Source organism: Blennius ocellaris (assembly GCF_963422515.1).
Source record: "Blennius ocellaris genome assembly, chromosome: 2".
Classification (NCBI taxonomy): Eukaryota; Metazoa; Chordata; class Actinopteri; order Blenniiformes; family Blenniidae; genus Blennius; species Blennius ocellaris.
The window spans coordinates 21,419,604-21,540,528 of NC_137651.1; the positions used below are offsets into that span (position 1 = coordinate 21,419,604).

The following is a 120,925-nucleotide window of genomic DNA, read 5'->3' on the forward strand; positions in this document are numbered from 1 at the left end:
AACGTACGTGCTTGCCCGAGACGACGACAGCAACACTTATACTACTCCTCCTCCTACTACTACTACTACTACTACTAATAATAATAATCAGAATATAATGACATTATTATTATACCTTCAGCAACAACAATAACAAAACCAACAACAACATCAACACTACAAACAACAACAATGATGGCATCAGCATCCATTCATCCATCCATTTCAAGCTAAAGCTTTTTTCCCCTAAATGACATGGTCAAATTAATCAGTGTATATGTTAATATTTGAGGAATTCATAACAGAAGTGTCATGCTTTGTCAACATTTACCACTTTTAGTCTATGCAAAGCTAATTTTCCAAGTCTCCTGCAATTGTCACTTACTCATCGTTGTTAGTTTTGAACAAAAAAATGAACATAATCAGGGAGTGTATTGTGTAGACATACTAAGGGAATCATTACCAATAACGCTTTCAACTCTCAATTTAAAAGGTTATATCAGTGTTTTCAAAGATTATTAAATACTCATCATTTCTATAATCATTGTCATCTATTTTGATGATCAGGAGATGAGTGATATTGAAGCAGCAATTTCTCTAATCAGATCAAGTATAATGTAAATGTTTCCTGAAATATGAAGGCAAATGACATCATTTTGATCCTTGTCTATAGTATAATACTGAAAATGTACTTGCACATAATCAAAAATAATATTTTGATGTCTGCACAGTCGGTCATGTGATCTGCCATTCCTGGTCCTGACACAACATGAGTTGTTGGGGTTAAATTAAGAGCCTTGCTCAAGGACACCCAGTGGTGAGCCATTGGGAGTGGAAGACAAACCAGATAACTTCCAGTCACAAGCTGGCTTCACTGCAACTATTTAGGTCTGATGATGTTTCTCAAGACACAATCCAAAAGGCCATCCATTATACTTATATCTCCCCTCCCAAACAAACATTTTTCGAATATGCTGTAAAATATCTCTTCATTCTTGAGGCCTGACTTCAAATGAACAACCCGATGATGTTGTTCAATGAGGTGATACATTTCGGTGCGCGCACACACACACGCACACACGCACGCACGCACGCACGCACGCACGCACGCACGCACGCACACACACACACACACACACACACACACAAACACACACACACACACACACACACACACACACACACACACACACTCACACACACAGCTGAAATAAGGCTCTATTACCTCTCTGTTGCGGCCAAACAGAGGATTACAAGAGGTTTTGAATTACAGGGGATTAAATGAGTGTATGACAATTACGACTAAAGCCATCGTAAATGTTTACCTTGAGAAACAGCAGAGCGGGGTCTGTCTCACTAATACATGTTTCTGGTGTTTTGGACGTAGGGATGCAGAGATGAGTCTCCTGTGAAAATAAACAGGGTGAACTCGTCTGTGTTTGGAGAGCTTCAAGGACTTCATCAGTGAACACACAGCTGTGCGCCACACAGTCCGAGGCCGTCTCCAATCTGCTATTCTTCAAACCAAAAAAAGCAAGACGACGTCTGTTCCAAGCTCGATTTAGTTTCAAGGTCAGAGACAAAATTGCCACAGTTCTGGTAAGGAGCCAAGAAAACATTGAAGCTTCACTATTATCATCAAAACAAGACTAAACTTGTACACAGCCGGATGTGTGCACGGTTGTGCAACATGTGTGGAAATTCACTTATTCCCCGTTGTTACTGCAGACCTTTTAAATAGAATTTCACTGATTTACCGACACGGAACAGTAAAGTCAGCTGATTCATTTTGATTTTAAAAGCCACTGAAACCTCAGAGTCTCGTGTGAAGCATCAAGTTTCTCATTATGAAATGTGATTGCAAGATTTGTCAATAGCCAGATAATATAAAAGTATTCACACATAAATGTCACACAGGAAAAACTTCCACAGGTATCATCTTGAACTTATTAATCCACATGTACTTTAGTTTTAATGTTCTTTCTTCTGATATCCAGAGGACCATTTTAGTGTTCTTCAAACCACCATATAAATATTTTTTTTTTAACAAATAAAGTAACTATACTGACTTTAAAATAAAAATAAACTGATATCAACACATGTAATATTCCTTTTTTGTGAATCCAGTATGTCTCAATTTTCATTCTCCAGTTGAGTTTACTGTTGAATCGTCACTTTATACACTGTTGGTTTTTGTCATACTTTCATTTCTAGTAGAAAACATTCAAGGTTCAAGCATTCACAGTTTTTATAAAGACATCTGGACAAGAATATAGAGTGATTATTTACGTGGTACTGGGTTGATGTATTGTAATGTTGTCGATAAACACAAGGCCCAGGTGGCCCAGAGAGTTCCTGCAGCCTGCAGGAGTGGGGCTCTGGATAAAGGAAGTTTCTAAACAGTTTCTACTCCTGATATCTGTCGAACAGCTGTGAACACACATATTTCTGACCTTGTTGCATTCTGACTCTATATGACTTGTTTTGTTATTCTCATAACACAGTCACTAATACTAATAATGTTAACCTTTGAAAACTGGTTACATGAACTTATTTTAGCTATTCATTTGGGGGAAACTTGTTTAACTAACCTAAAAGAACACAGTTTGTTTGAATATTCGAAACAATTTGATTGCATTTGTATTTTGGTGTAATATATTTTGTATCATGATATTATATTACATCTATGTATGTTCACCTCGGTATGTGTGAGCCTACAGGTATTGATTTTCTGTGATTATGTGAAATACATCAATCCTCTTTCTTGGCATCACTGTCGCAACACTGGAATTTCCTCACTGCAGAATGAATAAAGTTTATCTCATTTTGTATAGCAGGAGTGTCAAAGATATTTTAGTTCAGGGGCCACATACACTTCAATTTCATCTCGCGTGCGCTGGACTGGTAAAATAATGCCATAATAATCTTAAAATAAAGTGTTAAATGTTTTCTTTGCTGTGACGCAGAGAAGACATGATGAAAATCATCAATTACGATGGAAAATGACTGCAATCTCAATCTAAAGCCAATTGTAATAACACCTTCTGGTACAAAATTCAGTGAAATGTCCAAAAAAAAGCATCCCCCTATTGCTGGTGCATTATGTTTATCTTTCCAAAGCACCCCAACAGGATGGCCATGAGGTTTGTTTACCACCAAAAAGGTATTTATCTTTTTATGGCAGCATCGCAGATACCTCAGCTTTAGTTTCAATGTTGTCATATCCGCTACTCTTCAAAATATTTGTTAAGGAAAACACTTTTTTCCCAAAATTTAAAAAACTTACTTGGTGGTTTGGCGGGCTGGATTGAAGCCTCTTGTGGGCTGGTTTTGGCCAGCGGGCCTTATGTTTGACCCCCCACACTATTAATAGTGAAACAACTGCAATACAAATAATATATTAGATCGTAGAACCTTAAGATATAAAAACTCACACTGGTGGGTGAGCAGGTAGTCAGCATTCTCAGTGGATGCAATTCACATATCCATATGTATTATGTAGATGACATTGCAGCCAATAGAACTGTATTTTCCATGGTTCAAGGTTTTTATGGTCATTTTCATGTTTCTCACAATGACCAAAGGCATAAGATTAAATAATAAAATAGTGCAGCAATGCAGACAAAAAAGATAAAAGTGTGCAAGGTAGGTATTTTTTTAAGAGGTATGAATAATAGTGCAGATAGGAAAAAAGACCCTGCAGTATCAGTATCATACATCATGGGGGAATGCTAAATAGTCTGTTTTCTGGGTGGGTGGAGTCATTCGTGGTGAGTCATTCATTGTGAATGTGTGGTTTTACTGCACCGTGTCCTTTCTTCTCTCATTACTGGTGGTTATCACCATGGCAACTACTCCCAGAAGGTAATTTGTAAATTGGAAAGCTTGTTGTTTTCATCCTTTCCACACACCGTTGTTGAGGATTGCCATGCTGCGAGGTGTCAGAAAGAGCCCTGGAGGAGGGTCGATGGGTCGACTCCTCAAACCTCCGTTGCCCGTTTCTACCTTCGGGGTGAACAAAGGTGAGAACGTGTTGAATGTGCTTGGGTGAATTAATGCAGTGGGGGTTCAGACAAATAAAGAGCTACAAGTCAGAAACGAGTAGCTGTTAAAATAAAAATCGGTCACTGCTTGGTGCCGTGCTGATAAAACTCTACAGCGCTGATGCAGAACCTCTTCGAATATTCAGTATCCTATAAATCCTCAGTGACTTTTATGGTGTTATGAGGACACTAAACAGCATGTATAGAACACAGAGCAATTCAAAATCACACATAAAATGCACAAAAGTATTGAAAAATAGTTCATCTTTATTAACCATCTTCATATCATCTCTTCCATTCAAACAACCTGAGCTTTGTACCTTCTGACTCTAGTGCAAAGACGCCGAGTGACATTTCACCAGCTCATCAAACTGGTCAGGACTCTCACATAAAACATGGCACTGTCGTCCCTCCAAAAAATCATTGCGAGTTACCTTAAATTGATTGTAATGGCAAATGAAAATCTCTGGTGTCTTGCATACAATGGAATGCCTGGCCGGGTTATTTAGTTAGACGTCACTGCTTCAGCCACTGCTGCAGGAGGAGGAAGACATGGTCCCGGGCCAGAGACAGCTGAGGGAGATCCTCACTCCGGGCTGGGTACATGTTGGCACAGTGAGCTGTTCCTGCACCAGAGAGAGACAAATAAAAACAGAAGAGAGCAAAATCCAAAAGTAATTAGAAGACAACAGATGAGGCATGAAATGTGAATTAAAAAAACAAACAAACTGTAATTTCAACAATATTACGTCTCAGTTCACTATCTGCTCTGCAACTCACAGATCAGTGGATTTCTATTAAACTATTTACATTCGAAAGGCGCAAGATATTTGGCCACATATGGCTGGAACTAGTAGGTGTGTTCATACTATTTTCAGACTAACTACCTGTGTTGTAACCCTATTCTGGCTTGCAGCATAATATGAACCAAAGTGCGCTCCTGGTGATCAAATAAATATATTGCAGTTAATGTCATAATGTCTCACAGCTGGAACATTTCATCTTGCATGTTGGATCCGGCCTGCAGGCCATACCTTTGACACCCCTGATCTGAACGAAAGCTTGGATTCTGCAATGGAGGCAACCACAAACTCTTTACACCTCTCCCTTTTGTCTTTCAATAAGTTCCACTGATTCCCACTAAAAATCGATAAATAAAAGTCCAGACATCGTGAACATGTGTCTTTTTTTGTCTTTCCGTCTTTAAGAGTCACCCATTCATCACCATGACGCAGGTTTGCCCTCACCTTTGATGAAAACCGCGGGCAGGTCGGGGCCGATGTCCTGGGTGACTCCCAGGGCGTGCCATGGGTCGATGGAGCCGTTGGGGAAAACGATCCTGCTGGAGCGGATGTCGTAGCCGCCGTAGTACTCGTTGGTCTGGGCGACGGCCTCGGCCACCTGCTCGGCGGTGATGTTGTAGAAGTCTGCGCACTGATTCACCTGATAACTGGAAGGATCAACAACGTCTACTAAAACACCTGATGGAAAATGGCCACTCTGCTGCAATGGGTTACTGGATGGGCAGAGGCTCCAGTGTTCTGTACTCACTCGAGGGGAAAGCCAGTGAAAGGCTGGTTGGGGGAATCAGTGCTCTGGTAGAATCCAAATTCAGAGCAGGTCTGGTAGACCCACTGCCTTCCTGACAACACACACACACAGTTTACCCGTGACTTGTTTGTTTCTTACAGAACGAGTGTCGGAACTGCAGACAGCGAGCTTAAAGTGACCTTCACTTTCTGTTATTCAGCACAAACAAACAGAAGAAAGTGCACAAGAGAAACCACAAGATGAGGCAGCGGGAGTGGAGGATTCTGCAGCCACAACCGAGCAGCAGCTTCTTCTTTTTTCTTTTAAGAGACCACATCCTGTACCAGTAATTTATTCACACCAGTCCTTCCACTCATGGCGCCGGAGCTGAGACACAAACTAATGATACACATGCAGAGCAGTGGGGCTCAACCTGAGGCCTGAGAACTGGAATAGATCAAATAATTGGCACCTTGCTTTTATTTATTCAGAAACAAAAACCTTGCACGACTTTTGCGGTAGTGCAGGATCCACATGCCGGCAAAGGCATAAAAACAAATCTGTATTTGTGACGGTTCAACAGTGCTAACCACTGCAAGCAAGGCTGACTGATTAACACCGTATATTGTGGACTATAAGGCCTCGTTTCCAAAACAATGTTTTTCAAGTGAAAACAGAAAACCTTTGCCTTATGGTTGTTCGTTTACATGACCACGGTGCTCATAGCTACTGCAATTGCAACTTCTTGAAAATGGCTTCCAATGTGGATCTTTCTGAAAATGCTTTGATTCCGTCTCCATGGAAACGGAGGAAAATGCAACTTTGTTGAAATGATGCTGATGCGCACCACAGCAGTAATAAACAGATGTTCTGCACATACATTTTCCTCCAGAGTGACACGACTTCCAGTCCATATTCACCTGGGACTTGGTGCTTTCATAGTTGAGATTTTAATCATTTTCCATAGCAATGGTTTGGTTTTGTGAATTTTTTTTACATTTCCATCACATATACCCTACATGACAATGAAGAAAAACTTTCAATTTGACAAGTCCAGCCCATTCAAGATGAAGCTGCTGTATGTGGCCCGGAACTGAAATGTGTTTGCCATTCCATGGTTAGAAGAAAACATATACTGGAGTTGCTGCGGGATCTATTTTGTACTATAGTAATGTTATTTTGACACTTTTTGACCAGAACACGCCAAGTCTTTCTATTTTTGCAAGTCATGACTGATGCTTCCTGCCAGCGCCATGAACAAAGGTCATTTGTCTTTTTTACTGCAAATAAAGCCACAAACGACCAAGCATTTGACGCGTGGGTGAGTCGCCGCTGCATCTGAATGCTCCCGATTGGTTTGGGGTGCAAAATTTCAGTTACACATTACAAAACATGGTAATTTACAATCAAACCCCAAAACACACCGCAAATGGCTGTTTCTCTACCAATTTCGAAGTCGAGTGATGACATCTTTAGATGGATCTGACTAAAATAGTCTTATTTACACAAAGGCAAATAGCCTTGCTCGTACACACCCACCTCCACCTGCAGCCGTCCCGTCCCAGGACGTGTTCGACATGTCTCTGAAGTAGTTGCTGAAGCTTGCGTCCAAGCATTTCATGGAGAAAGTGTCCATCATGAGGCGAGCCACGGCAGCGTATCGGGCGTACGGATCTCCCAGCGAGCTGTCACTCATCACATCACACAGCACTCTGATCGTGATGTTGGTGCCCACTACACCCTTTTAAACAAAAACAGCAGAGAAAATAGAAGGGAAAAAATAGGATAATCGATAAGTAGGACTTTTTTTGGGAACTTTTCCCCAAACAACACATTTTTGGGATGTAATGTTTTCCTCCACTGTACCCAAAAACCAACACGTTTTTCATGAGAAACATCTGTTTTTTGTTTTCTTTTTACAATTTGATAGTTGCTGATATGAAACACGTGGTTTGCAGTATGACATTTCACTTCAATGGTATGTTCACTTCTTATCAATGTGTTAGTAAGCCGAAGCTCCATCTCCTCATCATTCCAGTTGACTTCAGATTATCCTTCAAACGGTTGGAGTTTCGTTTTAGAGGTCACGATGACTGAACACATCTTGAAGGTAACTTGGAAACTTCTGGATAATCGCGTTGATCTGCTCCCTGCAGAATGTCTCCAACACTGGTTATACCCCTTTCAGGTATAAACTTGCCCAAAGCAAAATGTTTTATTTATTGGAATGAAGGTTGAAGGGGTAAACAGTTGGTAGAAATCACAGCAGTGTGACGTGCAAAACGAAAGCCTTGTACAATATAAATGACCCATGCATGCTATCGCCTCTGCATCTCTTGAGCAAAAAGAGAAACGGTTGTTCCACAGGCTGTAGCGTTGCATAACGGCCTTCCGTATTTTATAAAGCAGCCCATTGAGAACCTCTCTGCTGTGAAGCCACCGCTCTGACTCCTCTGATTGAGTTACAGCGCACTCCTGGTTCTTACCCACATTCCTCAGCGGTACCTAAAACCTGGTAGTTTGCTCTGTGCTCAGCCTTTTGTGTCAGACAGGCAGCTGCTGGCTGTGCATGTCCGCTAGTGCTGTGGACTCTGTGGCCCAGCGCTCCGCTCAGTTCTTTTATAAGCGTCTCTTTAGCTTGGGGCGACAGGAAACCAGAGAGACCAAAGAGTCTTTTGTTAGTTTTCCACATCAGCTTATTGGTAACCGGACTCACGTCTCCTCGAGGCACCAGGGGGACAGAGAGGGGATGGGATGGGAAGAAAAGGGGAGTGGAGAGGAGGGATAACTGGTAAGGGAAGATACAAGTACCAAGAGGGAGAGAAGAGTCCGTACAGAATAAAAATGAGAAATATCCTCATAATAAGAACTTTCTTTACGATGTTTGAGGCCATGTAAGGGCAGCAACAAAGTTACACCAATCAAAAAAAAAAGTATTAGACTGATCAGACTTGGCAAGAATCAAAACTCTAAAGCATCACTATTGGGGTCTTGCATGGTGTTCCCAATTTGCAATAAAGAGTGGTTGAGGGAAGGGAAACCGGTGACCTGGCAATAGGGTCATGGGTGCTTGCGTGTGAATGATGCACACGGTAAGCAATGGCTGGTATCAAAAATCTTATGAGGGTGGGTAGCCCAGTTGGGATAACGTGTCCTCTTCGAGGTTTGATCCCTCATCTTGCCCAGTCCATGTGTCAAAGTAAAATCGGGAAAGGCACTGAACTCTGAATTACGCTCAGTGGCACTGGTGTGAAAATCTGCGTGCTACTCAAGAGATATAACATACCTCTAAAAGCGTGTTTACTATTTAAACTCAGAAACATGCTTGATCTGATAGAAAGATGTCGGACAGACAGTTTGTGCTTGTTGGGAAAACGTGGGTCCTTCCATTCATGTCAACGATACAGACTCATACCAACTATTGAAATATTGTTGGAGGCCAAATGTCGCTTCATTGGCAGAAATAATTCCCGAAATTCTTTTGGCTTCTAGCCACTTAAAGATAGACTCAAATAGTTTGTCACCCCCCAACAGCAAGTTGACTCGACCCCCACATTCCCAGCGTCTCGGACTGATTGAATATCTGATGTGTTGGGAGAATGTGACAGACTCGTGGCTCCACTTAAAAGTTCATTGCGTTGTTGTCTGATAACACCAGACTTCTGGAGTTTTCAAAGTGGGTTCTTCTGTTTTTGAGCCTCACACGAAGAGGCCTAACACAACACTGATCTTGTGGTTCCCCTGTTGTGGCTGACTGGGAAACAACCAAAGACTGATATTTTCACTAAAATATAGATTAGCCGTTTGCAGTCCTTCAAAAACTACAACTCACTCCTGAATATCATCAACTCTGCTGGCTACCTTTAGCTACAATGCGAGTTGGTTACAGAGGCTTAGGAAGTTATACAGGTTCCAATGTTCATATAGAGAAAAATAAATCACAGGCAAACACCCACACCCACCCACCTCCCCACACACCCACCTCCCCACCCACAGGTCTCTTCCAAAGCAATATATTTGAGCCTCTCACTGTCAGACAATGCAGGGTTTATTAAGTTTCTCCATACGCCTTCACTTCATAGCTGCCATCCATTCAACCAAACCCAGACATAAGGTCATCCCCTGACCTGCAGACCCCCCCTGCAAGCTTTCTTCAGTTGGGTGCGAACTTGCAGACACCGTGTCATCCGTGAGTTATGGCGACAATCTCGCCTACGTTTGTTCATCACACATGTAGTCTTTGGATTTAATGCAAACTAATGGTTTTCAAAAGGAAAATCAACATTTGTTTTTCCATCAAAACTAGAGCTGGAACAATTAAAAGCTTTGCATAGAGCTAAGCATCTTGTTGGCACAGCAAGTATTTGTTTTATTGCCTACAAATCCCCCACAAAAGCCCACAAAAATATCTCTCAATGTGGGAGAAACATGAAGTCTGGCTTTCAACCCAAACATTACTACCGACTGTGCGAGAGAGTTGGGAAGTACAAATCATTGGTACCCAACTTGGTGCACATATTCCAGAATCATCTCAACTTTTTCCATCAAATAAATAATGGTTGTTAATCTGTACTTGAAGCCAAACTTGTTCTTCACATATAAACAAATATACAACCTTCCTTGTTTCCTTCATATAAGAGACTAGATTTTAAGAGACTACATACCACAAATGCATTTCTGAAACGTATACAGCTATTCCTTGTCATGGTTTATGATTTGCATACTGAACTCAACCATCTGATGGCCACTTGAATAGTATGGTTCTTTATAGAAAATGAAGGACGACAACAGTTACCCTAGAGAAAACCTAAATCAGTGGAGCCATTAAGAATCGGTATGCAATTGAAGAGAACCATTCTGCGTTTGACTCATGTCTGCTCTCACCTCAAACCCCCGGTTGTCTTCATTGTACTGGACCACGTCCATGAAGTTGCCAGCCAGAGTTTCGAGGAAGTAGGCAGAGTCCATCTTATTGTGGATCTGGAGTTTGGAACATAAGCTGGGAAGAGAGAGGAGAGGAGACGAGGAAAGCGAGAAGGAAGGGAAAAGGGAAGGTCAGAAAGGTGGAGGAGGAGGAAAATATAATAGTGTTACTTTTTTTCCCAGCTGTTTGTGGAAGGAATACACAAGTAGCCACCACCGTGTGGTTAGAAGCTATTATTCCAGATTATCCACCAGTTTGAAGCTTAAATAGTTTGTTTTGCTTAAATTAAATGGTGACTCAGTCAATCCCTGTGTGCTGATGAGAGTGATCCGTCAAGCTGACAGTGATGACATGCACTGGTTTGTTGACTTCCCTTCAGGCTGTGCAAGTGCATACAAGCAGTCACGCGCAAAACACAGAGGTGAATGATGGCTTTCTTTGAGGTACTTGGACCATCAAATATTTGATCATCCTCAGAGCAGTGCCAACAAAGAAACACGTATTCCACATCCAGATTTGTCTCGGCCAGAGTTGCCAAACATAAGGCCCATGGGCCAAAACTGGCAAGAAAGAGGCACCAGTCCAGATGCAAATCCAAATTTCAAAGAAAACAATGACTTAAAAAAAAATTAAATTGTTACGAGTAGTGGACAGAACATGACATTGAGAACTGAACTGAGATATCAGTAATGCTGCTATGAAAGCTAGCAAATATCATTGGCCTCAAAGCCATGTATCATAAATACTCTTTACCACAACAAAAATAACTTTAAAGTTTAAATTTAAAGATCATTATGGCACTATTTGGCCCAATCAAGATGAAATTGGGCTGCATGTGGCCCCTGACCGAAAATGTGTTTTAACATCCGTGGTGTTGCCAATCAAGGCTAAGAGCATCTCTTTGAATGTAAGAAATCTCTCAAAAGGAAATACAAGAGGTCTTTTACCTTCTAGAATAGCTAAATGTACGATCATGTGCCGACAAACCGAAAGAAGTTTGACACAGATTGATCTTTGGCATCCAGACAAAATGCAGTACGTCTGTGCTTCCTAATACGAGGCCTGAAATAAGCCCAAGGCTTTGCCTGATCTGACATCTACAACTGTATTTATATACTATAGAGTACCTGCAAAAAAAGGAGTATTTATGCTGTTTTGGACGTTTCTGATTTTGTATGTTTATGCGTGTCGGTGCGTCCATCTAATTTTGACTCTTTTATAAATATAATCTCAAAATACAACAGAAGAACAATTTTACGTGGTTTGTTTGACAGTGTCATCTAAAGTCAGAAGCACAGTTATCGACAAAGACTATGTCATGCCTCAAATACTCCCAAACCACAAAAATTCCAACTTCTTTGGTCCCCTGTGAGACCTTCACACCAGTAAATATAGATCGAATCTAACTCATCTACATGTGTGTGGTTCCTCCGTGATGGAACCGAAGCGGTCTGGAAGTGGGACAAGCCTCCAAACCGCCACTGTGACCAGCATGAGAACACGTCTGAATGTCCACTGAGGTCAGGACGACTTGAGAGCTCTCGCTCTGTGCGACCGACCACGTCATTACAGAACCCGACTCGGTTCACCGATCGTACCCAGCTGACCTTCGAATTACCCTGACGAGCTAAAACAACATCTGCAGGCGGGATAAAAGTGACCTCATGCCTGTAGCTGACAAACAGTGGAAGAAAATAAAGAGAAAAATATGTCACAGGGCGTGGATAACACTTTCACGGTCTGTCTGGGACTGCAGACACAGCAGTCCTTGATAGCCAGTAAACATCCCAACAGCCTTCAAACGAGAGCAGTATGTTAAAGAGTCACAACAGAATTCTATCCGACGACATGCAAATGATTTAGATAGGAAAAGCGAGAAAGGATGGATTAATGATGTATTTGTAGCTGGAATCCTGCCAATGCAACATTCAGTGCTTTCAGAGAGTGTACTATACTTGAAGTCTTTGGTGATGTTGTCGTAGGTTTTGGGGTCTTTCAGCCTCTCGGCCACGGCGTCAGAAGCCTTCCTCACCAACGCGGGGCACTCCGTATTCTCTGAGGCCAGCGAACGCCACACCACCTCCAGGTATTCTGTCAAAACACACACATACATCCTCAAAACACTGTGGGAATTAAGTGATGAGGAGAAAGTGAACTTCAAGTTACATTTTGCATCAGTGGCTGAACATGATTATGTATGTTCAGGTTAGTCCTAAACAAGACCTCATTAACTACAGATTTAGACTACCCAGAAGTAATCTGGAGGCACCTGTAATCTCACAGGCCAACATCCTTATCAGGACACCTGGATTCACTTTAGCATTGTACAGTAACCATGGCAACAGACTATGATGTTCTGGTTCCTCAATAGCACAATCAAATACTGAATACACTAAATCAAAGTCACTTTAATGCAGTGATTCCCCACAATGAAGCATCCCATGTGAGATTGTGTGACACAGTCTCATACCAGGGAAGTTGACGGTAGCATGAACGGGTGCACTGGTTGCCACAGAGGTGTGGACCAGATGAGGGTACTTCAGCCTGAACCAGGCGGCGAGCGAGCCCGGGTAAGAGCCGCCAAATGCAACCCACTTCCTGTTAGTCAGGCCCCGGGACTCGGCCATCACCGTGCGGAAGTGCGCCAGGTCGGCCAGCGCCTGACGACTGCTGAGGAAGCGCAGACTGTCCGTGCTCAGATCGCTGAGGGAAGAACGGATACATCAAATAAAAAAAATATTTACTATCATATGTCATCTTACATCGATTATTTAGGAATTGTAAACTACAATAAATTGTGTTGAATGAAAAAAGTGCAGATGAGGTGACATTTCCGATGTAATAACAAAGGCTAAAGAAGAATCTGACGATCCCAGAAGACGAATTACAACTGACCTAATCATGATAGGACTCTGTGATGCAGTGGTTTGCACTGTTGCCTCACAGCGAGGGGACACTGTTCAAGTCCAGGCTTGGAAGTGTTTCTGTGTGGAGTTTGCATGTTTTTCCTTTATCGTTTTCTCTACTTTCCTTCAATATTAGGTTGTAATTAGACTGTAAAAGTCTCTTCTGCATCTTTTTATATGCTGGTGAGAGTCTTTGGCTTCACTGTAATGTTTTTGATAAATCTCAGGTTTTTCAAACAAGAAAGTTTGGGATCTACAGATAAAGAGAGCTCCAGATTACAGAGAAAAAAAAAACACCAAAAAGGTTGCTTTTTTTTTTAAAGAGTATTTTTCAAGCAATACTTATATATGTTTTTACTTCAATAGAGTATTGTTATTCCACTGTATTTGGGTTTTGCCTTTCTGGACACTTCCATCTCTGTATATGTATATATATATATATATATATATATACCCAGAAGCCTGGTCCTGGAGAACCTCTGTCTGCATGTTTCAAGTTGTTGCTGCAACAACATAGCAGTGATTGCAATTTATTGGCCTGTAGTAAGAGTGTGGCGATGACATGATCACTAAGTAAAACTGAATTGAAGCAGGGAGAGCTGGAAAAATGGGAACCTCCAGAATCCACACTGTTCAAAGACAAGACTGCCATCTAGAGGTAGAGCAGCAACACAAAAAGAATAAGTCAGTTAAAAAGTCTGTTTTTTTGGGCACTTGCAGTTATGCAAAGCTCACTGAACACACCATGAACCCAACAGGAAGGCATCAGGTTTTTTTCAAAACCTTGATGCACTTGATGCAACCCGCCATGCTCAAAACTTGAGAGGAAATAATAAGGTCAGTTTTCAAAACAGTGTGGACGAAGTGGAAGTGGCACACGTACGCAGTTGGGTGACTCTTTCCATAGAAGCGGTGCTCCAGCATGAGACAGAGGGCTCCGAGCTTCTGGGCGTAGACGAGCCAGGTGCCCTGCTGCATCCACGCCGGGTTGGCCGGACCCTCCCCGCCGATCATGAGGAACACCGGACCGCCGGGCCGGTAGAAGGTTTCATTTACAAAGTACCTCTGAGAGGGGAAGCAGAGAAAAAGGGTAGAGATGGAAACATGTCACAAACTGGAATTATTGAAAATGATGGTAACTCAAAACCTGAAACAAACCTTTCAATCCTTAATTACTATATAACTAAGCTCAAAAAGTGATAATATTCCTGAGGGGTATAAAATTATTTCTGATTTGTCATTATGCTGTTGGAAAGCTGAAGAATTACACTGAAATTACACCATAAAGTGATGTAACCTTATTCAACATTGTGACATTTATCCACATGAGAAATGCAGAGACATTTCTCATTAAACACTCACTAATTTAAAAAAGGTCAAATTAAAACAATAGTGTGTGTTATGCCAGTTTGATTTAGAGCTTCTGGGCATTTGTCATGTGGAGATTGCATGTTCTCCCTGTGCATACGTTGGCTTTTTGCAATATTAAGTTATTATTAAGTGTGAATGTGAGCATGTGCAAATGTAATGCTGTACAGAATACAGTATGTATGCAAATATTCTAAGCATATTTCCACGCCAGCTTTATAAATAACTTAGATGATGCTGCTGGACATTTGAAGGGAATTAAGATTTTAAGAGATTGTACAAATCAGTCCGACTGCACTACCAATACCTGCTTACATAGTTTTAACACGTTCTCTTAAGTAAAATGTTTTCACTAGCAGGAGTTTCCTGATTCTATTAGTGGACTTCCAGTAAAATATGACGGATTGGAACCCTAACCCTTAGTTAATTAGTACCAATTAATTGCTTGTTGTGAGATAAATCCATGCAATGTAGGGATGCGACATGCTTTAAATATATTTATTTTGATTGATTTGATAACTGTGATGGGTAATTGCAGTTTAGTCATTTATTCGTAGACTTGGTGATGTGATCATTTGACTGCAATCAGCTGGTGACAAGCTATCACATCCACAATTTTACGAACACAGAAAAACTGTTCAAAATTCAACAGTTCGTAGAAGATTTCCTTCAATAGACAAGGTTTTAGTTGATAGTGGTTTTCTTTTAAGTCAAAACAGAAACACATTCTTGATTACCAGATTAGGAAACTGTCCTGATCTGGTTTGCAACAAGCTAAGAAAGTCACCATTCTCAGTTTGAAGACTTAGAGCAGACAAATACAGTTGTAAAACTCGATTCAGACTCACCTGTTTCCACTGCCGGTCGTCGGCCCCGTTGAAGTGGTCCAGCTTCTGGGGGAACCACAGCTCCTCCGGCGCCTCCCGGAGCTGCTGCTCACCCGGGGCATGGAGCCTACTGAAGCCCTTGAAATGGGCCCGAGACGGGGCACAAACAGCCAGCAGGAGGACCACGAACAGCCCCAAGAGAGAAAGATTGACGGGGAGAGGAGAAGCCATGTTGGGACAAACAGACAAGCAGCTGCACGTGATCCAACACTGTAGTCACATGACCAGGCGTGGGTATTTCACGTGACCTGCAGGAAATGAGAAATTTGAAGTTTTTTCTTCTCCTCCGGACGGACCTGATTTTACTATTAGCAAAATATCATATACACTGCTCTAAATTTTTCAACTCAATTTTTTTGTGTGTGTTGATACTATATATACATGTACAGTACCCTGTGTTTATTATATATTTTGCACACTTGTAATGAAATAAATAAAAACAACGCATTTACTTTAATCTACATCCTGATGTTTTCAATATTTTCCACATAAGGAATGCAAGCAAAATATTATACTTTTGAAACTGTGAAAATATTGTCTTGTTTAGGAAAACATATGTAACTTTCTTACAACCCCCAAACGTAAATCAAACACACCATTAATTCATTACAATAACATTCACTCCAATGTTTCGTTTCCACACAGTGCGTTTCGGGGATTTTGTTTGATTTCTACACACAAAATGTGGACGAGTGTTGTATTGAACTGAAGTAACCATCACAAGCTGCAGTGACAGCTTGCCGCCAACAGGAAGCGCTGCATTTAAAATGTCCACCTATTTTGTCCAGGAAGTGGACGGTTCTACCGGCTCAGTTCCGTTCGCTAGCGTCAGTTCATAGAGCCGCAACCATGGAGGAGGCAAAAAACAAAGAGACAAAACAGACCGAAAAGACCGATGAGAAGGACAAGGACAAGGAAAAGGGACCGCAGCCAGCGGGCAAGGATAAGGACAAGAAAGAAGAACAAGAATTGGTACATTTCCGCGTCTTTTTTCTAATGAAATGTGTGCTAACTCGCGCTGAGAGCCGGACGTGTTATTTCACCTGAGTCACTGCCGTTTAGACATCATGGATGAACAGGCCCAGAGGCTTCACAGCCAATATGGAGTGATTTAGAAACATTAATCTGTTAGACTGTAATCAGACTGCTTGAGAAATATCACCCTATTGGCTTGTTAAGTTGTTATCGTCCCGGTAAGAGGTGCAGATAAACTCCGTCCTGAAGCTAACGTTAGCCTCGCCTGTTAGCCGCTTTCTCCACTGTCATCAGTGTTAGCTTTGTTAGCATACGGAGCTAACTTAGCTTTGAGGACATACAGGGGTCTCCAACCCTGGTCCTCGAGATTCCCCTCTCAAGTTGCAACACACCTGATTGCAATGAGGGGCTCATTGTTGGGCCTTTTCACAATCTTGATGAAGACATCGTCATTAGATTCACGTATACTGAACCAGGGAGAGAGCTATAACATGCAGGACAGGGACTCTTGAGGACCGGAGTTGGAGAACCCTGTGACACAGCAGCTCATGTTGACAGGTCACAACACTTTATAATGGCAGCAACATTTGAAGTGTTTGTCTTTATTTTGCATTTGCCATTATAAGATTATTGTACTCGAAACAGTTTAATGATAAAATAAATGAGATCCACCCCTATCCTTGTAATTCATAATGAAAACTATTAAATGTTCAGCAATTAGTCTCCACTTATCCAAAATCATCATCTGGTCTTAAAAACATCAAAGTAGAAACTGATATGCATTTTGCTTAAGTGGCACATGTGTTAATGAACACTTGACAATATGTCTAAAATATAAATCAAAAGAAGCTGCAGTCATTTGCGAAGTGCATTAATGTTAAGTTTTACTTTCAGTAGAAGTGTATGTTAGTAGTTATAATGTTATATTATATGTTAGTAGTATTTTACTCACAGATGGGTATATTTCCCATTGTGGCACATCTCATCTTAAAAGTAGTTTTTCTCTTTCCACTCCTCAGACATTTAGGTTTTTAAGACATACCTACTTGGCTGATGAGAAGAAAGATAAACTACTTATGATGAATCTAAAGGCATAATCACATTAATTGAACGCCATCTCTTATTGTGACAGCAACTTGTAAGTCTTGAAAGTGAGCTGACATTTTTGGAAGTTAATATAATCATATTCTAACCATTTGTTTTCTTTAATATCACAAATTAAGAATATGAGACAGAGTTGTAAGAAATTAAATCAAACTGCAAATTTTGTCAAATTTTACACAAATGTAATAAAATGAAAAAAAGTAAGGATGAAGGAACAACAAACGAGTTAATAAAAAAAAAAAAAAGTCACAGCACATTCAGAATGAATGGGATCCTATTTGGACAAAAGATAATTAAATAATTAAGCCCTAAAAATGACTGGCCAAAGAGGGTTTGATTGATAAGTCCAAAGAATTTTAGTTTATGCTCAGTTGATGCTGAAAGGTAAAACAAAGTTTGAACTTTTTAAACAGACGTGGAGTTGACTCTTGCTCTTTGGAGTATGAGGTCAGTCGTGAAAAAACATTTTTTGTATGTGAATAATTGATGAAGTGGAGAAGGATGTAAGGCAGCCCAGACATCTCTGCACTAAGTGAGGTATGGATGTATTAAACTATGGCACAGTGACATTCGACATGACTTAGTTACTGAATTTAAATCGTGCTCTGATGGTTTCAGAGGACTTTATCACTTTGTGGCAGACCTACTTGATATGGTTTTGTTATGGCAGTTATCTTTCCATTCTTGCCTTTTTGTTTTTTATGTACCAGAACTATTTCATCACAGATGTAAACCTACATGGACACATTTCAGTTTATGATTGGGAATTATGTATTGAGCAACTGATCATGTTCTTGTCACTCTTTCATCAGTCTGAGGAGGACAAGCAGTTACAAGAGGACCTGGAGATGATGGTGGAGAGACTGAGTGTGAGTAGTCACTGTTTTTCAATAACTTTGTAGCTTTGTTTTTTTAAAGAACAAAATGCTCACACTGTCATTTTTGTATTGCTGTTCATAGGAGAAGGACACAGCGCTGCACCACCAGGCATTAGAGGAGCTGCGCAGGCTGATCCGATCCTCCACCACGTCCATGACTTCGGTGCCCAAACCGCTCAAGTTCCTTCGCCCGCACTACGGCAAGCTGAAGGAGATCTACGACGGCATGGCCCCGGGGGAGAACAAGGTAATGGTCTTCTGCGTTACAATGTAATCTTGAGTTGGCGAGACTATTTTAGAATATTGCCAGAACAACTTTTAAGTTTGTTTTTTTTACGTTGTGTTGCAGATTATGCCTGGCTAAAATAGCTATATTTTTACTCACAACACCCTTCTGTTTTAACAGCCTCATGTTTGACACCTCTGCTCTAAAATGAAGCTGTCACTAAAGCACTGTGTGCTGGACTTATTGCATTGTAGCTTTGTGATGTCTTGTCATGAATACACACCACATTTTTGATATTGGTTTAAAATATGTTATGATGACTATTAATGTGTCGTTAAAGTGTAATCTTTGTGAATGTTTTGAAGTTAAGCCACGGTTTCTGTGCGTCTGCAGCGTTTTTGTGCTGACGTGGTGTCGGTGCTGGCCATGACCATGAGCGGTGAGAGGGAGTGTTTGAAGTACCGCCTGCTGGGCTCGCAGGAGGAGCTGGCCTCATGGGGACACGAATATGTCAGGTAGGTTTAACAGGAGCAGAGACGCAGCGCCCTTTGCGTGACCTTTTCTGTCTTTCTGTGGTTTTGAATTGGTGTCAACAGCTGAAGGATTTTCGTGTCACATTAGCAGATAATTTTACTGATGGGTTGTTTTAGGTTTACTTCATTTTTTGAAGAAATTATATCAAGGGAGTAAACCGCTAGTGGTCAGCCTTTTAGGTTTGAGCCATTTTTAGTCTGTCAGGTGTAAAGACAGTGAATAGGAACATTTACAAAATGCTTGAAGATGATGCAAACAATTTCAGTCATTATTTTTGATCAGTTTTCTTTTATGTTGAAATTCCAACCCGACACCGGTAACAGTAACAAGTGTTGAATCTCACATTAAAATGACTCTGTGGAGTCCCGATTCGTTAGTTTCAGGTTCTGATTTTCTTGAAATTAATGTTGGATAAAGCTTCCTGGACTCATCGGGCTGGTTTCAAATTGTTTCGTTTCTTGTGATCATCTCGTTGGAGAAACTGGAAGTTGCGCTTACTGAGTCTCGTCTTCCAGGCACCTCGCTGGTGAGGTGGCTAAAGAGTGGCAGGAGGTGGAGGAGAACGACAAGACCCAGCAGGAGACTCTGCTGAAGCTTGTGAAGGAGATTGTGCCCTACAACATGGCCCACAACGCCGAGCACGAGGCCTGCGACCTGCTGATGGAGATCGAGAGGCTGGACATGCTGGAGGACTACATCGACGAGAACGCCTACGGGAAAGTCTGCCTCTACCTCACCAGGTGGCTCATCCTGTTGCACACACAATCCAGGAAACACACTGATTGTCGGTGTGATTTGATTTAACGTGACTGTGTATGGTCTGTTTTCCCCTCATAGCTGCGTGAGTTACGTTCCTGAGCCTGAAAACTCAGCGTTGCTCAGATGTGCCTTGAACATCTTCAGGAAGTTCAACCGTTATCCAGAAGCCCTGCGCCTGGCTCTGATGCTCAACGACGTGGAGCTTGTTGAAAACATCTTCACATCCTGCAAAGACATGTGAGTTCCAAGACTGAATGGCCCAAAACATGGAAATCAGTAGAAAGTCAGATTAAGTTTTTTTTTTTTTTTTTTTTTTTTTAAAATAGCTTTTCTTGAAATATTTTCCCAAAATAACAGAGGAAAATGTAACACGGGAACATAAAACCAGACACTTAAGCCCCGTTTACGCACCATTTCAAGGCAAAACACTTTGCTTTGGATGTTTTCCCATTAATTTTAGATTCAGTGTTTTCAACAGAGCCTTTGTCTCTCCCAGAGTCATTCAGAAGCAGATGGCCTTCATGTTGGGGCGACACGGCATGTTCCTGGAGCTCAACGAGGATGTGGAGGACTACGAAGATCTGACGGAGATCATGTCAAATGTGCAGCTCAACAGCAACTTCTTGGCTTTGGCCAGAGAGGTATGAGAGGACAAGACTCAGAAATATAGCAGGCCAGTTCATATTATGATAGAATAACTTGTCAAATTTTAGAAATGATCTTTAATGTCGATGCATTTTTACATCTGTGTAGTAATCTTGGATCACCTGAACTGACTCACCTGACATACATTTCACCTGGTGGTCAAATAATTATATTGCAGTTAAGGGTATAATTTCTTACAGCTGGAATACGTTACCTCTTGGGCTGGATTAGACTCTGTCCGTACGTTTGACACCCTTACAGTAGAAACAGGAGAAAATTATACATTTACTGATTTTGTAGTGCTTCATCTACATTTCATAATAACTCCTCAAATCCATTATCTGTGAAATACATCAAAATGACTGTCCAACAGAATGACTTTGTTCACTGACACTTGAAGAAGAATAATGCAGGATGATTCACAGTGAAGATGGAGAATGGCGTCATAACCTCAGCGACTCTTGTGAAGATGATTCATGGCCCTGTTATTTATAATGTGGCTGTTCTGTCCTCCTCAGTTGGACATCATGGAACCCAAAGTCCCAGATGACATCTACAAAACCCACCTGGAGAACAACAGTGAGTCAGCGTGTTGAGATCAAGCATGCTCATGTACATTTGTCAGAGATCGAATCAACTGTGAGGATGAGGTGGATGCAGTGGGATTTTCTGGGTTTATCAAAGGAGACACACCTGCAGAGTGATGACGGACTGCGGTTCTGTTTGTGGCAGGATTTGGCGGCAGCGGCTCCCAGGTGGACTCCGCTCGGATGAACCTGGCCTCCTCCTTCGTCAACGGCTTTGTGAACGCCGCCTTTGGACAGGATAAGCTGCTCACAGACGACGGCAACAAGTGGCTTTACAAGAACAAAGATCATGGTATGAGAATTATACTCACCCAATGTTTTTAAGACTGTCGTCTTATTTTCTGCTGTGTAATCACACCAAATGATGTGTCCCCAGGTATGCTGAGCGCTGCAGCCTCTTTGGGTATGATCCTGCTGTGGGATGTGGATGGTGGTCTGACCCAGATTGATAAATACCTCTACTCATCTGAAGACTACATTAAGGTATTTTTTAATACTTTGACATTTCGGTAAAGCACAAATACGTCTTTATGAGAACACAGACTGACTTGAGTGTCAAATTATAAAGGCAATTATTCAAATTGAGGTTTAAACTCCTTAGCATCTCTGCTGGTTCTTTGCTCTCAAGCAAATCAGGAAAATGAAAATTAATTTGTGGGTTGTGATGGTGCATCAAGTTAACACAGATAATCCATGAATTCTGACCACTCTAATCAAAGTTAGCAACACGAACTTCATCGGTGTAAAGTGATGACACCTAATTCTGCTGCTTTGGTCCAAACGCTGCTTGAACCGTCACGGCATTGTGTTTCCATGACGACTGAGTATGCAGGACTCGTTTTTGCTGCACCATCGCTTCTTATTTGTTCTCATGGCTTTGCGCACGTCCAAACATTTGACTGCTACGGTGCAGTGATCCATAGGAGAGAAAGCTCCTCTCTGTGAGACATTTACCTCATAGTCATCACTCCTCCTTTGATAGTTGTGTGTGTTCATGAGGTTGTTAGACATAATGTCCAGGTTTAGATTTGGAGACGTTTGTTAGTTCTTTGAACAAATGTATTCTCATGCATCAAGGCACATGCTCATCAGCCTACAGCTATAGATGGAGGCTTTTGGTTGTGCTCTCTGGTGCAGTTGATCCCACAAAACACTTAAACTGTAACTGGAGCTGTACTTGATTAACTTTAAAACGGGTTTCAAAGCTCCCAAACAAACAAGTGCAAAGACCAAGAAAAGCCCCTCCGGAACGACATGCTACCAAGTCGGCTAAGTAACCAAGGCCTTGTTTAAACAACAATGTTTTTAAGTGAAAATGGAAAATTTGGAGCCAATGAAAATAAAACCTTTTGAAAAGGTTCCCAAGGTGGAACTTTTCAAACATGCTCCGTCTCTGTGTAAATGGGTGGGCAACACAACTTTTCTGAAAACCTGTTGCTGTACGTGCACACAACATCTGTATTAATTAGTTCATCTCCCAGTCCATATTCTCCTGGGACTTGATAGATTTATTGTTGAGTCACTGTAATAGCAATCCAACTTGTTCATTAGTCCATATGAATGTCTGTGTACTCCTGTTGTTCATGTTTATAGTGCATTTTTCCCTGTATGCATGTGTGTGCTTTCATTACAAAAACAAACGGTGCCAACTAGTCCCCTGGCATGTTAACTACATTTTCAGTGTTTCTGCCATTTCCTTGTAAACGGACATCACTTACAAAACATTGTTGTGTAAATGTGAAACTTTTCTGAAACGAAAAGAGGATTTTTTTCTTGGAACTGTTTTGAGTAGTTGAAGTCTGCAGGTTTGAGATTAGCTTAACAGAGAGGCCTGAACATTTTCCATATTCACAACTAACTATTAAATACTGTTACTGCAGCATGGGCTGTGATGTCATTAACCCTCACAAAGAGATTGATAGTATTTTAGTTATGATATTTGACTGTACTTTAATATTCTTTCAGCAAAGGTTATTTCTGTTTTCTAAAGAGACATTTTCAGTGTTTCAAGCTTCAACCCTCCTCACAGCAGATTAATTCGTAGTGAGCAGAATTCATTAAACTCACTGTATTAACAGAAAACTTTAGTGGCTTTCAACAAGTTCAGCACCTCTCAGGGAAATTTCAATTTCCTCTCATCTGTATCTACCTGTGCAGTCTGGGGCCCTCTTGGCCTGCGGCATCGTGAACTCGGGTGTGAGGAATGAATGTGACCCAGCTCTCGCCCTGCTGTCTGACTACGTGCTCCACAACAGCAACGTCATGAGGATAGGAGCCATCTTTGGGTGAGTGAAATAGCAGAAAATAGGGGGTTTTACCTTTACAGCTCAGACCTTAGATTTTTCTGCTATATATAAAGTAGTTCTATACGTTGGTCTGTAAAATGCGAGTCCGTATCTGTCGTGACTGCTTTCCCTGTGGTTTCAGACTGGGTCTTGCCTATGCTGGATCAAACCGAGAGGATGTTCTTTCTTTACTACTTCCAGTCATGGGAGACTCCAAATCCAGCATGGAGGTATACATTGGTATATGTTAAAGCTCTCTTGTTTACTTCAGCAGATGTTTTTCTCTTTTTTTAATTATGTGTGTTTGAAACGCGTTCAGGTGGTGGGAGTGACAGCTCTGGCCTGTGGTATGATCGCTGTCGGGTCCTGTAATGGTGACGTGACCTCCACCATCGTCCAGACCATCATGGAGAAGAATGAGCAGGAGCTGAAGGACACATATGCCCGTTGGCTTCCTCTTGGCTTGGGAATGAACCATCTGGGTGAGCTTTTTGCCGAGTCACAGTTCAGTCCTCAGTCCATCTTTCACTTCTTTGAGATGCAGAAGTCTTACAGAATCTTGTCATTTCTCCACTCAGGTAAAGGAGAAGCGATCGAGACAACCCTGGCAGCTCTGCAAGTTGTCCCCGAGCCGTTCCGCAGCTTTGCAAACACACTGGTGGATATCTGTGCATATGCAGGTTGGCCCTGTTGTTGTTGTGTCATCCGAGTCTTCATGCTACCGTTCTTTAGTAGATCGACAGCCTGTGCAGTGTTATGACCTCCCTCTTCTCTTTCTCCAGGTTCTGGCAATGTACTGAAGGTGCAGCAGCTCCTCCACATCTGCAGCGAGCACTACGAAGCCAAGGAGAAGGAGAAAGAGGAGGACAAAGACAAGAAGGACAAGAAAGACAAAGACAAGAAGGAGACTCCCGCTGACATGGGGTCACACCAGGTATTTTACTCATGTGGTCTGAGCATTTCGAGTAGAAGAGGAAAGACAAACAAGGAATTGAGGCTGATTTTTCATATTCCTTCTCAGGGTGTTGCTGTTTTGGGGATCGCCCTGATTGCCATGGGAGAGGAGATTGGATCTGAGATGGCACTGCGCACATTTGGACACCTGGTCAGTAACCATCAGAAAACTGACACATTGGTCTCCTGTTTCACTGTCTTGGAATAGTTTTGTGATAAATGTGAAAATGAGATGAATTTTCTAGTAGCATTTGTTGAAGAAACAGGCCAGTTCATTGTAGACATCAGAGCTGTGCAAAAAATATCAACGTTAGTTATATTGATATTTTAACAGTATAATATCGATCAATCAATGGCTTGAATGTATAAACATCAATATACAAATGATATTTGTTTTCAGGGTTGGTTAAAGCAATACAATATTTTTTCAATAAATTGGAACAAAAGTGAAACCAATAAGTCTTCAACTCCTTCACCAATATAAGAAAATGTACGTGCCTGTTATTAGATTACGTTAGGGACTTTATATCGGAGTGTAAATTATGTATCGAATTACATCATACCGTAATCGGGTATGCATCGCATCGTGACTTCCCTGACGATAACCAGCCCGAGTGGACATCTAATATCAATAAAGTGCATATTTATTGATGCCCAAAAGTCAGCTCGGTATACCCCTTGTGCTCCAGTGTTTTGTTGAAGTCTGTTTAACACTTGTACATGAGGTCTCATTGCACCTTCCAATGTGAAACCAAGAAAAAACAGGCATTATGTCAGATAGATGAATTGTAGTAATGAGTATATCAAAATATATATTCACATGATTTCAGATTTTTTTATTTATTTATATATTTTATTCAAAACGTGATACCAAATTAAACATTCCCTTTTGTTAATCAACTTATTATTTACTTCTTCTGGTCCACATTCAGTTCTCTCAGTAATCAGAATGAATGCAAACATGATTTCACAAGTCTATTTTTTTGTCTTGTCATCAAGAGTATTTTAGTAATTATAAAAGTAAAACAAATGATCAGGAAAACGACTGATGCTGCAGTCTTTCACATACCGTAACAGCCCCAAAAAATTACTTTGGCTTTTGTGAGGAGGCAGGATAGCAAGAAAGCTCTTATTCCTGATGGTTTTTGACCCTTAAATCCAACGGTACCTCATTTCACATTGAATTTATCTCACATAGTCCAGGTTAGTGCAGTTTCTTAGAGTGGAAGTTAATCTCTTAGTGGGATGGACATCTGTCGACCTATTATACACTGTTAAGAAATATTTAAACAAAATCAAAATCCATTTTGATTTATAAGCTCCTATAAACTAATTTGTACTGTTGTGTCATCAGCTACGTTATGGCGAACCCACACTGAGGCGAGCGGTGCCTCTCGCCCTGGCTCTCATTTCCGTGTCCAACCCTCGCCTCAACATCCTAGACACTCTCAGCAAGTTCTCCCATGACGCCGACCCCGAGGTCTCACACAACTCCATCTTCGCCATGGGCATGGTGGGCAGTGGTGAGTCTGGGTCTAACGTGACATTTTCCCTTCCAGTGTTTTATCTGCTCAGTTACTTCCTTACAGTGGTACTGGAGGTCAAAGTAATGCCATCCAGTGTTGCTAGGGGTACGTCCGAAATGTCCCTCCTATCTCCTTTTCTATCAACTTTCACTTTACCCAGGAAGTGTTTTGTGTTGCGGCCATAGGACGGTCTGAATTCTCACTAAACAAAGGAAAGGAGGCTCGTTGCTTCCTTTAGAGCCTCCTTTAGGTTGGGGACCACTGGTGCATCCTTTCGCAAAGGAGGCGAGCTCATGCTGCCCCACAATTCCTTGCGGCTTCAACATTTAAAAGGACCCGCTCATCCGAGCAGTCAGGGAAACTCACGATATCAGAAAAAAGACGCAGATCATGTAAACTACCAAAGCAATAATCTGCATTTAACAACTTTAAATCATCTAAAACCCAAATACGCTTTTTGTAGTCTATTTTCAAGAACTTGTTGTTCTTTCCCCACCACGGCAGACATCACTAACTTGTACCACCGTCGCATTATTGTGACGTCACTAAATCAAAGTGTGGTTCGACTGCCACACTACCGTGATCGCCTTTCACTAACTCCTTTAAGAAGCCTTCCAACGCCTTTCCATAACCCCTTGATGTCATCCACAGGGTTAAGGTAAAGTCTATAGATAAGGAGGGACTTTTCGGACGTACCCTAGATGTTTAGATCATTTCTGAGATATTTTGGGGGAAATATAATAACAGCTGTTTGATCCGAGTTCAGAAGTAGAAAATTCCTGCTGATACATGCTTTAAATGCCCTAAAGACGAGCTCCTTGTGTCGACACGACGCGCATCTTTAACAAATTGTAGCATGTAGCACGGCTGAGAGTAAAATCCTCCTGGATCCAGTGAGCAGTTAAACTAATGAGATACATTGGGCCAACTCTCCTGCTCCAAATGTCACTTGAGATTAATTTGTTTGTGTTGTAAAATCTTGCTTTCGCCTACGCTTGGTATTTTGGTAGAACATAATCTACAGTCTGCACCTCACTTTTGTCATTGATATTTACAAAAAAATAAAACCTACAAACTAGACATTGCTTGTACTCTCTCGTCTACCTGCTGCTGACCTTGCCGACAGATGACGCCATGTAATACTTGCCAAGTTGTATCCAGGATCATTTACCAGTACTTAGTTCAGTATTGGACCTCGCCCTGGTATTGGTGTCATTGCATTCCCATGTATGAGGATGTTAATAGCTGCAACTCAAAATCCTGTGATACATAGTCTGTTAATAAAGAGTTTTCTTTTCAGGACATGTTCGATTGCTGGACTTTAAACTGTAAATACATTTTTTTTTTAAACAGTCATGGCATTTCACCGTGATGTGTTGAGCTTTATCTATGGTTACTGAAGTTAGCAAGCTAACGATCTAGCACTGGCCTGTTCAGTGTTTTAGATCCAGCATCTATTCTGTCCTCAATTCCCAAAAATATCTGACTCATAAACTGTCAGTAGTCTAGGAGTGCGTTTTCTCTATGATGGATGATGGTTCTCAGTAGAAATGGGACCTGACACTACACATGCTTTATTATTCTCGAAGCAGAATGCCATCGCCTCTGGATGTGCCTCCAGTGTCCACCTCTGTCAAACACTCACCCAGCGCTTCATTTTTTCCATTTCCTCAGGCACAAACAATGCCCGTCTGGCTGCCATGCTGCGGCAGCTGGCACAGTACCACGCCAAAGATCCCAACAATCTCTTTATGGTCCGACTTGCTCAGGTGGGAAGCACTTACAAAGGGAGCCCTGTTGCAAGGCAGGGTTCCCCCCCCCCCCCCCAGAAAAGTGTGTGTGTATAGACTGAGTTGTGTTTGCACCTCCACAGGGTCTGACTCACCTGGGCAAAGGCACACTCACACTGTGTCCCTACCACAGTGACAGGCAGCTGATGAGTCAGGTGGCAGTGGCCGGTCTGCTCACCGTGCTCGTTTCCTTCCTCGACGTCAAGAACAGTGAGTGTACTTCACTCCCAATACACACACACACCCTCATCCTTTTCTGATCACTCATTGACAGAACGATTTGTTGTTTCTGTGTGTGTTCCAGTAATCCTGGGTAAATCTCACTACATCCTCTACGGCCTGGTAGCGGCCATGCAGCCACGCATGTTAGTCACATTCGACGAGGAGCTCCGACCGCTGCCCGTGTCTGTTCGAGTGGGACAGGTAAGGCCTCAACTTCTAAAAAGTAACCGGAAACATGAAAATGTTCATACAGCTCGGGGCATGTGCGGTGTGACCTTGTCACCCTCAGTATGATCAGACAAATGTTGACGCATTGAAAATCACTCGTTTTATTAGAGCTTCTCTTCTTCCTCCACTACTTTAAAGATTAATGCAAGACACAGTTCAAACTCCCAAAAAAACAAACGTCTCCTGCAGGACTCTTTTTCTCAGGAACATCATCATTAGAATTGATTCAAATGTCATGGGTTCAACACCTTTCTTTGTAGAGTTTGCATGTCCTCCCTGTGCTGCATGAGTTCTGGTTTTGATTACTCACTTTTTAAAGGTAGTACTTAAAATGTATATTTATTTTCCTGCAGGTTGCCACTTTCAGTTACATTTTTTTTTTCCAGAAATGTCAGATTATTTTGTTGAAATAATCACAACAGATCTATAAAGAGCTCAGAGAGACAATCTAGCAGATTCCCACTGTACAAACAAAACTTAGAAAACTGCATTCCATCTTTGCTGCACGCACATCAATCTGCTAAGTTGCGGTGGAGAGGAATCCAGGTGCAGAGAGTGCTCGGCTCTGATGTTTCCAGAAAGACAACGGCAATAAACCTGCCACAAACGTAAAGTTACGGTCTTCATTTCTATACGTCTGAGCTCATTCACAACATTGATAACCCTTTCATGATGAGTTTATGAAGTGGGCCGGAACTAACCAGGGAAAATCTGACTAATGTACCACTTGAAATGATAAACAGCTGTGTTGATGCCGAGTTCCCTGCAGAGTCCCAGAGCTCATCAGAGCGAACCCCTTGTGTCCAATTCCCACATTCTCAATATTAACACAACGTAGTTCTGCAGCTTCTCAATAGAAAAGAATCAGCTGGCTCCAATCCAGCTCGCTAAACCACCAGGCAAATTGTAAACTTGACAAGGAAAACATAGATTTTTTTTTTTTTTTCCATTCTTTATTAAGAGTTGTGCACACAAAACCCCGAGATCCGAGCTGAGATATTGGGGAAGGTGCCATGAAAGCTTGTTGCTGTCAAACCAGCCTCAAAGCCAAGCTGTCGGGGAGTTTGTATAACATGCAGAATGCAAGAGGAGAAGCTTCTTGGATGTTTCACTCTCTTTGCAAACAGAAGTTTTCATTAAAATTGTCTTTCTGTTGAGATTGTAGCAATTTTAGGTCACAAATGTTTAGTTTTGCAAAAACAACATTTTTCATCTTGTGTACTTTACATCTTAAATTTAAAGGTTTTTTTGACACTTATTATACTGCTCTTGTGTTATTGTGTCTGCAGGCGGTGGATGTGGTTGGCCAGGCCGGGAAGCCCAAAGCCATCACAGGTTTCCAGACTCACACCACGCCGGTGCTGCTGGCTCACGGAGAGAGGGCAGAGCTGGCCACAGAGGAGTACCTTCCTGTCACCCCCATCCTGGAGGGCTTCGTCATCCTCCGCAAGAACCCCAACTACGAAACCTAGGCTGCAACCGCGCTCACTAGCCGCCTCCTTTTCTCCCCCATTTCTTTGTTTTTCAGAGCAGCCCCCGGGGGCTCTTGGCCGTTGTTCTGTTTAGTGGTTGATTGCTTGGCTGAAAAGAGTGATGCAGTCCCGTCTCTCTTCCTCCGTGGCCCCAACACACACCGACAGGCCCCGCTTCATGGGACTGGTACCACACAGGAAACCAGCTGTTTGTACTCAATCACAGGCCAGTTCATAAGTGGGACCTCATCACCACCCTCTCCTGTATATGTTTCAGTAATGAATTCAATAAGAGCTGCCCAGCCAGTCGTCATCAGAAAACATGCCCCTCCTCCTCCACTACTGACACCCCCAGTCATCTTTTGTAATAAAAACATTCAAAAGTATGTATTTTACTTCCTCATTTTTATTTAGATTTTTTTTCTTCTGGTTTTTGATTCATTTTTTTGTTACAGTTCTGTTTAAGGTTGAATTAAAAATAAAAAGTCCAATCCACAAGGTGGAAAAGTGTTTTCTGCGTGTTTGATTAACAATAATAGTCGCAATGGAGATAAATTCTTGAATGTGTCACAGTTCCTGAAGAGTTGACATTTTTTACGCATTCTACTACAAGAATGTCAAGAGTTTTAAAATCTGCTGTGGTTCTACAAAGTGAGACTTCTGGAATTCCTCACGGTTCTGAACTGGGATGCTAGAATGTGTGAGGGCTCTGGAAGTATTGGGCATTTGCAGAGTGCTATCACATTGTAAATGAGTGTTCTTGAATCTGATGGTTCTAGGATGCATCACAAATCCAGAGTCCTTGGAACTCTCAGGTGGTCTTGGCTTTCAGAAATGGTTCTAGAATGCCTGAATCGGTAATGGTCTAGAATATACTACAGTTCCAGGACATGCAAGATTTGTAATCTCTAATTTCTTCTCGAACTATCGCATTCTAGAATGCCAGAGTTCTTAAATCTGCAATGGTTCCAGAATGTACGGGTGTAAGTTTTGCAATGCATCTAAATGTATTTTAGACTAAGTAGAATTCTAGAATTGAAACCTCCCGAACATTCGAGAATGGAAATGCTCTGATTCCAGTATCTGTATCATTATCTCATAAAGCGTTTATTACACAACTTTTTTTTCCAGAATAAAATCACTTATTAGTTCTGATTTATGTCTTGGTAAATATCTGGAGTCGCCCTCGAGAAGCCTATTGTTGACGTGCATTCCGGGTGGAGACCAGGTGGAAACACAGACGCTCCACGCGCTCACCAGGAAGCGTTCACGTGACGGGATTTTGCCGGAATGAGTCGCTACCGGCTTCCGGGAAGATCTTCCTCCGTCCGGCTCTGCGGACTCAAGGAGAGAAAGGTAACGCGGAGCCTCCAAGCTCAGCTCTCTATTTAAATGTTACTTTTACCCCAGTACAATGTCGCGTCCCGGGACCGGGGAGGGTTGTGGGGAACTCCGGTTCTCCGTCTCGGTGTGGGGTTCCGACTGTCTGCGGGGCTTTCTGCGCTCAGCCGCTGCCGCCGTGTTTTCAGGGATTAGCCAGCTAGCCGCTCGTTAGCATCCCGTGCTAAGGCGACGTGGGTGTTCTTTCTTCACTCAGCGGAAAACACTCGGAACAAGTAGTTTCTGTCACGACACGGGGGAAACTTTGAATACTGCGTGTAATAGATTTCACAGAGAAAGCGGCGGACTGACTGTCGCGTCCCGGCGCGGCTGCTTTCACCCGGTTAGTGGCGGTGATGTCGCTTGCTGTACATCGGTTGTGATTAAAACGTGTTTAGTTTTTTTGTTTGTTTGTTTTCTAAGCCGGTACATGTTGTTTACTTATCCTCCCCAACATGTCTATACTCCCGGTGGAGCTGTCGTGGATTACACGCCCGCTGATAACTTGACACCTGAAGCCATGTGACGGTGATCTGAAACCTCTCTGCGTTATTTACGCGTCAGTGCGTAAAGGTGGCACAGTCGTCTGTTTGTACACATTACTGTGATCACTGGTCAGATGTGTAGCTGGGGCTGCGTTGGGATGGGTGAGGCTTCCCCTGTGCAGATTTTTGGGAGCTTGTGAACGCCTCCATCGGGGTGTGACTGGGTGAAGTGATGGTGACTTCAGGTTGTCAGTTGTTGTGGATGTGAATCTGAGCGGGATCGTACGGCTGCATCCAACACTGATGAATGGGACTGGGCGCAGGCTGTCGCAAAGGTGACGTTGTTGTGAATCTGTAGCGGGATGTGAGTCACTCCCGACTAGTTTGTTGAGGGTACTCCTCGTTGTCACGAAGATGCGTCGGCAGCACGCGCACCTCCGAGGGCGGCTAGCATCACCGGCTATCGGACCACCGTCCCGGTTTGTGGTCCGCCGGTCTCCTCTCGGCACCATCCTCCATGTCGCTGTGCATTTCCCAGCTGTCACGGCTGGGTGTGTGGTTTGTGAGGGGTGGCTGGCAAGGAGCCGGCTTGCTGGCACGTGCGTCGCGCCAACATGCAGGGGAAACCACGTGGTAGATCCAGGCTGGGCCTAGGGGAAGTTAGCAGCGGAGGCTAGTGGCACGGCACGCTGCAGCACGACTCTCCGTGTTGTGACTGGTTCCTTTACACGCTGGCATCACGCGTTCTGATGGCGATAGCGCGTGTAAACTACTGGGCTTGGCGTTTGCGCAACTTGACACAGGGGCGTGTCTCCTGACCTCAGAGGTGTCCCACAGTCTCACCCCGATGGAGCGCCTCTCTACAGGAGATTCATTTGGCCAGCCTGGTGCAGGCTCATGTGGTGGACTGCAGACATGTGACCTCGGATGAGGGTCCAAAATGGATGCTTGCTTCCCTTTGCATGGCCTGCAGACATCAGTGGCTCCTTCTTCCTCGTGCACTGATGTCAGAGGACGTCAATGGAAACAACAGTAGAGGTGCAGTTGTAGGTCACATGCATGACTCTCCAGATCCAGGTTGCCACTGCTCCTCTGACATAAGGACACTGCTGAGCGTCTCACTGGGGGAACTCAAAAGCTTTTAGTCTGGGGCATGTGTGAGGTTTTTTTTTCTTCTTTTGTTGGCAGGATGTGACAGTGTGAGGGACTGGGCGATCTGTGCTGGTAACATGATGTACCAGAACTCAACTTTGACACTATGTGTGCATCAATCGTGTTGTTGTTTTACTGTTCTGAAGATGTCTAGATGTTTGGAATTATTGTAGCTGAAAGTTGTAAAACCCATGTTACAAACTGTGGGTGTGGATCGTAAAAGATGAGATCACAGATATTTTTTTTACTGGTACGTTTTCCAAGCTTTCAGATTGAAATCAATGCGAGGAAAGTAATGTATTGTCATCAAGCTATATATACTACTCATTAATGGTTGTTTACAATTCCTCATGACATTAATACACTTTTCACAGTCACATCCATGAAAACAAGATATCGTATCCCACATGTCAGTATTTAGCAAGAAATAAAACATAAGAGACACAGAAAAATCCACCAAACAAATCTTCTAAAATGTGAAGCCCTTGTTTGAATTGGTATTTGGTAAAGTATTGCAGTCTGCCGGCTGACACTGAAACACTCCCATCGTCAAGCAGTTTATTTGGACATAAAAGTATTCAACTAGTTTTTATAGCTGTATGTTTTTATATGTCAAGTCTTTTGGTTGTTTTTTTTAATTTTTTTTTTACTTATGTGTCTCAGATGTTCTCCTGTCAACACCACTATGTTTTTACAATTCGTGCACAGTTTTCTGTAGTAGAGTGTCCAATTTGCACCTCAGTCAGTAGGTCTTTGTAGGATTTGAACTTAATAGCCAGTCTGCGCTGGCCAGCTTTCAGCTCTGGAGTTTAGCAAGGATATATCTATTCTCACAACTTTGCATGACCTTGTTCATGCAATATTGTAGGAGCACTGACTACATGGCTATATTTTCTAAACATGGGTTTATATTCAATTTGATATCGGTAACATTTAAAAAAAAAAAAAAAAAAGGTTGGGATAGGACCATATTGATTGTAATACTTTTCTTAACATCTTAAATAAAAGTAAGTGTTAGAACCTAACGGGTCTGCACAATTTATTGAAATTCAAGAATGTGAAGGCTGATGAGTGGATGCTCTCTATTCATTAGGTTTAAACATAAATGTGGAAGAAATCAGGGAAAACACACTCCAGAAATGTCATGTACTGTACGTAAACACTGTTGATGGCATTTCTGCATTTGCAACGAGATGCAAAACGGTAACGGTGTCTGATGCCAGAGTGTTCGTGCTGCTCACTCATTGAATTCAACACCTCTTCCCTAAGAAAGTGTTCATTTAGTACATCATCATCTGGATCACAGGCCTTTGATCTACTTTAGTCTTTCCCCTCAGGATGCTTGCAAAAGATCCTTGTCAGCCTTGAAAAATTGTAATGACCCTATAAACCTAAAAAACAGATTTCCCCAGTTTTCTCACTTTTCCAAGGGGCATTTCTTCATCTATCGTTTGATCTGTCCCGAAAAAAGATTTGCCAAAATAATGAAGTCACTCCCCATATCAAATTCTTCAATTTCTGTAAAATTATATCAGATCTCTCACTCTATCATGCCACTTTGGGTGTGTCCTAATTCAGCACCCAATACAAATGCATATCCAGCTTTACGCAGTGTCAATCAAGCATGGACCAGGGCCCTTCAACTTTTAGGTGTTTCTACTGGAAATGCATCAACATAAGAGGATAGTTTCCTGGGATTACAGTGCGTTGATGGTCAGGACGTACTATTTTGTGTGACACTGACTTGCAGTGGATTTAGTGTGAAACAACACATGGTTATGTTGCCATCTATTGATGTGTTTGTCCCCAGAGACTCGCAGCAAATGGGCAATGGTGAACCCCAACCTCAGAGAACACATTGGGAGACCTGCACTATGAATCACAAATGTATTGTGAATTGCGACATCAACATATGCAATCTAATTATTGCAAAAGACAGACTGAACTAGAATTGATGACCTTTTCACATAGAGTGCATTCAAGCTCTGCATGTCGGTATATTTGGATAAACAGATGAATCCTAATGTCCTGGATGCTCGCCCACATTGTAAACGTGTGTTGGAACTCATAAAGTGGAAAAACAAAAAACAGGGCCCAGTCATAGCTCGAGTAACTTAGGGGTCGTCTACCCTGGAATGCTGGTTCATGTAAACGAACCATTTTTGGCCGGTCGTTCCACACGAGGCGGTGTTTTTGAAGCAATTGTTTCCCCTCTGGGCATCTCCAGTTTAATAAATTCCTGGAATATCTCTTTAAAAAGCAGCATGAATGAGTAAGGCCCCATTCAAGTCAAAAAGCGTCGTTTTTACCTCTTCAGAAAATATTCATGTTTACTCAGCAACATTTTGAAAATGATGTTGTTGGCATATTGGGTCATAAGTTGGTTGTTTTTATATTGAAACCACACACCTGTGCAGATAACAACACGTGGAAACATTGACAATGGAGATGTTGTCGCGTTGCCTTTTCTTTATTGGGGGGCTAACTCAAAGTCGTACTTTGCCAAATGCTGAAGTGATCCAGCTGGGTGGAGGGAAACTTTTATGTCTGCATTGTCGTCACCCGAGTGCGTAATATGGTGAAGACAAACCTTTGAAGACACAACCAAGTTGTTTTACGAATGAGATCTGTGCATTGTAACCTACGCTTCTCAAATATATTCCGTCCAGCTTCGTCCTGTGAAGACAGTGTGTGTGGATACTGCATGTCCGGATCATGTGTCTACAGTTGAAAACTGAGAGTGGCTGTTCTCTCAGTAGGTGACATGACAGACTGCTTCTTCAGCTGCAAACTCTGTCCTCCTTCCCCCTCCCCCCTGCTCTCTCTCTCTTTCTCTTAATGCGCAGGTCATGCGAGTGCATGCAGAGGCTTATGCAACAGCTAAAGGACTCTGTTTCACTGGTGCTGGCAGCTGGATCTATACTGTACCACACGTCGGGCTAGCTCGGATGACGGGACGGGGGTTGGGATCGGGTGGGGTGAGGGGTGGGTGTCCAGAACCCTGCAGGGTGTTTGCCGTCTGTGCAGAGTAGGCTTTGCCTGGGATCGTTCTCTTATGGATTCTGTGGGCTCATCTGCAAAGAGGGGTGAGATGTGTGTCACTGTCTGGGGTCGTTTTAAGAAGCCGGCAACGTAGCGCTCATCAAGGACTTGTTGCCCTGCAGTCTCAGACAGGCAAAACATATGGTTATGGTGCAGTCAAGGTAAAAAGTTTGAATTACGATTTGTCCACATGAAGAGTTCAGTTATGTAATTTACATGACTTGTTCAGGCAAGCACTAAGGCACCATTTACACGACACCGTTTTCAAGTGGCGAAAGGAAAGCTTTCATTGTGTTTTGGGTTTTTGTTTCCACGATGGCAATGCTCAGAGCTGCTAAAAATCTGGCTCTTTGAAAACTGCTCCCAATGTGGAACTTTTTCAAAGTGCTCAGTCTCCATGGAAATGGAGGACGGGGATGCAACCTTTTGAAAATGCTCCACCCCCATCTCCATCTCCTTTTCTTAAAAAGTTTAATCGCACATCTGCAATTTCCACAAAGAGGAGAGGAATGACTCTGTTTTAGTGTGTTCAATCAAATAATGTGCTCTAACTCTTCCCAATTTATTACAAGTATTTGCGTTTTTTTTTTGTTTTTTTTACATTGAGCAGTTTGTGGTATGTATATTTTACATGCTGAAGAATACATTCGCAATATATTCTGCAGCTTTAGTTATGTGTTTGTATGTGATTGTTGCAAAATTAGAGTTTCCCTTAACCTGAACCAACTCAGTCCTGACAGCAAATGAACGATGACCAACTTTAAAACAGTGTATAAAGCTTCAGGAGCTCTAAGAGCTGTCTGCATGTTGATAGTGTATCAGATGTCTGTGTGATTGAAGTGAATATCCTATAAATTGCGCATCAGTCCATTTTGTATTTTGTTTTTCTGTTATTGTGCTTTGAAGAAAGAGATACCTACCATAAGTTTGATCTTTTTTGTGCACCTTTTCAATGATGTAAACATTCAATGGAGTGAGCATCATGAAATACGAGAAAATAAGCATAACGTGATTGAATAAAAAGATAAAAGAAAGAGGTTGCATTGCTGCTTCGACTTGTCTTGGTTCAAAACGAATCATCAACATGGAGCATCTACCTCCCATTAAGTAATTTAACATTAGCTGAACTTGAGACCACCAATGTGTCAAACTAGCACTGTAATACCATATCACAGCTATGCATATATATCATAACAAAGAAGGCCCAGTCATGTGGATTTTCTTTGAGGAATTGCATCACATTTCAACATTTCTGAAGAAATTACAATTTTCCGTGAAAGCTGCACGATGTATCACGAATTTATCATTATTCCAATATCATCATGCAGAATATCCATGTCACAAAAGGATGATTGAACTGTGATGAAGTAGGTTTTTATGAATTTTGCATTCATGCTCTGCAAAGTCAAAGTATCAGAATTGTAAATACAAATAAAAACTGTGATTATGCTCAATTATTGCACGGAAAATATGCAATTAAAACATTTTGACAACCCTCATTATTTCATACCTCGATTGCCTCGATTTGTTATCACAGTAATTGCCATTATTATGTGTTTAGCTGAAATCGTGCAGCCCTACAAGCAAGCAGACACTTCCACGGTTTTAACTGCTTGTTTCATATTGTGAATGTGAAAGAAGTACTACGTTGCGTTTCCTACATGGGCATTTGGGACTGTGCAGACGTTTGAGGCCAGGTGCGTGCAGTCCTTGCACGACTTTGCACAAGCAAGATGTCGTAAATCTGGAGCCGCATGCCGACCGCTGCAGAGGGCTTCATGTCAGTGATGCAGAAAGAAAGGAATGGGACTGTTAGTCTGAGAGCAGCTCTCAGGCCTGAGACTGCGAACTCGGCATTTCTTCTCTCTCCGTCTGTGTCCGTCGCCCCCTCTCCAGTCTCTTGCTGACTCTTCACTTACACCAGCGTAAGTCTCCAACGTCCCGAGGACGTTTTTCTGTGCCCCGGATTACGTCTCCACATTGTTAAAACTCCACTGTCTCCTGTTGTTTGTGTGTCGTGTCGTCATGGTAACGGTGGCGATTACAACCATTTCTGCAGTGTGATTTCCTCCTTGGAAGAAAAAAAATACCCCTGAATCATCATGACTCAGCCTTTTTTCTGTTTTAGTCTGCTGCTGTTCAGTGTGTAGAGGGAGAGGGGCTGTATGTGTGTCACTGCCAGGGACAATGTATGCTGCGGCTATAAATACCAAATGTGTCACTATTGTGAGGACCTCAGGGGGATGATTGTGCCGGATTCAGAAAATGACCCTTGAATGAAGAGTGCAATGGTATTTGAAAAAAGGCACGAGCTGCATTATGAGGACCTTTTCTCAGAAAACTAAATCAAATTAAAGTTTGAGGTTTTTTTTAAAATTTACTTTTAGAGAAAACATTTGATTGAAGTAGGTTGTGATTGCATCTGGGATAGGCAACTTTTATATTAAACCCTTATGGGCAAATTGTGACAAAGAGTTTCTACAACATGGACTTTTCAGAATGATGGCTGCTAATGTAGGGTTTTTGTGTTTAACCCTTTTTGTGTTTACCCAGTTTGAGATTTGGGACAGGCTTGGTCGAACACGCCGCTGGCTTTTTTAAAAGGTTGCCTCAGAGTGCTCCCAGTTGAATGTTGGTACAGTGTGAGTGTGGCGTGCAGTGCAAGTTAGTGCTCCAGTTGGTGTACTCGCTGCATCACATACCAATATGCCAAAAATGCTCCCGGAAAAGAGTCGTGAGCATTGTGTGTGAACGGTACAATGCAAACGTTCAATCAGGAATCTTTGAGTAGCATATCCAAGTCATTGGGGCCTTTAGTTTTGATGGCCTTTAGTTGGGAAAGTTTCCTCATTCTTTGTGTTGGTCTTGATCTCCTCCACCACATTGTCATTCATCATTGGTCTTTTGTCTGATTACTGATTATTCTTTAATGGCAATAATCGGTAGAATAATCGGTCAAACCCTAATAATATGTTTTTTTTGTGAATTAATTAATTTTGTGAATTAAATGGCTTATGGCTCGGCACAAGTCTAGTCGCCAACCTGACCCCCAGCCCCAATCAAAGCCCCAATCAAAGTTTATAATAATTAAAAAAAAACAACTTAAAAACTACATTTCAGTTTACTGTTTTTGCATTTTTGTACCCACTGCAAAATATCATATTTTATCAAGTAGTGAGGATTGTTCTTTCTTCACGTGCTCCACATCTTTGAAAAATGGGAGTGCTCTTCTTTTGGGAGCTATATGGTAATATCAATATAACTTAACCACTCAGGTTTTATTTTAAGTGTATTGTGGTCTTGCAACCGAAATGTGTCATTTTCAACATTGCCACTACAGTATGTGCTGGTGCAGTACTCGCCGCGTCGACGCATGCGGTGTCAAGTGAGGCAGATTAACTCAAGTACGTCTCTCACAACTTCTACTGCTCGATGCTGAGCCATGTTTTCTTTCTCTAATCCCTCGGAAAATAATTAACCACATCATCTCCAAAGAAATCTATTCAAGTATCTGGTCAAACTCTGAATACATCAAGATATGAATAAGTATTGAAAAGAATACACGGTTCACTTGACTGTCTGTTCTTCACCGACGTTGCCCTTTACTTTGTGGACAATAAACGAGCTGCTTCGTTGAGTTCGAGGGAATCCTGAGAGTGTGTATGGGGGGGTGTGAGTGTGAGTGAGAAGCGGTGCGAGGGTGGCATGAGGCAACAGTGGAGTCTCCTCAGGTTGAGCGCATGGTTTGCTGAGGACACACAGTGAACTCAGTCAGGTCAGTCCTCACTGTGTTGGTCTGTACTTGTACAGCACGTCCTCTCTGCATTCAGTGAGATAATACTTAATCTCTAGGGTTCATCCACGGTTGACATACAAAGGGGTCGAGACAGAGCAATTGGTAAACAACACAATCAACCCAAATCTAATACCACAAGTTGAGGCATGATGGCCAATCACAGGCTATGAGAGGGCAGGTTTAGATTTGCGTGGCTAATAATAAACTTCATATTTGTTTCATGTCATCCAATCAGCTGATGCACTACTTTCATTAAAAATGTTCATCGCACACGATGGCAAAATGCTCCGATTAGTTTAAGGGTAAAAATCGGTTCTATCAAACATTGGAATGTTATGTTTATCATTGTTATCATAAATCCACAAATGGCCAATAATGGAAGTTCAGCTAACTGCCACAGTATTTCTCTGCTGGATCTCTGCTTCAACATTATTGCAATTTAATTTTGTCTCCCAAAAAGTTGGGATTTTCCCCCATATTCGTATTTTTGCATTATTTTTGATTATATTACATGCACAAATACTATTACCATTGCTCACCAAGTGTTTTCGCTTGAGCAAAAATGCAGCTGAACTTTAAAAAGATGGTGTTCATCATCTTCCTTTAATATTGTGAAACATCAATATGGTCATATTGTATTTGTAACTTCTTAGTAAAATCTTGTTACTACACAAATGTTATGTTTAAAGGCTCCATGAATGATGAAGAGTTTTTCCCCCCCGTTTAACTTGTATATTTTGTAGAGACTATACATTGCTACAGATACTATTGACATTTTGTGCTGAGGCGGCAGTCACGTAAACAGTAAATTTGACTAATATAGGGACTTCAAAAAATATTCCGGTTGATTATTATGACTTTGATGTTCAGATCAACAGACCCAGACACAAATAAGTGACTAATGTTGACTCTGGTTGCTTGTTATGAAACATCCCAATGTATTTTCAGTTCGAGTTGTTAATCAGCATCAGCTGCTGCTGGTGCCGAGGTGACACACGTGACGTTGTATATGTATTTTTAATGGATTGAGGTTTGGGGAATGATTTGAAATTTCACACCAGGGTACATGAAGAAAGAAATGTTTCTTTTAAAAGCCTTTTGTCTTGCAGATAAAACAAAACACAGCTATGATTTAGGTTTTACTAGTTAAATAATACCAAACACGAAATAAGTATACGCGAAAGGACAGACTAGATACAACAGCATCAGCAGGGTAATGAAAGAACAAGCAATGCTTCTATATGTTTTTTTTTCCTGACAAAAAAAGCTGCTGTTTGTCCAAATTCATAAATCACTGATCAGGACCCCTTTGGAAACATCTAACTTACTGTCTCCCACTTCTTTGTTAAATGTCTCCCAGTCAAATAGCTTGTAAAATTCAAAATCCTGCTGGAAACGTTCAAACCTTTCTTGATCTCGCCAAGCCATTAAACACATACAGTGTCTACATGCTGAGTGCGTGTTGCCTGCCAAACATAGTTCTAATTGGTTCAGAAACAGGTTGTCTCGCATGCCGTGAATGACTGGAAAATGTGCCACAAGCCATTGCACGTTCATGGTTAATAAGAAATGGCTGTCTGTTTCTCTCCTCCAGGAAATAAAAAACCCCTCCCTCGGTGTAACTACACTTTGGACATAAAAAGATTTCCGAAGGTAAGTGTGAAGACGTCCGTCCGATATCCTATTTAAGCCTGATTGTTTAGCTGTTCGTTTAAGAAAACACCTCTGTTATAACCTACTGTACATTGTTGCTCAGTAAGTTCCAATTGACAGTGACCCCTTTGTCCTCCACAGATCCGTGCACACGTCCACGCCCGCCTCCCCATGCAGAACCCCATGAAATGAATGAAGCACCACAGCCTATAACGGGACTCCCCACCACCCCCCACCCTGCCCCCTCCCCGGGCCTCTCGCAGGTAACCAGCCACTCACACACAACCCCCCCCACCCCCCCCCCCCCCCCCAAAAAGGAAATGCACAATATAAAACAGCATTTTGCCAGTATTTTAGAGACACCCCCCCCCCCACGGGCTGAGCCTTATGTAAATATTTTGTGGAGTCCTCAGGTCCTGTTTTTCCCACTGTTGTCCCTGCTCGCAATCTCTTGCAGGCCTCGTTCGCCCCCGGGCAGCCCCCTTCGGTTGTGTTTGCAACCCCACAGCCTCCACAAATGAACCCAACACAACAGCCCCGGCAGGTAGGTCCACCCGCTGCGCTCTGCACCAATTACTGCTTTCACGTGTCACAGTCACTGTTTCGCAATGCTTACTTGACGTGATGCAGATCTTTGTTTCATATTTAAACCTTCTCTTTGAGGATCGCAGCTAATCAGCATGGAAATTTAAAGTATTCTCGTAAATTATTAAGAAGAAAAAACTCTCACTGGTACCGAGGTTTTCCAAATGTTCCTGTGTGGCTTTCTGACATCACATTATCCTGAAACAGTCTGAACATTTCTTATAATGCCTGCTTGCCTGTTTGCTTACTTCTCCCCAGTTCTGCACCTTTTTTTTAAACTGTCAATGTGGCCTTTGGACCCGACATGCTCACTTGGCTCCCATCTGCATGACTTTTTTAATTATTATCTGCAGAGAAACTGTTTTTTATAGATTACAGTTAGTAGTCATGTCTTTAAAATGTCGTGGAGACATTTGATCGGGTACTGAAATCAAAACAGAACCAGGTATTTGGGAAAGTACCAAGTGCACTTAATTTAACTGTTACTGCTGATTAAGCATTGATTTGGTTATTTGAGGGAAGATGCTCTATTATCTTTGATTTTCTTTAAAGTAATGAAGTATTAGCAACTGGCAGCATTCAACTCTTAGGCCCCGTTCACACACGTCAGCGATGCTTGGAGCCACTGAAAACACACCTCTTTGAAAATGGGTCCCAAGGTGGAACTTTTTGAAAATGCTGAAACTCTGTATCCATGTAAACAGACCACATGGATAATAACAAGAAAGGCAGCCTCCATTTACAGAGAATGACTGTTTGGTCTCGGCACTTGTAAAGGTGCAGAACTGAACGAGGCTTTTGGTAGGAAGTGAAGCACGGACGTCCAGCACTCGTCTTGATAACTTCTGTCTTGTCTGCCTCTCCTCCTCCAGTTTGCCCCAGGGCCCCGACCTATACACCAACAGGTACTAACACCAACTAACCTGAGCTGGGGAGGGGAAGGGTGGGCTTACTGAAATACCAGTTTGGACAAATTCTGAAGTTTGCCTCCTGTCCCAGGTCCTTGAGTCCAAGGACCTCAGAGGTTCCTTTCTATCAATCTTTGGGGCATTTTCACTGCTTCAATGGTCTCAATGTGTCTGACATGATCAGGCCCCTTCGCTCATTCACTGAGTGTACATCAGTACGTCATTTGACATGTGATGCTTTTTTACTAGATGCTGTTACATTTTGGAGAAATTTGCTCGCTTGTCAGGGGAACAAAATGTAGATTTTTTTTGGGGGGGTGGGGTTAATAGAGGGCAATCTGTTTTGTACAGCTCATTTTATTGGTAATGATTGAATGATGCTTTGATATTTTTAAATTGGCATTGGTTCAGGAACAAGGAGACCTTTTGCCATTTTGCCTGTTTTCTGCATGCTGCTTGTTAAACCACTGCTTGGCCCAAAGCACAATTTCTGTGTGCTTTGCTCTACTGATTGTGGTGCTTTGTCCCCCCCCCCCCAACACATCCTCCTCCACCCTCTTCCTTGCCTCCACTTGATGTGTGTCTGTGTGTGATCTCTGTGTTTGTGCTGCTGAAGGGAAGCTTCAGGTCGTTGCAGGTAACTTAATTTTCTCTTTCTTACATTTTTACGACCTGTTACCTTGTGTTTTGTATGTCTTTTTTAATCCTCCACGACTGACACTCTCTTGAGGAGTTCCTACGTCTGTGTGTTAATATTTGGCAGCTTCGTGCTTTGTTGGCTTGGTGTCATTTTGCCGGCTATGGCAGTTAGCTCCCAGGCCAGCAGGAGAATGTCAATGAGGAGACTGTGAATGAAGGAGCATTAGCTGCTTTATCTCTGCTGGCAGGCAGGGCCGATATGTTTCCAGTTGGAGTCCAGCCATAGATCCGAGGACAGACTAGACCTAGCTGCTAGAATGGACAAGCTAGATATACCTGGTCCAAGATTCGAAATCATGCACAGGCATTTTGTTTATGTCAGAGATTTAAGAAAGGTAACTGATCATTTCCTTGCTTCCCTTTTGTTTTGTCCTTTTAAACCCTTTTGTCTTTTCCCTCTTTGACTTCCTTCCTCGCAGCCATACTACAACCGGGCCAGCCTGCCTCCCAGCAGCGGGCCACGGGGTGTCCCACCCAGCAGCGGCCCCCGGCCGGTGACATCCACCCACGTCTACCAGGCAGGCCCTGGATCTCAAATGGTGATGATCCCCCAACAGTTGCCCTTCGCCAGCTCACCACAGGGACCCGCCTACTTCATCCCGGGACAGGTAAGAGTTTTGGGGTGACTTTGCTTCAAAAAGCGTACACAAATTACATTACTTGAATAAGTGCCTCTGTTGCTCTTCGTACCACTACTTCCTACTGCTCTATATAGCCACAAAACCACATTGAGCTTCTTTAAGAAAGGATTTTAATTCAGAAGGCTTTAGAGTTAAATCAAGGATGTCAAAGACGTTTAAGTTCAGTTGCCACATACGGTCCAATTTCATCTCGAGTGGGCTGGACAGGTACAATAGTGTCATCATAACTATTTGCAATTTTTCTTTGTTGCACAGAGAATAGGTGATGAAGATGTCTTGCCAAACTTTTACTATATACATTTTCTCTCCTGTGGAAAATCTTTGTTCAGGTCTGTTTGTATTTGAAATGGCAAACATATCTGGTGGCTTTTGATGGGCTGGTTAAATTGGGACAGGCTGTCGCACTGTGACTGATGTCATAGGGTTTTAAATTTCTTCGAAGGAGGCAGCCTGTGACTTAAGACCCCGTTTACATGCTTATGTCACTTTTTGGGGGCCCATTTACGACAGTGCTTGGAGTCATTGTACACACATTTTTCAGAAAGCCGCTCCCAAGGTGAAACTATTTGAAAACGCTCCGTCTTCATGGAAATGGGGAAAATTTAATTTTTTAAAATGCTGCTGCACCACGGCTGTAGTAAATAGTTCTTCTGTACATGTGCAATAACATTAATGGACGTCTCTCGAGTATCATGACTCCCAGTCCATGTTCTCCTGGGACTTGGTAGTTTTATAGATGAGAATCACCTGTAATAGCAATGCAACTTCTTATCATATGACTGTGAAGTCACCATTGTTAATGTTTATATGTATGTAAACTTATATATATATATATATATATATATATATGTATATATATAAGTGTGTTGCTCACCATCTCTTCTTTTTTTCACCCTCCTCATCTAATCTAATGCCATTTGTCCCTTTCCTTTGCGTCCTCAGTACCGCTCGCCACCGACCTATGTGGCCACACCGCAGCAATACCCTGTTCCGGCAGGAACCCCGGGCTTCTACCCAGGCACCAGCCCCGCTGAATATGGTACTTACGGTAAGAGGCTCTACCTGGGGCCTCATTTGCGCCGCACGCACGCACGCACGCACGCACGCACGCACGCACGCACGCACGCACGCACGCACGCACGCACGCACGCACGCACGCACGCACACACACACACACACACACACACACACACACACACACACACACACACACACACACACACACACACACACACACACACAATGAGGGGCTTTGACCCCAGCACAGGAGGAAGTAATTGCCCGGTGGTCTGCTGACTACCACCAGTCGAGTCAGTGTTGTTTTAACAGGAAAGAAAACATGATACTATGACAGCTATACAGTGTTGCCCACTACAATTTTGAAGGCTGCTTCTTATGTTTCTGACAGATTAACAAAGACTTTGCATGTCTTGTGCTACAATCCACTGGTTGTTTACGTATGAATGGTGTTGACAGAGTGCAAAGGTCCCATCTACACAGTGTGGTATCTGAGATTGACAAGCCCACAAACAAGAGTTTGATTCATATAATGACAACAAAATGTCAGCCACTCAGTGGAGGTGGAGTACATCGCAGACATTTTTCTGCCCTCACTCGCTGTTCTGCATTTCTTCAGTTTTGCCATTTTTGATGACCAGCTGAAACATTTTCCTTCGATTGGTCTCAATTTGGCCTGGGTGTGGCTGCAGATTGGAAAATGTTGGAAGCTGCTGGCTGCCTGTCAAAGCAGGTTCAACTGATACAAACACATTGCATATCACCATTCTGTATTCAGTTGTGTGAAAGTGGGACTCTGACCCATCCCCTCTGGCACTTCCCTTGCATATTGTGGGCTCCTTCTTTGTCTGGAGTGAATTACCAACCAGCCACACAAAGTGTTCCCATCCAACCTCTTGGCTCCTGAAAACAGCACTGCAGACTGAGGCTGAGGCTCATCCCATGTGCTCTCACTCCCTCTACTGGCGGCTGAGTGTTGGTGCAGCTGAGGTTGCAGTACTGTCCTGAAACAAACTCGTTGACCCCCCCCCCCCTATTCTCCAGGCATTTCAGCTATGTGTAGTCTTTGTTGGACCGGTGCTCATGAGCAGCAGAGTGCGGATGCCTGACCAGACCCGTGAAAGCTTGATTTGTCTACGTTCATACCAAATCGTTCTGTGTAAAAAAAAAATCATGTTTTCAGTCTTTGTTTTTTCACTGCATGTACAGATGTTTTTCGCTTCAGCTGACTTCAAAATGTGAATTCTCTTTTATCCAAACTCACTTGTTTCGTCACGCTGTATATATAAGCGTGTGTAAGTCACATGCTTCACACCGTTTTACATTAGCACTTTACCTCCAGAAGGCAACATGTGAAAAAGACAACAGACACATTAACACACACTGTGTTTACAGTGGTTTGTATTGCATTGCTCAGCTGATACTCATACTTTTGAATTAGCTGCAGTGTAATGGCAAGAAATGCAAAATTATTATCCATTTGCATATCTTTATAGGTTTATGTACTTCCTCATGCTCGCAGAAAAGCAGGAGTGGAAACATATATTCTTTTCTACCACGTACAAAAATACTTGTTGAGAAGAAGCTGCGAGAACTTCCCAACCAGGGCTGAGAGAAGATAAAGACGAACCCCCCCCCTCTCAGCCCTGAAAGAGAGCACAAGTTTCTCTTGTGCAGAATCTGTCTAGAACTTGAATTCAAAGGCATCACTGAGAAACACAGGCTATCACCTAAAAACCATTCCCTCTCATATATACTGTGATAGACAGTCCAGTGGATTTACTCGGCAATAGCTGTAAGCATGCTCATATATCAACTCTGAAAGGAAACTATTAGCTTGAAGTGAGTCATTATCAATCACTGAACTAGAACATTACAATAATATTCAATTAAATCTTCTATTAAAGACAAACTGATAACATTAAAAATATGTGAACAATCTGCAGATGAGAAAAGAGGCTGGCATTAGCTGTGTGTGTGTGTGCGCGCGCGTGTGTGCGCGCGTGTGTGTGCGTGCGTGTGTGTGTGTGTGTGTTTGTGTGATTTATTGCAGCATTATTGTTAGAAATTAGTTGATTCTGAAAGTTAAAAGCAACAATCCAGCCACCAAAGCAAATGCAAAAAATTTCAAAGAAAATATTGTGAAGAAACATAACACTGAGTACCAAGCTGAGATATCATCTGTTGATGAAGTAGCATTGATAACTCAGTGAAAATGATTTAACTCCCCCAAACCACATGCCTACATTTATTGATTCGACGTGTATTTGTATTTTATCTCAGATCTTAAGTAAATGGCATAATTGAAAAGTATTCAGTAATAATTTGTCCCCTTATATAAATTACCCTTTTTGCTGTAATACATCAGTCTGAGGATAATTTTCCAAACCCCTTTGATATATAAAGATATTTTACATTTAAACAGAAACTGTAGTGGTGCTTTGCAATATGCCTGTCTTTTAATGTGGGATGAATATTTTCACGTGTGTAACATCTGGTTGTACAAACGTACGTTGTAGCAGCTTGCACTGCTTTGTGAGCGTCTCTGCGGAGAAATCTATCGCATGGCATGTTGTGACATCAAATGGAACATGACCTTAAATCAGCAGCAAGGCGATGGTAAGATGGCGCATTTCAAACTCGTGAATGTGTCCCTCACTTTGAAATCTGTTTACTGTCCTGTGCTTCCTGTAAAGTTGTAGTAAGAGCATTTGAACGATCCCAGAATATCATATGGTTACCCCCACCCCCCCACCAATGCCCCAAGTGGTACAGTCTCTCTGACCACTCAGTCCTTTTCTAGCAGTCAGGTAAAAGGACATGTGTGTACAGGCACTATTTTTAAGCTCCCCTCCCACCAAGAGCGGTCTGCACAACTCTCCAAACCTCACACACACAAATCCAGCAGCAGCCCCCCTTTTGTCGTGAGGTCTGATGTCTTCTCCTGCACAGATCAGATAACTCCACCATGGTGGAGAGGTGGGAGGGGAGGCTTCAGCCCAGACGGTGGAGCCAGGGAGGGGAGGGGGTGAGGGGGTGAGGGGGGAGGGAAAGCAAGGAGGGAGGAATCAGGAAGGTCAAAGGGAGGAGCGAAAGCAGGGACGCTGTAGGAGGGAGGGCCGAGCGTTGAAAAGAAATCTTTCTGAGAGGACACCTGTAGAGAGGACAGCAACGAGCCAGAAAGGGGGCTCGGAGAGAAAACCCCCTCTCCCTTCATTTTCCACTTTTCCCAGAAGCGTTCAGCATGGGGAACCGTGGGTCTCAGGAGCAGCAGGTCCCTGAGGGTAGGTGTCGCCTCCTCTCCCCTCCCCATCAACAAACTCTTCCACTTTGGGACTTGGATATCGAGCCTCTTTATTTGCTGTCTGGACTCTTTCCAAGAAAGTCTCATTCCTCCTCCTGACTTTCTTAGTTTTTTTAGAATGCTCCACTTCGCCTTTCTCTCTTCCTGGTGCCGTCTTCCCTCCCTTTCCCCCTTAGCCTGTCGGTCCGTGCGGGCTTTTTATGACTATATTTAGGCTGCGCTGCTCCTGGTCAACAATGCAGACTCAGTAATGTGAGTTAGAGAGAGAGAGAGAGAGGGAGAGTGCAGGAGAGAGACGCCACTGTGCTGAAAGAGGGGCCTCCCCCCCCCCCCCCCCCCCATGAGGTACATCTGGTTCTGAACTGTAGCTCAAGCCAGTTACAAAGCCAGGTAACTGGAAATGAATACCTCGTGTCATGTTGGCATTATTGACTGGGCAGTCTGAAAGCGCCTGTTTGTTTTAGTGCATACTGGGGTTTTTTTTTTAGGGGGGGAGCAGTCCTATTGACATCTGAAGGTCATGAATGCACAAAGCGAGAAACGAGCAATTACCAGACAGCATACAGAAACTTTTTACTGATAGAGAGTGGGGGGGGGGTATAACTACAGGAGGAATCTGGACTTCAGAACCAAGAGTGTTCAAACAATATTGAGGAGGATGAGCACTTCAGTCAGTGGAGGGAGGATTTGGAACAAACTCGGCCAAGACCTGAAACAATGTACAAGCATGAAACTTAAAAAAATAAAAAATGCTCACGCTTAAAATATTAACCGAATACAGGGATGAAGCACTGGGAGGAAACTACAGGGTGCCTCTCGAACTGTAAACAGGATTATACACGAGTGATTGTTGGCATATATATATATATATATATATATATATATATATATATATATATATATATATATATATATATATATATATATATATATATATATATATATATATATATATATATGCACACTTGACATTTTGTGTTTGCACGTGTGTATATTGTATGCGTGTCTTCTATATTAGATAACATTCTTACTGTTATTTACATATATAATACTAACTATTCTTAATACAAAAAGATAATTATAAAATACAACTTGATAAGTTTACTTGATAGGACTTGATAAGTTTACTTCTTCCTACCATGTTAATCAGATATATGAAGTGTGTGTGCGTTGATAAGTATGTGTGGGTATACTTCAACATAGATTATATTTTTTATTAGCTATAGTTTAATTTATTATCAAATGCTGTATATATTTTTGGATATGCATATGTGTGGGTGTGTGTATATGGGGATATTGGTTATGTATGTATGTAATTGCACAAAATGTTCGAAATGTGACATGCCTGAAATAAATGAAAAATTTAATGAATGTCCTCAGCCTCAGGAGATCCCCCCAGGAGGGTCTGCTGGGCTGTGTCACGGTCTGAAGGCCGGCCAGAGGGCCCCTCCAGCTGCTTTGATTAACTCACTGATGCGTTTTGAAATGCTTGGATAAGGATTTTTTTTTTTACTGCTGCATTCCTAAAAACAAGTGAAATTTTCAGTTAGCTATTAACTGGCAGCTTTAAACACTTAACCTTTTGAACTTAATAACAGATCCTTCACTTGGCTTGTCACTACTGTCAACTGATCTGAAATTGAAATGGACTTTCTAATACTCCCATCTTCTGTTCAGCCTGGTCTGACTTGTGGAATCGCCTCCAGGGGCATGTGTCCACCCTGAACAGTTCGCTCACAAGTAGTGCTTTAATTACCAAAGTGTGAGGAATTCAGTGTGTGATTATATATTATTACATTGATCAGTGTCTTTGAGCGAGAGGAACATCAGTACGATTTGTGCTGTTTCCCAGCATGCTACCATTAAGCTCTTCCGTTGTGTCTATTACAGTGAGGCCTCATGCAGTTCTGATCGATTTTGAGGAACAATTTGAAAGTAATAGAGTTTACACACATTTTGTGTGTTTTGGGGGTCCATTTACACAACCACAGTGCTCAGAGCCACTGAAAATGTTAATTTAGAAAGTGCTCCGTCTCCATGGAAACAGGGAAATGCAGTTTCCAATTTCTGCTCCTGCGCATCACGGCCATGTAAACGGGGCCTCGTTGTGCAGTGTGGCCTCTTTACTATTAACTTCAGAGTAATTTTCAGAGCAAAGTTTCATTTGAACTACACTTGGAGTGACACATGTGATAGCCCAACTATATCTAAAACCATCAACGAGAGAATAACATAGCTTATAGGAAACGCTTTATCGGAAACATTTTATGTTTTCCACTCTGATCCACGTATACGATATCTAGAATATGTTTACAGATCTACCAGAAAGCAGAAAAGTACTGCTTTGTGTCTCTGTACTTGTCATTACTGGGGCCCACAGGGCTTCTGCAGGCCGACCCTGCGCCACAGGCAAGATTCGCCAACGTGTCACATATTTGCAACACGAGATTCTCGGTACAGTCAAAACTGTTAAAGTAATCTTTGATAAATGCTCCAAAGCACAAACTCTGTGTATATTTTTTAAAGAGTTCCATAGCTTTTAAATCCTGCCATAAGATGATTAACATGAGCATGGTGATATTCTTTAATGTTATTGAGTTGACTGGATTAACAAAGTATTTGAACTAAATGAAGCCATGGCGATGTAGAACAAGATCCTTATTGAGCTCACATACAGCGTCACATCTGATGATTTGACATAACTGACCTTTTAGAAAATTAACCGTGCACCCACCAATTCTAATATGCGACCATAGGCTGTACTCTCCAGTTGGGAGGCATGTGTGTACATTCTGAATACGTCAGGCCGGTAGTATCTCTGTAATTGACGACCAGGGGGATTAGGCATGTACGTGGTGTTTTACATTCTTCTCTCCGTTTCTATCCACAGCAGGGGCTTACTACCCCGCACAACCTCAGTTCACCCCGTCGGTGCAGGCGGCGCCCGTCATCATGAACCCCGCACCTCAACAGCAGCAAGCACCACCTCAGCCCCCGCAGCACATCCGCACCAAACGGGAGCGCAAACAGGTGCAGTCTGCAGCCTTCGCCACAAAACATGGCACCCCGAGTGCAAAGAAATTAAGTCTGATGAACCAAACGGGAAAGATTTGAAAGAAATGTTTCGAAAGGAGTTTTTTAACTCTGATTCTGGAATATAACAGCATGGTATTCCTTTCTATCGATGCTGTCTACGTTTATTACAACTGTTTTTCCATTTGCAAACAAGCGCTTGTGAGATGAAGAGAATGATCTTGATGATTTTACAAACAAGGACGTTGAAATGTTTGAGCTGTTCTTTGATCTTTCATTGCAATTCAGCATTTACTTCTAATCTCGACTCATCTATGAGGATCAAAGTAAGTTCATATAGATTATGTATCTTCCAAAGCAGTTTTTTTTCTTCCCATTGTAGGGGCCAGGATCCATTTTCAACTTTTCAGAAGCGCTGCTTCTGCGCGTGCACATGCTTCTTCTCTTCTGCACATGCAAGTAGATGGACAATAACAATGGCGGTCTGCAGAATGTCATGACTCACAGTCCATATTCCGATCAAATTTGGTTTTCTATCCATGCGACTATCTCTATACTCACCGTTGTTCGTGTTCATAACGAGTTGTTCTCTGCACACACGTGTGGTTTCAGTGTTCTTATTTAATTTCTTATCTAAAGCTGTATTCAGTCCAACAGTACCTACAACCTTCAGTAACTAGAACCTCTAGTTCCAGGTACTTCTTTTCAAGTAACTATGTTCTTTCTTTCTTGTGCCAATTGTTGCCTGTGTCTTCACCATGGCCTGGAGTCTGAGGGGTATTATAACAATCTGATGACATAGTGGAAACCAATGAATGTAAATACACCACACTTCTAATCCAGGAGGGTAATAAACAACATTCAAATCCAACGATAAAAACTCTTTAAAAGCGATGGAGATGTTGGCATGTTCATTTGACAAACTGTAAACGCACAATGAAATACAGCTTGTGCTTTGAGCTGTTTTATTAAAAAAAAAAAAATACTGCAAGGACACAAACTCCTGCAACAAGCTGGATTCAAAATGCCAGGAATGTGGTATCCAATCAGAGATGAGCTGCAGTGCAGATCTCACCCTCAAAGTTTTTGAAACTTTCAGAAGTAATGTCCCATGATCAAGGGTTGTTTTTTCATGTACGTAGACATTAGCCCAGAACAAAATTTTTGTCCTTGGTTACAGCTGTATGGTATTGTACTAATCAGTTGCCTGGCCTTTAGAAGAAAAAAAAAAAAAGGCGAATAAACTGCCAAAGCAGTGTTTGAAGACCGATCTCCAGTTTTGGATTGCGTGCATGCTTCGTGTGTCTGCGCTGACGTCGGGTCATCACAGTCCGTTTTGAACACAACAACAGCCGCCAAGGTGACGACACTAGTGTCAAATCAGTCATCCGATGCTGTGCGCTGGCAGAAGTCTCGCATCTAAGTTGGGAACGTTTATCAAAAAATCTTAAAAAAACAACAACAAAAAAACATCCAGGGACATCCAGCAGTGCTTGCTTGGTGATGGTGAAAGTTACTGCTTACCAAGGACAAAATTCAGGCTCAAGGCTGCTGTGAACACATGAGACTGGTACCAAATTACAAGTACCACACAGTCATCATCAGACTTTTTAAAACCGAGGGTTCCTCTTATAACTTCATGAGCTATTAGTGGCAATAAATACACACAATTAAGTCATTATCATGTCTTTTTAATTTACACCCATGTTATTCCTTCTGGAAAGCTAAACCTTTTCTCATTCAGAGGAAAATGCACATATATAACACCCAAACAACAAGTTTTAAAAGCACGCCTGCATATATAAAAGAAGTAGTGAATTTTTTTCTTCTTCTGTCTGCAGCTTTAAATGTAGGAATGTAAGATGTGGGAGTGCGAAAGCAGTGACCTCATTTCATTGTTGTCTTGGCTCAAGGCTGCAACTGGCACATCTCTGATGGCCAGACGAACGGTGCTTAAGTTGACGACAGGGTATTTAAGGAGGCAAGTCCCGACAAGGTGGGAAATGTCTTTATTCAAGTGTTAAAAGCAATTCTTTTAGCAAAAAACAACCAACAGTGCCAACGAGTGGCCTGGCATGCTAACTGCGTCGTTTTCAAACCATCCATGACGGAACCGCAAAAGCGACGTTTTCACTTGAAACGTCTCGTAAATGAAGTCTTAAAATGTGCCATGACTGCCATGCCATGAAAATGAGCCACTTTCCAGCTCTCCAGTGTCTCCAGTAAATGGAGAGGTGACAGAGGAAAACATTTAGCTTTTTTTTTTTTTTCTGCACCATATATCCATAGAAAAGCTGCAAACACACATGACATACTCACTTTATTGTTTTCTGGCTGAAAATTACAGCCAAAAGCAGATGATAGTAATGACGTGTTTGAATAATTGTATCTTGTTTATAGAAGTCGGTATTAGTGATATTTCTCCTGCAGTGAAACAGTGAGCTGTTGGTGCTGCCACAATGCAACGCAGCTTGGTGTTTTGCAATCCCTTCAAACGTGCTTTGTGAATCTGAACATAAAGTTCATCTCTATCCATACAGTATGTCAAGACCCCCCCCCCCCCGGCTCACTAAGATGGCCCGGGGCTGGTATGTGGTAGCTCTCTGCGAACTGCAGCCCCAGTTTGTGCCTCTCACGCAGCAGTCGTTTGCAGAGGCAAGTCAGACACTGTATACGGAATCGAAAGCCAGCTGAAGATAACGGCCCAAGGAGCTGAGGTTTCATCACAGATGCGCTCGTCCGGGCTTTGCTGGGGCCATTAAAGTTTCTGGTCAAAGGGATTCGAGTAGACACCACAGCAGGGCTTGTGCACTCCAGGTACACGTCAAGGCAAACACTGGCCGAGCTTGGGCGAATGGTGACCTTCCATGTCAGGCACCGTGTCAACTTGTATACTAGTATACAAAGTCCCACAGATGAGTAGAGAGGAGTTCGACGACGCCGAAGCAACACCATGGCAGTTTTCTGCACGTTTGGTAAAAGGTGGCGATCTGCAGCCACACTAAGAATTGTCTCCTCACTTTTTTGCCCTCCTCTCCTCCAAGCTCAGCCTGTCAGAGCTCAGAAAGGAGGGGAGAAGTGTGGAGTGGTGGGGGTGGTGGGGAGGTGACGGACATGTCGGCGCATACTGTAGCTCAGCTCCACGTGGCCACCGGTCTCCTCCCACCTCCTCTGAGCCGGAAGGGCTAACCAGGCAGCCTTCCTCTGCTGCTGTGGCATCCGTCGTCCTCTTCCTCCTCCTCCTCCTCCTCCTCCTCAGAAAGTATTGGCTTGTGAGGAGAGAGAAAAAAAGTCTGACTTGACAGCACAGTGAGAATGCATTAAAAAAAAGGGGAGTTTCTCTCCCTAGCTGCAGTTCATTTGGTAATGGTAACTTTTTTTTTTTTTCCTTCTTCCTGGAAACCCTCCCAGTCCCCCCTCCTCCCTCCCATGCCCCTCCTTCACTCTCCGGCCCCTTTAACTGTCTGCTTACTCTCCGCTGTGGGCGGGGGTGCACATTCCAATACCAAAGCTTTACAAGGCCAGTCGCTTTATCCCTCCCCCCCCCCCACCCCCCTCCCTGTTCTGTTGGGTGTATGAAAGAGGGGGAGAGTGAGTGAAGTTGCTTGCTAAGCTCCCTGACAGTCGGGCCTCAGCCTTCGCTGTGTCCCGTTGTGCCGGCGGGGAGTGATCACGTATTCGAGGTGAAATCTACTTTCCAGCAGCCTCCTTCTTTTTCTTTTTTCTTTTTTGACTTGGTGGGTTGAAAGTCCAGCTGGAGCGGCCTCTCCAGCCACCCACCCCGCCCCTCCAGGATGAGGTTGAGGCCCACAGGGGTTTCACAGCAATAGGATCTGCAGGCACACCGAGCCAGGTAAAGGTCAACGGTGTTGGGCAAATATTGTTGCACTTTCGGGAAAAAGAAAGTCGGCCAAAGAGCAAACCTGCGTTAACGGCTCACTGGTAACTTTTTGCAGTTTAATCCTTGTCCAGCGACTGCGTACGTCACTTTGGTTATAAATACCACTTTCATGACAGCTCCGGCTTCACCCAGGAAAACACTTTCAGAGTGCGATCAAGAGAATTGACAGCACGTGTCTCTCAGGGTTTTTTTTTTTTTTTTTTGGCTCCTCCTGGCTGCTCCACGCTTGAAACAGGAAAGTCTTCTGTTAGCTCAAACCAGGGCTCGGCGAGTCAGCCTGGAGCCGCACAGCTCGGCTCGCAGCCTCTCTGGTGAGTCAGAGGCCGACGAGCTCTCAGTCGTGCAGCGGAGGAATGTGCACAGCGGTCGGAGGTTTGGATACTGTGCTGCACAGGCTGATGATTGAATGGAGAGACGCAGAACACGGACATAGATCCTTCGACTCCAGTCACGTTCCTCCGAAGTTTTTCTCCTCGTTCCTTTTCAAAATGTCACACGTGCTTCCGAACTTCATCTGCTTCTTTTCCTCCACAGATTAGAATCAGAGACCCAAACCAAGGAGGTCGAGACATCACGGAGGAGATTATGTCCGGGGTCCGCCTCGGCTCCACCCCAACCCCCCCACAGGTGAGCAACAAGTATTCATCCCATATCTGCTCATGTCAGCCACATGAGTAGGATTTTAATTAGTGATAATAGATAACAGTGAGAATAAGAAATCATGTTTTACATGTATTTATTGTTGGTTAAAACAACAGTAGACACCTATGTGGTAATCTAGTAAATTATAATGAAACATTTGTGCTTCATTATTTTATCAAAATATGCAATTTGCTGAATTAAATGTACCTTCATAATTTCTGTTCTATGATTAATCTTTTGAGTATTGAAAACATTTGTTGGATTATATTATGACAATTTTCATAATTAGATTTGTATTTTATGCTTTTAGTATAAATAGAAGTTTTCAATATGATACAATACAAATCAAAATGTATTATTGTCATATTTTCATATTTATGCTTCAAATATATATAAAAAACAACATTCAATTGATTGGTACTCATCTTTATATTTAGAGCCCCTGGGTTGTTTTCCCCTATTTATGCATGCCAACTGTTTTTAGTTTATTTAATTTCTAAAACATATGTATTTATTATCTTACTAATTGTCTTTTTTAGCTTTCTCTGTTTTTGTCTCATCTTTATCGGACTTTGATTTTTGTAATGCATCACACAAAACGTATTATCCTCCGGAGCGGGAACAAATCCTGTAAGGACATCTGGAACCAATATTGATTTTTTTCATGTATTAATGAATTTGTTATAGTTGAAGTTGTTAAACTCTTATGTTACTCATCGCAGTGAAAGGACATGGCGCATCTGAGGTTTGATTACCCTAATTGCATTATTAACAGAACCTCTTTTCCATTCATGTTGCAATATAGAAATGAAGTTTCTGTCCTCAATGAGAAACAGGAACTTCCCTCGTTGTGACGCCCATGTGTTAGAAGTTATAAGGCAAACTGTGGCATGATATTTTTGGGGGGTAAAATGGAAAAACTATGTTGTCCTCGCCATGAAGGTCACGCTTCATTTTTTTCCTGTGGGCATATGTTCCAACAGTCAGCCATATCAGGATCAGAAAGTACAGTGGCAACGCAGGCGAATGGTGAGAACGCCTCAGCTGCTCCAGCATCGGTTCGATCAGGTGAGAGGCACACACACACACACACACACACACACACACACACTGCTAATGCGAGCCTCTTTTCTCATCTGCAGATTGTTCACATATTTTTAATGTTATCAGTTTGTCTTTAATAGAAGATTTAATTGAATATTATTGTAGTGTTCTAGTTCAGTGATCGATAATGACTCACTTCAAGCTAATAGTTTCCTTTCAGAGTTGATATATGAGCATGCTTACAGCTATTGCTGAGTAAATCCACTGGACTGTCTATCACAGTATATATGAGAGGGAATGGTTTTTAGGTGATAGCCTGTGTTGCTCAGTGACGCCTTTGAATTCAAGTTCTAGACAGATTCTGCACAAGAGAAACTTGTGCTCTCTTTCAGGGCTGAGAGGGGGGGGGTAGTCTTTATCTTCTCTCAGCCCTGGTTGGGAAGTTCTCGCAGCTTCTTCTCAACAAGTATTTTTGTACGTGGTAGAAAAGGAGAAATGTTTCCACTCCTGCTTTTCTGCGAGCATGAGGAAGTACATAAACCTATAAAGATATGAAAATGGATAATAATTTGTGGAAAGACGGGTTTTCCCATTTGAAATAGTTGTATGAAAATGCCCTGACCAGATGTAACTTGGTGGTTGTCATCATCATGAGAAAACAAGTAACAGGCACTGATTTGATCAAAGAAAATATTGGTAGCCACTAATGAGTCATCGGAGGAAGAGGGAGTGAATGTCTGCAGGTTTTCAGAAGTCTTGTTGTGTAGTAGAAACATTGTCTTTCTGTCTTTAATCTCTTCAGATGACAGAGCAAAATCGACGCCCCCTCCCCCGTCTCAGACCCCTGAACTTGGTAAATCTGACCCCATCCCCAGAGAGGCTTCCTCCCCTGACACAAACAGTGAAACCCTCACGCCGCCACTTCTCAATCAAGAAGAAACAGCCGCTCTCGACACTATTCCCTCATTTGCACCAAGCGCACCTGTTGCAGATGTGATGGACGCTGCCCCACTTCTTCAGGAAGCCACGCCTCCCCCTCAATCTGCTCCTGAGGTACCCGCCTACCCCGCGCCTCTTCCAGACCCCGTCCCCGCCTCCACTACACAGGGCGGATCAGACAAGAAAGCCACAGAGGTGGTGGAGGAGGTGGAGACCGTGGAAGAAGAGGCTACCTCCACTCCAGACACGCCCCTCTCGCCTTCCTCCACGACAAACGGTGTAGCAGAGACGGAGGCAGAGAAGCTGTCGGTCACATCACCGCCCTGCCAACTGGAGGCGCCCCTGGAGTCGCCCATCGCGCAGCCTGAGGAGCTCCGGCTTCCGAACGGGCTGCCATTACCGGCCCCTCAAGACCCCGAGGTCCCCGTCGTCAGTACAGCTGAGCGCGACGACAGCCCGATCGCAGAGCCCGACGTCGAGCGGAATTCTGCCGCGCAGATCTGCGCTCCAATTGCTCAGGCAGTACCTGCTCTGGCTCTCCAGGACACGCCCACGCCCGTTTCCGAGCCGGTACTCGAACCTGCTGTCCGGGAAAGTCCTGAAGCAGCCGAGGAGCCGGAGCCCACTCTGCCCGAGTTAGAGGACCCAGCTCCAATCGTCGAACCAGACATCACTCCAGAAGAGCCCGACGCCAAGGAGGAAATACCATCCCCTGTGGAGACAGTTTCATTAGCCGACAGCACCTCTGATACAGTGTCCAGCCCTCCTCCTCCTCCTGCAGCAGAGGAGAGGGAGGACACCCCGCCTCCTGAGCCCGCTGCCCCTGCCCTTGTAGAAACTACTATGCAAGGTAAGTCCCCTGCTCATAACTTCTTCAATCTGGTAAATAATACTAATCTGTGATCAAGTCTGACAGTGTTAATCCTCCTCTGCTTTATGACTCTGGTGTCAAATGTGTGTGTGGTTGTTTCCTTTAATGTAGCTGCTGTGTCTGTGCCAAAGAAGAAGAGGAAAATGAAGGATCTGAACAAAAAAGAAGCTGTGGGAGACCTCCTCGATGCCTTTAAAGAGGTGTGTGTCTGTGCTTTATCATCTCGTCTTTTTTTTTTTTTTTTTACTGTATATTCTGATGCTTGCAACCACAACTGCTGTTTCCAAAACTCAGTTTGAATTGGAGCAGGAGGCAGTTCTCACATATGTTCTACTTTTATACCAGGATCAGAGAATCTGAGCAGTAAAAGAAAACGTGTCCGAGCCTAAAGAAGTGTGATGATGCTAAAGAACTTGCATACCCTGGGGCATCATACACTTTTTAATTTAGGGCCACATATAGCTTAATGTCATTTTGACTGGGCCAGACCATGTTTTCTTTGAGATTTTTACCATTTGCTTGGTGCTTTGGAGGGCCAGATTGGAGGTGGTTTTGGCCCACAGGTTAGTTTTTCAGACTTTCTCATGTTCAGGTGAATATAAAAAGTCACAGAAGCAAAGCTTTGTTGATTTAAGCTTCATTAGCACATCTTCAAAACTATATGAATTATGTTCTTATGATATATATCATGTAGATATATATAATAGCGCATCCTAACTTTGATCTTAAACGGAAAACATAATGGGATCATGACTTTATAAGACCTGAAGCATATCTGTGTACCCACAGTGAAAACGCTAAGAAGAACTATTTAACCAGATGATGACTAATGTTAAAAGTTTCCTCCCTTGTATTGAAAAACACGAAGTATCAGCATTGGCATCACAGTGAAGATTCAAAATTTGGTTCCTCAGATGATATGTGCGTTAACTTACATTTCCAACATTGTTTCCTGACCTAGGAGAAGGTGGTGGTCCCACCAGAGCCTGAACCTGCCCCCGCCCTGGAGCCTCAGCGCCCTGCCGCCTCTCCTCCTGCCCCAGAGGAGGCGGACTTGACCTGGGAGGACAAGGAGGACAAAGAGGACAAGCTGGACGCAGAGAACACCCAGCCAGATTCTCCCCAGCCATCCACCATTGACAAGAAGTACCAGTACAAAGCGGGTGGGTCCCTGAACCTTGACACATTTCAAAACAACAATCTTATCTCGTTCTCACTCCTCAGTTAGCAGTTTGTCGTTCATGTGTGCATCAGTCAAGCCGAGGGAGTGGCCTTTTAACCTGATTCTGTTTATGAGTGTTCACTGGAAAACGACACTAATGTGAGAGCAAAACTTAACAATCCATCAAGCTTCATATTGTAAAAGTAAAACTGCTCACATGGGTTTTATGTTGTGACTCTTGGACTTCTCTTGGCTTTTTATCAACAACATAACCCGGAACAAACAGTTAATCAATCCTGCCTATACAATAGCACAGGGATTCTCAATTGATGGGTAGTGACCCAAAAGCAGCCCACTTTCAGCGTGTTGCTGACTTTAATCTGAAGGAAAAAGTTGAGATTAAAATCAATGTATTGTTGTGTAATCAGACTCCTTAACATTAATGTTAGACGGCAACCAATACATTGCCCAATAGCAAAGACCCATAAAGTTGTTTTAACATGCAAATTGAGCACAGTGACATGATATAGGATGTGAAGCGTATGAGCAAGCTAGGATTTTCCTCATATTCACAACAATTGAGGTCAAGAAACCATCAAAACTGAAGCCACATTGGAAATCAAAGATGATCAAATATACCTTGAAAATACTGCAAAGCAATAAGTAATCGCAAACATTCAAGTTTTGCTTTGCTGTGTAGTCACATCTCCAACAGGCTGCTGTTGAAATGTAGAAAGTGTTTTTGTTCTGAAAAGTGTTGTCGTGTCCCCGTTTACAAGAACAATGGAAGCCAATCGACCCAGAGGAGAAGAAGAAATACGACAGGGAGTTTCTTCTGAGTATGCAGTTCAACCAAGTCAGCATGAACAAGCCCGAGGGTCTGCCGACCATCAATGATGTCGTCCTAGATAAGGTGCAACCACATACATCAGACACTGACGTCATATGGCCATGTGCAGGATTTTACCCCTGCTTTACCGACCCTCAAGCGTCAATGGGAACTTCTGAATGAAATGAATATTGCTGTTATTATTGGCGTTATTGCATCTCAAATGGTCACATTTTCTACAGTATGGAAATGGCTGTGGGGGACCCTCAAGATGTCATGGCCAGCAGAACTAGCAGTTTTTATGTTGCAAAATACGTGTTTTACAGTGAAAGAAAGATGGCGCATGAAAAAATTATTAGTATTTATGTGTGTAATAAAGAATTCCTGTGAGAAAAAGTGACAGAGCAACACTTCCTCATAATATTGTATTTAAAAAAAACAAAAAACAACCTGCTATGTATTAAGACAACTCATGTCAACTAATGCCTCGGTCCTCATTAGTAGTGCTAATGAGGACTTTTAAGAAAATCAGTTGCCCACCCCTGACATACAAGTTGCTTGAATTATTTTTTGTGGCATGAATGAATCTGACTGTGCTCTCGTCTTATTCAGGCGAAAAAGACTCTTCTGCGGCAGTTTGATCCGAGTCGCCTTCCAGCAATGAACTGTGGACCCGACTTCACACCCTCATTCGCTAACCTGGGACGGCCCGGCATGGGAGGAGGTGGCAGAGGACCAGTAAGCGAACATCATCCCTGATGAGGGTATCAGATTACACAAGAATTGACATCTCTAACCGCCCTTTGTCTCTTCCCACCAGCCTCCAGGCATGGGCATGGGTATGGGCATGGGCATGGGCATGGGTACAGGGATGGGTGGCCCACGGCGCTCCCAACAGATGCAGAGGAAAGAACCGAGGAAGATCATAACCAGTGTGTCGCTCAACAACGACATTCAGCTCAACAAAGCGGAGAAGGCCTGGAAGCCCTCCACTGTAAAGGGGAAGCCCCACAACCCTGTGGTGGTGGAGGACGTGGTGGTGGTGGACAACGACCCGGAGAATCTGAAGACCCAGGAACTGTTTGGACATGTCCGCAGTATCCTCAACAAGCTGACCCCGCAGATGTTCCAGAACCTGATGAAACAGATGACGGTGCTCAGCATTGACACCGAGGAGAGGTTGAAAGGCGTCATCGACCTCATCTTTGAGAAGGCCATCGCCGAGCCAAGCTTCTCGGTGGCCTACGCCAACATGTGCCACTACCTTACCGGGGTGAGTGACGCCTTAGTCATCACAGATGTGGTTCATCAGATTGAAATTCAATATTTTGGATCAAACAGTATTGAGTTAGTGTTGAGTAGTTGAGGCTCAATGGATGGCCTCGAGTTAGAGCCACGTGTCTGTGCCACTGATGGAAGTGATGGGATGAGGAATTGAGGAGCTTCTTTGACCCTAATAAACTTTGCTCCCTTTTATTTTTCCCTCTTTAGTTTCTCATATATGTTTTCTCTGCTCATTCCAGCTTAAAGTCCAAGCCACGGATAAGTCGGGAGCCAATGTGAATTTCCGCACACTGCTACTAAACAGGTGCCAGAAGGAGTTCGAGAAGGACAAGGATGATAATGAGATCATTGAGAAGAAGCAAAAAGAGCTGGAAGCTGCTTCAGGGGTAAAGTTCCAAGTCATGAAATGATGATCCTGTACCATGGCGTGACTGTACGATGATTTAAACTTTTGTGTTCAGAAAATAAAATTTCACTCAGATTACAGATCCAGGTTGTGATGTTGGACTTGTAAACCTCCAACAGCATTTCCCATCCTCCCTCTTTATTGTGTAATTTCCCCCGACAGGATGAAGAGAAGCAGCGGCTCCGCGAGGCGCTGACAGAGACTAAAGACAAGGCTCGGAGGCGCTCGCTGGGAAACATCAAGTTCATCGGCGAGCTGTTCAAGCTCAAGATGCTCACAGAGGTCATCATGCACGACTGTGTAGTGAAGCTGTTGAAAAACCATGACGAGGAATCCCTGGAGTGCCTCTGTAGACTGCTGTCCACTATCGGGAAAGACCTCGACTTCAAGAAGGCCAAAGTACGCCACTCTTACACAGTCACAGTCCCCATAGAGAATACATTGGAGGATGAGTAAAGTCCATAGTGGGATATCAATGGTGTAATATGCATATAGCACATGTTGATATTGGGCAGTTTTAACTTGTTTTTCAGGGGTTTTTTTGCATGACCGTTCTAGAGCAAGGGTGTTAAACATATGAACCAGACTAGTAAAATATACGACAATAATCTTAAAATTAAAACTTTTAAGTTTTTCTTTGTTGTGGCACGGAGTATACGTGATGACAATCTCATTATCTTCCACAAAACCAAAAATAACTACAGTCTCAACATAAAGCCAATTTTATTGAAACCTTCTGGTGCAAAATACATTTAAATGTCCTGAAAACCACTCGTATAGTTGTTGCATTCTGCATGTTTTTACAAACTCACCCTGACAATATGGCTTTGGGGCTGGTTTGCAGACACTGGTCTCAATGTTGTGTTGTGTCTGCTATTCTTAGAAAATTTGAAATATTGACAATTTGCTGGGTGGTTTGGCGGGCTGTATTGGAGCCTCTTGCCTGCCAGTTTTGGCCCACAGCTTGACACTCCTCATTTAGAGGATTTTTTTCCGATTACGCAAGTTTTCCTTTCTGCAATCCGACATATATATACAGAAGATCTGTCTGGTATTAGTTGTTCATTAAAGTGGAATCCTCAGCTTACAGGCTTCCGTTCCCAGGTTTATACCTCTAAATATTCTGAAACAATATGAAAAGTGCACCAGGTGATTTGTGATAGTATTCACAAGTGGGTTATTCACTTGTATGAGCATCAGGGCAGCAATGTAGACCAGGTGCAGAAACGTAAGGGATAGGTGACTGTAAACACTGCAGTAGAGGCTGGTGGAGCAGTGGGTATGAAGCATGTTGACATCCTCGAACATAAAGCGCAAGAAAAGCTGCAGAAGAGGCTTTGGGAGCCTGTTAATTCTGCAAGTCTGCCTGCATGCAGACCCAATGTAAACCAGAATGGAAGAATTAGAATACAGTGTTTAATTCTGCTGGGCCAAGAGCTAAACGTAGGTAGTATCATCAGTCTACTGATTAATATACGATCACTGATTAATGAAGTGGAATATTTGGGACTATGGAGGATGTTCACGGATACGTGCTGAGTTCAGAGCTCTAAAACGGTTATTTTCCCCTTCGCATTGGAATTATGATCATTCTCAGTATCCAGTCTTTTTCACCTGGTAATCACATGACTTCTTATTTGTACTGCAGGGTTTGTGCCAAACAACTGCTACACAATTGACCTTTTTCAGAAACACATCTTTCACGCTTTCACCGACTTTGCATTAAGTGATTCTGACATCCTTTATGTGATGTTTTCAGCCCCGTATGGACCAGTATTTCCACCAGATGGAGAAGATAATCAAGGAGAAGAAGACCTCCTCTAGGATCCGCTTCATGCTGCAAGATGTTCTGGAGCTGCGGCTGGTAAATCCCCTCACAAACACGAGAGAAGTGTCTGGCATTATGGGTCTTTACAAGTGTTATTGTTAAGACTTAAAGACCAAAAGGTGTTGAGCTGAAAAAGCCTGCCAGTTCACAAATCGGACAAAAAACCCAAAGTTCTGGATAATTCCCTGATGCTGGAAAGCAAAATGTAACAAAGTGAAGTTCCAGGTTCTTACGTGCACCCAAACCTTTTATACATGTACAAATATGTCATTACAGACACTACAGTAATGATTCATTACCTTATATATGATATCACTATTATAATATCTAACCCCGAGTAGCTCAAGTGCAATTTTGCCCCATGTTGCATCATATAATGACAAAACCACCAAATAAGCTGTGCTTTATTTGGAGAATCCCAGAGAGATTGAGCTTTTTTTTTTGTTTGCTTGATTTGCCTTTGCATGTGCACAATGTGTGTAGTAGTGCTCGTCCAAGCATGACTCAGCACTTAGTGTGTGCTGTGGATTTCGGACACTACACCAAGAATGTCATTTAAGTTTGAAAAACCGAATTCCTCTGATATGTTGGCCTTTTTGGTGTGTGCATGGAGCCTTTTGACCATACTGCTGGATTGTGTGTGCATGCGTAAATGCATGTGTGTGTGGTGCTGTGCACAGCCACAGGGGTGCCAGCACTGGTCCTTTAACCGCTGACCTGTGCGAGTCTCCTGCAGGCTGAAAGAGAGGCCTTCCTCAGCTGTTTAATGCAGGGCGGCTCCACACACAGAGCTCCTCTGTGCCATAGGCTGAGACAACACAGACCGTCTCCTCCTTTTACGCTCGTTTGAGTGCCTCCCAGTGATCATTTCAAATGTCTGCCATGTGACCGTGTGTGTCTGACATTTCCTACCACATTTTCTTATTTTCGTCTTTAGTTTTCCTTCAGCAGCCACTTCAGTGTGCTGCTGTCAAAGCGTCTTCCTTCTGAAGGAATGCTGCAGTCCTGTAGTTAAAGGCTCGGTGTCCTACCCACACAGTCTCACAAAACTGTCTTCAGTGTTTTCACAAGCCCAAATCAGCTGCCCCCAGTCAGAACATTTAATCTGAAATTAACTGTACCACACAAACTGGTGATTTTTCTTCCTCCAGTGGAAGATCCCATAATCCATTTTTGTAGTTTTTTGCCATGTAGTTGTAGTCGAGGTTCAATGAGCTGGAGGCTCGCTGCCTTAGACTGAACTGAAATGGAGCTGCCGCTATTTCAACTGGCTTTAGTAGCGAAAATACTGCCTGTATTCAGTCTGTTTCGCCAAGCGCCCCGCTCCCCCTATCGGAGGACAGGATCATGAGTCAATTTTTAAAAAAGAAGAAAAGAAATTTGAAGAAGTGCTCGCGAGGCCTTAGGAATGGCAGCCCACCACTACTAAATGGATGTCGGGGAAATACCTCACAGACCATTAAGAAAGACCGGATCCCGTCGATAAGTTCTGATTCCTCAGTACATTACATTGAAGCTGAATACTGAAGAACACAAACTGGCTGCTTTATGTTATTTATGTAAAATTGTATATTGTAGATTTCCTAGAAAAGCAATGCAACACCCACCCTTTCAATATACTTTGTAATATATTGGCTTCCTCCTCCCCCCCACCCCCACCTCAGTGCAACTGGGTGCCCCGGAGAGGCGACCAAGGTCCGAAGACGATCGACCAGATCCACAAAGACGCTGAGCTGGAGGACCACAGGGAGCAGATGAAGGTCCAGCAGGTCCTCATCTCCAAGAAGGAGTACAGTGGAGGCCCTGGCCGGATGGGCTGGGGAGGACCTGGAGGTCGCGGGGGTCCTCACAACCAGGGCCGTGGTTCCTCTCCCCAGGACGAAGGCTGGAACACAGTGCCCATCTCCAAGAACCGATCCATCGACGCCTCTCGCCTTAGCAAAATCACCAAGGTAGGAGAGGATTACAGTTTCTAGCTGGGTCTGTTGTTGATCGCAGCATCAAATCATAAAAAGTTAAGGACCGTGTTTTTTTTTTGTTTTTTTTAAGACTCCAGTTCTTGACTTCAATAATCAGCTGCTGGCCCCTGGAGGTAAAGGCACGTGGGGCAGCTGGGGCAAGGGCAGCAGTGGTGGCACCAGTGCCAAACCAGCAGATTCTGGTAGGCTGTTCTCCTCTCATGATTTTCTTCATGAAATCTAAATGCGATCGTGTGAAACTCATCTTGTCATGATGTCCCCACATCCCCTCAGGCTCCGATTCAGGCAGCCGTCCAGCCACCAGCACTCTGAACAGATTCTCAGCCTTGCAGCAGTCGTCGACCTCGTCGAGTACTCCGATGGACTCCGACAGAAAAGTCCCTCAGAGGTGAGCGACAGCCAACTCTCGACGACGCCGACTGAACCAACACAGTCCTTGTTTTTTTTGTTTTTTTCCCCCTTCTAACCCCTGCTGCCGTTTTGACTCCAGAAACAGCTGGAATCAAGACCACAGTGATCGATTCGACCGCCAGGCCCGTGGAGGAGGCGAGCGCTCCGAGCGACGGGACGACCGGGACCGAAACCGGCTCCAGGTCACAAAGCGCAGCTTCAGCCGGGAGAATGAGGAGCGGAACCGTGAGAAAGAGCCGCGCGGTGCGGCCGATCCCGTCCGCCGGGTGGCGAGCATGACCGACGACCGGGGCAGCCGAGAGCGGGCCAGGAGCAAAGAGAGTGGTAGGTGAAGAGCAGGGAGAAATGTGAATCATTCATGTCTAGTTTCTAAGGATAAGTGAATATCCACTGAAGCAAAATAACTGACACAAGATAGTAGTTAATTTGATATTAACGATGGTGAGGACACAGAAAACTGAAGTTGCAATTGTTGTTATTGTCAATCAACTCGTTCGTGTGTGGAACCACTTACTCCGGCTGTAGTTTTCATGCACAGGAGCAGGAATCTTAGTTTAGTTTAGAGTCCAGGTCTGTTTTGAAGAGTTCATCAAGAAATAAGTTGATTTCACATTGAATTGACCATGGAGCCTTAATGAAATCAAGAGCTCTCTCTCGGATAAGAGACAAAGTGCAAAGTCACAGGTAAAGACAAAGTAAAACCCATGAACACTGAATCTAGTACGGTCCCAATCACTAATTTGAAACAAGTTGTTGTTGCTGGCCATGTCGTTCTTCTGATTCCACTGAAATTAGTTTTTCTTTCTGCGTGCACAGTGAAGCGGGAGACGCCATCCACGCCTCCACCTCCCCTCACCCCCACCCCCACCCCCGCCAAGCCAGCCTTGTCCGAGGAGGCGTTGGAGAAGAAGTCCAAAGCCATCATCGAGGAGTACCTCCACCTCAACGACGTGAAGGTACACAACGGCCTCAAACCACCTCGAAACCAGCCGCTGTCTGTTGGCCGAGCCGCGTAATCACTCACACAAAACTGTGTCTCCATGTGGTTCCCCTTACAGGAGGCTCTGCAGTGCGTTCAGGAGCTGGACAGCGCAGAGCTGCTCTTCGTGTTTGTACGGGACGGGCTGGAGATGACTCTGGAGCGCAGCACCATCGCCCGGGAGCGCATTGGCCTGCTGCTGCACCGGCTCCTCAAGACCAGCGTTCTGCCCACACAGCAGTACTACAAAGGGTCAGTGCAGAGCCCCGGCTCCACTTCCTGTTTCACACACGCGTCTTCTCTGGAACTACTGAGAATTTGGATTGCAACACCGCCGCCTGACATTTCTGTATATTTACATCGTCATTTTCAAGGCAGCTGAATTTACATTTCAGGCCTGTGTTTATGACCTGAACATTAGCGCTGCAACAACAAAGTTCAATTAAATCAATAACATTTCTCACATATTCCTATTCATTTCACATTTTATAGCGGTTTTGTTCATGAGTTTTTCGTTTTCACAAACATGTGCTTACATGCAGAGTACTTATACAGACTAAAACAAGTGAAAATGCATCGTTTTCGTGTTTTTGTCTCAGAAAGGTTTCGCACACAGCAATGATTTGAAAACTATGTCCGTTTTTTCTCACACATGTGCAGCAGAACTATTTACTATGGTCGTGGTGCGCACCAAGAGTAGTGTGTAAGTTTAAGTGTGTCACCCCCCCCTTTGTTTCCGCGGACATGGAGTTGGGAGTTTTTCGAAAGGTTTGCATTTCAGTGGCTCTGAGCAAGGTTCAATGTTCAAGGTGTTTTATTTGTCATATCACCAGTAAAAGCCAGGTTTCACAGTGAATGAAATTCTTATTTTGCCGTCCACCCTGAAGCCGACCAACATAAATAAGTATATACACAAGAGAATGAAATATAAAAAATTAAATAAAATAAAGTAACAGAGCAGTGCAAAAATATTAGTGAGATGTGCAATGTAAACATGTCAGAAGCTGTTCAAAAGTCTGATGGCAACGGGGAAGAAAGAGTTTTTCAGTCCATTAGTTTTGCTTTTCAAGCTTCTGTACCTCCGGCCTGAGGGCAGAAGCGTGAACAGTCTGTGTTGTGGATGGGTGGGATCTTTTAGTACGGAGGTTGTGCAGAACACCACTGAAAACACAATGAAAGTTTTCCATTTTCACTTTAACGTTTCTGTGTAAACGTGACCTAAATACACAGACCGCACGACCGCACATAATTTCAAGGTAAACACTCCAGATTTTATTTCATTGTAGGTTTTTGTTTAGTTTGAATTCAGTTTGCATTGCTTTAAATGTTAGAAATATGTTTTTTTCATTGTTGTGTAATGATGGTTTTTGTTTTTCAATTATATTGAATCTCAGGAAATTGTTATTCACAGGTGATTCTATTGTCACATGCAAAATTAAAACACTGAATTTAAAGCTTCTGTGCTTTTATCTGTAGAAGTAATGCAGCATAAACAAAAACGCACTATCGTTTGGGTTATCAGCAACAACTCCAACATATAATGTGCCTTTAAACATATGTGTTCGCTTTACACAGTCGCCATTCTTTTACTTCAGGCTTTAGTTTCGTAACAAGTTCCTAAAGAGGTATTTTTAAGCCTGATTCCTCTTCCTCCTCCTTAAATTGGCTCTAATGGCAACTTCTTCTTTTTTGTGTGCTCAGTCTTCAAGTGATCCTGGAGGTGGCTGAAGACATGGCCATAGACATCCCCCACTTCTGGCTCTACCTGGCAGAGCAGACCGCTCCCATGCTGCACGAGGGAGGCATCCCAATGGGAGATCTATTCAGGTCAGGTCCTCACAGTGCAACAAAACACACACGCACACACACACACATGCACAAGCAGGTTTGAAGGAGGCTTTTAGGCCGGTTTGGGGTTGAACTCATGCTGAGCTCTTCGGTCCGCAGGGAGATTTCAAAGCCTTTGATCCCTCTGGGCAAAGCTGGAGTCCTGCTGGCCCACATCCTCAATGTACTCTGCAAAGGAATGGTGAGCGCTGCTTTTAGAAATGATAATCTGAGGTTCCAATGAGAATTGAACCTGTTCATGATGTACAGACACTGCATCCCTTCAGTCGTCCCTTTGTCTCACCAAACAGAGCCATAAGAAGGCGGGGACTATTTGGAGGGAGGAGGGCCTCCAGTGGAAAGACTTCCTCCCCGAGGACGTTGACGTCAACAAGTTTGTGACGGAACAGGTGAGGAGAAAGTGTTTGGATTTTACTGCCATGAGTCTCAAGACTCATTTTCACTACCAGCTCACTTTGATCTCATCAAATTATGGCAAAATAACTCACAGCTCCACGTTTTTCACTTTATATTTATGCAGTTAAGTATGAGTGCGCTCTTAGAATGTTGACATTTATTCAACCTGAAATTTCTTTGGCAAAAAGTGTCATCTGAAACCACTCCAATGAGAGCTTTGCTTTATTATTTTAAACCTAATTTAAACTACAATGGACAAATAAAAAATTGCAGTAAATGTCTATTTGTAATTTATATATATCCTTTGAAATGTCATCCCATTTGCCAGATTCTACAAGTCTGTCTTGGCCAGCGGGCTCCACGTTTCACACCTTGTATTGAATTTTAAAAGGAATACTGCAAATCACTCAAAATTGTTGCATATTGCATGTTCAAGTAATTAAGTAATATCTTACAGTTCTAACTCTCTTTTTTAAAATAGCTGTAGCATAATTGTATTCAACACTTAATGATAAACTCTACAATAACAACATCACATCTGTTGCAAACTGGGTGGGACTCATTCAGATTCTAGAGGTTGATGGACAAAATATCCACATGATTTCAGCTTAAACTGTAGAAAGTCTTTAGTGCAACTTGTTTATTTTAACTCCACAAGTACATTAATAGTGTTTTTCATAAATTTGAACTGTAAATTAAACATAGACTTTGAAAAGAAGTTAAAGTGGTGGAGAGCAAACGATGTCACGATCGTCAGAGGAGCTGACGGCACCGACGCTCTGTTTGTTTGTGCAGAACGTGGAGTTCACTCTGGTCGACGAGTCGGAGAAGACTCCGACGAATGAGCTGAGTGCCGCAGAGCTGAGCAAACAGCTGGAGAAACTCCTGCGGGATAAGGCCGACAACCAGAGGATCTTTGACTGGGTGGAGGTTCGTTTCAGTGCGATTTAGATCACGAGGATTCCCAGAGTTATCCACTTTTCTAAAGCATTTGTTAGCTTGTCATGCTCCCTCATGTGCTGTCCAATGGAGTCTCTAAACATAATTAACAGTCCGATGACTGATTCACTCTGATCAACTCTACCGAAGTTACATAAGCCAATAGTTGGTGCTCACATGTTATTTTCATCGGTTTGAGTTGATTACTTTATTGAAATCAGATAAAACGGCTCCTGACCCAAACTGCAAACATAGACTTGGCAGTTTTCTATGCAAATTTCTATCTGGCTCTGAAGAGCCGGAGCCACAGAAAACACAACTGAATGATGACTTCTATAAAACTAAATGGTGAATTAGGAACATTCACGGACAGTTTAGTTTAGTTTAGTTTAGTTTAGTTTAGTTTAGTTTAGTTTGGACATGCAAGTACACAATAAAATAAACTAACATAAACAAGAATAACAGAGTGTGTGTGTGTGTGTGTGTGTGTGTGTGTGTGTGTGTGTGTGTGTGTGTGTGTGTGTGTGTGTGTGTGTGTGTGTGTGTGTGTGTGTGTGTGTGCGTGTAGGCCAACCTGGATGAGCAGCAGACCTCCAACATGTTCATCAGAGTGCTGATGACTTGCGTCTGCCAGGCCGCCATCATCTGTGAGTCGCCTCCCCACCAAGATGATTTTGATTTTTGAGAAATTCACTCATACTGACCCCAGAGAGCAAACTCTTCCCTGGCAGGTGAGACTCCGTACAAGCTGGACATTTCTATGATCAAGCAAAGAGCCGGACTGCTGCAGAGATACCTGAAGGACGAGCAGAAGGAGCTGCAGGCTCTGTACGCCCTGCAGGCCCTCATGGTGGAGCTGGAGCAGCCGGCCAGTAAGCGCAACACATTTCAGTATTTCTGCCGTTTCTGTGTAAACGGACATAGTTTTCAAAATGTTGGTGAAAGGTGAAACTTTTCTGTAACGAAAACACAAAAATGATGCATTTTCACTTTAAAGATGTCTAAACGGGGCCTAAATATTACACTGTGAATAAAGTTAATGTTAGCTTGGCCAGTGTGGCTCGCGTGTACACGTTTGGATTTCAAAGACTTGAATTACTTAGTGGGATCGAAGCGTAGATTTCACCAGTTATTCAAACTGAAATTTTCCAGTCGCTGGACCAAACAACACACTTTCATCCACATCTGTCGCTACTTTCTTTACTCGATTTACTCTGAACTGAAAGTAACTTTCTCAGGTGTACTGAGGAACGTTCCAATGAAATCTTTTTTTTTTTTTTTTCTCCTGTATTTAACAAAAATTTAATGAATGTAATTTCAGCTATTTGACTAAAGACTAGACAGATATAAGACTCACTAATTTGACAATATTTCTGAAGATTTTATAAAATCATCCATGGCGTACTTGGACGTTTCTTTTGTTTTGTCTATATCTTTTAAAATGTTTGTATGAGTGATCGACTGAGTCACGGTAGAGCGATCTTCAGTGTGAGTTGCTCCACATGGGAACAGCAGCTCATTGTTTCTCGCAAACATATTCCAGATGAGTTTCGTCACAAAATCACAGCAGCTGACTTGAAGCTGTGCTTTGATATTTCAATAACGTCAACTTGTTGCATTATGATTAAACATTCTCTCCATCATTTAACCTCGGAGGCGTCTCTCTTCGCGTTTCAGACCTGCTGCGGATGTTCTTCGACTCGCTCTACGACGAGGACGTGATCAAAGAGGAGGCCTTCTACAAGTGGGAGTCCAGCAAAGACGCCGCCGAGCAGCAGGGCAAGGGCGTCGCCCTCAAGTCTGTCACCACCTTCTTCATTTGGCTCCGCGAGGCCGAGGACGAGTCGGACAACAGCAGCTAAAAGAAGCACGGTCGATTCAGATGCAACCTGAATCAGAAAATTCCTTCTGCATAAACAGAAATGAAAAAAACAAAACAAAGAAAAATTAAAAAACAAAAAAAATATTCTTCAACTGGGAGAGATTGTATTTTGGATCGAACGTTCGATCACTTTTTTTTTTTTTTTTTTTTTAGGTTTTCCTGCAAAACTGAATGTCTTTTTTTTTTTTTTTTTTTTACTGAATAATCCTGAGAATAGATTTAAGAGAGAGGACTCTGAGCCGTGGGAGACGCCGTTAATGCTGTTTTCCTCAGTCTTTTCAGATGGTTAGTAAGGTAACCCCCCCCCATCTCGCCACGGCAACACTATTCAAGACGTTTTTTTTGCTTACTGACGAATCTGTAGAAGAAGAAAACAAACTCTCTTCACGTCTATATTTTTGGAGGACTTCACCCTTCATCATGCTTCTACACGGCATAGAGCTTCTGGTTCTCCACTATTCCCCCCCCCCCCCCCCCTTCCGGGTTGGATGCGTGGAGTGCGTTTTTTATAATAAAATAGAAAACTATAAAGAGGGAGCGGTCTCGGACGGGTGCGGCTTCCAGGATGGGCAACGAGGGCGGGGTGCAATGAACTGCGACTGCTGCTGTGCCCCCCCCCCCCCCCCCCCCCCCCCCAATCTGTTTAACTCTCTCAAACACAAAGTAATTTGTGGACGGAGGAAAGCAGAGCAAGGCTGCAGCTTCTGCCTGGATTTTATTAAAGAGAAAGTGTCGCTATTAAAACTTGAAGAAAAAAAAAAAGTTTAACAGTACGAAATCCTAAGGCCTTTTTTTTTTTTTGTCACTTCCATAAGTGGAAATATATTTCAGGAGAGTTGTGTAAATACCTGAATGAATAGTTTGTTGTTTTTTTTCTCCCAAAGAAATGATGCAAATGAACCCCCCCCCCCCACCTCTGAAACAACAGTTTTCCCCATGTATTTATATTTTGATCTCCACAGCTGGCAGAAGGTGCTTGTAATTATCTCACCCGAGTTCTTGATTACAGGTTAATTGAAAATGTGTAAATACTTTTTTGCTTTACTTTATTAAAAAAAAAAAAAAAGAAGATATTTAATTAAAGAAAATTAATGCCTCTTTTCACATCCAGAACTGGAAGAGATAATAAAGATCGTTGAGAATAAAAGCAGTGTGCCGGGATTGCCCTTCTCTGTGGTGCCAGATGGTTAGTTTGAGATGTTTTTTTTTTTTTTTCTTTCCTTTTCTACGTTTTATTACGAGAGGAGTTTTTTTTTGTTTTTTTTTTACATCTGGCCGCCTGTCATCATCTGCCTGGAGCTGCCAGCGTTGATTCTTGTCACTCATATATATGAAGGCGTATAGAACACCTTCACCTCAGCATGGAAAACTTCACAGAGCCTTGATGGTAATCATAAGAGTATACGAGGTAAAGGCATGAACCGTGTATTCTAAACTATAAGTATCTCTTTATTTAGTTGTTAAGCTGATAAGCTGTGATTTCTGTGAAGATATGCGACTCATATTCACACGTGTCTTATACCAGTGCTACTTAAATGTTTTATTTTTCTATATGGCAGGTTTTTTTGACAGGTGTGAATAATAATCCATATGATGAATACAGTATCTCCACGAGCTACAGCGAAACATCTGCTTCCAGTAAATGCAGTTGGGCACAATTATCCTCATGCGTCATTGAGAGTTGCCATTTTTGTTTTTTCTAAGTTCTGGGTCAAAAATGTAGCTCACAAGCCAAAACCAGCTCGCCCAGGGGGTCCATTTCAACCTGTGGAGTTACAAAGGCGAAGTCAGCTTGGATTTTTCAACGAAAGCCACTGATGTTTATGATTTATTCACTGTGGATCGCACTGTTCTAGTGAGAGCAGCAGACTAACGGCACTGACTGAGAGGTCAGCGATGCAACATTGAAAGCAATCTTGCGAAACACCATTAAAACATGCATATTCAAGGCTGCAAACCGCCACATGATTTTATCCATTTTGCACTAGATTTCAATGATTTATCTGCTATTTGTGCGTGTGTGTGCATCATTTTACTGGAATAAATCCACTCAAGGTGAAGCTTGGCTGTGTGTGACCACTGGGCTGAAGTGAAAGAAAGCTATTTTCCTAAAAGGCTGAAACGTGATCCTGATGAATTTTGTCATTCTTATTTACCAGCTACAGTTTAAAGGTCAGAGGAGCTGCCGCTGCTGACACGTATCAGTTTGTCGGGGCCTGATCCTCATTAGTAGAATGGAGATGTGTGTGCAGAGGGGGACGTTGCGTAACTGTTAGCTGAGCCTGCAGGCAAGGCGTCTGTTATGTCATCCGTGTGTTTCTGACCTGCTGGTTGCTTCACACACTGAACTGAACTTGCGTTGCCGGGCTTTTTGGGGAACTCCAGAGAGCGAGGCCTGCCCCGCCCCCCCTCCCCAATTAAACCTTCAGCGCTGGATCACGCCGCCAGCCGGCCGAGCTTCACTTCGACAGCCAAGAAACACTGAACAAGATCCCACAATGTTTTCTGTGCGCGAAGGTTTCCATTCACGGGACTCAAACCTGTCACTTGGTTCTAAACATAGTGCTGATTTTCACGTGCTGCACTTGCATATCTGAATAGTGTTTTGTGTTTTACGCCAATCTATTGAAGATTTTAATGACTGAATAGCTTAAGTAATCTTTTATCAATATGGAAGGATTAAGACATTGAAGAGGTACCGGAGCATAATAACCCTACTCTAGGCCTGTGTTATTGGTGTCGAGAGGCCTTGGTGCCCTTTGCTTTACCCCGAACCAGCCAGGAATAGAAAGTGCGACTCCAAAAGAGACCAAACATCAGTGTTCCCAGAGCTGCTCAGGCTGGTGGGTCACTGTGGGCTCCGCGGCTGGTCACACAATAGACCCACTGCAGCCTGTGTGCTGTAATCCAACCTCAGAGTAACCTCACCCTGAGCGAAGCCCTCAGTTTCAGGTGCCGGTATCAGCTTATCTTGCATGTTACGAGACCTGCTCAGTCCCTGCTGACACACCACTCCACCTCGGGGGTGGTGGGGGGGGGTTGACTTATCTTTAACCTGCTTTCACTGGGCCGCGCTGTCACCTGCAGCTGGACCCTGTTGCATCACTTACAGCAGAGTCGTTTCTTTCAAATGTAATCCTTCCACTTTGTGTTTGAACAAGGTATTGTGAGGGTTCATACTCTCTGTGAAAGCACAATCCTTCCAACGCATGTCTGACATTGCATTTCCCTTGAAAGACTCTTTGTGATACGCTTGTTTTTTCTGGTCTGTCTGTGCTGTGAATCTGATGAATACACAGGTTCTGGCCAATGACATGCTCTCAGCACATAAATATACCTCCAGCTTGCTCTCGGGACTCTTGTTTAAAAGACATTCTTGTAAGATTGCTCACCTCCTTGATGGTTTGGAGATGAGGCATTTTAAAAAGAAAACACCTGACAAACGTTGGTAGTGCTTTTCCTCTGGGCTGCAAAGGGATTCCAAAGGCTTAAGAAAGTGATCTGCCGGCCGTCTGAAACCTTTCAAGGATTTAGTCTTTCTTTGAGATGTGGTTTGAGTGAGGCAGCTAAATCTCGAAAGACATCGAATTATAGAAACTGGGCCAGCTGTCTTCTTGTGTGCCAGTTCTGCAATTCTCGCAAGTTTGTAGGTATACTTTTTGAGAGGTACGCTGTTAGACATAAGGCTTACTCACAGATTTTAGGTAATCTTATGTTACCTGAACCCGCAGGCTGTGAGAACAGTTTGGTCGACATATTTGACTCCACAAATGATATTTAGAATTGGGCCATTTTATAGATTGTATTTTCATGAATATGTAAGAAAAGGATTATTCACAATGGAAACCAAGCACAACGCATTCGTCTCAACATAAACCTATCGTGACAGATTTCCAGAGATAAGGAAGAGCAGAACCTTCTTTGTGGTTCTGAGGACTGTCCTATCAAACACATGTTCTTCCCATTCAATCAATTGCGAACCGTCCACTTACACAACGTTTTCAAGTTAGAATGGAAAACTTTCAGTGATTTTTTGTATTTTATTTTATTTTTTTGGCCCTTCATTCACAAAATGGGTGTTCATAGTCACCGAAGATGGATTCACGGCTCATCGTTTTCAAAATGCAACACTGTTCGTGTGCAAGTTCCATGCTTCTCAACAACATCCTCTGCATACAAGGAGACACATTTCTGACATGCAGCAGACGCTGAGTGGGTAAAATACCACGGATGAAGACAGTTTTGAGGGAGCTTGAATGTTTACAGTTTACTGTTTTCAGTTGAAAAATTAAAAATAGACTTGACGGATGTTGCAGAGACTGTGTGGTGTCGAGGTCTACAGAGCTCTCGGGGGCTCGCTGTCAAACTCGCCTTCATTCAGGGGGGCACACAAAGCCCAGTTTGAGCCAAGTTGGGTGTATATAAAACAGAGTTAACGTTACATTGCAAAAGATTATATCCCTTATTGTATGAGTGATGAGTTTTGGTAACTTCTGGCTTTTTTTGCCTGTTACTTTCAAACTAATAATTCTAAAGTGGTGACAAATATAATTTGTATGATTTAAGGTGCTGCTTCACAGAAAAGCTTTTGGAACACATGTCCTGTGCTTTTTCATATTAATGGCACTTATTTGTGAATTACACATTATATTCCAGGGCAGTGCTGCTCAGTAGCTTGTAGCTCGTCTTTTTGATAAATCTAATGGAAACTTTAACCCATTTAGATAATCAGATTAAGCTACAAATATTTCAATATGTGTGATTTAAGTCAATGTAATGCTTTTCCATAAATTTTATAATGTCTTTTTTTATATGTTGGACTTTACATTGCCTTTAATATTTAATTATCCTTAGGTGACCATTGGGTGTTTGGTATTTCTATCAATACCCAATAAAGGCAGTTTCTAATTTGGAAAATTGAAGATCTAAGTCTTGTCTGCTATAGTATTTCTCTTTACACCGATGTTTTGGTACCCAGACTGCATGGTTGACACCCGTGCTCGATGCCTCTCAAAATGGAGTTGAACCATAGTTACTTATTCAAAATCTGAAGGAATTATATAATCTGATGTAGCTCATTTAATCATTGGAGTCAAATCACTTCTGCATGTGTGATGTGAAGAAAATTAGACATTTTTGATTAATCCAAATGCCAACTAGAACAGAAGAACCTTAAACCAATTGTGGAGCATGAAGGTTTGTTTTCTACATTTCCCGAAACATCAGAGACACTCAATTCCCTTCCCACAGTCACCGTGGCTAAACTTCCATAATCGCACACCAGGGGGGGGCATTGTACTGTGTTAATCCCACACAGTCAGCACAGTGGCTGTTCACAGCAGCTCCAAAAGACAGAAGACAGCAAGTCATTCCCCTTCATGTTAAAGGTCTCATTTATCAAGAGTCTAGAGTTCAAGACTTTATTAGCACAACTGTTTGATGCCTGGCTCCACTGACTGTTGTGATGTGACAAAAACAAAGACTTCGCGCAAACGGGAGCAGCAGCTGAAGAAGTAAAAGTACTTGTGGTATAGAACAAAAAGGTGTTGAAACCTTTTGCAGTGAAAAACCTTGCTGTCATGTGTATAAAGATTGATCTTTTTCCACTTTCTTTCTGATCAGTGAAAAACATCCAGTACTCTGTTACAAGTCGCATTTACAATGCAGCATTTTGAAAATGATGTCTGTTTACGTGGAAATGGCAGGAACTCTGAAAATGATGTAGTTGGCATGTGGGGCCACAAAGACAAATTGAAGCTTTTTCAAAAAGTTCCACCTTGGGAGCAAGTTTCCAAAAATTTTTTCAGTTGTTTAGAGCGTGCTATTCTTTGCGCAAGTGTGTGGTTTCACTTCAAAAATCATAACAATGAAGAGCACCCACTAGTGGAACTACACACTAACTACATAATTTTCAGCATTTTCACATAATGAAAATGTAAATAAAGATGCCTTTTCATTTGAAATGTTGTCACATCAACTGTGCTTGAGGAGAGTCTGAAGGTACATGAATGCCTACAACATAAAAATGAAAACGTTTTACTTTACGTTTTATAGCTTTGAATGAAGAGACACGCAGAACATTGGAGATGTAAAATTGACTCTTTTTTTTTTTTTAACCGTATTCCAGTGCATTTACAATAGGATCTGTTTGCCTCTGTTCATTTCTAGCTTGGCTGCCTGAGGTTTTTCTCTCCTCGTTTTATCTTCACTTCCTCCTCCACCTCTGTCACCTCCTCATCTCGCAGGATTTGCACTGGAGGTCGCTGATAAAACCCGACTGAGGTCACCTCTCGGCCCCCAACTCAACATCCGCAGCAGCAGCAAATCCCAAGACACACACACACACACACACACACACACACACACACACACACACACACACACACACACACACACACACACACACACACCCTCTTTTTCAATCCACAACTGTTCTCTTAATGGAGGCTTTACGTGGGAGAGTGTAATGAATGCAAGCACAAGTATGGAAACGCCTTATATTTACATATTCATTGTCTTCTAATAGCTCCAAAGCACATCACCGGTGTTGTGGGAGCAAGTTATAGCAAAAGTTATTTTCCTATTTGTTAGTGTTATCCCCAGCTGGAGGAGGGGTAAGGTCAGCCAGATATTCCTGAACGGTTTGGAGGCGGGTTGAATTTCAAAATCTACCAGCATGAGTTAATCTGGATCGCTTCAGGCAACTTAAGGTCTCTATTCAACCCCACATACTTGTTTTAGGACTGTGGGAGGAATCTGGAGAAAACCCACACATGCATAGGAAGAACGTGCAAACCACACAAACCCACAACCTTCTTGCGATGAAGCCAGCACACCAACCACCGCACCATTGTGCCGCCTTTTGAAGCACTAAGGCCAGGAGTGTCCAACACGTTTTAGTTCAGGGGCCACATCCAGCCTAATTTCATCTTGAGTGAGCCGGAGCAGTGAACTAGTGCCATGATAACAAATAATTCTATACCTGAGAGTTTATGTTTGTGGTGGAGTAGAGTATACATGATGGAAGTGTCTGTATTTTCACTAAATCAAACAGTTACTCTGGAAAGGGACTACAATCTCAATATAAAGTCCATTTTAATACCTTCTGATGCAAAATGCAATGCAATGTTGCATTGTGTCCACTACTCTTTAAGAAATTTGTTTAAAAAAAAACCTATGTTTTCTATGAAATATTTACCATTTGCTTGGTGGTGGTTTGGCAGAACCCGGATTGAAGCTGTTTTACCCTTTCCTTTAAAAGCTGTGTTACCTTTCTGTAGCCATTCTCAATGGTTTGAGGTGCTTCACATTTTTCAACATAACTTTTCCGTTGTTTCTCTCCACATGTTGAACCTGCATAAACCAACATCTTTTACGGTGTATGCAAATCAGTCGGTCCATGCTTTGCTTTCCTCGATACCCGCTCACAATGTTCATTTACATAATATGTCATGAAAGCTTCAGGGAGACACTGCAGAGGGGCTGTGGAGTCACACATGGCTCCGCAGCCAATGTTTTTTTTCTAAATGTCACACTGGTGGCAGTCATGAAAACTGAACTCGGAGTCCGTAAAGCATCAAAAGCAGCTTGAAATCCTTGCTCATGTTTCAAATTATTCAACATTTGGAGTGATCTTGTATTGACTGAGCTGTATGTGATGCTCGTTGCATGCACACGCACACACGCACACGCACACGCACACGCACACGCACACGCAGACCCACACACAAGCATCGTCCTGAATCATAAGGCCACAGCAGATGGTCGGGCCTGCATGCAGCAGTTGTCCGACCTGCTGGCCACTGAGATCCACACCGATGAGGACAACGTGTGGTCAGGACTCATCAGCAGCATCACTGACAACATGTCTATGTGCATCAAGTGGGCTGCAGCGAGACAGTCAGCTGCTCCTGCGAAAGCTTGCAGTGGAAGTTCGGCTCTGGTCACGAAATCTCTTATTTTCCTCAGGAAGATGAAAGAGACAGAAAACAGAAAAATGAATGTTGAATGGCAATGTTGAGAAAATGCCCTTTCACTGAAATTCTGAATTCTGAATGGGAAGGTGGAGCAGCAGTGCTGATCTAACCTAACACATGGGAGTTTGTTCGTCATAAGTGCTAATAAAAAGATATCTAGATTAGTGAGTTTTATGATTAACTTAACAGGGATAACAGTATCAAATACTGAACTGACCTCTGTGAGCAGAGTTTTCCTGTGTATAAGAGTATTATCCAGCTGTAAGAGGTTTGGAGTGTCCAGGAGTGTCCAGGAGTGCAGCACTAATCTTCAACCCTTCTGGATGGAAACTAGAATAAACTGAACCAGTAAAAGTCTGTGGTGAATATATCTGTTCAAAACCATCTCAACCAGTAAAAGTCTGCGGAATGTACTTGTTGGTGGTAAACGTCTATATCCATCTATACTAACCTCATTCTCTCATATAGACAAACTTTAGATTTTCACGTGGTTAACGCCATAAAATAATTAAGAATGCACTGGTATAAAACTCGATATGCAGCTCACGGTGACTAAAACGTGTTGTCCAGGGTCCTTCATCTCTCTCATATAATCACTTATCACTCTTTGACAATGGCTTCTGGCCAAAATGCATTAGCAATGATATTTTAATAAAAGATGAAGCAGCACAGACGTTGGCTGCTTTGATGGTGTGCCACCTTTTTCTAATTTGATTCACAGTTTTCGATCCAGTTCATCCTTCTAGAATTCACACGCATTATTCAACAAAACTCTTCTACGTTGTCCTTTTCTCCAGTTGTCTGAATGAGCATTACACATAAGACATCTCCCCATGCACATCGGTGCATCTCTGTTCAGGTGTAATGCTCTCATCTCCAACTAATTCAGACTGTTTAACCCACTTGGCGTGTGAGCAATTTGCCAGAGTTGTCATTAGTGGCCTATTCACATTTGGTGAGACTAATCAGTGATCGTGGAGGGAACACTCTGATCGAATTAGCTCCGATAAAAGTCCCATTATCAGTATGACGCATTGCACCTGTTGAATAAAAAAAATTGAAAATTCACTACGCATTTCCATCAGTTCCTATGTTAACTTTTTTTTTTCTTTCAGTTATCAGTGAAGCGGAATTTTTAGTCAAGCACAAAACAAATCCATGATAGTCAATTCATATTTTTCACTCCTGTTAACATATTCATTGGAAAAGAGATGGCTGAGTGCTTCTGCCATTCAGCTCGGTCCTGGTGGACTCTGTCTTTCCCACTTACATAACCATATTCCTTGTTGCATTATCAGTCAGAGACCAGCTATGATTAGAAATCACAAGCACTCGCTTTCTATTCCTCTGTTGTGGGTTCATTCATAAATAAATTCCTAAGATCATCTGTCATACAACTGGTGATAAAAAAAATAATCATTTACAAACTCTTTAAAACACAGATTTAAATAGATCAGTGAATTAATCGAGTCCATGCAGGACAACACAGTCTTTTAAATCCGCCACTGAGGCTCCACTGATTTGCCACAGCTCTATTTGTCTTTATGTATTTATGACCTGCTGATAAAGATGATAGCCTGTGGGTGTGATTTGGAGATGGGTGTTATTCCAGTGGAGGAGCTGATCTTTGGATAGTCCAGAGCAGCAGACCTCCGGGTTCAGACGTGGCCATGGCTTCGACTCGAGGGACCATCTTAGCGCTCCTTCTGCTGGTGACAGTCGGATCATCCGTCGCCAAGGGTGAGACGATATCAAACACGCAAAAGGAAGCATTTTGTTGTGTGAAATGTTTGGTGTTAATCTGTTTAGTTTTTTTTCTTTGTGATTCTCTTGGATTTTAATTTTAGAAATGTTAGATTTTACTGGTTTTAGTCACTGCATCTCCAACATTTTAGTCACTGTTTTCCATAATCTCATTGGCTAACATTGAACCATGTGTTGCTCCATCAGCTGGCACTTGAAACAGCAGCAGTCAGATGGAAATCGAGATGTTAGCAGCTCACAGAGGGGAACGTCCTCATAAAGCGTTACAATTATCAGAGCTGTTACTTTCTAATTCAGGAGGATCATAATGTTGCTAGTAAGAAAGCAGTGTCTATGCATTGTTAAAGCTGCTTTTGTGCCAGCTCTCGATGAGTCCATACACAAAAACAACATATCTTCATACAAACAGGCATGAACCAGCACTGACACGGTCTGAATCAGCTTCTGTTTGCTGTTAAAACAATTAACTAGTTGTACTGACATGGATGGAAATAAGTAACAAAAGCTTGATTGGAATAAAAATGCTTCATTTAAATGTGTTTATTGTCAGATTCTGATCTGTTAGGGTCCATTCGGAATGAAATGTCACTCCAAAAGAGGTGATTTATCCAGATCCTTATTCCAAACAGAGTCCATGTATGTAAATGCTGAACATGGCTCCCTAGATTGAGGTTAAATTACCTCTAGTGCACATTTCTGTTACATAACGTCGCTACCTCAAGGAAGAAGGTGATTAACATTAAAAACTGCTGGCTGAATGGTTATTAAACCCATTATCAAAGAAATAACAAGTTTTGAAGTTAAGGGGAAAAAAACCAAAACTTTATCATGACTGTCTTGTTTCTTTCTTTTGTGTACATTAAAGACGCACAGAACATCACTGAACGTGTGGAATGTATATATTCCTCCGTGATGCTTTCAGACTTTGTCACTTCAGCTCACTTTATTTCCACTCATCTCTTTACTTTCCTCTTCCCCTCCTTGATAATTGCTCAGATTTTCTCGTTTCCTTTAATCCTGCAAAAAACACTTCACCACCCAAGCTGTTCTGTAAGAACCTTAAAACCAGGACATGTGGAGTTGTGTCACCGTGTGTGATCAGTGTTTTGAATCACTGTATCAGCCTGGAGCAACGTACTGCATGAGATGGGGGGGGGGGGGGGGGGGCATAAGAGGGAGCTGTGACAGCTGAGACACAAACAAGCATGTGATGTTCCCTCACACTCACATTCAAGTCCCACAGGAGCTTTAAAGCAAACAAACAAAAAGAAAACCCCCTCCAATATCTACAGGATGCATGAAACACCCCTTTGATAGTACATTGCATTTTCATTTGAAACTCGTTCAAAGCATTAGTTTACATCTGTACCGAGGTGGGAGATTCGCTGCATCCAGATGTTTATTCTATCATCTGTAGCACTTTTATCCAGTGTGAGTTGACAGTCCGTCACAGAGAGACGAACGCTCACACTGAAATTCATATATGGGAAATTTCTGGCCACCAATTAACCTCATTCACATGTGATTGTTCTGGAAAAACCCAACAAACTCCAAAAAAGAAAAGTTTGGCCGCGAGCCAAAGATGTCCTTGCTATAAGGCAACAATGCAAATCACGACACCATGTGCTACACATACAGTCTTTTCAGTATTAGGAAACATACTCTTAGAGAACCTGATTTACAGTCTGTCTTATCTTGGTCATTCTCATTAATATTAAAGAATCTTTAAACCACGGGTATTGCCTGTGCTTTCTTGCCTCCCTATTCTGGTTGAATTTCATTTCAAGTTTAATTAACTTGAAGGAAAAAGTTGCACAAAATGAAATAATTTATGTTATTTTTGCATGTTAAACTACCTACAATTTCCATAAATGACAGTGTGCGATCCAATCGGACCAATCAGCAGGTTTTCCAGCAACACAAGGTTTAAACACAAGGTAAAAACTGCTCAACTCAATAAAACAAAACAAAACAAAAAACAAAAACCCCCAAAAACAAACACTTTTTCATGTACAAATATATTTTCCTGATTTTCTTTCCAAGAGTCTCTAAAATTGATAAACAGCGAAATAGTAGCAATGGAAACCTCAACTATCAAACTTCAAATCAAGTTTAATTTTACACGACATGCTGTTCTTACTTGTATTTCACATTATTTTGTAACCTTTAAATATTATTTTGAATGTATTCCTTTTAAGTAACAAACAAACAAAAACAAATACAAAACAAATGACTGAAATTACATTTATTTTGTTAAAATTAGTATGTTTTTGTGTTTGGGCCGCAAAATTTCAACTATTTTGTGAATATTTTCTTTTGAATGTTTTCTGAAGAATCTACCTGAAGTTATAAAACACAGCCCAAACTTTTATCAACACACCCAATGTGTTAAAAAAAAAAAAAAAGAAGCCTAACACAGCTTAAAACTGCCCAATCTGGAAACCCTGCAGAGAAGACATCCACAGACACCATCAGAAAACTGTCATCCCACAGTGAACGTATTTAATTAGTTTTAGTGAGAAACATCTCTGGCAGCCTGTTTCAACACAATATAATCAGCAGGCTTCTGATCCAAACAAATATGTGATAAAAAAAAAAAAAAAAAAATCCAGGCAGCACAAGCAAAGATCGAACCACAAGATAAAAAAAATCTGCTCCATGATCCTCAATCTGATTTTCTACACCTGAAAGTGGAGAAAGAAGTTTCAGTATTTCTAGATCTGACTGCAGTTTGATGTGCCTGTTTGTCTCCAGTGGAGGAGGAGAACCCAGAGTTCTGGAGGTCTCAGGCCAGGAAGACACTACAATCTGTGCTGGACCGCCAGCCCAATACCAACGTTGCCAAGAACATTGTGTTTTTCCTGGGAGATGGTGAGTTATGAAAAGCCACACAGCTATCTTCCTAACAACCTGAGATAGCTTGTCCTGGCTGAACAGGTATGGCAAGCATGAATTAGACCCTCCCTGATCTATTTTTTTTTTTTTTACCTCCAGTTAATGTGTGTCCTTGTCGCTTCTGTTTTCTGTCTGTTTCAATGATGCGTAGCACAAAAATAACAAGTATTTTGAAGAAAATGGAAAGGTGCTGCTGATTGAGGTGACACCGTGTGTGTGTGTGTGTGTGTGTGTGTGTGTGTGTGTGTGTGTGTGTGTGTGTGTGTGTGTGTGTGTGTGTGTGTGTGTGTGTGTGTGTGTGTGTGTGTCCACATCAGGTATGGGAATCACAACCTACACAGCGGCTCGTATCCTGAAGGGACAGCTGCAGAACCAGGCAGGAGAGGAGACAGTGATGACCATGGACACCTTCCCTCACGTGGGCCTGGCCAAGGTACATATGCACGCACGCACACACACACACACACACACACACACACACACACACACACACACACACACACACACACACACACACACACACACACACACACACACACACACACACACACACACACACACACAGGCACGGACACACACACGGCTAAACCTCACAGGATCCAACGTTTTGGTCCCACCAAGGTCAAATTGACCCAGCTAGAGTAGTGGAGTCTCCTAGAAATGTGCACAAAACAAGCACATTTATGGGGGTCTCTGTTTTAGGGGCATCCTCTGCACCAGACCTGGGCATCATAAAGCCCGGGGGCCCTACATGGCCCTTTGGATCTACTTGACCGGCTCTCAAGGTGTCACTGAGAAATTCTCAAACAAAAGATGGGTTGTATGTGTGATGCATGTAATAACAGCAAGTTATTATTGGTTTCATTACATTTAAATGTAATAAATTATATTTTGGTTGCTACATCATGTTGTCTCGTATCTTAAGTAGCAAAGAAAACAGTGAAAAAAAAATACAGGTTTAATTTACATGCTTACTCAAGATTTAGAAAAAATGAATTGAAAATGTATTACAAGACTAAGTCTGGGAAAGTGATGCAGAGCATCAGTAACTCATGAAAATAGTGAGACAAGTTGCTTTTTATCCAGAGATAATTCTTTTTTTGAGAAAAATCCAAGTCAAGCAATGTCTGGCTAATGTGGCCTCTTGGGAAAATGTGTTGCCCTCCCCTGATCCAACCCCCAAACCAAACCTTAACCAGCTATAATGTAATGATTGCCAATAACATAATAGCTGCCGCTAATGTAATAATTGTGGTCTTTTCCAATGTAACAAAGTCAATAACCTGATCTCACCAGCGATATATTAAGATATTTCAAACATTATTGGAATAACAATTTGCTATTAATGTTGGCAACGTTAAAAGAAATCCTTTCAAAGTATAATACCTGCAGCAAATAAAGAAGTTATACATAAACAGAGCTACATTGCTTGGAAATAAAACAATATTTAGCAGATTCTGTGCAGTTTGCTTCTCAGAAATCAGTCTAGTGGATTAGATAGGTGTCAAATAAAAATACAAAAAAAACATACAATTTAACTTTCACTTAACCTGCTTCACTGGCTCTGTTTGTTTTCTCGTCATTCAGAAGTGAGATTGATGGATATACAGTATGATGGATGATCCTGTACAAGCTTCCTTTGTCTCTGCTCTGCTGCATTTAATACTTTTTTTTCTTGTTTATATTGTTTATATTGCTTTTATTATTCACACTGAGGGTGTCACTGATGTAAAAGGAGTTGGAAGGAGAAATGTTTTTCACATATAAATCACCAGTCAATCATTAAATAAAAAATAAAAAATAAAATAAAAGGAATTGGTCCAACTGGATCAGATTGCAGCTATAACTTTAACCATGAAAAAAGTCTCATTCACTTAGATCCAAATCAATGGCATCCTTCCTCCAAGATGAGAGTGTAATCCACTAAATCACTGTTCACATATTCAAACCTCAAACACATGTTTTTGGATTGCAAGTTTAGCAGAAAAGATCCACGCACACACCTCATCTCCCACATCAAATCTTTTGTTGTGATATTTCTCAGCGAATTTGTGACCTAACATGTGACTAACGCAGGCTTGCTGTGGTTATCAGCAAGAATTTCTCTCCTGATGCATTGGCAACTCTGCTTACCTTGGAATTTGGAATGTTTATATGATATGGTTTTAAGATTAAACATTAATCACAGTGAGAGGAAGATTGATTTTATCCCATCCTGCTATAAATAATGATTACACATTAATGAATAATTCATTTCCGTCTTTGATTTATGCCCGGCTGTGTGGTGCAGACCTACAGCGTGGACTTCCAGATCCCTGACAGTGCAGCCACGGCCACAGCTTACTTGTGCGGCGTGAAAACCAACCTGAACACCATCGGCGTGAACGCGGCGGGCCGCAACGGCATCTGCAAAACACAAAGAGGCAACGAGGTCACGTCCATCTTGAAGTGGGCCAAAGACGCAGGTGAGACCACCATGGTCCAGGGCTGCAAATGACACGTCATCTGCATGATACATAGCTTGCATGTAATTCTAATGGATGCAGCGAGAGCGAGGAATAATGAGATGAGAGATACAAAAAAAAACCAACAAAAAAAAACCCCCCATCCCGAATAAGGCCCCACTTATGTGAAATGAAAATTCAAAACTTTGAGGTTCCATTCCAGAAAACTTTGGTTTTTACTCAGCAATGCTTTGAAAACCCTTAAAAGGATGGAGTTCACATGCCAGGACACTAGTGGGTGCTGTTGTTTGTTTTTGTAATGAAACCACACACACACACACACACACACACACGCACACACGCACGCACGCACGCACGCACACACACACACACACACACACACACACACACACACACACACACACACACACACACGCACACACACACACACACACACACACACACACACATACACAAAGAGAACATAATCATATGAACATTAACAATAGAGAGGACACGGGTATTCATATGGACAGATGAGCAATCTGTTCTCAAAATAAATATGAGACTGTCAGACTGACCAATGGAAATGCTTTGGGTTGGGTACAAGACGCAGCCACCGCTCCCTGTTAGGGACATTAACTGCAGAACAATACATGTTTTCAAAACACTGGAAAAGTTTCTAACAACATTAGAAAACGACACCAAATGCACTGCTTGTTGCTTCTCTTAAGGAAAAAAGGTATTAGATATTAAAGAGGATATTAAAAGTCAACAGACTTCTCAACACAGTGAAACCGGGTTCATGATGTTGTGCTTAATTAATATATTCTCCTTAGTTTGAGCGTAATGTGTTGTACAAACTATTTTCATAAATATTAGCTCTTTTGTTAAGAACAATTGGTATGCATACATTCTGGTTCAACAGCAGAAGAATCAAGATTTAAACTATAACTCATAGAATATTTGTGTAAATTAACTCGCAATTAAACAAAATGTTTTTTTATTGTTCATGACACATCTGAACTTGTTTAAAGTGCTCATTTTTTGAAGTCATGTAAGCGAACTGGATTCCGGAAAACGAGTAGATCAAAGTCAACGTGATATCTTGTAGACAAATCAAGCGACAGACTCCCACTGGCCAAGCGTCTTTTTACGATTTGAATGGAAAATCCCACTGCAGATGTGTAAATGAACACCAGAGGAGACAAACTCCACCGATCCCGTCAAGAAAATTCTCTCGTGTTTGTAAAAACAAGATTACATCACATATCACACAGTGGATCATCTGTTACGCCGTCTCCATGTCCAGTGGCAGCAGCCATTTTCCCTCAGACGCATTTAATGTCACACGAGGAAGCTCCGGTGATGCTGTGATTGAGGCTTTCGTGTCTCTTGCTCAGGCAGCAGGCGGATACCTGACACAAGCCTGCGTGTCACAAAGAAAATCCCTCAGGTCTGTTACAGCTTCTACAAAACCCGATTTTACAGCTGAGCGCTCTGCAGTGCGCTGCGGTCCGCCTCCAGGCTCAGTGGAATTACACCGGCCCACCAGGGAGCTGCGAGCGAGCGCCGGCAGCCGCTAGCCTCTGGTTCCACCGCACTGGGAAACACCTCCACTCGTATCATGTTCCACTGTCATCAGTGCCCATAAATACCGGATATCATCACACACACACACGTGCACACACACACCAGTAGTGTGCACTGAGAGGTATTTATAGACTTGGACCTGAAGAGGACTCTATCTGATGTCATAAATGTGTTTAAAGAAGATGTCTTCTCGGGGCGGGGGGGACCTTATCAGCCTCTGTGCAGGAACACTGGGGGCAAAGTAAAAGTGAGGCCTCACTTCTTCAGTCTACTACTGTTTTCATTAGTCTCATTTATGACAGCTGTTAAAGCAGAGGGCGTTACGTTTATGCATTGTTTTCTCCCTTCCATCATAAATTCAACATCATCCATGACATCTTGAAGTCAGTCCTCTTTTCCCCTGGGCATGTCCACTTTTCAACAACTTTCCACAGCTGTTAATAAAATAATGGAAATCCCCCCCCTTTTTTTTTTAAGATTTTAAAATGAACTTGCTCTTAGCACAGAATAACAATAGTTTGTTGGAACTCCGCTTTGAGTTCAAGAAGCTTTCTGATTGACTAGAACTGGAAATGAGCCTCCAGAGAGGGCGCTGACACTTGTTCCAAATCAATGACAATATGACTGAACCTCTTTAAGACACCAATGGGCTGAGCTGTCGAAACTTTGCATGTATAAAATGGATGTAAACACGATGTTATACACAAACATAGAGGCTGATATTCGCTCTATCGCTGTGGTGCATTTGATTTGATGAATATGGAATGTCAGACTTTTCTACCAGACTGTGCAAAATGCTGGGAAACAGTTTATCATAATAGATTGTTGTATAATGTCCTTTAAAAAAAACAACAAAAAAACAAAACAACTTTGAGTGTGTGTGTGTGTGTGTTTGTGTGTGATTGCATTTATTTTTACTGCGTATGAATAAAATGATGCAATTATTTGCATCCCTTTTGCTGGCCACTCACGACTTTCGTTTGTTTACTTTATTATAAGATAGTTTCTGTTCTACCGTCCTCGATTTATGATTTTCTTTATCTTTTGGTTCCAAATTCAGATTAATTCACTGTAATGCTCCAATATTTCGCATTGTGTGTTAACCTGCAATGTCATTCAGTGGATTGTTGTAAACAGGATCTCACCCTCATTCGAATGCTCCCATTGTGTGTGATGTCTGATGTAATTTTTTTGTACATCTACCTATTGACCTTTTGTTCTTGCTTCTTCTCATTGCAGGTAAGTCTGTTGGCATTGTGACAACCACCCGGGTGCAGCACGCCACCCCAGCCACCACCTACGCCCACAGCGTGAGCAGGAAGTGGTACAGCGACGCTGACATGCCAGCGAGTGCCAAAAAAGAAGGCTGCACTGATATTGCATCACAACTCATCAAAAACGTTGACATCGATGTGAGTTGAACTCAGAGAACTCTAGAATCGAAGTCTAATTGTTTTGTGAAGACTTGAAATCAATAAGAGATAATCGAACATTTCTTATAGAGCCTAACAGTTCCCCTTCAATTTATATTTGGCCCTGTTGAATCCACACCTGGACGTGTGTGTTGTGTTTATTTCCAGGTGATCATCGGCGGTGGCAGGAAGTACATGACTCCCAGAGGCACCAAGGACCCCGAGTACCCCTGGGAGTACTCGTCCCGGGGCCAAAGAAAAGACGGACGTGATCTAATCAAAGAGTGGCAGAGTTCCAAGATGGGAAAGGTAACATGTTTACCAAGCACAGGCTTATTTATAGCTCTCGGGGTGGTGGGACAAAGCCAAATCACCAAGCAATGTGACAAGGTGTGAAATCAGAGCACTTAAATACACGTACATATAATTTATTTATGTATTTCAGTGTCAGGTTCAAGTGTCTGCTTTAAAGAGTAACAACAGACCGGGTTAGAGTTCAGCTTCTGCCACATGAACACTGCAGAGAAATATTGGATATAGTGGATGATTAAGCAAGCTTCAAATCCATCATGAGCAGCACTGAGGCATAACTGAGATACACGCCACAACAAAATCACTGTTTTCTAAATGTTTTGATAAAAAAAAAAAGAGTTATAACTTCTCACCTTCAAATTTGCTTTAATCGCCTGAGATGCACATGCACACAGTGCTGTTTGTTTCCAACAAGTAATTAATCGGGTCCTTTTCTAGACCTTCATCTGTCGGATCATTCTTGAGAGCAATTGGAGAATGAACCCGGCAGGATGAATATAAATGAATCACCGCTGTTGTGAATAACAAAGTATTTTACAGTAACTTGTAGATTGCAAACAGCATCAGTGCCAGTTGAGAGAGCCATTATTGGAGGGATGGTGTACATCAACAAGTGAGTCATGTGGTGACTCACAGCAGGCAGCAAACACATTGCTGCAGCTGTCCTACTTTCCCTCACTGTTGTTCATCTTTGTACCACAGGTTGCCCAGTATGTGTGGGATAAAACCCATTTCGACGCTGTTGACCCTGAAACCACTGACTACCTCATGGGTACGTTTTCTATTGTATATTTATTTCTTTTCACAGAAAGGTAGAGACTTCTCCCCCGGGCCTTGAGGAACAGTTCAACAATAAGCCTGTTGTGTCCTTGGTTATGATTTCATTATATACGAGTGATGTCTGTCCTCAATAAACTACTGCTGGCCCACATCGTGTTTTGAAGGTACAAACACAAGTAGTTCAAATCTGTGCCAAGTGGATCATGTTTACTTTAACTACTGTTACTACAATTCTATTCAGACATTTTCCTCATTATGCTCCACTCACTAAGCGTTTTCTTCCATAAACAAATGGAAATATTTGTCTCTGAAACTACATTTATTTATTTCTCATCCATTATGTAAGTAGCTGCAGTAGTAGTAAGTAGTAGTATCTTAGCTGCCTTCACTCACATATGAACTTGAGTGACATCTCATTCTTAAGCAAAAGGATTTAAAGCGATGTTGGTTCACCCTTTGCAGCTGCAACAGCTTTAATTCTTCTCGGAAGGTTTTCCACAAGTTTGACGAGTGTGTTGTTGGGAATTTTTGACCATTTCTCTTACCAGTTTTAGTATATGCCACAGAGGTCCAAATGTAGGGAATGAGCTGGAAGGCAACTTAAAACAATCACAATAAACAATATATTATGCTTTAGTAGAATGAAAACATCAAAACCATTTGGCATAAATCAGTGACCATCACCTTGGTTATTTCCAAGTAAAGCAGATTCATATTTGTGATGATAACCTGTGATGCACTACCAACATAGCAACAGCCTGTCCTTGACTCACATCTTTTGTATTTATCTATTTCAATAGGCTGAGGAGTGTTTGTTTAATCATGCTATATTGTTAGAAGAAACCTCAATCATAAGGATCTTGTATTAAAATACTCGAACCTTGCTCGAACCTGCATTAAAGAAAAGGACAACACAAGCCATGGTCAAATATAAATGCTGCATTTCTACTTTAGTTTGTGTTTCTATACTTGTAAAATGTTCCATCTGTTTGATACACTGAGTGCAGTATGAGATGGTGTGGAGGAGTCAAAGAGATCCACTCATCCAGTTTTTTTTAGACTGAGTGCTTATTTCACTTCCTCCGATAAACTTTTGGATTTTTCTTTGGCTGCGTGCTCCCTCACTTCCTTGGTGTTAAATATAGTGGTAGAAGTGTGCGGAGGAAGATGGGGCTTTCCTTCCCTGCTGCTCCTCTGCTGTGGGCCGATAGATTCCTGATTTGGTTTCTCCCTCCAGCTCTGTTCGAACCTGGTGATCTCCGCTTTGAGGTGGACAGAGACCCAAGCATGGACCCATCCATCGTGGAGACCACAGAAAAGGCAATTCGCATCCTGCGGAAAAACCTCAATGGCTTCTTCCTGCTGGTGGAGGGTGAGGACAGCAGCACCACTTTCCACACACTGGTATCACTTAATCCATCAAAAGACTCGATACTGAAGTCCCCTGAGAGAAGGAGCGACTTACTCTTGATGGTAAAATCACGTGGTTGGTCCAGATGTATCGACTGAATCATTGATTGTATAACATTCAAAGGGAACAGGTTGGTATTGCAGTCAACATTGAGCTTTGCCACAATATGAATGTATTTTCTACTTTACGTCTGGTGGGTTTAAGCGTGATCCCTGTGTTATCTGCTGTAGTGACGATCTCTGTCAGAGAACTCTGTGTACCTGCACCAGATCCGGTGGCTTGACATTGATTCTGCATACAGCTCGATGAGTTTGCCGCAGTGTGTGCTAGCAGGAGAGCCGTAACCTGATGTGTTTCTGTTCCACACTGCTGCCTTGCCGGCCCCCTCATCCATCTCCCCTTTAATCTGAGGCAGCTGCCTGGGGACACCACGGTGCTCCGGAGTGTCTTCACAATGACTTTAAAACATATAAATAGAAGCAGGCATATGGCGCACCCAATCACTGACACCTCGCCAAGATCACAACTTATTAAGTGGGGTCTACTTTCCTTTACAATATGGAGGGGGCAGGAGTGTGGAGGAGGGAGTAGGTTTCATCCTCTTGCTAGATTTACTCTGTGCAGGAGAAAAAGGTTCTGCTCTGAAATCCAGGAGATTGGCCAGGCTTGAACAGTACATACTGCACCAACTGGAAAACTCATCCAGAATACAATTGCAGTTACCTCTGTGAGATGTGCCACTGGTTTCTAGACATTTGAGACACTTTTCAGAATTGATACATTTTCTCATCTGTTCCAACTCAAATTGATTTAGGATCAACCAGGACTTTGTCAGAACGACATATTTGAGATTATATAGTGGATAAACAGCAGTCTGCACTTTAACAGAGGGGGGAAAAAAATCAATTTTGAATATTAGTCGAGTCTTTATTCAGTCAGCTAAAAGAAAAATCTCAAAATCTAGAATTTGTGGCTGTGGGTCAGTTGGTAGAACCCTGGACGCGCTGACAGATTGTGGGTAGAGGTTCAAACCCTGGTTTGTGTAGGGGGTTGAGAAGAAAGTCATGACAGAATAGGATGGCAATTTGATTGGTCGATTGTGAAGTCACAAACTAAGGGAATACTTAGGAACTTGAAATGTTTATAAAAGAAACGGATTCCCGATGGAGTGACTTTATGACATTTGGACGTCGATTTTCAGACAAACAAACTATGAAACATAGCTCAAATACATGTAGGTTCCCTTTCCTTCCTGCTTTTTCCGTGTGGAATTAACAAAGTATTTCTATTCTATTCTATTCTATTCTATTCTATTCTATTCTATTCTATTCTCGCTCAGGTGGGCGTATCGACCAGGCTCACCACGACGGCCGGGCATACATGGCCCTCCACGAGACGGTTGCCCTCGACTACGCCATCGCAAAGGCTCTGGAGCTCACAGACGAGCTGGAAACTCTCACTGTAGTGATGGCTGACCACTCCCATCCCCTCACCTTCAACGGTTTTCCATTCCGTGGGCAGAGCATTCTGGGTAATTATATCATTGTTTGTTTACACAACAATGTTTTCAAGTGAAAATGGAAAGCCTTCATTCTGCTATCACGATGCCGGTGCTCCAAGCCACTTGAAAACATAGATTTTTGAAAACACTGGGACTTAGTCTCTGGTTAAACAGGGACCTGATCACCTTAAGTGTCAATGTAGCATCATTCAGTCCTTTTCTCACAATAGGAGGAGAAATTCTTCTGTGTGTATCCACCATGACCATAAAAGAATTGGGATGGAATTTTGTGTGTGTTGTCGTGTGTGTATTGTGTGACGCCTCGTGCGTCCTGCCTCCTCGCAGCTTCACTGTGCTCCTGCCACCAGCAGCTTGACATTTCCCCTGCTTTCTCTCCCCTGCAATTACAGTCCAGGTAAACACGTACAGCTGGCGGCTTTTCTCCCTGCCCGCCTTTCTATTTCAGTCCCCTGCTTTCTCCTCGTCTCTCTCCCCGCTGCCTGTGTCCGACCAACCACCCCAACGCCTTCCTCTCTCTTTCTCACACATTTTTTTTTCTCCATTCGGCTCTTCTCACTCTATCAGACTCTTGCCCGTTAATCTCTTTATTGACCTCACGGCCTCCTTGCTGAGGACATTTTGATAAATCAGCAAAGAAAAAGTACAGGTCTACAAAATTACAAAATTAAGGATCGCTGAATTCACTTTTTCTTTTCTTTGCTGTTTCACTTTGCTCGCTCGATGTCAACACTGCCAATACCTGAAAAGCACAGAGACGTCACTGATTTTGTTAGCTACTGCTCTGCACCGTAAAAATAATACATTAGCAGTGTAGTAAGGTGGCTTGTTTTCTACTGGACTTACTTGTTCATAACTATAACCCGTCATTAGAGCAGTGGACAAAGCATTAACTCCTTGTTATCTTCCATTATATATACAGTATGAAAGGCAACTTTTTGAAAGCGTCTCGCAAAGTTAAACTTTGGGAATGTTCAAAGAATACTCTGAATCCGTCTCCATGGGAATGGGGAAAATACAACTTTTCTGAAACAAAAAGTAACAATAATATCTCTCATATGAAAAACTAAAGTGAGACATCCTACCAAGTACAGCATACAGCCAGTTTGGGTGGGTGGAGTGTATTTTCAACGAATTTTAACTTTGTGAGAACGTCTACACTGCACCAGGCAAACATTTCAGACATACTGATTAATTTTTAGGTTTAGTCATATATCTCGTATCCACTTTCTTCAACTTCCTGTGAAGCTTTAAATATCTTGCGAGGTTAAAATACTGCCTTGACCACATTTCCCAATCTGCCGCGAAACAAAATAGATTCTTCAGTGATGGATCTGGTGTCTAAATATTCACTTTAAAAGGCTCAGCTCTCAGATCAGTGTTAGCTCTTTAAGCCTGTATTGATGGAGCTTTGGCTGTGTAGAGCTGTTCCTACCTTTCTACTCCCTCGTTCCTGTTCTGCCCTGATATCACCCACCTCCTCCTCCTCCTCCTCCTCCTCCTCCTCCTCCTCCTAATAGAGCAGTGGTGATTATTATGCTCGTGAAAGTCGGAGCTCCTCATCAGTGGGGAGACTCAACAGGCTAATGGCTCCTCTGGAGAGAAACACCAAGAGACTCCACAAGCTCCGGACCTCCTGTGCGACTCCAAACCCCAACTTCCCCTAACCCCCTCCTCTTTCCCTGTGCATTCATGTATGTATGGTCTGTGAGAGTGTATGGGCCCTATGTGCAAGACCATACATGTGAATCGGTGTTGATGTTTTCCAGGTAAATCTCCACTGTGGGCTACAGACATGCTACCTTACACCATACTGATGTACGGAAATGGACCGGGACACAAAATCGTGAATGGCAAACGCCCTGACATCCGCAATGTCACCACGAGTAAGACATTATTGATACTTTCTCCTCACAAGTATGTGAACCACATCAGGTGATGAGAAAAATGCTGATCCATCAATTTCTCTCTTTCACTAGCGACTATTTCGATATAATGGCAAATCTTTTGCTAAGAAGAACTTGGTCTTTTCAGTCATAATGTTTATTAATCCTTTATGGGTCACTCTCAAAGTAATTGTAAACGGGAACATTTGAAGTATATTCGTGCACATATTTCCCCTTACCCGAGTGGCTTGTTAAAGTCAAGAAAAGAATGTCTTGGAAAAAAAAAAAAAGAAGACATTTCTTTTCCCACATTTTATGCACCACTGAATGCTGGTGTCAAATGATATAACGTGTTATTTACAGATCAAATATTTTGTTGTTAGAGAAAAACACAAGGATGCTTATATTGTTTTAAGAAATGTGAAGGAAAATTCTTGTCCATTTTCATAATAGTCTTAAATTCTGCACGTCTTGCACATCAATATCAATGTCCAGATCTACGAAAAATAATGTATTCTAACTATTCTTGAAGATCAAGGAATAAATATCGAAGTCACCAAGTATGACATCTTGGCTGATAAAGACTGATCATGGTCACATTTTTAAATAGTTGAAACACGTATATGCTATAGTACACAAGACATTTAGGCTGATGTTAAATTGAAAGGTCTTAATGCATGTTTCAGGGCTACCACTTTTTTAAGAGTCATAAACGGATACAAAGAAAGGGGGCTTTTATGGAGGGTACCTTGAAACCATAGGGTATAATGACAAGTTTCGGTTAGTTAAAGAACTCCGTGATTCCAGACACAAAGCTGGAATCCCTCCATTGTTAACGTATTAATATTATTGCTGGATGCCCTAAACATATTTGAAATCAACCCTTTGTTTTTTTGTTTTTGTCTTTTAAAGACGCCAAAGACTACGTCCAGCTCTCTGCCGCCCCCTTACAGTCGACCACACACAGTGGGGAGGATGTGGCGGTGCTGGCCCGCGGGCCGATGGCCCACCTTCTGCAGGGCGTCCACGAGCAGAACTACATTGCTCACGCTATGGCCTATGCTGCCTGCGTAGGCGCCGACCAGAGGCACTGTCAGAAGCTTCCCAAGTTTAAACCCACCACCCTATGGAACGGCGCTGGGACAGCCGGTACATCAACAACGGTGCTCAGCAGCTTGGTCAGCGTGCTGCTCGCCTTCACACTGCTGATGTAAGACGTAATTCTTCTTGATTGATCCGACCCATAAGTCGGGGGTCGTCGACACGGAGCAGTGGATATCGATTCAGGGACTCGCCTTGGGGCATCAGGTCCAAATGTTGGCCAGTAGAGCTTCCTTTACCCCGGGTGAGAATCTTTATCTCACGAGGGAACAAGCTGTGTGGAAATTGGAAACTGGGACTTTCAACATCTTAATGGAAGGAAATAATGGATTTTTATCAGAAAATAATGTGGCTGTGGGTGGAAACTATGTGTTCCCAATAAAAATACTTTGATCACTAGAAATCTGCTTCGTAACTTTATTGATCTAAAATCATACAAAGTAACAGTCTCAAGACATTTAATGGAGGAGAAAGGAGTTTTTATGGTTTTTTTTTTTGCTCACATATATACTTCTCGTAACTTTCTCTTTAGAGATTAAAACAAAGCTTCAAACATATATGGTCATTTCTCAAAAACTGGCGTAACTGTGCGCCTGGTGTCAAATTCCAGGATTCCAAATTGCATGTCACCAGAATAAGTTGAGGCTGTACCTTCTCCAAATGCACATTTGGTCACTGTGCACATTTTCAGTCTTGTCTCTCTCCGGGTTTAGTTTGAAGTCTCACGCTGTAGCTGGTTTTCAGCTCCTTGACTTCTCTTCCTTCTGTCTGATTGCTGTTCCCTGCCCTGATGTGTTTCGCCTGTACCCGAGAGTGTGATTGGCTGCACCAGGTGACTGCCCTACAAGTTGGGCTTCAGTTCTGTGTCTGGTTGTCGGTTCATCTGTCTTTTTCTCTTGTGTTTTCTGTGTTGCTCCCTGTGTTGAGCCCATATCTCAACACCTGCTCCATCCACCATTTTCAGTCCTTCCTCCATCTGTACAATTTAAAGGTTATTGTGGCCCTTTTTTTATATAAGGGCCTTTTTTATATACCTTGGGATTGGTTTTCAGAAAGTTTCATTTTCAGTGGCTCTGAGCACCCTTGTGTAAACAGATTCGCCCCCCTGTTCTGTTCCAAGAGACTATCACTCTCTGAAATGCTCTTTTAGCCTGAGTTCTTTCTGCCTGTTGGAATTTTTAAAAAAAAACCCTCTAGTTCTTATTTTGTCTGTTGGTAGTACAAATTGTATTTCTCACCCGTTTTGCCCAACGTTTCTGACATTTGTTTCACCTATACAATTCAAAAGTCAGTGATGTTTTCATGAATAGCGACTTATTTTATGTTGAGAAAAGTATAGATTTGCAAGTCAATTGTGTTTAATTTCTGGTTAAACATTGTTCAAACTGGTTCAAAAATAGTTTTTACCATTTCTCTTCCAACTTCTTATAAGAGCATGTGTTAAATGATTATATTTTCTAATATTTAAGCATGAATGTGAATTGAAGCTTTGTTTCAGAAAGCCCTCCATTCATTTCTTCCAGGTATTTATGTAGACCCTCCTGCGGTTTGTCTGTGGACTTTGATGATAAAGATCTCGATCCTGGCATAGGATCACCTGTTGCGGGACTGTTTTGTGGCTGGAGATAATTCATGATGACTCTGGCTGTGTGGTTGTGCTGGTTGGCTTGTTGCCTAATGAGCTCAGGTCCACTGAGACGACTCCCTGAAGAGAACAAGTGATGAATGAAAATGTACAAATAAATGAATAGCATATTGCCATATATTCTCAAAAACCATTATTTAAGTCCTTATTGGTATCATTTGATATGTTTAAAGTCTGCCAGCTAATGACTTTATCAGTCCACGGGGCTCCTAAATGCTTTTGTTTCCCAACTTTTGAGTCTAAAAATGACTCCTGGTTCCTTTGATCCTGTCTTCCAATATCCGCAGAGCTAATTGAGGTTCAGGGCGGCTTGGTTTGATGACATTACTACAGCAGTCCATTAATAATGCAAAATATATAAAGATCATCTATTTTTATCCTTGGGAAACAGATTGAGGTAATTATTTTGGACATCTGTCGGGGTTTGGAGTTTGTTTGGATTTTGACTCTCCTTGTATTCTTTTAGGCTGCCTTCAAGCCATCATTTTAGTCTGCTCTCATCTTTTACCTGTGAAAGGAAAAAAACACTGATGGAAAATGATGGAAGAAAGCTCATCAGAATGTGTTTGTGTTATGAGTGTGATGCAGAGACTGTGGACACAATGTGAGCGGGACTTACTGCAAGGCCTCGCCACGCCGTGTCATTATGTAAATCCTTATCTTTATGTAACTTGGAGGAGGATTCTCAGGTGACACATGGTTAAAAACAGTCTGCCACCGGGCGACTTCTCAAATTTCTTCACACGGTCCTATGAGTACAGCAGAGCAGGACACGAGTCAGGAGAAGCCTCCAGTCAAGTAATAATGTGATATTAGAGAGCGAAAGAGAGAGAGAGAATGAGAGAGAAATGTCATAAAATACTTGAATGAGTGAAAAGGAATCATGAAAATTACCATATGTACATTTCAAAACAAATAAACAATCATATAAACAGTCAACTTTATATGTCCTGACTAGTGGAGATAAAAAGTGAAAACATCCATTAACCTGCACATTTCTGTTGCTACCGTTTAGTTGTGTGATCGTTCGAAACCCTGCTTCTCTGTTATCTCTGCCTGTTCCTCTCCTTCTGGCTAGACCTGGAGTCTTCAGGATCCTCTCCAGGATCTACACCGACCCCCCCCCCCCCCCCCTCTCAGGACCTGCTGGTTCCTACCCTAGGGGGACAGCATGTCTCACCCCATCCTCCCCCCAAAGAGACCAGGGCTCTCCAGCTGCTCCTCGGTTCGGGTCACAGCATCTGTCACTGCGTTGTTCTGTTGTTCAGTCGGACACGTCCTCCATGCCATCTTGTCCCCATTTTCCTTCAGTCTGTATCTGCGATCTGCATCTCATCCTATCTTAGCCCGAGAGCTTTGAGCTGTGGCACCACACAAAAGCTCCTGTTTCATCTGCTCCTGTGTGCTCTGCTGTGTTGGTGCCACTCAGCTGGAGGGTTGTTGGGAGCTCCTTCAAATGGCTTCCTCTGATTTATCACAGCACAGATTATCGTTCTCTCTAACAGCCGGGAAATCCTCCTGACATCCAAGTTTGCAAAGATGGCTTACAAAGATGCTTTTGATCACACTGAAAGACAACAAGAACAAGACCTACATTCATTCTTTCCTTCTCATTTATCCAGTTTTTAAAGCATAAATCACAATGCTTTGGGATATTTTTGAGAATGAATAAGTTGAATGTCAACATGTGAGCTTCAGTGTGATTACAAAACTTTAGCGATGGGATGCTTCTGATACCAGTTTGTTTTGGTTACTTAATGACATGAAATATTTGGGAAATACAGAAACTGTCCATAAAACATGTGTTCAATCTTACAATCTTCAATCTATACACATATTTACATAAAATTCCTAAAGAGTTCAGTTCAAATCAGGATTCAAATTATGAAGGAATAAAAAAACTTTTGCAAAGACAGGACTGTTGAAGTGCAATTAGAATTAATGCAAAAGAAAGTAAAAAAGAAACCTTCTTCATCTTTTTATCATAATTTCAGTCACACACATTAATCTGAGCCTGTCAGATGAATGAAGGGAGTCGGTCAGGTAAGCAGCCCACAGCTGCTCCTGCTGTGTAGTGGGGATGCGCTGACAGCTGCCATTGTCCACATCGTGCAGCTGGTTGCATCTTTGTTCTCCAACATGCTGCGATTTCTTGCCATATCTGCTCAGTGTCACATGGCAGACGGAGTGTTCTTTACTGTTGTGCCCTTCCTGCAGCTATCACTCCATCCCACCACCCAGAATGGGAGTGTGATCAAAAAGCGTGTTCAGTTGTGGTTGAGCTGATAACATCTGTATGATAGTTTGAATTTAGCCCAGTGGATGTGATCAAGTAATCCCCATGAATTGATGCCTCTGTCAAATGCAGATTTATTTTTATTTGGCCTTTTTTAATACAGATAATCTCATTGAGACACATGTTCTCATATAATATAGGATCTGTCAAAACACATAAGACAAACTTGCATAATATTAAAGTTACATAAAGTTACAGACAGAATAAGAATAGATTTAGATGATGAAACTGGTCATGCTCACCTTTAAACACTGGATCTCTGTGCTGAATTTCATTCAGTGTCAGTTAAACTTCCTTTACAGGAAAAAAAAAAGATTTTTTGCAACTGATTGTTTTTCAAATTTAAATTTGGTTTATAACTCCACATGCTATTTATTTCATGTAAAGACTATTTAAAATACTTAAATGACATTTATTAATTTTTTTATTTTTTAATTTTTTTACTTGCTTATTTATTGTTAATGTTTGCATGAAATTCTGTCAAAAAACAAGGTAATATAAAACAAACAAGAACAAAAAATACTTAAATGAAAGCACAACATACCTTTTTAATTAAATGGTTAATTACATTGCAATAATATGCATTGGTTCATGTTAACTATTAGATATTGATGATCCAAGTTAAATTCTCAAATAAACAAGTCAATAGGAATCATACTTTGGCAATTTTCCATGGAAATACATGTAAAAATAAGAAATAAAACTGATTGTCTACAAATATCTATGATCATGCAGGATACAATCAGCAGCAATTAATGACTATAAAATTAACAGCAAAGATCACGTGGTGTAAATCAGTGAAGAAAATATCTTATTTTTAAGTCATATTTATTGAAAATAGGATGGAGTTTAAATAGTGATGAAATCTCCAGAGAATGATGTCATCTATTTGTGACTCACATTATTCTCTTTGTGTTTTGTTGGCTCAAGAAAAACAGCAAATTTATTGGTTTTGTGGTTAATTCATCGGGGAAGATCATGCTGAAATATCTTGTTTGCTACTGTTAATGAAACATTGCAACCCCCTTTTAATGAGTTGGGAAATGCAGATTTTATTCCATGTGCTTTATGTTTGAAACCATGTCATGTGTTTACATAAACACTTGACAGCGAGCTTGGGTGGTTTTCATAGAATTTCAAGGTTTGTATAAACTAATTTCTTAGTGTTTCTACTTCACAAGAGCATCAAACATTGTGCTTGTGTGGTGCCAACACCCTTTAGATCCCGAAGCTCAGCTCCCTGCACCTCCTCCTTCTCTGCAGTCACATTACTGTACTGCGCAACAGGCTTCCCTCACTCCTGCGCCTCCCCTGCAGCGGCCAGTACCTCGGTCGTCCTGTCGGTGGCGCCAGAGCACCGGACACAGCTCAGCGCCGCGCGGACAGAAGGGGTGCCCCTGATAAGGAGGCTGCAAGGACTCTGGATTTGCCGCAACTTTGGTCTGTTACGAAATGAGAATTGGGGGAAACGAAGAGGGAGAATGAGGTGCAGAATATGATGCTCGCTCAGGTGGCTCCTGGGAGATTTCTGAAGCCATCCCTGGTTACTCCCTAAAATCCCCCGTAGCTGTCATTACAGATTTTACTGATGCAGACATGTCATTTTGCCATTTATATGAACACTCATTGAAACATTTTCCATCCCAGAGAGTGATCAAAGATTATTTGAAGACTTAAAGACTTTGAAGTGTTAAAAACATCCTTGTGTCGTTTGTGTCAAATGCAATTTGATGAAAAGCTTTAAACTGTTTAAAATTTACAAAATTTATAATTTCTCCCCTACATTTCTGACTGAATCTCTGTCAAAAATGGTTTACTATTATATTAACTAACTTTGAACTAGCTCTAATCAACTATATAATGCATTTGGGAAATAAATGCCCCAAAACATGACTATAATTGACAGTGCTGTTATGTGCTGAAGAATATTCATATTAATTGAGAACAACACAATTTTGTTATCCTCAATTAATAGGGTATTTACTAAAATATGAATACATTTCACAAATGAACAATGATGTGATGTTGAATTATATGTTCTTAGTTAAATACTTTTCAAACCGTATAAAAATGCTAAATTGCATGCCAAATATGCAACCAAAAGTACAAATTTGAATCGACCTACAATCTCTGCAACACGGAGAATGGGATGAGCCTGAAACTTGTGGCTGTTCTCCCGTGTACGTGAGCTTACGATCATCCACCGACTGTGTTCCGCCACAACTGACGCCGCAGCAGCGTCTCCTCTGCAGCTTCATGATATTTCTATTTATCTGAGAGCCGATTTGCGCTTACAGGGCTCTCTCTCTCTCTCGCTCTCGCTCTCTCTCTCTCTCTCTCTCTCTCTCTCTCTCTCTCTCTCTCACTCACTCACTCACACACACACACACACACACACACACACACACACACACACACACACACACACACACACACACACACACACACACACACACACACACACACACACACACACACACACTGGGACACCTGTAGAGCCTCGACTCATTTCAGTCCATTTGTCTGTTGCTATTGTGCGCGTTTACGCACTGGAAGGTGAAGGCGCCATGCGTTTGGAGGTCCTGCAAGCTTGACAAAAGCTTCCTCACATTTGACAGCGATTCAACCTCTTAATCTCCACGTTATTGATTTACGTTTAGTAAAGTTTGTTTAATGGGCGTATCACGACAGATTTCGGAGGATTACAAGGCGTTGTCCACGAGGACGCATAGGCACCGTAACAGAGCAAATGGACTTTCAAAGTGAAAGTGCGCATTGTATGATTTTTTTTTTTAAGGGATGAAATCTCTCTCCTTCTCTCCCACAGTCTCATTGATCTAATGGGTGCATGTGGAGGTGCGGGGCCCCGTGGGGTCTGCAGCTCTGTGGGACTTTGTTTCGCATCCCGTCGCTGGTGGGAGTTATATAGAAATGGAGACATTTCTAACCAGACTGCAAAGAAGTTCATTCTCCTCCAAAACGGTCACTGAGACCTCACAACCACTCCATCTCTTTTTTCTCTTTGACAGTGCGCTATGCTGTAATATTCTCCTGTGATTGAACACGCATTATCACGCTTATGAAACGCGCGTAAAAATGCCTTTTTGCTCAATGTGCGCCATAATTGGAGGACCTCACGATTACATCATCACAAGCCACCTTGTACCTTTGCATATTATATATAGAAATGTATTTATATATTATTTCAGAGAGGACGTTTTTTTCCTGCGATTGGTATATGGTATATCTATCTGAGGATTATATCCCACCTCTGCACAAAAAATATTTGGTTACTTATTCAATGTTGTTTCAGAAGGTGCGCAGCTGTCGTCGAATGTGCTGCGCCTAGCTTTAAGACCTGTTGAAATATGCAGCATGGCCCTCGTTTGTCATTATGTCAGCTGGTATATAGATGGGGAGTAATGCAATCCTTAGTTGACATCTTGCTCCTCCTCTATGCGCGCATCTAACTCCTCCCTCCTCCCGCTCATGTCGGCTAGTATGTCAGGAGACACCAGCCAATCACGTCTCATTCCGCTTCTACCCAGCAGGGGAAGTCAGCACAAAGAGGCGGAAACTCGTTGTTTCTCTCTCTCTCGGAAGGGGAGGATGTATATAAGTGCTGAAGCGTGGGATTTCTGTATCAATGTGTCAAGTCTCTGAAGGTGCGCCGTATGGCTTGGCGAAGGTAAAACAAAAGCGCACACAGCACACAGGTCGCGCACGGACTCGTGCTGACAGTGTTGTGTGAACTTCACCGACTTGAATTGAGGAGGAAAGACCGACAAGAGACAACAACAAGCACAACCATCACTAATTCACCTCTTTGACCCTGATTGCTGCCACGTTGAGGCGGAGCGCTGTCCACGGTGCTGAATCAAACTGCTCCAACCGTGCAACCGGTGAGTGGAACCAAGAGAGACGCAGCAAAACAAAACAAAAAACAAAAACAAAATAACAATTGGAGGGGCTGGGGGGAACCCTGCATAAAGTGTTTTGAATGGATCCGAAGCAAGCCAGAAACAGAGAAGAAAGCGTGGAGCTGCAGAAGTGATGGCCGGACTCCCCCCCGCCCTCAGCGTCACACCGGCGGTCTGAGCACGGCAGCGCGCACCGGAACCCAGCGGAGAGTGACAGAGGCTTTTCCATCAGTGAGGTACGATCCTTCTCTTCATACACGAGGATATTAGGGAGACATTTCTTCTTCTTCTTTTTTTTTGTTTTTTTTTTGTTTTTGTTTTTTGTTTTTGCTCGACCCGCAAAAGGCTCCACATACATGCAGCTGCGACAATGGGCTGTATCAGCTCCAAAGCGCCTGTTGGTAAGAAACGTCTTAATTTGCTCTGGTTTAAAGGAATAATTACACAAGCACGCTGGAGGAAGCCTGATTTTTTTTCCTTTACCGCATTTATTTTTGCTGCAGCCGGGCGCAGAGGGTGGCATTTTATTTGGGAGGGTTGCTTATAGTTTGCATATGAAATTGCGCCGCTGAGTCATGCAGATAAATAAGGATAAATACATAGTTTATTTCATAACATATGAGCTGACAGCATAACGTGGCTGCAGTGTTTTTTTTATTTCTATTTTTTATTTTGGGTTGGGGTGGTAGGGAAGTAGTCGAAGGGGGTGCTGGTGTCTTCCAGCCCAAAACATCGCGAGGCTACGAGAGTTGCAAAAGAAGCTTTTTTGGCGAGCGAGCACGGCAGTCGGAGGCGGTGAAGACGGAGGTGCTCTTGACACGGCGGATGGAGGGATGCTCTGCTCTCTTTTCATTCTGTATTAACGTGATAAACCGTCCTGAAACTATGGTTCTGACCGCGCTGACACAGTTCAGCTGCAAGGTATGGACCACTTCTTTTTTTCTCTTTGAAAAAAACCAAAAACGTTTTTCTATCCTTATTGTGCGGTCACACGCGCGGACAAATCTTGAGACGTGTCGTTTTCGCAGAATGGGGGATAATCTGTCCTTAAAATATCAGATTAAAGCGCATTCGTGGAAATTGAAAAAGGGGAGCCGGGGTCGGTTCCTCTGTGTGCACGCAATGGATTGCTTTCTTGTTGCCAAGAAACAAACTCCCTGTTGCCGCCGCATCTATTCGCGGTCTCACGGTTGTTTACACCTTTGGCCGTGCGTGTGTGCGTCTCGCTGGCAGCTGTGGATGTCGTCGGAGGGGCCGCGTCCTGTGTGAGCTTTACCCTCCGAACTTCCGGCGCGTGTCTTCCCCACCAGATATTATCATCCCGTCCACCCCGTAATCCCAAATGCTCATTTATTGATCTGGATCTCATCCACCCATCCATCCACCCATCCATCCACCCATCCACCCATCCATCCATCCATCCATCCATCCATCCATCCATCCATCCATCCATCCATCCATCCATCCATCCATCCATCCATCCATCCATCCATGCCGCTGTAGTACATCCATCCAATTACCTCTAATTGAGGGTGTAATCTGTCCTTCCAAGTCACTTCAAGATTACATGAGCCTTCATATCTTTGTTGCAGCCTGCATGAGGACAAGCCCCCCACCCCGATTCCAAAAGATGCCCCCTATTTCCAATGATCTGCTGGAGGTCTATCATGAGCCACCTGTTTGACTCTCATATCTATGTGTGTGTGTGTGTGTGTGTGTGTGTGTGTGTGTGTGTGTGTGTGTGTGTGTGTGTGTGTGTGTGGGAGACAGAGAGAGAAAGAGAGCACTCATGCTGTTGGTCCTGACCTAATTGTGTTGATTTGCTCATAAGTCTCAGAAAGCCTTAAAAAGACACCAGAGACAGGAAACAGAGAGAGATGCATGGTCGAGGTCTCTCCATCTGCAGTTTCCACGACAACGGCAACTACAAGGAGAGTATTGTGTGTGTGTGTGTGTGTGTGTGTGTGTGTGTGTGTGTGTGTGTGTGTGTGTGTGTGTGTGTGTGTGTGTGTGTGTGTGTGTGTGTGTGTGTGTGTGTGTGTGTGTGTGTGTGTGTGTGTGAGAGAGAGAGAGAGAGAGAGAGAGAGAGAGCCCTGTAAGCGCAAATCGGCTCTCAGATAAATAGAAATATCATGAAGCTGCAGAGGAGACGCTGCTGCGGCGTCAGTTGTGGCGGATCACAGTCGGTGGATGATCTTAAGCTCACGTACACAGGAGAGCAGCCACAAGTTTCAGGCTCATCCCATTCTCCGTGTGGCAGGGATCTTATTCAGAATGCAGCAGCAGCCCTCGTTTATTTCATTTCTCATTTACTGTCATGTCTTCGAACAAACCTCCCTGATCGTAACCCTTTATTGAGCATATGGCCATAACAAGTAAAGTGTGAAACTCTTTATGTTTCTTACTAAACATTGAAGAGAAAACTGTATTATATAAGGTGTTATTTTCCTTTTAGAAGCGCCACAGTATGTGTCCACTTTGTGTTTTTAATTCCAAGTTAGTGCTCCCATTTGATGCATGTATCTTGAAATATATGAAAAAAATGTGCACTGTGAACCACTGTGAATGACACTATTTACTGTCATGTCTTCGAACAAACCTCCCTGATCGTACAATATATAGTTAATTAGAGCTAGTTCAAAGTTAGTTAATATAATAATAAACTTTTAATTAATGGGAAGAGTACTCAGTGTTTAAAATTGCCAGATATTTGACAAGAGGAAAACGGGATATACAAACATGCATGCATGAAAGTTATTCATCAGTTTTCACCTCCTTTTAGTCTAACAGTAGATAATACAAACACCAATAAAAAAAACATTTCTCAATATAGACAAATGAGATGATGGAGGAGGGCAGTAATTATTAGGGTTTTATTTTAAAGATCTTCATTAATGATACAAACACAAGATGGTTCATTTCTGCATTGCTCATTGATTCATTTTCTTGCACACAGTCTGGTTGTGGGAATCTCATGTCTTTATTTGTGGCTGAAGAGAAGTGCTTTTTTAGAAGTGTCCTTTAAAGCCTGCCCAGCCACCTGATCGTGACCAGAAAGTCACAGTGAACCCTGTGGACACGCCAGTCCACACAGTCCCGCCTCTTTTGGGCACAGGCTGTGGAAATCCGCATGCATTTTCTGGAAATTAACGGCTGACGTGTCACCGTAACATCCATCGCGAGCCTGTTTACGGGTGCCGGGGGCTTGAATGACCGTAACATTCTGCAAATCTCTCGCATCTCTCACTCCTCCGAACAATACTTTCATTGACCGAGGTGGCCTAGATTCAAGAATACAATACACCCCGGGGCACCTGATCTCATCACACCCAATTAAACGGCACATATTGAATTCTGCTGGTGGGCAACTTGAGCCCTGTGCGCTAAACGGCAGAGGCTTTGACCCGGTGGGGAATGAGTGATCGGCCTTGATATTGGACTCAATATTTGAGATGGGTGCTGGCGACTAATCGAGCGACTTGTTCTTTTCACAGACAGTAACTAGAAACGGCTCCTCGCGTTGGAGGGCCGGAAAGAGAAGCCAGGCATTGACATTTAGAGGCCCACCTCTTAATCTCGTTTTGTAAATCTGATTGGGAGAGTGGGGCGAGTGTGAATGCTCGCGTGTGGTGAGCGTCGGGACGCGGCGGGAGCTGTCCGGGGTGCTGAAACCATCCGCCCCCTCTCAAATCCCACTCGGCTGCCAGTTAATAGGCACCTCTGCTCCTGCGTGGTCCCCGAGTGTGTCAGGTCCCGACAAGGGCCGCTGATAGAAAGGTTAAACTTGTGTAATAAACCGGATCATCATATATCTGAAGGCGGTTATGTGACGTTTGTGGGCGGGAGGTCACTCGGTGACATTTGCGCTCCGTGTTGTCCCCCGGGTGTGGATCGCAATGGATGACGTGTATTAATCAACAAGGAGGTGAAAAAAATATACCAGTGCATCACAGCATGTGCCTTATTCTTTTGCCTCACGGCTTCTCTCCTTCCAACGATCCGGATCCACTTGATGAGATATCAAACAGGCTTGGGCTGCAGCCAGTCGTACCTGCATGACGTGGCATGGCTTGGAAGTGCATGGAAGAGGGGCCTGCACACCCACCATTCCCCTTGTTATCTCACAAGGTTTTCTCACAAATTCACTGCCCTAAACTTTAAAAAAAGAAAAAAGAAAAAAGAAAAGAGCTTCAAAGCTTCTTTTAAGTTCTTTGGCTTAGCATGCCCAAATAATAGCCCTCCTGCAAACAGGATCTTATTGTAATTATTTTAATTGAGTCTTTGTTTTACAGTTTTTCTCTTTTGTCTGTGCAGATTGTGTATGCCTTATCAGGAAACAGGAACTAGCTTTCCTGTGGTGGTTGGGTTTTCTTAGCGTGAAAACTACAGTGAGATATGGAAACATCACACACTCCCTAATACGGCCATCACCGCCCCCTTTGGTGGCTGCCCCTCGGCCCGCTTGGAGGCATGGATGAGTGGACTGGCTGGCATGATGATTTCAGCCAGTGGCGACAGAGGTCAGCCTAATCCTAAAACTCATACTTGGTCATTCTCGCTCCAATTTTAAAGAAAGTATTTGGCATTCATACAATATAAAATGCATTTCATCAACAATTTCCCCTTTGTTTTGGATACTTGGAGCCAGAATGTGGAGCAGAGCCGCTATGAGTTTTAGGATTTGTTGGACTTGTTGTGATCTTCACAAGGCTCTCTTCCTCCTTGACAGTGGCTGTTGATGGTTCGTTGCGCGTGGACTGGAGCGCAGCGAGCTCCCTGTCCGACCTCACGCTTTTGGGGAACACGCGGACGTGCTTGGCGCGCAGACTGATACTGACAGCACCTCTGGGCGCTCTGGACTTCAGCGAGGTGCCCTTAATTCTCTTTTCATTAAAGAGCACTGCTCTGCCTTTTCTCTCATGGCTTAGCATTTGTGGCTCAGCTGGGCCTCATGAAGCTTCTTTGAGGTAACTTATAGCCTCATTTGTCATCACAAGTTCATTTATAAGTGCCATGTCATGGTGAACCAACCAGCACCTGGAGGTCTCGGCAAGTTGCGTCAACTTGGCTGGAAAAGAATAAAACTGTCCCTCTCAAAATGCACTTTTTTTTTTACCTAATGTGTACATTATTCCTCTTTTCAAGTTTCTCCCCTCCATTTTCATCTCAGTGGTTCATTCCTCTTCCTTACCTGCTCAGTGCTACACCGCAAAGCATGTAAATGTGAAGAGGCAGGAGATTACGAAAAATACACAAAAGTCTTTCACATTTTGACAGATTTGGAAGTAGTCTGATTTGTTACAAACTGAACTGTTTACTCATTATATTAAACATTAGTTCTTTTATATTTTATGTGACTAATCATCTGATTTGTCTCACACAAATAGATTGTACTTTGAATTTCAGTACTTTTTGAGGGTGATCAGCTGTGTGAATTTGGTGTGTTTACGTGACCTGCTGGAGGAATCGTTTCTGTTTGCCTGCTGGTGTTGACTATGGATTTGTTGAATACTGAGTTGGATATGTTCGTGGAGGAAGTTAGTTGGAATAAGTCTGAATGTCACCCAAAAGAAAGGAGTTCTTTGTGATGAAATACGGAAAACATCTTAAAATGAAGCCCAATAATAAAAGTCATGAGGGGCCAGCCGAGGAAATGTCTCTCACCACAAACGCTGCTAAACACTGAGGCAGTTTGAACCTATGTCCACATACATTGAAAACAGAATTGTTTTCAGACGTAATAAATCGAGCAGACACTTGCCGTGTTTTGCACAGTGCAAGACAGATTACTAAATGGATCGTAGTGCGTTTTCTTTTCAATTTCCCAATCAGTTTTCTTACGTTGGCTCGAAATCTAAAATTTTAGCTCGCTTTTCTCCACCTGAAGCTTTCGCACATCAGGCCCTTACCGTCTCCGGGAGGTTAAGTCATGGCATTGTGAGCCTGTCACATTTGACACGATCCAAAGATCGTTTATTTAAAAAGCTTAAAAACAAGGACTGTTATTAACTTTACTCTTTAATATTAAGTGGAAATATTTTCCAATTTAGTATTCATTTTCTTTTTCTTTGCTGTCTAATTATTGTTTTCTTTGTAAAGAAGGTTTAATTTCCCATTAGGATGGAATTTTCCCCTTTGGTTACATTGTTTTCTTGAACATCTGCCTTAACATTTTCCTAAGCAGCATTAGTGCAAACTGTATTCAAGCATCAGTGAAAACAAAGACATAGCAAACATCCTGATTGAAATACTTTCAGGTTTATTTATTTGTTTTTTTTATCAAACCAGTGCTGTATTCGACATTAATGCCACTTTTCTACTATGACAAGATTTTTCTTTGCACTCCTGTGATTTTATGTGTGGATTTATTGTCTCTTGGCAGGGAAGTTACGTACCTGGACACTGATTTCTCACAATACAAGGAGATCATTTTAATAGAAGTCATTAGCTTATGACTTGTCACAGGAGGGAAAGCACCAGTGAAATTAACGATTTCGGCTCGGTTCCATTAAGAGTCCCAGTAATCCCTGGCACGGACCCAGAACGTGCAGAAGCTGGACCTCGATTTAAGCGGAAGGCACCAAGCAATAATAAGCTCCTTCTTTCCTTGCTGTGACAGGGCAAACCGTGTGCTAAGAAGCAATGGGAGCATCTGAGGTAACTTCATTATAGCTATAAGGCTTGATTTATGGAGGGTACAAGCAAAGAGGCTGCCAGTGATGGTTTCATTGTTTAAAGCGGCGGCCAATGGGGGTCTGAGTGTTCAGTTTTGTCGGGTAATTTTACAACCCCTAGTGGTCAAGTTGGTAACAGCAGGGACTTTTATCAAAACAAAATAGTGGCAATGCAGAAAACTGTTTTATGGAAGCCAAGATGACAGGTAACCTAGTGAAGTGTAACCCAGTGGGGCACCTACCATATATGCCTGATCAAAAATTACAGTCTCTCAGTAACTTGCCACATGAAGCAGAAAATTATTTTCTCAACCTTTCCTAGTTTAATAATTACCTTATTAATCAAGCTATTCAAGTCTGTAATGTGTGTTTTCAACCCTGGGTTCTTTCCGCATTCGACTTTTCATTAATGTCAACCAGTCGGTTTTCTCCTTATTTACAAGCCATTCAGCGTGATTAGCAATTAATTTTTAATTTGTGATTTTAAATGGAGCCTCAGTGAAGTGTGAATGTAACAGAGAGGCTTTGCAGAGGAGCTGCTGATCCACTTACGCCCATAGTGGAGGCTTATTTGAGTTTTCTCATTCAGTGCAGACGTGAGACTCATTTTTTCCTGAGTTCAAGTTAAATGACTCAAAACAAAGCAAAGCTCGCGTTAATAGCCAGCTGTAGCTGTGGTTGATTTGGGATCAGGATTGTGTGTCTGTCATAAAGAAGTTTATTAAAGTTGCGCTTTGAAGATAACTTGACAATTTCCCATTAGTAACTACTGGCATATGAATCTGCTGCTGCTTCTTTTTTTCTTGGCCTACATGGAGGAAGAGCAGTAAAGTGACTTACTGTACCAACTTGTGGGAGAAACTGGTACTACAAGACTCATCTGGCAATTTTTTATAGGTGCTTGACACTGAAATCAAGCTATCAAAATATCTTAATTCTTGTAAAGCTCCTTAAATGGCTTCATGTGTAAATAGGGCTTTAGGAATACATTTCCTTTTCCTTTTGAAAGAAGGAAAAATGATTTCATGAGCCATGGCTGTATATGTGGCTGATGTTCGAGGAGTGTTTTGATGATGAAGATGATGATAGAAATAAGGCTGATGAATTAGCCTCGCCTCTTTTGCCCGTGCACACCATCTGGGTGTGAGTCTGATGCGTCGTAGCCAGGCAGCCACACTATGATTAGCGGTGCCTAAGTGATCCGTTATGAAATGTGGCCTCTTTCTTTTGTGGGCATGCCCGGTGTTGAACGAGCGTCACTGTGAGAGCCCCAATGACCGGACAGCTCACTATGTCTCTTTCACTCAGCTTTGTATTTAAGTCTCACTTCAATGCCACCATGCTCAGCTACAATGATGCTAAAGCAGGATGATGACAGTATTTTCCTTTTTGAAAGAGTTAGGATACAGAAAGAAAGAGAAAGAGGGCAGGAAAGAAGGGGGTGTTAAAGTAATTTTTCATTTGAGGAGCTAGATATCTCACCCATCTGTTTAACAGAAGCCACTTCTTGTTCCATGCAATTCTGTCAAATGACTTATTTTTTGTATGGTACCAATATTTAGTGTACGATTTTTGTCCTACCTTAACCCATAGTAAGCTGGGATTGGCTCCAGCCCCCCACGAGTCTGCAGAGGATTATCTATTATGGATGAATTGATAGATGGATGTATTTGATAGCAACTATCCCTCAAAAAACTGCACATTTTTGTCTCAGTTTCTGAGCATTTTATATCCCAACAAAACCTTTGAATGGCCAAATCAACCAAATGTCTCAGATTAAACATTGAACGCATTGAATCAGGAGTTCACCATTAGATATAGTGAATGATGGTCTCCCTTTAATTAGCTGGTCAATAATGAGAAAATACTTTTAAATTCACTGTTTCTGAACCACAACTTTGCTTATAATCTACATTGCTACTAGAGATTCGGAACTTTATTTTCTGTATTCAGAAAACAATGTTCAATATTCTATTTTCAGTTTTTTTTTCAAAACCAATCACCCCAAACAAACCTCCTAAAGGACTGAGTCAACTTTTATACTCCTTCACCTAATTTTTGTTTCATTTCTCCCATTGTATAGTAATACAACATAGGTAAACAATACCAACATTTTGTAGAACAGATCAATACATAAAACCTTGAAGTGTACTTCATTCTTCCGAGCAAAGCAGATTTGTAGACATTAGTCAAGATGGCTTTATATCACACAACTAATGTCTGTCTGCTCTCCGCTTGAAGAATGTTGTTGTGTTTTCCTCTCCCACTGTCTCTGGGCTTTTCTAGCTCACAGTTAACTGCTGATTTAAAAGTCAGAGGTGAACCTGAGCGGAATCATGACGGCCTACTCAGTCTACTGCATGCAGAGAGCATGCAGTAGACTGTGAAGATTTATGGCTTTTAAAAAAATTATAATTTAACGTTCCTTATATTTCTGCTGCTTGGATAGATACACTAAAAATCCCAGGGACTGAAATGTGTAATGTTCAAACCTGCTCAGTCGTCTGTGGGACTGTGTTTGAGGGTGTATCTGTCTGTGTGTGGTGGAAAAAGAGGCGATGCAGCAGCGTAATTGAAGCACTCAGTCTGCTGTGAGCTCACTCTGCTGTTCAGTAGGGCAGTGGGGAAGTTAGGGGGGAGAGGGGAGCAAGAGGGGATCAATGGAGTAGCAGACGTTCAGGCCCAGGGTTTTAGCCACTTTGAAAAAAGCTCTTACTCATCTCGATCTTTCAGCCATGACATTATGACCAGTGACAGTGAAAGCGAATCCTTTCACTTGGTATCTGTCAATGAGTTTGTGAGGTACCAAATTGTATTTGCATCTCGTACAAGGAAGGAAAAGAGGTGAACTCGTGGCAGGATTTTGAATGTGTGGCTCACTGCTGCATGTGGCGCCCCACCATGCGACTTAATAAAGAACTAGAAGAAAACATACTTTATTGATCACCTTGGGATATATCCATCTCTGCATTTAACCCATCCTATGCGTAGTTTAATTTAAGTGCACATACTAGAAGCAGCGGGCTGCCATAGTGTGGCACGTGGAGAACTCTAGGGTCAAGGATCTTGCTCATGGACTCACAGTGGTGACCTGTTAATTTGAACCAGCAAACCCAAATTTGCTTACAGGACTTGTGGCGACAACAGCATTCTGTGATTATGGCCATTGCCAAAAGATGATGGGCAATTGTGATGATATCTGGTGATTCAAATCTGTGGTTGTCTTGTGTAGTACGATGTGACAGTTTGTCAAGCCACGACCATGTCTGGGATCTCCATCTCCTTTTGTTCTTCTTAGTTTTTTTCCAACCATATACCGGTATATGACAAACGAAGAGGAGCTTGATTTGTGTTTTGTCATTGTGTATCAATGCATAATGGAGCTGGTGCCACCATTTAGCTATGAACATTGTACATTGGACAATGTTCGAATTCACTGGAAGTTGACATCATGCAGTGAAAAATGTTCTTGTTCCCAAATCATGAATCCAGATCCCATAGCCTGTCAAGAAATGAACTCTTTGGGCTGCTAAAGCCATTATCGGCTCTTCTTTTAACACCTTTGTAGCAGCTATGACAGCACACTTTCAGAGGTCTAGTGTTGACCATTAAAAGGGGAACTTACAAATCATTAATCATCATAAAATCACAATATTATGGTTGATTGGTGCATTTGAACGCGATGCCGAAAAAAGGGGTGTCTCATCCTGGTCCTGAACGCTTCTGGCCTGGATGTTTTATGTCTCACGCAGCTGCAACACACCGAAGATTTTCTGAACTTACAAATACTAGCCAATTCAAATATCCTCAAGTATTCTTACCAGGGAATACCTAACTGGAAAAACAACTATGAAATCAAGTTTGGAGGTATTATGCATGGTGAGGTGAGAGTTTTTCCAGAATGGATTCTCCCCAAAGGTCTGTCAAATCCTCCCACAACCTGCTGCAGTGATTTCTCAGGACAACTATTTGAAACTTATATTCAGTGGTGGGTGGACAACATTAAGAGTCGATTTTCAATTAAAGGCCAACACAATATATTGTTCTTGCGCTCCTCGAGGGCACATGTCACGTCTCCTCCAGATTATCCTCACTCTGATCTGCGAGCTGCTCCGTGGTGCGGGAGGATTAACAGGGCTCAGGGCAAAGGCTGATATGATCACCAGGTCGGTATCCCCTTACTTTCACTGAGCCCTCCGGACAGATCATTTTGTTGATTGTTTGTTTGTTCCTCGGACTGGTGTTTAGTTTCTTTTAAGTGTCACTGACAGGACAAGGTCAAGGAAATGTTCCTAACTTCATCGACCAGAGTATTGTCTTGTTCTCTATTAACCAAATGTTTCCATTGAGTGTTCATTTAGCTTTCACTTCAGAAGGTCTGAAGAAATGTTTGCATTGCCGAAAGCAGTGGTTCTTGAAGTTATGGGGGGGGGGCTTCTCTGGGGGGCGCCAGAGAGCTTTTAGGATGACGCAGTAACAACAAAACTCAGAAGATGGCTTTTCCCAGCACAGTTTTTATCCTTTGAAAGTATGATAAAAAGAGGACCCTCAGAGAGCAAATACCTCCCATTTAACACTTTTTCCCCGTTCCATTATTAGTTAGGCTGTTGGTTCCATCATCTTTTAGTTTTTATCCTGTTATCCCACAAACAAACAAACTACCCAACAGAAATATACGTCCAGGTGGAGATAAACAAATCGGTGGAGGAAAAAAGTATTACTTTTTTTTATTAAATTACATGCTTTATTGCAAAACATGCAAGCTTGAGAGGTGAAGCCATGTGATCCCTTTTTCACTAGAAGTCCATTTTGGATCAGTATGGATGTGATTTATTTATACCTGCATCATCCACAGTCTATCCTGTATGGGGTTGCAGGGAGCTGGAGCCAATCCCAGCTGACTCTGGGTGATTGGAAGAGTTCACCCTGGACAGATGGCTTGTCCATCACAAGCTGGGATCTTGTGCAGAATGTAAATCATATGAGAATGTTCAGAAGTTATCCAGAAAAATCCAGAAAAATGCAGCAAATGAAATGTTAAGGCTCAGATGTTGCCACAGTGGGAAACCAAATATCAGAAAGTGGCACCAACAGACCTCAGTAATGGAAATCACCATTATTATTCTAAAGACGACTTCTGAAAACCAGCAAATCAGGTTTCAGAAAAACATGCCGCTGTCTTTGTTGGATTCAAGCTCATTCAAAATGAGCGGTTTTGAACAAAATAATTCAACATTTTCATGAATATTTGAAAAATGTTTGATACGGGGTCCTCACAGATGACGCTGAGATAAAATAACACATTTATCATCAACAAACAGCTCGGAAATGTGTATCTGGGATTGAATTTATTACATGATATTTTCATTTGTGCTTGACAAACATTTTGAAAAGGTCTGCTATCAGTTCATTTGTCACATTTTGAAACAATGACAGAAGGACTTGAGTAACTTCAGTTCTAAAACAAACAAGAATGGGGAAAAAAATTGTTATCAAAATAGTGAAATATGAAAAAACTATGTGTTTGTTTGACAGTAACTTAAAATTTTCTCTTAAAATCAAAAAGTGTATTTAGTTTAGGTTTACATTTTTTACTTTGAGAACTAGCATTAGGTTTCCCACAGATGCAATGCAAGCTCTTGTCCCAGCTTTTTTGTACCATCATGCTGATTACACATCATATTCAAACATTTATTGGTCTAAACATGCTGTATTTGATTTATTTTCAGCAATACAAAATGTTGACACAACAGCCAAACCTTTCTGGTATCAGTGGTTTAAACCTTCAGCTTTGCTCCTCTAAATAAAAGCGACAGAAGCCACAGCGCCTGGCAGCCACTATCAGTCACATCTTGTACTGGACATAGTGTGTACCTGTTGAGAAGTACTTGTCTGCCCTAAACCGTCATCACATTGCCCAGTCAGCCGAGTGTGCTGACCCATATTGAGTAACGACACGGCGGCGGCTCAGCGTGAGGCCTTCGCCATTGACATGACCGTTTCCCACGTGAGTGCAGGTGGGTCTATAAAAAGAGTTTGCAGACAAAGGAACTTGTCAACACTCGATACTCCCACTGTGGTTTGGCTTTACAACATGGACAGATTGATGGAGGGGGGGGGGGTTCTTTTCTGTTTGGTCCTCTTAAGCTTCCACAAGAAAATCGTTGTTGCAGCAATATGAGCACAAAATGATCCAGAGTTATTCTCCTGGTTAAAACCTGACACACACTCCTTATTCTTGCTTGTCTTCATGTGTGAAACAACACAGAAAACGATTGTAATCAGCCAACAAAGTTACAAAAGTTTTCTCTGGTTTTTAAGTTTCTCTCACTTCAATGGAAAATACCTTGGAAAGTCAGATCCCAGTGTACTTTGTGGATGTATATATATTAAAGTGTTTGAGAAAAATGAGCCTGCAACTCTTTCTATCACCATGTTTCGGTAGCAGTGAGCAAGCAGGATGAGTTGGAAGTAGAGCGACAACACAGTCAACAGGATAAACAAGTAGAAATAAAAAGTGAATCACAGCAAAAACATATTAAGTACTGAGTTTCTTTCTCTTTAAACATTGATATAGTTCTTTCTGAGGCAGTTGCTGACATTGAGGGGGAACATTGTCAGTGTCGATTGAAAATGAGACATGCACAGTCGACATCAAGCAGCACGTTGATAATGGCGAGGCTTTGCGTAACCAAAGCCAGTAACAAATTAATGTATAATGCATGTTACCAAAGGACGGCAGAAATCAGGTTATGTAAACAGCACGACTGCAGCAGAAGGCGAGGCGGGCGGTCAAAGAGGCATAGTACATAGCGATGATGATGGATGTTTTTATTTGAGAGATGATGCAGGGATCTATGTTTGGATCTGACACTTTGATGAGCCTTGGAGTATTTGGTATATTGGAGACATAAAACCCACAAAATCTCACTGATTTCTGAAACATTCTCTCAAATTAACAGATTTACTCTGCAGTTCTTACACAGATTTGAAAAAAAAAAATGGTTAAAGTTCAATTTTATGTAATCCAATATTGCTGCCATGTCATTATGTCCCTGTATGCACATTAGATGACTTTATTTAATAAAATCAACAACTGGATTTCACATTTCTTACCGCTTTCAAGCCACAGACTTTTGATATAGAACTTAAAACAGAATTTTTGCAACGCCCAAAAATACTGGTGCTTGAAGAGTTAAACAAATATAGATTCATCAGCAGTGTCAGAAATAACTGTCTCTCTTGCGCAAGGTTGCTACAAGTGCACATATGCATGTATATGTTTGTATCAATGGCCTAATCCCCAGTGTCTCATTAAAGCACTGACTGGTGTGCAATGAGAACACTCTTCACCTTTCAAGGCCTTAAAAAACACTAAAGTAGCTGTGGAGCTTTGAATACAGGAGTCCCTTTTCCATGAAAAGGCAGCTGTGGGTTTTTCTCTGAGTCATAGTAAGATGCGTACACCAGCTACTATACTATACAATCTCTGAGTCACACTCAGGACTTTCTTTTTCATTTTTACTCTTGTTGTTCCAGGTGAATGTTGATGACACCATTGAAATGTTACCAAAATCAAGAAGAGCGCTCACCATCCAAGAGATTGCTGCATTAGCACGATCCTCCCTGCACGGTAGGGAACACTGGGACTGCATTGCCTTGCTGAAAATGATCATTTCAAGGTTTGTCTCCCATTGTAACATTGCTCATTTGCCTTTGCAGGTATTTCCCAGGTAGTGAAGGACCATGTGACGAAGCCTACAGCCATGGCACAGGGCAGAGTAGCCCATCTAATAGAGTGGAAAGGCTGGTGCAAGCCTATTGACACTCCGGCAGCTTTGGAGTCAGACTTCAACTCGTATTCCGACCTCACCGAGGGAGAACAGGAGGCACGCTTTGCTGCTGGTAAGTTACTGAGTTCAATATCCCAGCGTTACAAGCAAACCTTCCCAATCAACAAGAAACACACCTCAATCTAACAGCTGCGAGTTGTAACTCGGAAAATAGATCTTTTGCGAATGTCTGTGCATGTTTGCATTGCCCACATGCCAGGCATCCCAAAGCAAATGAATCTGGGTGAGTGGACATGGTGATGTAGGGATTTATTACCTCATATGGATCACTATTTATGTTATGGTTGGCTATCGATAATGATTAATAATTATCAAAGATAGTTATTAATGATGTTATTGAAATTTAATCTGATGTGTACCAGATACCTCGGAGCACCACCTGTCTAAACAGGAAATGATAGCCAATTCAGTTATATCAGTCTCATAAGATATACTAAACAGTTAATCAGGAATTTGAATTAATAGTCAAATGAATTACAATTACCAGAAATAACAGTAAAGATTGAAGGATTTTGGAGTTCTTGACACAGAAGAGGTCGACATTTCATTCACCTTTGTGCACATTAATAAAACAGCAAGTATGATTC

The 120,925-nt window shown here is 42.4% G+C and overlaps 5 protein-coding genes across 6 annotated transcripts in view; 4 read left to right on the forward strand and 1 right to left on the reverse strand.

Moving 5' to 3' along the window:
• Nucleotides 1-4,314: 4,314 nt before the first annotated feature.
• prss59 (serine protease 59, putative) lies at nucleotides 4,315-15,825 on the reverse strand. 2 transcript variants are annotated; one of them, XM_080507852.1, is made up of 9 exons: nucleotides 15,599-15,825; nucleotides 14,266-14,447; nucleotides 12,947-13,179; nucleotides 12,432-12,567; nucleotides 10,437-10,551; nucleotides 7,092-7,293; nucleotides 5,574-5,664; nucleotides 5,270-5,472; nucleotides 4,315-4,642 (listed from the first exon to the last, which is right to left on the reverse strand). In XM_080507852.1, exons 1-9 carry the CDS (start codon nucleotides 15,806-15,808, stop codon nucleotides 4,539-4,541), a joined length of 1,476 nt encoding a protein of 491 aa, XP_080363978.1. In that variant the 5' UTR covers nucleotides 15,809-15,825; the 3' UTR covers nucleotides 4,315-4,538. The 2 variants fall into 2 exon arrangements, with proteins under 2 accessions (XP_080363978.1, XP_080363977.1); XM_080507851.1 differs by having other exon boundaries at nucleotides 4,315-4,648.
• A 638-nt stretch (nucleotides 15,826-16,463) lies between these two features.
• On the forward strand, nucleotides 16,464-30,329 carry psmd2 (proteasome 26S subunit ubiquitin receptor, non-ATPase 2). The gene is made up of 21 exons (XM_080515129.1): nucleotides 16,464-16,609; nucleotides 18,529-18,585; nucleotides 18,677-18,841; nucleotides 19,214-19,335; nucleotides 19,870-20,094; nucleotides 20,192-20,350; nucleotides 20,610-20,754; nucleotides 21,277-21,337; nucleotides 21,491-21,637; nucleotides 21,722-21,828; nucleotides 23,503-23,630; nucleotides 23,773-23,860; nucleotides 23,950-24,112; nucleotides 24,209-24,310; nucleotides 24,413-24,564; nucleotides 24,652-24,735; nucleotides 25,939-26,107; nucleotides 27,785-27,879; nucleotides 27,984-28,110; nucleotides 28,205-28,323; nucleotides 29,640-30,329. Exons 1-21 carry the CDS (start codon nucleotides 16,487-16,489, stop codon nucleotides 29,820-29,822), a joined length of 2,721 nt encoding a protein of 906 aa, XP_080371255.1. The 5' UTR covers nucleotides 16,464-16,486; the 3' UTR covers nucleotides 29,823-30,329.
• An 804-nt stretch (nucleotides 30,330-31,133) lies between these two features.
• On the forward strand, nucleotides 31,134-74,813 carry LOC308141310 (eukaryotic translation initiation factor 4 gamma 1-like). The gene is made up of 32 exons (XM_080511406.1): nucleotides 31,134-31,178; nucleotides 41,272-41,330; nucleotides 41,472-41,593; nucleotides 41,788-41,874; nucleotides 42,788-42,820; nucleotides 43,942-44,130; nucleotides 45,106-45,211; nucleotides 51,375-51,514; nucleotides 55,953-56,045; nucleotides 57,044-57,128; nucleotides 57,907-58,893; nucleotides 59,026-59,114; nucleotides 59,876-60,077; nucleotides 60,856-60,989; nucleotides 61,518-61,643; nucleotides 61,726-62,178; nucleotides 62,429-62,575; nucleotides 62,758-62,994; nucleotides 64,355-64,459; nucleotides 66,088-66,375; nucleotides 66,473-66,584; nucleotides 66,676-66,790; nucleotides 66,893-67,137; nucleotides 67,630-67,769; nucleotides 67,872-68,044; nucleotides 69,494-69,619; nucleotides 69,740-69,821; nucleotides 69,931-70,029; nucleotides 70,832-70,966; nucleotides 71,544-71,622; nucleotides 71,707-71,847; nucleotides 72,653-74,813. The coding sequence occupies exons 3-32, from the start codon at nucleotides 41,519-41,521 to the stop codon at nucleotides 72,835-72,837; spliced, it is 5,208 nt and encodes a 1,735-aa protein (XP_080367532.1). The 5' UTR covers nucleotides 31,134-31,178; nucleotides 41,272-41,330; nucleotides 41,472-41,518; the 3' UTR covers nucleotides 72,838-74,813.
• A 7,690-nt stretch (nucleotides 74,814-82,503) lies between these two features.
• On the forward strand, nucleotides 82,504-98,063 carry alp3 (alkaline phosphatase 3; the record flags this gene model as incomplete). Its single annotated transcript, XM_080510684.1, has 11 exons — nucleotides 82,504-82,573; nucleotides 85,352-85,468; nucleotides 85,810-85,925; nucleotides 87,783-87,957; nucleotides 90,769-90,941; nucleotides 91,110-91,250; nucleotides 91,956-92,025; nucleotides 93,271-93,405; nucleotides 94,784-94,975; nucleotides 96,733-96,849; nucleotides 97,762-98,063. The coding sequence occupies 11 exons, from the start codon at nucleotides 82,504-82,506 to the stop codon at nucleotides 98,061-98,063; spliced, it is 1,608 nt and encodes a 535-aa protein (XP_080366810.1).
• Nucleotides 98,064-106,181: 8,118 nt separating this feature from the next.
• Nucleotides 106,182-120,925, forward strand: part of fam131ab (family with sequence similarity 131 member Ab) — a gene marked incomplete at both ends in the record, with an annotated part of 15,081 nt that continues 337 nt past the window's right edge. The window contains 4 exons of the mRNA XM_080510695.1: nucleotides 106,182-106,212; nucleotides 110,541-110,680; nucleotides 120,025-120,118; nucleotides 120,208-120,390. Of these exons, the coding sequence (XP_080366821.1) occupies nucleotides 106,182-106,212; nucleotides 110,541-110,680; nucleotides 120,025-120,118; nucleotides 120,208-120,390 (448 nt within the window). The remainder of the gene's footprint in view (nucleotides 106,213-110,540; nucleotides 110,681-120,024; nucleotides 120,119-120,207; nucleotides 120,391-120,925) is intronic.

Coding starts and splice junctions, on each gene's coding strand:
- prss59 (XM_080507851.1), bottom strand. CDS start 15,808: ATGGCTTCTCCTCTCCCCGTCAATCTTTCTCTCTTGGGGCTGTTCGTG. Junction 10,552..12,431: donor AACATCACCAAAGACTTCAA/GTATAGTACACT, acceptor CTCTCTTCCCAG/CTTATGTTCCAAACTCCAGA. Junction 4,649..5,269: donor GCCCGCGGTTTTCATCAAAG/GTGAGGGCAAAC, acceptor TCTCTGGTGCAG/GAACAGCTCACTGTGCCAAC.
- psmd2 (XM_080515129.1), top strand. CDS start 16,487: ATGGAGGAGGCAAAAAACAAAGAGACAAAACAGACCGAAAAGACCGAT. Junction 21,638..21,721: donor TTACAAGAACAAAGATCATG/GTATGAGAATTA, acceptor ATGTGTCCCCAG/GTATGCTGAGCGCTGCAGCC. Junction 24,736..25,938: donor TGCGCACATTTGGACACCTG/GTCAGTAACCAT, acceptor TTGTGTCATCAG/CTACGTTATGGCGAACCCAC.
- LOC308141310 (XM_080511406.1), top strand. CDS start 41,519: ATGAATGAAGCACCACAGCCTATAACGGGACTCCCCACCACCCCCCAC. Junction 51,515..55,952: donor CCAAACGGGAGCGCAAACAG/GTGCAGTCTGCA, acceptor TTTCCTCCACAG/ATTAGAATCAGAGACCCAAA. Junction 58,894..59,025: donor TGTAGAAACTACTATGCAAG/GTAAGTCCCCTG, acceptor CCTTTAATGTAG/CTGCTGTGTCTGTGCCAAAG.